Source organism: Mustela putorius, unplaced genomic scaffold, assembly GCF_011764305.1.
Source record: "Mustela putorius furo isolate JIRA1106 unplaced genomic scaffold, ASM1176430v1.1 tig00000193_pilon_pilon_pilon, whole genome shotgun sequence".
NCBI classification, from domain to species: Eukaryota; Metazoa; Chordata; class Mammalia; order Carnivora; family Mustelidae; genus Mustela; species Mustela putorius.
In genome coordinates this window covers 1,198,365-1,314,569 of record NW_025421309.1, presented here as the reverse complement: position 1 = coordinate 1,314,569, position 116,205 = coordinate 1,198,365, and the positions used below count along the sequence as shown (strand labels likewise).

General features: G+C 44.9%; 2 protein-coding genes across 5 annotated transcripts; one reads left to right on the top strand and one right to left on the bottom strand.

Annotated features, from left to right (window-relative positions):
* Positions 1 to 12,613: 12,613 nt before the first annotated feature.
* On the top strand, positions 12,614 to 33,927 carry DAO (D-amino acid oxidase). 4 transcript variants are annotated; one of them, XM_013049264.2, is made up of 12 exons: positions 12,614 to 12,782; positions 16,562 to 16,704; positions 17,449 to 17,651; positions 20,677 to 20,791; positions 22,227 to 22,303; positions 22,741 to 22,806; positions 24,237 to 24,291; positions 25,541 to 25,645; positions 26,541 to 26,623; positions 28,096 to 28,213; positions 28,858 to 28,956; positions 30,160 to 33,927. In XM_013049264.2, the coding sequence occupies exons 3-12, from the start codon at positions 17,458 to 17,460 to the stop codon at positions 30,289 to 30,291; spliced, it is 1,044 nt and encodes a 347-aa protein (XP_012904718.1). In that variant the 5' UTR covers positions 12,614 to 12,782; positions 16,562 to 16,704; positions 17,449 to 17,457; the 3' UTR covers positions 30,292 to 33,927. The 4 variants fall into 4 exon arrangements, with proteins under 4 accessions (XP_012904718.1, XP_004779149.1, XP_004779146.1 ...); XM_004779092.3 differs by having other exon boundaries at positions 16,559 to 16,704; XM_004779089.3 differs by lacking the exon at positions 16,562 to 16,704 and having other exon boundaries at positions 12,616 to 12,782.
* Positions 33,928 to 35,492: 1,565 nt separating this feature from the next.
* On the bottom strand, positions 35,493 to 109,280 carry LOC101680071 (SV2 related protein). The gene is made up of 16 exons (XM_004779097.3): positions 108,984 to 109,280; positions 86,553 to 86,713; positions 83,059 to 83,144; positions 81,401 to 81,499; positions 77,506 to 77,577; positions 68,778 to 68,902; positions 56,737 to 56,800; positions 54,745 to 54,870; positions 54,299 to 54,427; positions 52,558 to 52,631; positions 49,471 to 49,547; positions 46,038 to 46,145; positions 42,886 to 42,997; positions 41,906 to 41,987; positions 38,504 to 38,593; positions 35,493 to 37,155 (listed from the first exon to the last, which is right to left on the bottom strand). Exons 1-16 carry the CDS (start codon positions 109,016 to 109,018, stop codon positions 36,949 to 36,951), a joined length of 1,647 nt encoding a protein of 548 aa, XP_004779154.1. The 5' UTR covers positions 109,019 to 109,280; the 3' UTR covers positions 35,493 to 36,948.
* Positions 109,281 to 116,205: the final 6,925 nt, after the last annotated feature.

Here is a 116,205-nt window from a genome sequence, read left to right as displayed (position 1 = left end):
GAGTACCGTAGTAGTCTGGTGGTACTGGTTCTATTCAGTGATAGGAAGCTTCTCTTTGATTTCCAAAAAGCCCTCCTCTTCTGTCTCTACATGCACACTGCACTAGCACCCACAAATAGCATGGTCCAATCCTGCATTTTAGCAAAGTGCTCCATCTTCCAGCTCACAGCCCAACCACAAACCCAGGCAGCCTCCTGGACCCCTCCCCCAGAGCCAGGGGCTGGAACCCCCTACTTATTCCTGGGATCTGGCTCAGCAACATTCATATTAAAGGTGGTTCTCAGTGGGGGCATTTCAGCCCCTATGAAACTTCTTTTTTTTTTTTTTTTTTTTTTAATCCTAGGGATATTTTTGGTTGTCTTGCTGATGGGGACTGGGAGGCCACAGACATTTAGAGGGCAGGAGGCAGGAATGCTAAATGTCCTGCAATGCACTGGAGAGTGCACCCAGAGAATTGCTCCATTCCCACTGACCTTGACCTTATGTTGCTGGGAAACCATTCATAATTCTGTGGAGCTAGAACCAAACTCCTTTAGATATCAACACAAAGTCTCTTTCATTGAATTTTTAGAAATGCAACTATGTTTAAATAGAGGGAAAAGTATACTTGGAGAGCTTTGTCTGGAGTTGTTTACCATCTGGGAAAATTTATGGATACCAGCACTACTCCTAATATTAGAGTATTTGACCCAGCACGTTTGATTTTGTCGCTGTGATCTTGGCTGACCAATGGTCATACTTATATCGGGTTTATTATAAAATATCAGTTATAACACAAAATTAGGGGACAAAAGTCAGTTGAATGATGAATATCTTACTCCCCAAACATATTCATTAAAAACAGATGCACACTGCAGTGCCTGGTTGGCTCAGTGGGTTAAAGTCTCTGCCTTTAGATCAGATTGTGACCCTGGTTCCTGGGATCAAGCCCCACATCCAGCTCTCTTTTCAGTGGGGAACCTGCTTCCTCCTCTCTCTCTCTGCCTGCCTCTGCCTGCTTGTGATCTCTATCTGTCAAATAAATAAATAAAATCTTAAAAAAACAAAACAGACACAAGCTTCTGAGACTCTCCTGTGTCCTGGGAAGTTGTGCCCAAGTATTTACATACCGAAATATGTGTTTTGCTATGATTTATTTTTCTTTTATGTCAATATTACAGTTGGCAAACGTGTCTTTTTTTTTTTAAGATTTTTTTTTTAAGCCCCACTGAGCAGAGAGCCCCAGGAGCCTGAGATCAGGACCTGACCCAGCAGCCTGAGATCATGACCTGAGCCAAAGGCAGAGGCTTAACCCACTAAGTCACCCAGGCGTCCCAACACTAGCATTTTATAGTCAAGTGTTTGAAAATTCCCTGGAGAAAACACAGACCTCTAGGCCCCAACCTTTAGAGTTTCTGGTGCACTGTTTTCATGGGAGGCTGGAAATCTTGCATTTTTAAACAATTCCCTGAGGAAGCTAAAGATCCCGGTCTGGGGATTGGGTAGTAGGTAGAACCACTACCTACACAAAGGTCAAGTCGTCCCTCTGCTCTTCATTCTGTTCTCTTCCAACCCAGTTTATCAAGACAGCCTCTGGTCCAGGTTCCGCGTCCTTTCCAGGATCTCATAACCCCTATTCTATCCCTGAAGACACAGCAAGTATCACCGGGTATTGTCATAAGTATCCCTGTCTTGTCACATGGTCCCTAAAAAAAAACCTCAGGGGCAGGGCTGGGACCAAGGTGAGGGCACAAAATTTAAGGAGGCACCAAAAAACAAACAAACAAAAACCCACCTCAGTAAGTAACCTGAAAAATATTTTCATGCAACATATTCGGGAATCAAACTTGATGCCAAAATCCATGAGAGAGAGCCTGCTTTGATTCTGTCCTGATTTCAAATTCTGGTCACTCTAACCTCCTGCGCAAACGGTCTGGGGGCTTGACTCAACCTTGGCACTAAGGGGGTGATGGGGAAAGGAGAAGTGAAAGCTATTTTCCGCTATTAAAAGCAATATTTTGTTGAGTTATTTGCTGTCTGCTAGGTGCTATGCAAAATGCTTGGTGTGTGTGCTGGGGGCACAGTTTATTGACACGTGACTGCCTCCACTCAGGCTGCAGGCTCACGTCCTCCAGGAAGCCTTCCCTGATGGAGGCTGGATTAGGTGCCCCTTCTCTGTGCTGCTATGGCCTCAGTATTCTTTCTGGGTTGGGCTGCTTTCTTTATTTCTTGTCACTACTGTTGTGATCCTTATTCCACGGCTGAGGAAATTGACGCACAGAGTTGTCAAGTCACACACCCAAGGTCACATAGCTAGGGAGCCATGAAGCTGGTATCCAAGATCATGTTTTCTGCTTTCAAGTTCAAGACAGAGGTCTTTCCAGAACTCTATGGACCATTCCCTTTTTAGTTTATTATTATTATTTTTTAATGATTTTATTTATGTATTTGCTAGAGGGAGAGAATGAGAGAACACAAGCTTGAGGGATGGGGAAGGAGCAGAGGGAGAAGGAGAAGCAGCCTCACTTGCTGAGCAGGAAGCCGGGCAGTGGTAGAGGGGCTTGATTCCAGGATCTTGAGATCATGACCTGAGCCAAAGGCCAAAGCTTAACCAACTGACCCTTCCAGGTGCCCCTTAGAGCAAACTAATTTGCAATTCCTCTTTAACTATTCGGAATTGAAATTCAGAGGTAATGAAGCTTTGGTAGACTAAATAATGACACTCCAAAAAAAAAAAAAATGTCTGTATCCCATTCCCTGGAATTTGTGAATATGTTACCTGACCCTGGTAAGAGAGATATTGCAGGTGTGATTAAATTAAGGCTGTTGAGATGGGGAGAGTATCCTGGCTTATCCAAGTGGCCCCGATATAATCCCAAAGGTCTTTATAAGAAGAAGGTAGCAGGGGGCGCTTGGGTGGCTCAGTGGTTTAAAGCCTCTGCCCTCGGCTCAGGTCAAGACCCCAGGGTCTTGGGATCAAGCCCTGCATCGGGCTCTCTGCTCCGTCGGGAGCCTGCTTCCTTCTCTCTCTCTCTCTCTCTGACTGCCTCTCTGCCTACTTGTGATCTCTTTCTGTCAAAATAAATAAAAAATCTTTAAAACAAACAAAAAAAAGAGGTAGTAGGATCAGAGTGAGCAGAAAGAGACCTAACAACAACAACAAAAGGAAGAGGTTGGAGGGATGTAAGCAAGACCCTGAGCCAAGGCCTCTAGAAGCAGAAAAAGGCAAGCAAATGGATTCTCCACTCACTGTCTCTGGAAGAATTCAGCCCTATCTGATTTCAGAATTCCAGCCTCTAGAACTACAAGAGAAAAAAATCTCCTGTAGTTTTAAGCCACTATGTTTCTGGTAATCGGGGATAGCAGTCATAGACAATGAATATGAAAACCTACCTGTATATATACTGTAAGAAAAAAAATCATTATAATGTCATAATGCAGTATATACCAGACACTTTCTGGATGTTGTATCACTTTCTCATTTACTCAGTTCATTCAACAGGTGTGTATGGAGTGTCTCTGCTGTCCATAGGAATTTGGGGTTCACAAGTGAACGGAACAGTCACTGTGTGTTGAGGGCATTCAGTCAAGCTGGGGAGGGGGATAGAGCGAAGCAACATATAAACAAATATATTTGCTATAATACATGGGAAATGTCTCTTGCTTAAATAAATATCAGCAAATTTCTTAGACTAAGGCAGGTACGGATAAAGATCAGATAAATGAAATAGGATGTCAAGTAGTGAAAAGGGTTTGAGAGAAAAAGAAAGCAGACCAAGGGGAGAAGGGTGATGAGTACGGCTGTTTAGGTGAGTGATCAGGGAAAGCTCTGGACAAGGTGGCATTTGGGCAGAAGGAACACATGACAAGCCCACCGGGGAGGTATAGAAACGTTGGGATCTGCTGGGTTCAACCCAGCGTCCTGGACTTAGGACCTACAGAACTCCCTCATCCGAGGCTCACCTTCCTCCTCTGTAACACGTGGATAGGAATGACAGCACTCATTTATTTCACGGGTTGGTTGTGAGGACTGAACCCCACCAGGCACGTCAAAGGAATAGGCAGCTGTTCTGCTTGTTCATGTTACCTCGTGTAGTGGGTTGAACTCTGTCCTCTCCAGGGAGATGCCAAAGTCCTCCCCGTCAGGACCTGCATATGTGGCCTGATTTGGAAGCAGGGTCTCTGCTGATGATCAAATGATGATGAGGTCCTTGGGGTGGGCCCTCACCTGATGTGACTGTGTCCTTATGGAAATGGGAAATCCGGACACAGAGGGGGACACACAGGGAAATTGCCATGTTGAGGTACGCTGCCACAAGCCAGGGAAACCCTGAGGTCCCCAGCAAACCACCAGAAACTAGGAGAGGAGCATGAAACAGATTCCCACAGTCCTGAGAAGGAGCCAAGCCTGGCAACAGCCTGATTGCAGACTTCTGGGAGCCAAAGCTACAAGGTGACAGATTTCTGTTGCATAAACCACATGGCCTGTGGTTCTTTGTGGCAGCAGCTCGAGGAAATGAATACCCCTAATAATGTCATTTCCCTGGTGCAGAAACCGAAACTCCAAGCAGAGCTGGTCTTCGAACCCAGGCCAACCAGCCCCCAGGGGCCACGTACAGGTTGTCAGCCCTTCTAGCCCAAGAGGTAATGGTTTGGATGGGCTCCCCTGTGCAGGGAATGGTGTTCTGAGACCCAAAGCCTCAGTCACGGAGTGTGGTGTCCAGGAATGGATCTGGCAATGGGTGGTATCCAGCACTTCTGGCCAAGGTGTCTCTCTGGGCTGATGGGCACCGGCGGCCAGGCAGTCTCAGAGTCCAGTGTTCCTGGGTGTTGGCTAGAGGCTCCCTACCTCTACCTACTTCCTGCTTCAACCTATGGGTTTTCTCTGCTAGGTGGGGAGGCCCTGCCTGCCTCTAGACATCCCCAAGGCTCCCCAGTGTGTCATTCACAGGCAACACCCTCTATGTCCACGCTGACCCTTCCTGGGCCTTGGAACCTCAGCTTGTGAGACAGAGGGATTAAATGTTCCCAGGAGGGGAATGTTCCCAATGGGGGTATCTGCATATGACGGCCCTCCTAGAAGGCCCTCCATATCCCCATCTCCTGGTACCCGCCCCCTGTGGAACATTGTCCATGATGAATTGGGTTGATCTGCGTCATCACAGCTGTGACAGTGCGTGATTTCTGAGGCGAGGTCATACAAGATACCATGGCTGTCATCTTGCTGTCCCTTGGATCACTCCCTCTCAGGGAAGCCAGCTGCCACGTCATGAGGACACACTCCAACAGCCCTGTGGAGAGAGGTCCTCCGGGGCAGGGAATGGAGGCCAACGACCAACACCAATCTACCACCCACATGACCGAACCACCTTGAAAGTGACTCCTCAGACCCCATTCAAGGCCTCAGTGAGACTAGAACCGTGGCCAACATCCCGGATGGGACTAGAGAGAGAGACGCAGCCAGAACCATCTGGCAGAGCTGCTCTCAGATTCCAGACCCACTGAGAAGGTATGATAATACATGTTTATTGTTTTAAGCTGCTAAATTACGAGGCCACTTGTTATACAGCCACAGAAAATGAATACAGCAGCCATAGAAAAATATGTCATGGGGTGCCTCGGTGGCTCAGTGGGTTAAGCTGTTGCCTTCTGCTCAGGTCGTGATCCCAGGGTCCTGGGATTGAGCCCTACATCGGGCTCTCTGCTCAGCGGGGAGCCTGCTTCCTCCTCTCTCTCTCTCTCTCTGCCTGCCTCTCTGCCTACTTGTCATCTCTATCTGTCAAATAAATAAATAAATAAATAAATCTTAAAAAAAAAAAAGAATAGTATGTCATAGTATGTCATAAAACAATGCATTACTGCAGAAAGATTTTCATAAAATATGAAGTCGGCCGTGGGGGAGAGGAAGTAGGTCACCATATAGTATAAGACAGGATCCCAGTTTTGGAAGAAAAGTATGAGCAGTTAGAAAGCTACCAAAGAACAAAAGAGGAGACATACATGGAGAGATGGAAACATTTTAAAAAGATTTTATTTACTTATTTGACAGAGGGAGAGAGATCACAAGTAGGCAGAGAGGCAGGCAGAGAGAAGGGGGAAGCAGGCTCCCTGCAGAGCAGAGAGCCCGATGCGGGACTCGATCCCAAGACCCTGAAATCATGACCTGAGCTGAAGGCAGAGGCTTAACACACTGAGCCACTCAGGCGCCCCCCAAAATAATAATTTTTAAGTAATCTCTATGCCAGTGTGGAGCTTGAACATACAACCCCGAGATTAGGAGTCATGTGCTCCACTGACTGAGCCAGCCAGGCGCCCTGGAAAAGGTTGCCTGTTTTTGTTGAAAAGACTTATTATAGTAGGATTATCCGTCTCTCTCTCTCTCTATTAAATCAAATGCAATTCCAGTGAAAATCTCAGCCTGATTTTTTAGGGGTGTAAGGGGACCTGACGAGAGATAACAGAATAAGCGAATGTTTGTTGGACACATACTATGCACTGCGTCCTCTGACAATCACTATTTCATCTTAATTCCACAGTAGGAGAAAGTCCCTAGTTATGTAATTTTTCCAATAATAAGGAGCAGTTCCCAGGCCCCTCCCCTATTTCACATGAAACATGGTGGGGGAGGGGCCACTGGCTGGAGATCGGGAGGACCATGAGGTGTGGAGCTGGGGGTTAACATGTCTCATATCAAAGCGTGTGCTCTTGGACCTCCTGCCATGTGCCTCCCAATTGTGCTCTGATTTCCTTTTTGCCTTCTTTTGAATAATTTCATAGTTGGCATTTATGATGATGATTTTTTTTTTTTTAAAGGAAGCTCTAGGCCGAACGTGGGGCTTGAACTCATGGCCCTAAGATTGAGAGTCCCATGCTCTACGGTGCTCTGGTTTCCTTAAACATCAGTGCAAGACCACACAGGTAGAGAGGGCAACGCTGGGCTGCCAACCGAGTCTGCCTGTGCACTCCAGAGTCCGTGACCTTATCCACTCCCCGCACCTCCCCACCCCCGGAAAGGTAACTGTGGGAGAAGACGGAGAGATAAACTCTGAGAAGGAAAAGTAAAGAGAAGGGGTCTGTTCTACCAGATATTAAAACACATGATGAAGCTGCAGAAATGGAAACAGAATGGACACTGGGTTAGAAAGCCACAGATAGATCGATGGAGAGTTCAGGAATAGACCCAGACATATGCGGAGTTTAGTGAATGATAAAAATCAGGTAAGTATTTCTAGAGAAAATCTAAGTGACTTACCCAATGGTTTTTGTGCCATTAGCTAGCCAGTACAGCAAGATCCATATCCCGCTTCTAGTCTCCAAAATTAATTTCAAATAAATCAAATATCTAAGTGTAAGAAAAATAAAAAGGGCACGTGGCTCAGTTGGTTAAGTGCCTGCCTCTTCCAGAGGTCATGATCCCAGGGTTCTAGAATTGAGCCCCACATCAGGCTCCCTGCTCAGTGGGGAGCCTGCTTCTCCCTCTCACTCTCCCACTGCCGTTCTCTCTCTCTCAAATAATAAATAAATAAAAAAAATCTTTAGAAGTTAATAAATAAATGTGGAAAAAAAGCCCTCAGAGGTTCTTAAAAGTCTGGGCAAGTAATTTTTTAAAAAAGATTTTATTTTTTTATTTGACAGAGATCACAAGTAGGCAGAGAGGCAGGCAGAGAGAGAGAAAGGGAAGCAGGCTGCTGAGCAGAGAGCCCAATGCGGGGCTCAATCCCAGGACCCTAAGATCATGACCTGAGCTGAAGGCAGAGGCTTTAACCCACTGAGCCACCTAGGCGCCCCTGTGCAAGTAATTTATAATAAGGGGAGAGGGGGAAGGGGGGAAGCCGGCTTCTAAATATGACATTAATGGCAAAAGCCATGAAGGAAAATAAAAAGATGAGTAGATTTGATAGCAAAAAGTTTTAAAATCTTTGTATGACAAACAAATTGGGGAAAATAATTGCAACAGAAATTCTCACAATTCAACAGGAAAAATAGCCAGCTCAATTCAAGAGAAAAATGATAAATACATACATAAATGCATGAGTACATACAAACATACTGACATAGGCACTTGGTAAAGAAATCCAAAAGGGGGGGACACCTGTGTGGCTCATTCATTAAGTGGCTGCCTTTGATTCAGGTCTGGGATCCAGTCCTGCATCAGGCTGGCATCGGGCTCCCTGCTCAATGGGAAGCCTGCTTTTTCCTCTTCCACCCCCCCCCCCCCCGCTTGTGTTCCCTCTCTGGTTCTGTCTCCCTCTGTCAAATAAATAAATAAATCTTTAAAAAAAAAAAAAAAGGAAGGAAGGTAGGTAAGGAAAGGATCCAAAAGGGCCCATCACCATATGAGAAGATTTGCAACGCCACCAGCTGGGTTGGACGAGGCTGAGGCCTGTGCTGTGGGGGCGCTGGGCAAAACCTAGGAGGCTTTCACTCTTGGGATGGTGCAAGTACAGGGTGGGCACCTCCTTACATTTGTCAATTGATAGAGCCCTTCTGGAGGGCCATCTAGCAAAATGGATCAACATTTTATTTTTTATTATTATTATTTTTAAAGATTTTATTTATCCATTTGTCAGAGAGAGAGAAAGAGAGAGAGAGAGCACAAGCAGAGGGAGCAGCAGGTACAGGGAGAAGCAGGCTCCCCGCTGGGCAGGGAGCCCAATGCGGGACTCGATTCCAGGATCCTGGGATCATGACCCGAGTCAAAGGCAGACACTCAACCGACTGAGCCACCCGGGTGTCCCTGGAGCAACATTTTATTGTTATTTTTTTTTGAATATTTTATTTATTTGTCAGACAGAAGGAGAGAGGGAGGGAGCACACAAGCAGGCAGAGAGGCAGGCAGAGGCGGAGAGAGAAGCAGGCTCCCTGCTGACCAGAGAGCCCGATGCCGGGCTCAATCCCAGGACCCTGGGATCATAACCTGAGCTGAAGGCAGTGGCTTAACTCACTGAGCCACCCAGGCATCCCTGGAGCAACATTCTAAACATGCAAACTCTTTGGTACAATGATTTCATTTTTAGGAATTGAGTCTAAGGAAATAATTAGACAGGTGTGCCAAGAAACATGTTCAGGATATTTCTTTGTAACATCAAAAAAAAAAAAAGAGTATAGGGACAGCCTCCCATAGGGACTGACTTGAAAAACTGTTACATCCGTAGACACTTGTACCCTGTGCGAGATGGATGCTGTTGTTCCCTAGTTGCTCAGAGAGATATTCCAGGACCTTCCACACTGGCAAGTGAACAGAACAGGAGACACGGCAACATATAACACAATCCCATTTTTTCACTTGGATGTTCATCCGACATTTCTTTTTTTGAAAGATTTTATTTGTTTATTTATTTGACAGAGAGAGACACGGGGAGAGGGAGAACACAAGCAGGGGGAGTGGGACAGGGAGAAGCAGGCTTTCCCACTGAGTGGGGAACCCAAAGTGGGGTTTGACCCCAGGACCCTGGGATCATGACCTGAGTAAGGCAGATGCTTAATGACTGAGCCACGCAAGTGCCCTTATTTTTTTTTTTTTTAAGATTTTATTTATTCATTTGACAGAGATCACAAATAGGCAGAGAGGCTGGCAGAGAGAGAGAGAGAGAGAGAGGAGGAAGCAGGCTCCCCGCAGAGCAGAGAGCCCGATGAGGGGCTCGACCTCAGGACCCCAGGATCGTGACCCAAGTGGAAGGCAGAGGCTTCAACCCACTGAGCCACCCAGGCGCCCTTATTCATCGGACATTAACAGCCCCTATTTGCTAGTGGTGGGATTGGTGGCAGGTGATGAGCCCTTTCTTCTTTACCCCTCCACTGTTGTACACGTTTACAGAGGTTCTGTTGACCTTCATACTTAGAAAAGTTAAAGTAAAACTTCAGTTTCTCTGAGGGAGAGCAGCTATGTGCTAACTTGTTCTACAGCTTCACCTGCCCCACCTCAAATTCCCTGCGGGACGCAGAATTCTGCCTCCCGCAGGGAATTCTCTAGGTGAATGATTCTTTCGCCTTAACCAAGAGTATTTCAGAGCTGCTACGAGGTCACATTGTTTGTCAACCAGCCACTGGAACAGAAGGATCTTTGACTCCCAGAGCTCCACCCAAATATACAGAAATTGCTTCCAGAGGTCCTTTTGGGGGGCTCTTTGGGAAGCTTCTACCAGTACAAGCAGCGAGCTTTGGGGATTTAGAGTAGATTTTTAAGGGCCTTAATGATCACTGAGACCACGTGAGCCCTATACCCAGTCTGTGGGACTTCTTTCCTTCTTTCTTTCCCTTTCTCCCTCCCCCACTTCTAAAGATTTTATTTATTTATTTGTCAGAGAGAGAGAGAGAGAGAGCACAAGCAGGCAGAGTGGCAGGCAGAGGCAGAGAGAGAAGCAGGTTCCCTGCCAAGCAAGGAGCCCAATGTGGGACTCGATCCCAGGACCCTGGGACTATGACCGGAGCCAAAGGCAGCAGACCAACCCACTGAGCCACCGAGGCGTCCCGCCCCCCTCTTCTAATTGATCTTAATTTTAAATGTGCAACCGTATGAATTTTTATGTATACATATTCCCGTAACCACCAACTTATTAAGGAGCACATTTCCAGCCTCTCAGAAGATGTCTTTGTGCCCTGTTCTCTTCAGTGCCTCCCCCAGAGGCAATCGATCTTCCCATATCCTCTATGACCATTAATTTGTTTTGCCTTTTTCTTGTGTTTCACAAATACGGAAGCATGCTGTTTGGGTTTCCTCCACTGTATGGCTTCTTCTGCTCAACATAGCAACTATGGCATTCCTCCCGGCTGTTGCATGTGGCAACATTTGACTTTTTCATCACTGTGTAATATTCCATGGTGGGAATTGTACGAAAACTCTACCACTGGTTTCATTCATTCTCTAGCTGATAGATAATTTGAGTTGTTTCCACTTCTGGGCTGTGAATGTCCTTGTACAAGCTTTTTGGTTGAGGCATGTTTTAATTTTTCTTGGGGATGTGTGTAAGATTCGGGGTTCCTGGGTATGGGGATAATTGTGTGTCTAGCATGAGTGGACATGGGGAACAAGCTTTTTAACTGAAGGGAGGGCTGATCATAATAACCCCTAGTGTATAGGGCTATTGTGAGATTAAATGAGATAATCCAGAGCACCTGGGATGGCTCAGTCCATTAAGCATCTGCTTTTGGCTTGGGTCATGGTCCCGGGGTCCTGGAATCAAGCCCAGTATCAGGATCCCTACTCAGTGAGGAGTCTGCCTCTCTGTCTCCCTCTTCCTCTGCCCCCGACCCCCAGCTCATGCTTTTGCTTGTGAACACTGTCTCTCAAATAAATACATAAATAAACTTTTTAAAAAATGAGATAATCCAGGCAAAGTATTTAAAACTGTCACATCATGGGGTTCCTGGCCGGCTCAGTTGGAGGAGAACAGGACTCTAGATCTCAGGGTTAGGAATTTGAGCCCTGTGTAGAGATCACTTAAAAAGAAACCCTTTTAAAAAAATAATACATAAAACTGGCATACTGAAATTTATAAGATATACATCGTTGCTGGTATAAGAGTTGGCGGGCACGTGAAGCTATCTGGTGAATTTCTGTTAACTTTAAATTAACTGTTAATTTAAAATATTTCCATGATGAACTAGGGGCAAAAGGAATTAGGGACACAAGGTCATGTGATATGAAAGTGATACATGACTATTATTTTAAAAATTCAATTGAAATAGAAATATATAGAGTAAAAAATAAAGTTCATTCCATCTTTTAAAAAATTATTATTAAAAAAGGGACACCTGGGTAGGTCCATTGGTTGGGTGTCTGCCTTTGGCTCAGGTCATGGTCCTGGGGTCCTGGTATGGAGCCCCGCATCAGATTCCCTGCTCGGTGGGGAGCCTGCTTCTCCCTCCCCTGCTCCCGCTGCTTGTGCTTGCTCTTTCTCTATCTCTGTCAAATAAAGAAAAAATTTAAAATTTAAAAATTAAAGTTATTATTGAAAAATACTGTGCACTAAGTTTTTTCTATGCATTTTCTTATTTTATCCTCACTTGTTTATTCAATGATGCTGAAGACAGGGAAGTGGAGGTTGGATCTTCAAAGCTGACCCAAGGGATGCCTGACTTGGGGCTGGTTAGTCCGTGTCTCCCCATCCACACAGTAGGCGCCTGGTAATCCTTTGGCTCCAATAATCACAACTCCACATCTAGCCCTGGCAGAGGAGGGACCTGGAGTTCTGCCGCCCGTGTCTCTGGGATACGGCAGCAAAGAGCCACGCATCCTTATGGCCCAAACAGGCGTTGCCTTGAGTCTCTCCTTGGCCTCGGGCATCCAGCATCCAAGAATGGCATTAGGCTGGCCGGCTGGCCGCTGGAGGCCCCGTCCTGTATCTGTGGCCTCCCCACAGGGCTGCCAGGCAGACCAGGCTCACAGTGGCCCAGGGAACAACCCTCCCTTCCCCCAGGGTGGCAGCAGGAAGAGGGAAGAAAAGATCGTCTCCAGCTGGCCCGAGAGACAGACCTCCTTGTCCCCATCAGCCCCCCCGCCCCCCCCACTCCCCCCACCGAGGGCTGTCCCCAGAGGCTTAGGATCAGCCAGAAAAGTCAGGCAACTTTTCAGGGACCAGAAGGAGGGGAGCAAGGGGAGGTCTCCCAGCCTGTGAGCAGCACAGTGCCAAGCCCCGCCCCTTGCTGTGCCCTGTCCGTAACTCCAGATTTTGACCCTGAGCTCCAGTCCCAGTTTGGGGGCAGAGGGCTGAGGACAGGACGCCCCAGAATCAGGAGGCTCCCCTCAGGAGATAAGATCCTGCGTCTACAGCAGCTGTCTCTTCAGAAGTCTGGAAATCCAGGTGAGTGGGGGTGGTGGTGCCCCGGGACTCAAAGTCCTCCCAGCGCCAAGGAGAAGGCTCCATGTCAGAGCTCAAGGCAGGTGACAGCTCTGTGGCTAGGCAGGTGCCTTCACCTCTCCAGATCTCCTTCTCCCCTGGAAGACAGGGATCATAATCACCTCTTACAGGGCTAGTCTGAATATCAAAAAGAGGTGATCAACAGAAAGAGCTTAGCACAGAACTGGGCATGTAGCAAGTACTCAGTAAATGGTCATTATTATTTGGGGACAGGGAGCTGGTAGCCTGCTTGTCAAGCATTTATTGAATCTGTTCCTTTTAAAGGTAAACTGTGAAAATATCAGCGGCAAAAGAAGTAGCCGTATGGGACAACCTGATTTAGTTCAGTCAAATACCTTGCCCGATTTTTTTGTAACAAGTCTCTCTCTCTCTCTCTCTTTTTTTTTTTTTTTTGCTACACGCAAATAGCAATCAAAGGCACAAGCTGCCCTAAATTCTTTTTGAGGGACAAGGGAGGCTATAAGCAAACAAACACAAGACTAAAAAGCAAGCAGAAAGCGTCAGGTGCCCACTTACCGCCTTACCGCCTGTTGGCTAATAGTTACCTAGCACGGTGTGGAAAGCCCAGAGCAGGGTCCAGGTCCCAGTGCTGTCCCACACTGGCTGTGTGACTTTGGCAGTGACTTCCTCTCCCCGAATCTCAGCCCCACATCTGTAAAACCTCCCAGAGCCGTTGAGAGGAGAAAGCAAGAGGACCATCTGTACTGAGCCTACATGTGCATGGCGAGGGGCAGACGCCCAAAATTCCCCTCCCGCCCCACGCTGACAGAGACATTATAATGACACACACACACGCAGAAAAATGTGAGAACCTCGGCATCTTCCTGAACGTACCCCCTCCCCATCCCGAGCCTGCATGGTTGAAGTAAGGGCATAAGACACAGGAAAAGCCACACTAACAGGAACGCCAGCAATAGCGAGAAATGGCTGACCTAGCAGTCAAGCCGTGTGCATGCCAGTCCCCAAGTTCATGATCCACATGCATGAATGATTTTAACCGGAGGCTGGATCTGTCCGATCCTACAGCTCGGCTTCTGCTTCGTGGAAGAACGTCACGCGTTTATATTGTGCTTTAAAGCACACGCACAGGGACGCCTGGGTGGCTCAGTTGGTTAAGCAGCTGCCTTCGGCTCAGGTCATGATCCCAGCATCCTGGGATCGAGTCCCACATCGGGCTCCTTGCCTCACAGGGAGCCTGCCTCTCCCTCTGACTCTGCCTGCCACTCTGTCTGCCTGTGCTAGCTCTCTCTCGCTCTCTGACAAATAAATAAACAAAATCTTAAAAAAAAAAAAAAAGCACACGCACAATTTGCTCTAATAGTATCAGATTAGATTCACGCAGCTGAAGATGATTGGCTTTAAGAAACATTCTTCCTTCTCGAGTCTGTGCCTATCAGCAACACGCTAAGAATTCACACGCACGTTGTATGGTATGGGTTCTTTCAATGCAGGACCCTGAAATACTGTCTCTTTATGTTCACCCGCTTAGTTCTCGGATGTTTTTTCAAATAGTGTGATTTGCCAGCTTCTCTTGGTGTTGTTTAGGGACACGGGCTCTGCTGCTCATGGGTGTCTGAGCCTCACTTGCCTCATCTGGAAAATGGGAATGATAACCCCGAGGGCTGTCAGAGGATGAAAGCAGATAAAAGCACATAAAGTTCTTAGTGCAGTGACTGGAACATACTAGCAGGCTTATTGCCGTCTCTGTATGGCCCGTTCTTTTCCTGATTCAACCTACAGAGACTTTTTCATCCCAAGATCACACAAACCCTTTTATCACAAATACAACATTGGCTGAGTCCCTCCGCTTTTCTGGACCTCAGTTTCCCCATCTGCATGACAATGTCTAACTCATCTTTAGAACTTTACCCGCTGGAGAAACTGAGTCCCACGCTGTAACTTGTCCCTGTTCATATTGGCCATTTTGTTCCAGATGTTGTTCTGGGTGACCCTAAGCTCTTCTCTTCGGCACGTGCTCCTGCTCCTAACCAGAGGCTTTGACACACCTGACCAGCCTGGTTATTGAAAGACAGGCAGTGTGCCTGCTTTGCTTCTGTCCGAGGCCTCTTTCTCCCTGCCCAGAAACCTCTGGAGGGTTTTCACGCTTTCCTCATCCCTCACAACCTCCCCTTTAGAAGCAGCTTCTTTTTCTCCATCCTTTGCTGGTGGCATGAGAATGGAAAAAACAACAAGAACAACAAAAACTCGGGCCCTGGAAAAGGCAGAGTGGGGTTCACACCCCACTTTTCCTCCAACCCTTGTTATGACCTCAAATAACTTAGCTTCCTCTCTCTGCCCTGTGAACTGGGATGGTGAAAATCAACTGCGGTAATTTATGAGCTTCCCAGCACTTAACCAGTATTTTCTCTTTTGAGTCTCATAAAAACTTGAATCATTCATTCATTCATTCATTCATTCATCCTTGCTATAGGCAGGGCATTATTCTGGGCCCTGGAGATAGGGCAGTATATTAAAAAACCCTGCCCAGGGTCCAGTTGGTTAAGTGTCTGACTCTTGGTTTCAGCTCAGGTCATGACCTCATGGGTTGTGAGATCGAGCCCCATGTCAGGCCCTGGGCTCAGCAGGGTGTCTGCTTGAGCTTCTCAACCTCTGTACTCTCCCCACCCCCACAAACTTGTGCACTCTCTCTCTCTCTCTCTCAAATAAATAAATAAACCTTAAAAAAGGAATGCCCTGTCCTCCTAGAGCTGATACTCTGGTAGGGAGACAATGGGCAGGAAGCTTTGTTAACCCTTAAAAGTCCTCAGTGAGGATGACCAACTCAGCCCTGTTTGCCCTAGGACTCCCCTGGTTTTCTCTCAGAGTTCACGTCCTGGGAACATCCTCAGTCCTGAGAAATGGAGGAAATTGGTCATCCTCGCTCAGTTGAGTTAAGTGACTTGCCCAGGGACACACAGCTGATGTGGACAGATGCCAGGCTATGAACCTTTGTATGTCTGACCCCCATCCTGGGCTGTTACTACCGCCTCCGGGATTCATTCAGGGTATTTGGAAATTACAGGAAAGCCCTCTATTCTTGCCTTCTTATTGTTAATGCACAAAAGTGGTCAACTCTCCGGAGTTTCGTAGAGAGAGTCAGAAGGTCCAGAGAGGGGAAGTAACTTGGTCAAGGCCACACAGAGAGTCAGAAGTGAAGCCGGATTTGATTCTCCCTTCTTCCTCTTCTCCTTCCCTCGGTGCTCTTTCCCTTGTTATCTTCAAGATGCTGTGGGACCTAAGGAGTTCACTACATACTGAGGGCCTACTCTGTGCCAAGGGCCACACCAGAAACTTCCGCCAGGCTAGTGGATTCATTTTTAGGGTGTCCCTGTGAGGTCAAGGTCATTCTTAGTTTACAGAAGAGGATATTGAATCTCTTAAGTCAAAATAGTGGGGAGGAGGGATGGGAAGAGCCTAGGGGTCCTTGAGAGGGTCTGCCCCTGCAACCAAGCCTCGCAGCGGGAAGGACAATGAGCAATGCCTTTCCGTTTCCTGGTTTTATCTCCAACTTGGCTGCTGAAACCCCAACGGAGTCCAGTTCTTGTGGGCTGGAGCCGTTTTCCCCTTTTATAAAACTAGGCCATATTGAGAATGTCCTGCCGTTCAGGGCCACCGGGTTGCCAGGAGGCTCGGTCTGTGGGAAGAGGGCTGTGAGTGTAGAGGAGGGAAAGTTGAATTTGGCCCTTCCGGGCATAAAAAGTCCTCTTGTTCTGCCTCAGCAGGAGCCCACAGCGTATTTCCCTGCTGTGCAGGGCCCAAGCAGCTTCAAGGTCAAAAGCTGCTAGGCCTTTTCAACTTCTGAGGACCCAACCAGCCCAGCCACCGAGGCGTTCCCTGAGTGGGTGTGCTGGAAGACCTGAGTTCTGTAAGTCAGACTTGCACCCACTCGCTCCCAGCTTGGCACATAGTAGGTGTGCCCTACGTGGACATTGGGTTTTCTTGAATTGAAATGAAATCCCAGCAGCATCACTTACTGGCTGTGTGATCTCAGGTAACTTACTTCACCTCTCTGAGCCTCTTTTTCCTCATCTGAACAATGGGGCCACTAATACCAGCCCCAGCCTCCTAAGGACGTGGGGAGAAGTACTCAGCACTGGGGTTGCACGCAGTAGGTGCTCCACAAATGTCAGTAAACATCTTCTTTCACACTTGACACTATGTTGAGATTTTCACACTGGCCATCTAGTTAAAAGTCCCATCTCTTCTCCAAGGCATGAGTCCTTTTCCCCACCATTTCCCGGAAGGTGAAGGCTCATGAGCATCCTGCCCAAAGTCAATGGCCAGTAGGTGGCAGAGTTGAGGCAGCGTTGAAGCTGAAGCTCGCTGCTACCTCCCAGTCAGTGGCTGGCCAGAAAACTCTCCAGTCCTAGTTACGTTCCTGGCTTGGGGCAAGGTCTTTGGGCAAGGCTCGCCAATCACAGCTGCTTCACTTACCCACTGTGTGACCTTGGACAAGGTGCTTTGCCTCTCTGTGATTCCATTTTTCTGTTTCTGAGGGTCAGTAGGAGGATCAGGTGTAGAAACGCTTGGCGGTGTCTGGCACTTTCCAAGCTTTCAGGGGACAGCGGCGATGGTGGTGATGGCACACTGCAACCTTTCCTCCCTGTAGGCTGGCACGATGCGCGTGGTGGTGATTGGAGCAGGTGTCGTTGGGCTCTCCACTGCCCTGTGCATCCACGAGCGTTACCATTCGGTCCTGCCCTTGCTGGATGTGAAGGTCTATGCGGACCGCTTCACCCCGTTCACCAACAGCGACGTGGCTGCTGGCCTCTGTCAGGCCTACCTCTCGGACCCCAGCAACCCACAGGAAGTGTGAGTGAGGGTCGCAGAAGGCGGCCCGGGGGAGTGGAGGGGCTGAATTCGAAGAGGGGACGCTCCCTCTCAGGGTTCCCATTAGCAAGAACTAGCTCCTTGTTGGGAATGCAATTGGTGCAGCCACCTTGGAAAACAGTGTGGACATTCCTTGAGAAATTAAAAATAGAGCCTCCCTATGACCCTGACATTGCACTACTGGGTATTTGCCCCAAAGATACAGATGTAGTGGAAAGAAGGGCCATCTGTACCCCCATGTGCATAGCAGCAATGGCCACAGTCACCAAACTATGGAAAGAACCAAGATGCCCTTCAACGGACAAGTGGATAAGGAAGATGTGGTCTATATACACTATGGAGTATTATGCCTCCATCAGAAAGGATGAATACCCAACTTTTGTGTCAACATGGATCGGACTGGAGGAGATTCTGCTGAGTGAAATAAGTCAAGCAGAGAGAGTCAATTATCATATGGTTTTGCTTATTTGCAGAGCATAAGTAATAACACAGAGGACATTGGGTGAAGGAGAGGAGAAGTGATTTGACACTTCAGAGGGGGTAATGAACCAAGAAAGACAGGGGACTCCGAGAAATAAACTGAGGCTTTTGGAAGGGAGGTGGGTGGGAGGTTTGGAGGGCCTGGTGGTGGGTATTAAGGAGGGCACGGGTTGCATGGAGCACTCGGTGTGGTGCATAAACAATGAATCTTGTAACACTGAAAAAATAACATAAAAAAAAAAAGAAAAAGTGCCTTGTCAAGGCTTAGAAGAAAATACTACTAAATAGTAAGCCCTACTATGTGCTAGATGAATGGAGGCTTTCCTCCATGCCTCCCATAAACTGAGTGGCTGTGGATGCCATGTGCATGGATGGGTCAGGAATATTGGGATATTTTTTCCTAGTTTATTTATTTAAAGGTTATTTTCATCTGATTTCTCCAGGGGCTAATAGGAAACAGAGCCCTTTGGGGGCACATGGGTGGCTCAGTCATTTAGGTGGCTATCTTCATCTCAGGGTCCTGGGATCGAGCTGGACATGGGGCTCTCTGCTCAGTGGGGGGTCTGCTTCTCCCCCTGCCGCTGCCCCTCCTTGTTCTCTCTCTCTCTCTCTCTCTCGTTTCTCTCTCTCAAAAAAAAAAAATCTAAAGAAAAAAGAAAAAAAGGAGACAGAGCCCTTCGAATCCCAGCAATCATTACAAAGAAGGACAAAATGCACTAAAGTCCTTGATACTGGGTACAGTAGGGGGCAATTTTGCCCTTGGAGACGTATTTTTTTCCATATATGAATTCGTAAAAAGATCTTTCGGTTTATTTGAACTCATTCCAATTGCCATTTCTAACAGTCTCTCGGCTGTATTTAACAGCATAGAAATGTATCTCCCCTGAATTTGCCCATTGCGACAATCATTTTTTTTTAAGATTTTTTATTTCTTTATTTAACAGAGAGAGAGAGATCACAAGTAGGCAGAGAGGCAGGCAAAGGGGGAGGGGGAAGCAGGCTTCCTGCTGAGCAGAGAGCCCGATGCAGGGCTAGATCCCAGGACCTTGAGATCATGACCTGAGCTGGAGGCAGAGGCTTAACCCACTAAGCCACCCAGACACCCGCGACAATCATTTTTATTTAACAATTTTAAAATGTGTTTATTTTAGCTCCAGTTAGGTAACATACAGTGTTACATTAGTTTCAGGTATGCACTACACGGATTGAATGCCTGGTGCTTGCCACAAGTGTTTTCCTTCATCCCCATCACCAATTTCCCTGCACCCCCCCCACCTCCTCTCTGGGAACCATCACTTTGTTCTCTACAGTTGAGAGTCTCTCTTTTTCTCTTTTCCCCTTTGCTCAGTTGTTTTGTTTCTTTAATTCCACATAGGAGTGAGGTCATAGGGCATTTGTCTTTCCCTTATTTCGCTTAGCATTGTCCTCTCTAGCTTTGTCCATGTCGTTGCACATGGCAAGATTTCATTCTTTTTTATGGCTGAGCAGTAGTCCATTGTATATGTAGACCACATCTTTACCCATTCATCAATTGACGGATGCTTGGGCTGCTTCCGTATCTTGGCTATTGCCAATAATGCTGCTATGAACCGGATGCATGTACCCATTCGAATTAGTGTTTTTGTATTCTTTGAGTAAATACCCAGTAGTGTGATTGCCGGATCATAGGGTAATGTTAGTTTTAACTATCTGAGGATCCTCCAGGTGGATGTTTGGGTAGGTGGATAACCAGGTGTAGCAAAGGTTATTTTGTCTGTTTAGAAACTGCAAACTGCTGGCTGCTTCAGGAAAGAATCCCCAAGTGTGTAAAGACTCAAACAGAAGTTACATTCTCCCATAAATTCTAGAACTGATGTTCCTGACCAGTGGGTGGCAATTCAGGGGCCCGTGTTCCTTGCATCTCACAGCTCTGCTGTCCTCCTCTGTGGCTTCTCATGTGGCCACAGTACCTGTGTCATCATGCCTTCTGATGTCACTAGGCTTTGGTTTTGGAAGGAGTACAGCATGAAGATGACGTGTGCAGTCTTAGGGTCCATTGGGCGGAGTGCAGTCACGTGACCACACCCGGCTGCATGGGAGCCGAGGAGACGTAGCCAGGTTCTGTGCCCAGGAAGAGGAGGAGGAAAGTATTCGGGAGCAGCAAGCTAAGGTCTCCTGCTGGCATTTATATGGAGGGGGGAGTGCTTGGAGTGAGCCTGAATTATGGGACAGATCTCAAAGCGGGCCGAAGTCATCATTTAAACTTGCAGCTACATGATCCCAAGGCTGAAGTGGGCTCCAAATGGTTGTGCTGGATTATCCCTTGCTTCCTACCTTCTCTTTCCTATCAATGGGGAAAACTACTAGAAAGTCTGGGGATACGGAAGACCCATAAGCATTTGAGATATTGCAGAAGGGAACGTGGTGGGTTTCTGAATTTTGACCTATCCCCACCAGCCTGGTCACAATCCCAGTGCAAGCCAACCCTAAGAGATTTCTCATCCAGCTCGGGGTATTAGGTGACCGAGAGTCTGCGGGATCCTTCCAGGCATTGGAACCGGCAGACCTTCGACTATCTCCTGAGCCACATCCATTCTCCCAACGCTGCAAACATGGGCCTGGCCCTAATCTCAGGCTACAACCTCTTCCGTGAAGCTTTTCCGGTGAGTGAGGTGTCCTTGATCACAGGCCAGAGCTGGGAGCCCAACTCTAGGGAGTACTTTGAGCCTTGTAGATGACAATCTCTTACATTCAAATCAGGTTTCCTTTAAATTCTATTTCCGTTTTAAAATTATTTTTGGTTCTGGGGCACCTGGGTGGCTCAGTGGGTTAAAGCCTCTGCTTTCGGCTCAGGTCATGATTCCAGGGTCCTGGGATCGAGCCCCACATCGGGCTTTCTGCTCAGCAGGGAGCCTGCTTCCTCCTCTCTCTCTGCCTGCCTCTCTGCTTACTTGTGATCTCTGTCTGTCAAATGAATAAATAAAATCTTTAATAAATAAATAAAATTATTTTTGGTTCTGATTTTGTCCTTAAATTGGCAGAGACCAAAGAATTTTTTGATGAACCAGGGGAACTAGCCTTTGGTAGAGGCAAATCCAGACACGTTCTGTACTAGTGGTGATTTCATGCTGAAGTCACAAGGTTGCCTGGGCCCCTGGAGATGCCAGGACTTTCCACCAAGAGAGACTAAAACACTCATCATGACACAGGAGCCTTACTTTGTACCAGGCCCTTTGCTAACTACTTTACAACTAGTGACTTGTTTAATTCTCATAATTAACCAAAAGTGCTATCATTAGCCTCTTTGTGCAATGAGGAGAAAGAAGCTCAGAGAAATGGAGTAACTTCCTCAAGTCACAAATCTCTTACATGATAGACCTGGGATTTGAACCCAGGTTGTCTGGGACCCCATGGTGCCCAATGCGCTAAGAAGGACACAGCCTTGGGGGATGTTCTCAAGTTGCTTCGAGGAGATGGTTTGGCTGGGCGTCCAGAAACCCAGGCCAGCTCTCTAAGGCTGAGTCAATGTTTAGCACTGGGCGACGGGCATCACCCATATTATCTGTTCTCTTCCATGGGACCAAGAGTGATTATTAACTCCATGATACAGACAAGAAAATGGAAGTCTAAGAGAATTCAAGGTGGTCTGTGGGGAGGTGCAAAACTCCACCAGGTTGTCTGATTCTATGCTCTGCTGCCTCCCACCCTCACCCTTGGTATAAGCCTCACTGTCAGTGGTTTCTGTCCTATTTCTGACTCTTACCCTATCACTTGCCCTCAGCCTTATTCTCACCTTACCCTTCCTTCGTATAGCATCATGGTTAAGGCCATGGACTCTGAAGCCAGACTGTGTTGGTTCAGCTCCATTGTTTATTAGCGGTGTGACTTTAGACAAGTTGCTTAACCTCTTTAAGTCTCAGCTGGCCTATCTGTGAAAATGTAGATAAGAATAGTATGTATCTCAATGAATTGTTGGGGATATTAAATGGATAGGTATAAGTAACGTACTTGGAAAGGCACCTTACACATGGTACACATTGGACAACTTTCAATTCACTTCCTCTCATCCCTGTTCCTCCCTCTCTCTTCTCTTGGCAGGATCCTTCCTGGAAGGACACAGTTCTGGGATTTCGGAAGCTGACTGGCAGAGAGTTAGACATGTTCCCTGGTTATAGGTGAGGTTGTTGTCAGGGGCAAAGGGGCTGTGGTCCCATGATTCAGACAGATCTACAGAGAGGCTGACATCCCAAGGTCACACAACCAAGCAACCAAAATGGGATTCCAACCCAGTCTGTGGGACTCCAAACACCTCTATTCTTTCTCTTGCAGCCTGATGTCTCTTTGGCCCTCCCCTCACCCCACCCCATACCTGAATCCCCTCTAAGAATGCACATCCAGTCTCCATGTGCACACCCCAATGTCAGAGATGGGTTTTCTGATAAAAAATTTTTCTTTGCGCTGAAAGCCAGTCCTCATTTGAACTTCACTCAGTGGTCCTGGCTCTACACTTGGGGGTCCCCCAAAGTGAGACTCTTCCTACCTCTATTTGAAAGTCTGAATATCATTCTGATTCTGATTCTTTATCGCCTCTCTTGCCTGGTTTTGCCTTTAGCTATGGCTGGTTCAACACAAGCTTGATTGTGGAGGGGAGGAGGTATCTACCATGGCTGACTGAAAGGTAAGAATTTCAACTTTGGTTTAAGGAAAGCACCTCCCAAGGACCAGAGTGTCTACAGACAATTGTTCATGGGATTTGTTTTTGTTTTTGTATTTACAAACCTCAAATGTTAAAGGAGAGCTCAGTCTTGGTGGGAGCTATCATTGGCTATGATCACCTCTGTGTACTAAACCATGGTTTCCATATCTGATGGGGCATCAGAACCACCTGGGCAGCTCTTGACCTGTGATATTTATTATTGACCTCACCAAAATCCATAGTGTTTGTGTAATTGTTTTAAATGGATTCTCTTAAGTTTTCCAGACATATTTACATCATTTGCAAAACACAAGTTATCTTTTATTTTTATACCTTGTTTTTTTTTTTTTTCTTGTCTAACTGATGTGGCCATTACCTCCAGAACAATGTTAACTAATACAGGGGATAGTCATTGTCTCTGTCTTGTTCATGATGTTAAAAGAAATCATGCAGTGTTCTAAATTAGTAAACACTAGCTTGAGAGACATATTTATATTTATATTAGTATTAAGGAAGATTCTATATATTTCCTATGTTTTACTATTTTATTAAGATTTTTAAAAAATCTAGAGTGGATTGCAGTTTTTGTCAAATGACCTGAGGAGAGTTTTAGAAATGCAGATTTCAGGACTCCACTTTATATCTACTGAATCAGATCCTCTGGGGTGGGACTTAGAAAATTGTGTTTTAAGAAGTTCCCTTAATGATTCTAATTATCAGCCAGGTTTGGGAATCATTGCATTAAATCATAGTTATTTTTCCTAACATTAGGATACTGTGACTCCTATCCAGTCTCTAACTAAACTAAAAACCCCACTTTTTCTATCTTTAGGAAATAGTCCTGGAGTTATGCTTCACCTTTCATAGGATTTATTTCCTGTTCTTTTCATGTTTCTTTACCTCTCTAAAAATGACAGTTATTTTTCCTCTGGGACATTTTGAGGGAGGGGTGGATGTCCTCAACCCACCTTCCTCCTCATGCCTTGCTTCCGACGAAGGGGTTTTTAGCATTGGTCCAACTCTGCCCCTCCGCCACCCTGCATCTCATTCTCTTTGATGGTACAAAGCAATGTGGTGGTAGTAAGAGGAGTTTTGAACTAAGAAGTCTGGGTCTAAGTCCCAATCCCATCATTAACTCACTGTATGACCTTCACCAAAGCTCTTCTCCCATCTCCATCTGTTTGACAAGGGGCTTGGGCCATCTCAGGTTTCTCAAGGGACATTTCATGGACCACTAGTCTATCAAGGTGCTTATGAATTGATCTGATCTGACTACACAGCCATTTTCTCAAGGAGCATCCTGTGGGACTAACATCCATAGCAGGTTGAGGGAACATCCACCATGCCATCTTCTTGGAGAGATGGGACAAAGAACTGAATACTGGGCTTTTTGATGTGTCTGATCCCCCCAGGTTAACTGAGAGGGGAGTGAAATTCTTCCACCGGAAGGTAGAGTCTTTTGAGGAGGTGAGTTGAAGGGCTGGAAGGGGCTGGATGTGGGAGAAAGGTGAAGAGGGGAGGCCTCTGCTTCCTGTTGCTGGGTTGGGAGCCCCCTGATCAGACTCCCAGGGTCCCCTCGAGGCCTGTTCTTGTCTCTAGACCTTTCTTCAACCGCACAGGGACTCAAGCATTCTGTCTTGATGCTGGCTAGAACAAAGGGATGGTAAGATAGTGGTGGACATTAGGGGCTAATCTACCTCTGAGCCTCCATGGGTTTTAGTGCCAGAGAGCTAGCTGCCTCTTACGAGTATCAGCTACACTCCACTCTTGAGTTCCAGATACTTGGCTGCCTCCTACATAAATCAGAGTTAATGTTTCTGCAAAGTCAAGGCTCTTAGCTGACTTGGTTCCAGAGTGACACCATCATCAATAACAATGATAGTAGCAGCTATCACCATCAGGCACTGGCTCAACATCAGGAGCTTTGTTGCAAGTCTTCATTCAATCCTAGCACCTAGAATGTGCTTGGCATGTGAAGGTGTTGGTAAATAGTTACTAGCATTATGTATGAGTACCTACTCCAGGTTGAGTCCTAATGGGCACTTGGGATACATTGTTAACTCAGACACAGCCCCTTATTCTCAAGAAGCTCACAGTCCATTGTAGCAACTACCGTCTCTTGAATGACAACAGTGCCTTACAATGTGTATGTCCCATGACTGCCCTGTGAGGGAGTCCCTGGCACTGGTCTGGGGGGTTGGGTGCCCATGATGCTATACCCTTGAACTGTCAAGTATCCCACACCTGCACAGAGCCTGGGGTTCCCACATGCTTTCTGAAAATGCCTCAGCAGAGCAGAAGGCAAGAGAATGAAATAAAAAGGAGTCAGGAGGAGGAAGAGAACTATCTCTGCATCTGATTTCCTCTGGGAAGTCCCAAGAAGCTTTCCCCCACTCCACAGTCCTCCTTGCTGAACACTTTCACATCCAGGGTCACACTGGAGACTCACACAGCCTAAGAACAGATATTACCGGCCCTACTTAATAGGGAAGGCAGATGAGCCTTGAGGAAGTGATAGGACATTTCTGAGGTCACATAGCAGGTAAGTGGGTGGAGTGGAGGTCTGGAGTCTGTTCCTTGTATTCCTCATTGAGTCCCCTCCCTGTTGTTCCATAGGGGGCAGAGCTGCAGGGTGAAGGGTGGAGGGAAGGAGGATGCAGGGGATTCAAGGGCCCTCCCCCCGTCCCATGCCACCTGCTCTGTTCATTGCTGTCAGGTAGCAAGAGATGGTGCTGATGTGATTGTCAACTGTACCGGGGTGTGTGCTGGGGCATTGCAGCCAGACCCTCTACTGAAGCCAGGCCGGGGACAAATTATTAAGGTGAGTGTGAAGGTGAGGGATGGAACCTACTGATTTTCTTGACAGAGAGATTGTAGCTGCCTGTTCATTTCCTTTGTGAAAATAGAGGATCTGTTGGGGACATCTGTTAGAGGAGCCTCACAGATTTCGGGCAATTGACATATTAAAGAAATAAGAAGGACCAACATAACCCATCCAAACATTCTCTTTTGGGTTTTTTTTTTTTTTCATAATATAGCAAAGCATGCATGTATGTGTTTGTATCTATGTAGGAGTTGCATATTCCTGTATTACAATAAAAAGAGCAAACAATTTTGGAGTGTTTATTAAGTACCAGGTACAGGTGTGAGCACTTTATTGTGTTATTAATTTCATCCTTACTGGAACCCTTTGAGATGAGATCTATCGTATAGCCATTGCTATTTTACAGATGGGAAAACTGAAGTACAGAGGAATTAAGTAACATGCACACATTCTCATGGTAGTGGGTTGTGGAATTGTGATTGATACCCTGGCAACCTGGTTTAAGAGCTTGTGTCTTATAAACATCATCCCACATTTACCTTCACTGTGTATGTGTGCCTATGTGTGAAGGATTCCCATTTGTGGACATGTGTGTATATGGGTGCCTGTATGAGTGTTGGTGTGTTCCTGATGTGGGCTGATGTGTATGCATATTGTTCATGTGTGCTGGGCTTTTCTGTGGTCATGTAAGTGAGAATGTGTGATATCTCAGGGACCAGGGATGGCCTGCAAGGGCAAGCAGTCAGTGCAGACTTGGAGCACAGGGGTCAGTGGAGTGCTGAGGAATGGGTTTTGCCACACTTGTCAAAACATCTAGGCAGACAGGGGAGCAGGGCAGGGAATCCCAGTGATCCAACTCCTCTAATGAGACTTGTCTGCCCTCAATCAATAGGTGGATGCCCCTTGGATGAAGCACTTTATTCTCACCCATGACCCAGAGAAAGGCATCTACCAGTCCCCATACATCATCCCAGGGTAAGAATTTGACATCTTAGGGCAGAAGAAGGGACACCTTCATGGCCTCTCCATGCTGCCAACCCCAGGCCCTTTGCTTAGTCCCTGCAGGTTTTTTCTTCCAATGTTTTCTAAGTGAGGATGAACCATTAAATCCCTGGAAAGGCAGGACTCAGCCTTAACTGGACTCCATCTTGAATATGCTTTTGGACAACGGGAGTGGTGATCCTGGAGACAAGGGTAGTGGGTGTGAGGGCAATGACATTGGAAGATGTGAACAGAAATAACAGGAGTGTGGTGGAAATAGGGATCTGGGTGATTGGTGATGATGGTATTAATGGGAGAGGTGATGATGTTAGTGAAGATGATGGCCGTGTTGATGGGATGACAATGTCATTGAGATAGTGGTGATAGTGGAGATAGTACTGTCATTGTTGGGAAAGTTCACAGGGGATTGGGACAAGGATGGTAGAGTGCTAACATTAATGGGGTGGCGTGGTGTTGATGAGGATGTCAATGATGATGGCAGTGATTGGGAGTGTAGACAGTGTCTGGTGCTGACTGAGAAGATGCCATCAAAGATGATGTATAGTGGAGATGACAAACACAAAGGCAATGTTAATTCATGTTGACTGGAACATTAATGTTAAGTGGGGCTGTTCTATCTTCATGAAAACGTTAGTGGTGTGGCAGAGATGACATTATCAATGGCAACATGAATACTGATGGTGGAAATGGTGAATGGGGTTGATGGTGATGACATATTCATGGTAGCAAAGAAGGCAACTGTGAAGATGATGTTGTTGACATAGATGACATTTTTCCAGTTTCATTAAGATATAATTGACAAATGGTGAACATTTACAACATATGTGACAATTTGATATATGTATATATTGCGATATGATTACCACAGTAAGATTAGCTAAGACATCTATCATGTCACATAATTATGATTTCCCTGTGTGTAGTGAGAACATTTAACATTCACTCTCTTGGGGCACTTGGGTGGCTCAGTGGGTTAAAGCCTAACCTTCTGCTCAGGTCATGGTCCCGGGGTCCTGGAATCAAGCCCCGCATCAGGTTCTCTGCTCAGCGGGGATCCTGATTTCCCCCCGACCTCTGCCTGCCTCTCTGCTTACTTGTGATCTCTGTCAAGTAAATAATAAAATCTTAAAAAAAAAAAAAGATTCACTCTCTTAGCAATTTTCAAGTATGTAATACAGTACTGTTAACTATAGTCACCATGCTGTGCATCGGAAGAGATGATGATGAGGTTGACAGTGACATTAATGATGACAGTGGAGATGGTGGTGGGTGCTGATGACAGTGGCAATTGCAATGGTGTTGATGGTGGTGTTAGCAAGGATGACAATGCGGATGGTCATGGGGATTTAGGTAGAGATGGCTGGAAGGGTGAACATAGCAATGGCCCCCATTCACCTCAAAGACTACATGTCCCTTCGTCATTGACCCTCGTCCCTTTTACCTAGGATGCAGGCAGTGACCTTGGGAGGAATCTTCCAGCTGGGGAACTGGAGTGAGGTAAACAACATCCAGGACCACAAAACCATCTGGGAAGGCTGCTGCAGACTGGAGCCCACACTGAAGGTAAGGCGGGGAGGGGTATCAGTACCCTAGACCAGGGTCTTGGCAGCTTGATCATGAGGCCCCTTGAGGATGGGAAGACACTGTCCCCGGGATAACTGGGCAGATTTATTCCAGCAAGGGTCTGTGAAATTCACTAGAATTTGATAATGCACAAGGAAGTCCTACTGTGAGCTGGTGACCCCTATTGATCCTTGACTAAGAGTTGCTGTCTTTCGAGGTGACATCCCTAAAAACACTTTTAGTCTGTCTGCACAAGGAGCAGATACATTTGTCCTAGAAATCTCAGTGTTTGCTGTTTGTGTGTTTTGAAATCTCAGGTTTTTCCTTTGCCTGTTGGTGACAATGACCCTGGTGGTGATGATGGTGATGAATGTGCTCATTCATGCAGGATTGTTGACATCATGGTGGTGGCTGGTAGTGGTGGTAGATGGAGATGGGGTCATTGATAGAACCGGTATCGGCGGGGTAAGAGTGACAATAATGATGTTGGTGGCTGATAAAGGTGGTAATGGTAATGATGGTTAATGAAAGTGATGGTGTTCTTGTTGGTGATGATAATGAGACTCCAAAGCTAACTCTATCACCCAAAAATGGCAGCAGAAAAAAAAAAATCCAGAGATGAATTCTTAACATCTTTTTTCCAGGATGCCAAAATTGTTGCTGAATTTACTGGCCTCCGGCCAGTACGCCCCCAAATTCGGCTAGAAAGAGAACGGCTTCCCTTTGGATCTTTAAACACAGAGGTATGTTCTCCTGACAAGGAAAGCAAAGTCCTTTCCTACCCCTGATAGGCTCTGGAATTTCCAGTCTTCCCTGACATCCAGCTTCACATAGCCTATTGGCAGAACAGGACAATGCTGGCTAAACTTCCCTCCTCTGTAAAGAAACTGAGGTTCAGTGATGATAAGGGACTTATTCAAGGTTACAGAGAGGACAGTGCACCTCGGTTTGTCAAAGCCTGTGGTCCAACGACCTCACTGAATCTTTCCTCCAGCTCTTTGGGGCAGGGATTGCTTCCCCACGCTTCAGGTGAGGATAATAGGGATCTAAGACCCGAAATCATTTGGCTAAATCAGACAACTGGTGAAGGGCATGGCTGGGAGGTGGTTTGAACTTGACTCCAGAGCCATTTTGCAGATGTCCATTTTGTCGCTGCTCTATCAGCCTTCTGGGGTTCTTCTTTCATGTTCCTTCTTCTGGGGTAAGAAGGGGGCTTATTGAGATGGCAGAGGATGCCCTGGCTTGTGATCTCTGTCACTGACCTGACCTGGTGGTAGCTGGGGTCGCCACAGGAATGCCATCCTCCTTGTGTAGGTCCTCCTTCTTCCATTATGCCGGGGATGTGATGTGTGTGTGTGTGTGTGTGTGTGTGTGTGATATGTGTATATGGGATGTGTATGTGCTTGCATGCCTGTGTACACACATATAGAGCAAAGGGTCACATATGGAGTCAGACTCCCTGCTGATGGTTTTAGCTTTAAAAAAGGCCCCAGGGGTCTTGCCTCTGTCCCTGGGACAAATTAGCATGCTAGCCAGAGTACCCCCTGTAGGATGTCCTGGCTTTTCTTTCCTCCCGAGGTGGGTAGAAGAGTCTATTTATTAACACAAGAGGTTTGGCATTCCGGAGCAGGATGGAAACAAGAAAGGTGATTTAGAGAACTTCAAATAATTTGATTGGGGGAGGGAATCCCTGACCTCAAGTTCTAGATGACTGTACTTTTCCCATGCTGAGTGTATAAAGCAGGTCCATCTTCTAAGCAAAAGAGAGCCTAGAGTATCGATCTCTAGCTCCCCAAATAGTCCCCTTACTGGAGTTCTTGGGGCCCCACCATCCTGCCAGGGAACTCAAAGTCCCTCTGGTGCCCTCTGGCTTTCCCCAGAACTCTTCAGGGAGCTCCTGAGTCTTCCAGGGCCCTCCTGGCTACCTTTTCTCTTGCCTCTCCCAGGTCATCCACAACTATGGTCATGGAGGCTATGGGCTCACCATCCACTGGGGTTGTGCCATGGAGGCCACCAAGCTCTTTGGGAAGATCCTAGAAGAAAGGAAGTTGCTCAGCATGCCACCACCGCACCTCTGAAAACACTGCCGCCCCAAGGACTCCCCATGCCCCTCAGCCAACCAATCAATGTTGCCCCCCTCCCCAGCTGTCACTTACCCTCCAATTCTACCCTGGTTCCTTTCTGCAAGAAGCACAAGATGAGACGGAGGCAAGTTGGGCCCTACTTGGGACTCACTCTGATCACTGGGGTCTCTAGCCACTCCGGGATGCACAGAATAAAGAACAGCTGGGGGCTGTTACATTCTAAGTCCTCAGAAGAAAGGAAAGCTCAGAAAATCAAAGGGGCCAGCAGAAAATTGAGGACAGTTGAGATTAGGTAACTTGAGGACAAATTACATTAACATATTAAAAAGGATCTGAAAAGTCCTGCAACAAAGACATCTAACTGATGTTCTTTCATCCGGACCTAAACTTATTTAGCTATGGAACCCTGTTTGCCCACAGCACTGATGCCACAGAGTGCACTTGAGGGAAGCCTTTGATAGATCTCATTGTAGGAAGTCATATGCAGAGCTGGAGTGCAGGGAGGCAGAAGAGGGAAGGCATTGAACTAACAACATGATACCCATTTGACATCCGGGATTCCCAACAGCATCAGCGGCCTGCTGAATGGTCCCATAGTAACCCCTAAGGAGGGGCCGCCAGAGGTTTCATCACACAAGGGACTGAACTCACCAAGCATAATCCTTGTTTAGGGGCAGATTTAATGATCTCTTCTGTTCTGACTGGTACACTCTGAGATGATAAACAGACTTCCGGATGTTTCTGAAAGCCTTAAGTGAACCTAGAGGGCACCTTAGCTACTTTATCTCTAATTATCTGTATCAGGCTCTGGGGTGGAATTTGCATCTGTCTGGGTTTTTGAGAAAGACCAGAACCTGGAGGAAGCCTTCATGCACTTGGGACCCGTGGCACCCTATGTGCTGTGACGAGGTCTTGATTGGCCCACATCATGCCGTCTACATCCATGCCATCTCTATCTGCTCCTTTCCACGCTGTGCCACCTGGTGGGGTCTCCATGAAGCATCTGCCATGATTTTGACTGATGCTGAGCTAAGGAGAGTGAGGGAACCAAGATCTGTTAGAGTTCCCATCCTAATCATAAGAATAAGAATAAATTATTAATTATTATTATTATTATACCTAAAACATATTGCCTTCTCACTGGGCATCAGTACTCAACTCTTGCACACATTACTCGTGTAATGTGCAGTCACACACACACCTGCCCACAAAGTAGCTCCCATTCCCATTTCACTGGTGAACAAGGTACAGAGAGGCAGTTCTGGCCAATGGCTAGGAAGGAGTAGGAAGGAGATCGAGAGCCAGGCGTTGGGTGATTCAAGTGCCCCACTTCCAACCAGTGCACAACACCGAATCCCGGGCTGGGATGTGAAGATCCAGCTATGGAGGAAGCTGCTGAGTATTCCCTTGACTCCTTTAGAAGGAACTAGCTCCCTCCTCCTCAGAGCCTCATTGGGTCAAGTCTAGGGTCTCGCCCAAGATTGGTTGGGGGCATCTCCCAGTACCGGGAGTGGAACACAGCATTCAGTATTGGGCCAAAGTGATGACTTTTTAGATGACAATCTAAAATTCCCAAGGGAGAGAAACCCCTACCAGTCAAGGCTAGGTGGTCAAGCAGGAACCCCATGGAACTTAGAAGACAGTGAACTGACAAAAAAAAAATACAGGGGCCCGGAAGTCCACCCTACACCTTTCCTGTTTTCTTTGTAAATGGTAAGAACCTCTTTGCAATGTGGTTTCCACTCCATTCTGCCTGAAATTCAGAGCAGAAGGAGCATGGGGAACATTCCCCAGCCCACGTGACGTTGGAGGAGGTTTAGCAAGGCTTGATTTCTCCACCTTCCCTTCAGCTGCCATTCCTGCTCTCTTCCTGAAGGTGACCTATGACCATATTTTTTGATGAATTCTTGGCAGCTTGATGAATTTAGGGAATATTATCATTGCTTGTGGAATCGCCTCAGCGCTTTTGACGAGAATCAATTGACCATAACTATATGGGTGTATTTTTTGGAATTTCAATTCTATTCCATTGATCTATGTCTATCCTTGCGCTAGTACCACACTATCTTGATTACTGTAGCTTTGTAAAAAGTCTTACAATTAGGAAGTGTGAGTCTTCCACGTTTATTCCTCTTTCTCAAGTGAGATTTTTTTTTTTTTTTTTTTTTTTTTACTCTTCTGCATCCTTTGTAGTTCCATATGAATTCTAGATCAATTTGGTGGGTGTGTATTGATGAACACCTCAACAATAGTAAGTCTTCTGATCCATGAACATGGACTATTTCTCCATTTATTCAAATCTTCAATTCCTTTAAGTGATGTTCCACAGTTTGTAAAAGGTTTGCCCTCCTTTTGTTAAACTTAACCCTAAGAATTTTACTCTTTCAGACAGTATTGTGAGTGGAATTTCTTTCTGATGAATTTAGAAAGTGTTCTGTTCTCTGGCATGGTGGGGGGAAGGGGATTTGAAGTGGTTCATCATTGAGTATCTTGATTAATCGTGAGTATGTGACATATCTGTATGTTTAAATGTCACGGAAGCAGAATATGGCATTGTACCACCAATGACTAAAGTCTGATTGAAACCACTGAATCTTTAAAGAGTGAGAAAGGGCTTTCGGATTGGTGCTCTGTACACCTCCCACAACTCTCTGTATACTTCCGTTAGGGCTCACATTGTCCTGTATCACAGTGATCAGTTTATGCCTGTTCTCCCCACTGCACCATGAGTGCATGAAGATAAGGACCACGTCTTCTTCTTTTTCTGGATCCTCAGGATTGAGTAGCATGCCTGATACACATGTGGTAGATGCTCCATGCATACTGACCACATGCCATGACCACATGCCCTGATCCATGATGAAGTTATAATGAACAGACACAAGAGTTGACATACATGTTGCTGTGGATTCCAGAAAGGGCCGGCCAAAGCCACTTCTTGAATCCACCCATTCCTGACTCAACTTCATTGGATCAAGACTGGAACCAACATTCATCTGGTCCCATCAGCTGCCTCTCTTGCGAATTTGGAAGTGGTGCCCTGAACAACTGAGTCAGATATGTTTGCAGAGCTGAGTCAGGGTGAAGGGAAACCATACGCATGATTAAGCATGTACAGCAGCCATAAGGAGGCAGAAGGAAGCCAGTCTGTAGAGGAGGGTGGAACCAGGCCACAGCTCCAGAGAGGGGGCTGCCTTGGGCTCTGGTGGTTCCCTCACTCTGGTTTCATTTGTGAAGCCAGACTGCACTTTATTTATGAGATTTTTCTAACTTCTCAGAGGTGCAAACTGGCAACCCATCAGTGAAACTTGGCCCGCAGGTGAATTGATGGGCTCACACATCGCATAAATGTTTTTGATCCAACATACTAAAATTGGGAAAGTTCATATAAAAAACCAGATTCCAGTCTTGGAAATTGGGAGCTCCCACCATGCAACAAAATCAGGTAGAGGTGAGCAATAGATGTCCCCTTTGGAGGGGGTCTGTGCTTCTCACTCTGCCACAATTCTTCCCTCTCCCTGTTGTTCCTTACACCTGTTCCACTCACTTATGTTCCCTGGCTGTCCCCAGGAGGAAATTCACTATTGATCCCAGCCTTATAATAAAGCTGTACTTCTTCATTTGAATGAACACGAGTCCAATTTTGATTCCTTGCAATTAAAGCAGCCTTGATGAGAGCTCTGTAGCAAGGCTCCTCTCGACCGTGTCCCATCACCATCCTTCTATCTTCATGCTAACAGAATCCCAATTTCATTGTCAAGAAGTTGTGGGTATCCCTTGATCCTGTGGGAAGGAGGTCCTTCCTTCTCCAGCTCTGGGGGAAGACTCATGCTTTTAGACTCAGATCTTTTAGCAAAGAAAACTTTTTGTGACTGTTCTTTTCCCTTTCTGCCTCCTTTGAAAAAATCAGATACCTGGTACCCTGGAAGCCATCCTGGAGTCATGAGGTTTCATGCATAGGGTCAAATGGCCAACAGGCAGAGAAGGGCGGAGAAGAAAAACAAAAAGAAGCTGGGTTCTTGATGACTTTCTTGAGCTGCTGAACCTTCCTTAGAACGGCCTGACCCAGTGCTTGTTGTTAAATGAGAAATTAATATTCAAATGGGTAAACTATTATTATTGACTGCTTTTATTGTCATTTGCATCTCCCTGTTATCCCAAACTAATTTACTAGTAGCAACCAAGGGAGACTCTCGATCTCACCCTTCAGGGCTCTCTGTTACTTAACATTTGCCCCAAATAATGAATATCCATATTCATTTCAAAGTCTGTACCCAAGGTACTCTAATGTCATTGCCAACACATCTCACTTCTGTGTTGTAAGAATACTCACAATAAGGGAAAGAAATAAACCACATAGTCTTAGCTACATGACCATCTTCTATGTTTTCTGAAATCTTTCCTAACACTGAGAGAAACTGCTGACATTTCCATTAATGGAAACAGAAGCTTTTGAAAAGTTCGAAATTAGATACGAATGTCTTCAGCTAAAGACCTTGTGTAATTCAGAGCTTGGACAGTTTTGGTGGCAGCTCTTGTATCATTCAATAATACTAATTTTTTTTCTAAGGGTAGGCAATCTAGAGGGCAAAGAGATTTAAACTTTCATTTTCTGAGAAGAGAAAGTCCTCAACTGCAAGCCTCTTTACCCTGGGGCCTGGAAAACATTCCTTCCCACCAAGCATTTCTGTTCCACTCCAGCCCCCAGCTCTGCCAGGTTATTTGAGGGGGAAGGGAGTGGACATACTCATCCGGTGTTGTCTGACTACCTAGAAGGTGAAAGAAGGAAGGAAGGAAGGCAAGCTGTTTCTATTACCCAGAAGAGCTCAACAGGCCAGAAAGAATTAGAGCCATAGCCACCATGGCTCAAGGAAATGGGGGTGTTGGGGAGAGGTAGATCTGCTAAGCTGCTTCCTCTCTGGCTGCCTGGGCTGAGGGGACTATAGTCTATATTTTGGGAATGTGGGATTGTTTGCCATTGACCCAGGACCTGAACCTGGAAGAGTTATCCACCCATGCCATTGGAAGAAAGTATCTCCGACAGGCTCAAGGTCACAAAATTGACAGCCAATGGTGTGACTTGCCCAGCTTATTGGAAAGAGTATCATATTAAGGCATTGAGATTACCTTGAATAGATAAAGTTGGCAATTTGAACCATCACTAAGACATCGTGACACACAGACAAACTTCAAACTTTACAATGTCCATCACCAACATGTTTTAATAAGAGATGAACGTACACATTTGGCTTCCTCAAAATGTTGACTTCAAGCAGGCGTCTCCACGCAGAAGGTCAGTCTTCTCTGGCCTTTGATGGGATCCAGCAGCTTCCACCCTCCTGTTCTAGGTTCCCTGCCTTCAGGATGGGGAAAGGGCTCATGGAAACCAGATCCTGGAGGTGCATATTGTCTGCTGAGACAATGGCATCAGCCCTTCCTCCCGAGGCCAACCCCAAAACCAACTAACTGCCCTCTTTTCCTTTGCAAATGTACACATGTCACACATGTGGGCCCTCCCGGTCCTCCCCACTGATGGCAGAGAACTATTGCTGGACCCCCGGGAGCTGCCTCTATGCAAAGACCAAGCCGGCCCTTGACAGCAGGGGGAAACAAGAAACCAAGGGGCGGGCAAGGATTCCTGGTTCCCTGACCTTGCTGGGAGGGGGTGGTTGGTATAGAATTTTTTCCATTTCTCTGCCCGAGTAGCCAGTTACCCACCCCCAACATCCACAGCACTGAAACCTGAGTTAACTATTTTCTTTCTCCAAGAGTCACCAACCAGCCTGACCAACGAGGGGGTCAGAAAAGAAGCCCCTGGCATTGGCCTTTGTTGTTTCCAAACGGGAGGCCCCGGCTTTGGCTTTGGACTTTATCCTCACCTCCTCTGGCCTCAGTCCCCAATTCCTGGGGGAGGGGGAGGACGACAGCTCTCTGAGGTGGTCATCTGGTAGAAGCCCAGCCATCCCCACAGACCTGTAGATCTGCTGGATCCAGAGAGAGCAACTCCAGAGGGGACCAGGAGGGGACACGTGGCTCAAGTTCAAACACATGTCCATATGTCAGAGTCTCCGCTAATCAGGCCCTGGGGAGGCAGACCAAGGGACCTCTTTGGAGACAGCATCTCTCAGACCCAGGAAGAAGCTGTTCAGGCCACAGCCGGGTCACCTGCAATTTCAAAGAAGAAGACTCCGGGGCTGGGGATGGAGAAGAAACCTCCTGAACAGATCCCGTTGGCAGGTGTTGAGTCCCTCGAGGTGGGTCTCTACCAGGCCCTGGGCCTGGACTGTATCTACAGAGATGTGTGTGGGGTTGTTCACCAAGGGTTTGACTGGCTGACTCTGGGCGGCATCTGGTTGGCGACCGGTGAAACCGGCCACTCCTAATGTGGCAGTTTTCCCCATGCAGGTCCACAGGTTATTAACAAACCTCCCCCCACACCTCCAGAGAACCCCCCGGAGCAAATGCCTCCCCAGCCCCAGGGGGATCTCAGTGAATATGAGCAAACGGAGTCAAGACACAAAACCCTGTAGGTCCAGGTTGTCCTTTGGGGTGAGTTCTTGACGTGGGCTGTGAGGGTCAGCGCCCCAGCTGGGCTCCACAAGCTCCCTGCGCTCTATGGCCTCAAAGACCAACTCAGCCCTGCATCAGTCACTACTCCTGAGAGCCAGAGTTCGACCTGGTGACGCCTGTGCCATGCGTCCCTCGGCCGACCATCTCCTGGCCCCACTCCCGGTGGCTGGACTCCTGTAGTCCGCGGCCTTTGGTCTCGATGGGCAAGAAGCAGGAGGCCAGGGCGGCCAGGAGGCAGCAGCTGCTGTATACCGCCAGGGTCAGGTACACGGAAGATTCCAGCATGACCTGGGGGAGGGAGACATGGGCCCATGAGAGGGGATATTCAGGAAGTATGGATAATGCCAGGCCATCTTATAAGCCCTCTGTGGGATTACCCCATTCAGATCAGTCCCCACGACTAAGAGCAAGGGAATTGTCCCCATTTTTCAGACAGAAAAACTGAGCCTCAGAGAGGGCCAAGCAGAATACTCCACTCACACAGACATGAAGGATGGGCCTGGGGTTTGAGCTCACACCCCATCAGGCTCAAGGGTCTATATTCCTTCAACTACACTCTCTCAGAGCAGTACCTCTGTTTACTTTCTAGCTTAACAGCAGAGCCAAACCCCATTTTCTCACCTGCAAAATGGGTAGGGCAGTATCTACCTCCTGAGGAGAGGATACCCGAGAGGACTTGGCACGATACAGGCATGTGGCCGGCCCTCTGCTGCGGGTAATAGTGTCTCACAATGGCCACACACAGTGGCCCAAAACAGAGACACTTGGCTAAAACTTGTGGTGGAATTCTGTTTATGTGAAATATCCAGAACAGGTAAATTCATGCAAACGGAATGCACAGGGGGCGCCCATCTGGCTTGGTCAGTATGGCACGGGACTCTGGATCTCAGGGTTGTGAGTTCGAGCCTCACGTTGGGTGTAGAGCTTATTTTTTTAAAAAAACTCACATTGGTGAGCTGTGGGAGAGGAGACACGGGGAGTGGCTACCTCACGGACATGGAGTTTTATTTGATGGGAATGTTTCGAAACTAGACTATGAAATGTGCTAAATGCCACTGGATTGTTCACTTTAACATGGTTAATTTTACATTCTGTGACTTTTACCTTGGTAAAAAAAAAAATGATAAAGACAGGAAAAAAAAATGAATTGGCTATCAAAAAAGCAAAATGACTTCAAAATAAGATCCCTGGAAGTAGGGAGAAATGTTCCAAGACCTACCAGGGGCTACAAAATTCTGCAAATACACACGATCATGCAACTCAGAAACCAGGGCCTGAGACATGTTTCCCACCAAATCATGTTGTTTTCAATAGTTTGTTTTCATCTTACTTGTTCTAATCCAATTAGTTTTTGGCCAAATCCTATGGCACCCCCAGGGTCTTCTGGGGTCTCGGATCTAAGTCCCAGCTTCTCTGCTTCCTTCTCTGCTGTTTGACCTTGGACGAGTCTCTTTACCTTTTTGAGCCTATTTTCTCATTTGCAAGCGATATGACTCCTTTCATAGGATGGTTGTTAGGTAAGAGAAGGTGGTGCACACCACTGTGGGCTCTGCAGAAGGCTCAGCGTAGTGGAGCTGCTTACCATGCTTTGGCTTTTGTCATGCCTCACCCCCTGGTATTTGAGGGTGACACCCACCTGAGCAATGAAAGGAGTAATGAGAGCACCCACTCTTGCCATGCCGCTGCAGGTGCCCAGGCCCAGCGCTCGAGTCGCCGTGGGATAGACCTGAAACACAGGCATCCATGTGCTGTTGAGAAAATGTAGGATCCTCCCTCCTCTCTAGCTCAGGAGTGATGGGACTGCCCCCCGTGGGCAGGCCTGAAGTTAGCGTGAACCACACAGGTGTTGGTAACCACTTCAAGGGGTGGGAGACCAGGTGGGGAGTCTCATCTCAAGGGGGATAGGAAGTTCAACTGAGAAAGAAGGCAAGAGACCAAGCTGTGGATGGGAACCCAGTGAGGGGGTCCTTCCTGCCCTGGGAATTTCCCCCAAAGCTCCACCAGGAACTGGCGCACATTCAGAATCCAGACCCTACCCCACCTGCCTCTTTTCGTTCATTCACTCTGAAGGGTTGTGAGCTGCATTTCATAAAGACAGAGGTAGAAATGTTTACATGGTGTCTCAGTTTGTCACCGAGGGGCCCCCGTGCCTAGCTCTCCCTTGGGCAAAGTGAGATGTCACTGCACATCTTCCAGGTCAAGGGAACTAAAAAGTAGGCACGTCTTCTCCACTCCTTTTCCCAGTCTGCTGGCTTGAAGGAGGACTCAAGGCCTCCGAGGCCCTGTGGTAAGATTTCTCAACCTTAGTGCTAGGGACATTTGGGGATGGGTCCTTCTTCATGGTGGGGGCTATCCTATACATTGCAGGATGTTTGACACACCCCTGACCTCTACCCACTAGATGCCTGTAGCACCTTCTGCACTGCTCTCCCGAGTTGTGACAACCCAAAATACCCACAGGCATTGTAAATGTCCCCTGGGGGAGGGGCAAAATCACCCTTGATTAACAATTACTGGATGAGGAATTGGCAAGATGCAAAGAGCTTGGGTCCCTGAATCATACTGTGGAAGTGAAAGCACACCCATATTGGCCTGTTTCATTAGTGAGAAACTTCTGTTGTGTCAGTACATTGCACTTGGGGTATCTTTTGTTACAGCAGCTAGCACACCTCTAACAAGTACAGTCCTCAGTGTTGGAAGCTCAGGAAGAATGAATATACAGGGAAAAGCAAAGCTCATGCAGGATCCCAACACTCAGAAGTAACCATTGTCACATTTCCCTGTATATCCTTCTAGATTTTTCTATGACTGTAGATACATTGACATTCATTCATTTATTTATTCACTCAACAAATACTTTTGAGTGCATACCATATGATATTTTAATTCACCCAATGATACAGCAATATAGAAATAAATTCTCCTTATCAGAAATTAAGACACCTGAACTCCCTTTGACCCAGAACCTGTCCAGGTTTTCCTATATTCTTCAGGGGTCCCGACTATTATGAAGTTTGGATGGTATCCATCCAGATGCATTAAACATATGTGTATACAAAATATAGCATTATTTTCAAAATATAAATGGTGTCATATCATACTCACAGTCCAACTTGCTTTATCCATTCAGCATTATGTCTTAAAGTCCTATGGACAGCAGTATATAGACGTTTACCTCATTTTCTTTCACTGCTGCAATTATATTCCGTGATGGATAATACAGATTGATAGACGTTGGATTAAATGAGGGACACAGGCACTGACCAGCAAAAGCAAGTCAGGGGAGGGGGAGATCTGGGAGGCCTCCTTGGAGGAGGCAGGATTGGTGATAGGCCTGAGGTGGGGTGGAGGGAGCAGGGTTCAGGATGATGACTCAGAGTGAGGGTTCTGGAGTGTTGTGGGGATGAGGGATAATCTAGACACCCTCCTTCCCCTGGCACAGCATCTGTTACATAATATTCTCCTCCTTCTTTTGCTCCTCTCTAAAATAAGGTGAAATAAAATATAATAGGTATAAAAAAATTAACCCATAATCCCTGACTGTGGGAAATTAGAACTTCTCAGGCTCTGCTGTGTGAAGTGTAAATTCGTGCCACATTTTAGGGGGTGAGCTTTCAATTCCACTTAATGTTTATAGGCTTTAAACTCAGCAACTCCACCTTGACATTTATTCTAAGGGAAGCACACACATGCACATGACTATATAAAGCTGTTCACCTTGGTATTGTTTGTGATAGTGAAAAGTTGTAAAAAAATCCAAATATCTGTTAGTATGAGAATTATTATAAAATTATGATTTGCCCACACTATACTATATAGTATGGTAAAATGTAAAATATATATGCATATATGTACCATATAGTATAATATAGTATACAATATAAAGTATATATACTGTTTAGTGAAGTATATATATATATAATATATATAAAGTATATACCCATAGTATATACCACGGGTATATACTATGTGTGACATATATACATATATATAGTGAAGTATATAAACATAGTATATATAAAATATAGCATAATAAAAGAGTATATAATATACACTTATATACTGTATAGGAGTAAAGGGATAGCATATAATATATATGTATATACTATATAGTGTACTGTATAGTATGTAGTATACATTAGTATATTATATGTAGGATATACCATATATAGTATATACTGTTTACTTCACAGCATAGTAGAGCAAGGGTTGGAAACAACAAAGTAGATCCACGTGTCTTGTGCGCACTGTCTTCAATCTTCTCCTCCAAATTCCCTACCTCATTCCCTGCCCTGGGCCTGGCCTATGTGGATCGTTAAGGGCTCCTGGCCCTCTGGCTTCTGGTTGGGAAGATGGGAGCCCCAGTGGGAGATGGGAAGGAGGTAGAAGAGAGAGAGGTCTGGGTATTTATTCTCCTGCTCCTTCCCTTCCAGGTTGCCTCAGGCCACATGTGTCCCTCAACTAAGGACCACAACTTCTCTCTACATCTCTCTCCTGGAACTCTGGAACACTCCCCTCTCCTCATCCCACTGGCCTCGGGTGACAGCTGTGTCCCCAGCCACCTCCACCCCCATTGCAAGCTCTGGGGCACTGCTTTATTGTTTTTTTGTTTCCCTAAGTCTTGTCCCACACCATTGTAATTAGTTTCTTTATTAAGAAATAGTTGTTCATTTCCCCAGTTCGGTACCTGCACTAACATAAATCAGTATGTGCCTAGAAAACACTGAACTATTCAGAAAGGTGGTGTCTAGGAAGGGGGACCATGGGGCCCTTTAATTTTTGGTTTTATGCAGTTCGATACCATTTGGAACTTTTACATTGGACATCAGCTTTTATAAGAAGCAAAAAAAAAAAAAAAAAGAAAGAAAAAAACAAAAAACAAAACAATTGGAAGATAGCCTGCAGGAATGAAGAGCTTCACAGTCACTACTCAGACAGACTCCTGGACAAATCCCATTCTGAGGAGCCCAGGCTGGGTGTTTCTGGAGGCAGAGCTCACTCCTTCCCCTTCCCAGCTGTTCCCAGGCACCCCTCTTACCTCAGGTGTGTAAACATAGGCTGCCTGGAAGCCTCCAGAAATAAACGCTCTTGCAATGAAGAGTAACAGAGTGAGCATGTTTCTAGGGAGAGAAATAAAAAAAGAAGATGAGCACTTTTTTTTTTCTTTCCCTGTCAGCTTGTTTCAGCAAAGTCCTATCTGCCCAGGCAGAATTTATAACCTAGAAATTGGTACAGCCCAGCCCCACCCAACACATCCACACAGACACACAATCCTGGTGCCTTCTCGAAAGTCTGCCTTTATAAGTTTATTGTTCTCTGAAGTTCCGGGCTAAGAGCTGCAAACATCTGTGGTGCCCAGGTTGGTTGCAAGGTCAGAGAGAAGTGATACAAATCATTGAAAACCTAGACGGGACCTGACAGAGTCAGGAGCCAGCTGAGCCAGGGACAGTAAACTTCTATGCAGTATTTTTAGGATAATCCTGGTCCCCGACCCCCTGTTCCGTGGTTCCCCAAAATGCCTAAGAACATCAACATGTCAGGGTCTAAGCTTCCTCTCCAGACCTTCCGCACAGTCCTCATCAGCTTTGGTCTGGGGCCTCTCTGAGGTCAAGAGAGACACAAGCCCCTTCCATATTTTGAAGTCCTTGATAGATGGAAAAATAAAGAAATGCCAGAAAAGGGATTATACAACAGGACCTTGAAGTATTTCCCTTAAACAAAGGAATGCTTTTAAACCATACATAAATAGTTGTACCCATGATCTCACTGGGAGACAATGTCAAAAGTCTAAATGTGACGGTGTTGGAGCAAAACCTCCCAGCCCTACCCCCTTCAGAGGCCCCAAATTGAGTCTGATCTTGTGGTCAAGAGTCTCAGTCCCAGTGAGGGGCTGGGGCAGGGGGTGATCTCTCAGATCACTGACAGGAGTGCAGCCCACAGCTTACAGGCCCAAAGAGCCACTGACTATGACCTGAGACGTGAGCCTGCTGGTCGGAGAGAGCCGGTCTCTTGACCCACCTTCCAACACAGATGAACAGCAGGAGGCTGCAGAGGGAGAAGATGACAAAGCACAGGGCCATGGTCTTCTTGCGGCCCAGGCGATCGATGATCCACAGAGTCACAAGGACACCTGGGAGAGAGCAGGGACACTATAGCAGGCAGCTTCCAATATGGCGCCCAGCACCCCCTACCTCCTGGTATTCACACCCCATAGAATTCCCTGCCCCTGGAGCGCCTGGCTGGTTCAGTGTTGGTGAAGCCTCTGCCTTCGGCTCAGGTCATGATCTCAGGGTCCTGGGATCAAGCCCTGCAATCAGGCTCTCTGCTTAGCAGGGAGCCTGCTTCCCCCCTTCTCTCTGCCTGCCTCTCTGCCTACTTGTGATCTCTCTCTGTAAAATAAATAAATAAAATCCTAAAAGAATTCCCTGCCCCTGAGAGCAGGCTGGACCTAGGGAGTCTCTTCTAAAGACTAGAATACAGAAAAACACTAGAGGTCACTTCTGAGATGAAGTTATAAAAGAATGTGGCTTCTGTTTTCCTAGCATTCTCTGTCCCCCTGACTCTTCTTAGGCAGTGGCCTATAAGTGGCCTCTGGCCAACAGCCAGTGAGGAACTGAGGTCCTCAGGCCAACAGCCCTTGGAGGCATTGAATCTTGCCAGCAAGCACGTGAGTGAGCGTGGAAACAGACCCTGCTCCCGCTGAACTTCTAGATGTGACTACGAATGTTGGGCCAACACCGCCATTGTCATCTTGTCGGTTACGCCAAAGCAGAGGACCCAGGTAGGCTATGCCCAGCTTCCTGATCCACAGAAACTGTGAGTAATAAATATGTTATTTGAAGCCACTAAAATATGGGATAATTTGTTGCATAGCAACAGATAATGAAATAGGCGTCAAGGGATGTAGGGTTCATTGGATCCAGGCACGGGACACCAGGGATGGGAATCAGACCTGTCTCTGACTTCTCCTGTGGTCTTGGGTTTGTCCCTTGCCTTTTCAGAGCCTTAGTTACTTCACTGGTAAAATGGGGCTCAATAAAATAAGACTCCCTACTTCAGTAGAGGCAGTATAGTATGGTGGTTTTTATTAATAATAATTAACTCTGGGCTCAACACTTTTGCATCTATTATCTTGCTTAATCATCAAAAGCAACCCCCTAAAATAAATGCTGTTAATTTCCCACACTTCTTCAGTCAAAAAATTAAGTGGAACTAATTTTTAAATTAAATTAAACTTTTTAATAAATTAAAAAGGAACTATTCTAGGAGCCTCGGAATGTGTCAGGGAACAGACACAACAAATCATAAATGTAATAAAAAAGAATATCTGAGTTTCAGAAAGACAACATCATGAAAATTGTTGGAAAATCATGGTGAGTGCCCAAAGTCATGGAAATGGTTGTTGGCAACGTGGTGTCTAATTCCATGTCCCTAGTCTTACCCACTGAGCCATATAGGGGAAGGGTTTTAAGAAAAAGATAGACAGGATCATACAGGAATGAAGACTCTGGGCTCTGGGGTGGGATCCCAACTCTTAGCTCTGCCAGGTGAAGGACACTGAGTGTTTTAGCTGAGCTCTCCCAGAAGCAGACCGTGGACAAGTCTTCCAGAAGCAGACCGTGGACAAGGGTCCAAGTACAAGTGTTTACTTGAGAGGTAACCCAAAGAAGCACCAGTGGGAGGGTAGGAGAGCAAGATAGGGAAGGGAAGGCAAGAGAGCCTGTCAAGACAGTTACCACTGTGGGCAGTTACTCTCAGATTCCACTGGGAGTTCTGGGACCCAGTGTGGAAAATGTGTCTTAGCATTCTCCTGCCTAAGGAGTGAGGAAGCTGGGGTATTTGTACACCACTAACTCCTGCATTTATTATTCAAAGGCAGCTCCCAGGTTTTAACTCCTTGGCACTCTCAACTCCCTGGGGTGCTTTTAGATTCCGAGGCTTTCCATTCCTCTTGATTTAGCCCTCAGGCACAAAGATACAGAGACTGGCACCTGAAAGTTTAGGAATAGTTTTTGCTACCCCTTTCTATGCCTTAGTTTTTTCAGTTGTAAAATGGGGGATAATCATGTACTTCACAGGACGAAATGAGATATATCTATAAAACACTGAGCATAGAACCAAACATACTCATTGTATAGAGAATAGAACCAAATATACACTCATTTGTTGAGTAAGCACTCAATAAATACTAAATACTACCCTTGTTGTAATAATTACTCGGTTTCTTAAAGGGAAAAGATAGATCACCTTCACTCTATGTGCAACTTTGGATTTTTTTATGCCCCACTGATCCTTCCAGTGTGAGTGCTGATGGGGGACAATTCTCCATGGGTCTCTTGTATTTCTTGCATGCAGAAGCAATTTGTTCCAGGAAGCCTTTGTTCCAGGCTGTCCTTTCATTTGGATAGTCAACAACCTTGGAAGAGAGAGATACTGTCTCCTTCCAGAGCAAAGGGCAGGTCTGTTTACTGTCCAATATAATAAAGATGATGCCTCTCTCTGGACAAAAGCTGGGCAGATTTCTGGGAACCCACTACAGAAGATTTGATTTCCCCAAGCCTGGGATGCCTCAGGGAAGCAAAGTGAAAAGGGGATTGAGAAATATGTTGGGAAGGCAAGGAAAACTGGAATACAGGGTCAAAAATATAGGGAGTAGTAGATCAATCAGATACCTGGAAGGGAATACTCAGGTAATTCCTCAGGGAGCGACCATCATCCATTATCAGCATTTGCATGCATTTGGGTGAGCTAGTTCTTGTCGTAGGACAAGAGTTAGAGCCCAATAGCTGTACCCACTACTTCATTGCATGTGCAGCATCCACCTGGACCCTTTGTCATCATCCCTGTGAGATTTGGGAGCAAGGGGAGCTGACACTAATATACTATTCCTGTTGCTTGCTGTGCCATGCATAGTAGCCTTTGTTTCTGACCCAGGAGTCTTGTGTCTTCTGCCAATGAATGTGACAATGGACGGCTTAATTTGCTAGCCTTCAAGAAGAGGAGCCTTCAGAGTTCTTGTCAACTTGTAGCTAAGTGTTGAAAAAAAACAATCTCCAGCTCCCCTGGAAAGGGGATTTGCTTCCAGACAGCACCAGCTGGAACCACCACAGGACCAGCTGCCGCGTTCACAGGCTTGGCTGCCCCGGCCCCACCTTGCACAGGTTCCTCACCTGGGAACTCAGAGAGGGTCGTCCACAGCAGGTCCATGTAATCCTCCTCACTCAGGTACTCACAGGCCAGGCTGCATTTTGCTTCCACTGCCTTCTTCTGGCTGGAGACTGGGAGGTGGGAGATGGGAGAAAGAAGAGCCATGTATAGAACCTTGAATCATACCCTCCTGCTCCTGCACCTCCTTCCCTGGGTATGTTTCCACGGGATACCATGGAAAGATCCCAGGCTCTGGAGTCAGACAGATTCAGGTCTGAACCCCAACCAGCAGAGCTCAGCTTTAATCTCTCTGAGTCTCAGTTTCTTCATAAACCTGGAGCTAATAAAACCACTGGGTAAAGTAGTTGGGAGCCTGAACTCAGCCTGTGCATATGAATGTACTTAGCCCAAAGCTGGCACATACCAGGTGTTTTTGTGGCAGACAGACTCTAGGTGGCAGACAAACTCCAGGGAGGCCTCTATGATCCCCACCTATATTATCTGGCCATTCCTTGATCCCACCTTCAATCTCTCTCCTTTGCTCTGCTCTCTCCATCTCTCTCCCTTGACCAGCTACACTGGTCTTCTTGCTGTTCCTTCAACACCCCTGCCTCAGGACCTTTGCACTGGCTGCTGCCTCTTCCTGGATTGCTCGTTATATATCCCTATGACTAATCTCACATTGTTCATGTCTTTTTTTTTTTTTCATGTCTTTCTTTAAATCTCACTTCATGGAAGCCATTCTGACCACTCCATTTAAAAATTCAACTTAATCACTGCCCCTTATTCTGCCTCACATTTCTGACCTCCCTTATCCTGCTTCACTATCTTTTTTCCCCATACATTTGTTAAGAAATAGCATGAAAGACTTTGAAATGGGCAAAATGCTTTGTCTGGTGCACCCTTACAAGTTGTATCAACTTTCATTATCTGTGAGCTATGCACATTATAGAATATTGACATTAATGCAAATGATTCTTGTCCATCAAAATGAAAATTGCATTCTAACCAGTTTTGCCCTCATTGTAAAGGCTTTTCAGGATTTCTGATTGCCTACATACATGTATTCTTTTGTATTCTCCTTTGAACTAGTTGAAACCTCTTCCAGCCATTAGGAGACAATTCTCCATGAGTTGCTCACATTTCTGCATGTTTTATAAGCAAAGACACTAAAGGTCTTTGTTCTGAACTATCTTTTCAAGGATCTTGGTTCAACCAACAACTTTGACAGGAAGTGTCTACCTTTGGAGCAAGGGGCAGGTTTGCTTATAGCCTTCGATGACATAGTGTCTCCCCACAAGGCAAGAACAGGCTTGACCTGCTTTAAACCTTTACCATCCAGTAGAAGAGAGCGAGGTGCCCTAAGGTCTGAGATGCTCTCTTATAACATAATTCAGCTTCTGCAGCTGTGGTCTCCCCTCTTCACATCACCCTCTGGGAACAGGAGCTCCTTGCTGGCGTAAGGAAGTACTGATACTTCAGCCACTGCTATTATTATGAGTAACAAAGTCCTTTGTCTCTGACCCAGGAGTGTTGTGTGTCTTTTGCAGGCATCTGTGGAAGCTATGGAAGGCTAAATCATTAGCTTATAAAGAGATAAATCCTTGGGCTTTTCACAGTTCTTAACTGGTTCATTCAGTAATTGAGGAGTTAAATAAAATAAAATCTTTGACATCTGTTCATTGCATATTTGAAGGAGAGGCAGGAGTTTACCTTTTCTTAATTTTTTTCTTTGATGCACCTATCACCTTCCAACACACTATGTTATTTACTTACTTATTATGTTACTTTCCCTCTTTTTCTGTTTCCCCACCAAAACATGAGCTTACACGGTAGGGACATGTGTCCTTTGTGTTCACTGATATAGCCCAACACCTAGATCAGCATATAGAAAATATCAAATGAATGACTTGTCCAAGGTCTCATAACTACTGGTGCTAGAACCGAGGCTCTGATTTTCAACTACGAGCTCATTCATTTTCTCACTCAGGTATAAGAGAGAGTTTTAAACATGAGTTGGTAAACTATCACCTGCAGATTTGACATCTGGTCTCCTGCCTGTTTCTTCCTGGCTTGCATGCTAAGAGTGGGTTTTACATTTTAAAATGATTTTTCACAATCAAAGAGGAGGAGAGCCTGGGTGGCTCAGTCATTAAGTGTCTGCCTTCAGCTCAGGTCAAGATCTCAGGGTCCTGGGATCGAGCCCCGCTTCGGGCTCCCTGCTCAGCAGATAGCCTGCTTCTCCCCCTCCCGCTCTCCCTGCTTGTCTGCTTGTGTTTCCTCTCTCGCTGTGTCTTTCTGTCAAATAAATTTTAAAAACTTAAAAAAAAAATCAAAGAGGAATACTGCTTCATGACACGGAAATGATATGCCGTCCAGATTTGTATTCACAAAAAAGGTTTTGTCAGAACACCAGCAATGTTTGTTCACTAACCTGTTATCCACGGCTACTTTCCTGCTCCAACGGCAGAGGGGTATAGCTCCCAAAGCCTAAAATATTAACTATCCGGCCCTTTATAGAAAAAGTTTGCCAATCCCTGCTTTGTAACATTCCCCTGGATCCTCTGCTTTGCTTCAGTGGGTCCCCTGATAGGGGCATGCAATTTATACTCTCTCAATACCAAACCCCAAATCTGCAGCTGAGTCACTAGCTCATTAAATCTTTATACCAATAAACCGAACTATTAACTTAGATTACAGAGGCTTATGAAAAAGATAACTGGGAAAATCCCGAACATAAGCAGGAACTTGATCCCTTTATCCTCCACCCCAGGTTCAATGCTAAGAACCTGTTCTTGGAGATAGAATGGTTTGAAAGCCCAGACATCTGCATAGAGACTTTGCTTTCTGTTTTTGTTCCTTTTGTCCAGCGGTTCCCAACTCTGGCTGTACAAGAGAATCTGCCTTCAGCTCAGGTCATGATTCTGGATTTCTGGGATCCAGCCCCGCATGGGGTTCCCTGCTCAGCAGGGAGTCTGCTTCTTCCTCTCTCTCTGCCCCCCTCCTCCCTTGCTCATGTGCTCCCTCACATGCATGCTTATGCTCTCAAATAAATAAATAAAATCTTTAAAAAATAAAAAAGTAAAACTGCTCCAGGTGATCCTGTTGTGTGGCTAGGGTTGAGATCCAACCTGGTTCTCAGACTTCATATGCACGTGAGAACAACTGCATAGGGGCATGGCCATCAAACACAGTGCTGTACTTCACTGTGTCCTTTAGGTGACATAAGATATGACTCTGCTGCAATGTCACTTCAGGATTATTTGGTTTTCCACAGAGTTTCTTGGGGACCACAGTCCAGGTCTTCTATGCTCAGATTTGGCAGAGAATTTCTCCCGGGAGTCAGCAGGGTAAAGTCATGGACATCTGTGCATGGCCAAGCTCAGGAGCGGTGGAATCTGGGGTGGGCATGCGTATCTAACTGTGTAGAGGGGAGGAGGGTGGTCTGATACTCACTGCTGCAGACATCTCCTGCCTGAAAGAGCTCAGTGGTGAGCAGAACTAATCCGTAGTAAGAAAATGCATTGGAAAACCTGCCAGGAAGGAAGCAAGAAGATATCAAGAAATGATGGGAGACATGCAAGTCCCCTCTTCCCAACCCCTCAGGAGGGACTTGCTTCTATAGCAGTGAGGACCAGTCTTTGGGCATGGGCGACAGTGGACATTTGGGGGCTTTCTTGGGGCCCTTGAGAAGGAAAGTGGCAGGTACAAAGCATAGCAATGTGATGAAGGGACATGATCTTGTGTCCTTTGAAAGACTAAGAACTGTATTGTATCACAGAAAACACCCAAGGCTGTTTATTCAACTGGCAATAGGGAAAACAACTTTGGGGTACCAATATTTGGAAGAACACAGTCATGAATGACATCAATCAGGACTTCTGGGCCAATTTGGTCAACATGAAGAGAGAAGAAGAGGGGAAAGCTTTGATAATATTAAGAAGTGGGCTCCAGCTCTTCCCTTGAACTCCTGAGAGCTGAATCAACTCACCAAGCATTTACTAAACACTTGCTGTGTGGCCTGTATAAGTGCAGATTCTGCAGACTTCCCTAAAATTTCAGATCAGAATGAAACAGTTGATTAATTCCTGATTGTCCGAGGAACTAGAACACTCAAGTGTGTAGGACCAGAACATTTTTTTTTTTTTTTTGGACCAGAACATCCTTATCCTGTAGTACAGTTATGTGGGAACTGTCATAACCAGATAGCAGTGATTAATTTCCTTGCATTGCAATATGGGCTAGCAAGTTTAGCAATGTCTATAGTGTGCAAAAATTAGTCTCCAATTAACCACTTCATTATTTGGGTAGTGTTGGCCCAACTGAATCACTTGCCTGCAAAGACAGATACCCTCAACTCTCATCCCCACTCCCTTTTTAAAAAACCCTACAGACTCTACGCTTGTGTTGGGCACACAGCAGGTGTTTAATAAATGCCTGGTTCAGGTCGTAGGAATGCAGGGACAGAGCTAAAGCCCAGTTCTATATATTATCAAAGCTTTCCCTTCCACTTCCCTGCAACTGACCACTTTTCAGGACAATCCCCTGCTATGTAGCCCCTCTACTCAAAGGTGCATGGGAAAAAGTGAGCACAGGTTAAACCAGAATGCAGAGTGTTAGCCAGGCCCCTTCTGCACACTGTTCATGCTGTGTACACGATTTGGTAGAAGAAGGTTCAAAGAATAGCTGAGATTTAACTAGTTGTGGATTTTCAGGGGATTACCCAGTACAAATCCCTCCCTTCCATCCTGCCCACATCCACACATCGCCAATGGCTGTTATTTAAGGAAGACGGACCAGGATCAGGACTGAAAGTTCTAAGGATGCCTGTGTTGACCAAATCAATGGTTCCCCAAATATGGCAGGCTCCATGCCGCTGCTGGTACCCAAGGCAATATGGCACTATTAAATCTCAGTTGTGACAAAAATCCCATTTTACGTTTCCTTTCAATCACAGTCAACCCTGGGACAGCATGGCTTTGAACCACACAGGCCACTTATAAAGGGATTTTTTCCAACAAATACAGTACACCACTGCAAGTGCATTTTCTCTTCCAGGTGATTTTAATAATATTTTCTTTTTCTCTAGCCTACTTTAAGATATAATATATAATACATACAGCATATAAAATATGTGTTCGTTGACTGTTTATATTGCCAGCAAGGCTTCTGGTCAATAGGAGGCTATTAGTTCAGTTTGGGGGGAGTCAAAAGATTTTCGACTACTCAAGGGTCTGTGCCTTTAACCCCCTTTCTGCACTGTTCAAGGTCAACTGTATTTTGACAGTTTCCTCTCACTTACTTGCTAATGAATGTGTCCTTGACACCTACGTTCTCTCTGCGTCTCTCTATTAAATACAGCAGCTCAGTGCCTTGACAGATCATCAATCTATAATTCTAATCTCAGGCTGATTTCATGGGTGATCAGAGTTCTTTGGGAGGTAATCAGCTCACTTTAGGGGACAGGTTGAAACAGCGCCTCCTACTTCTCTGCCATCTTGTCTCCTCCCTTGGCAGATCATAAATCTAGCTACATTTTACTGTATATCTCTTAAAAATATATGGCCTGCAGTTAAGGTTTTTTCCCTTTAAAGCAGACATATAAAATTGCCTCTTGATAGACATTTATCTGAACCCTTGTTCACTAATGGTGGGAATGCAGAGTGGTACAGCCGCTCTGGAAAACAGTATGTAGGGTCCTCAAAAACTTAAAAATACAACTACCCTATGATCCAGTAAGTGCATTACTGGCTATTTACCCAAAGGGTACAAAAACACTAATTCAAAAGGATATATGTGCCCCTATGTTTATTACAGCATTATTTATAATAGCCAAATTATGGAAGCAGCCCATGTCCATTGACAGATGAATGGAAAAGAAGATGTGATACACACACACACACACACATTTATATACACACATAGATATACAATGGAATATTATTCTTCCATAAAAAGAATGAAATCTTGCCATTTGTAATGACATGGATGGAGCTAAGTGAAAGAAGTCAGAGAAAGACAAATACCGTATGATTTCACTCATATGTGGAATTTAAGGAAAAAAACGAAGGAAAAGAAAAAGGGACAAACCAAAAAACAGGCCGTTAACTATTAGAACAAACTGATGGTTGCCAGAGGAGAGCTGGGTCGGGGGATGGATTAAACAGGTGATGGGGATTAAGGATACACTGATCATGACGAGCACCGAGTACTGGATAAACTTGCTGAATCACTGTATTGTATACCTGAAACTAACGTAACATTGTATGTGATGTATATTGGAAATAAAATTAATAACTTAATAAAAAATAAGACATTTATCTGAGTCGGAAGTGAGTCCAATTAAAGAAAAAGACTAAGAAAATAGTAGTACAGGTTATACCTGGGTAAGGCAGAGATCAGGAAAGTGATGTTCAAACCACCGAATTTTGTAAATGTTGCCTAAGTTCAAAGAGTTCTCTGTGCATTGCATAAAAACAGAACCCAAAACAGGGCCCGGGTGAAGGGGATCAAAGTGTCAAGAGGTCAAGAAGCAGCTCTTACCATATAAACCACAGCAACAAGGTTGTCCATCTAAAATGGGGCGTGAAAAGGTCCCTCATTCTGCCTCGGTCTTCCTGTTTCAAGACAAGGACATGCTGTTTGCTCTCGTCTCCACCAGCAGCGCTGACCATGGCCTGGGACTGGTGAACACCCACGGCTGGGAGGGAGGCTGCTGGTGGGCTGCACGCTCAGGATCCAAGAACCCAGCACTCAATCCCATAGCACCAAGTCCTCCAGCCCAGTGAGGCCCTCTAGCCAGGACCCAGCAACGTCTGCAGGCTTGGTTCCCCAAGGAGGGAGACATCCTGCAACCCCCAACCCCAGCCTGAAATCCTGGAGCCAGGAAGCAGACTCCCTGCCCTGAGGACTCTCAGGTAGTCCCATGGACCTGGGGAGCAGACACAGTCTGTCCAAGCTGTGTCTAACCATTTCATGCCCTGCCTAAGCCAGCTCTAGGTTAAGATGGCAAACACTCATGTGCTGAAAATCAATTCACCAGAAGCCAATGTGCCGAAAGATTGATTAGTTGAATGTCTCACTTGCCAATTTCATATAATTTGCTAATTTATCAAATTTTTGCTCTATAATTTTTTTTAAGATTTTATTTCTTTATTTGAGAGACAGCGAGAGAGCCTGAACAGGGGGAGGGACAATGGGAGGGAGGAAGAGGGTGAGGTAGGCTCCCCACTGAGTTGAGCTGAAGGCAGACACTTAACAGACTGAGCTACGCTACAATATTCTTTTTAAGAGTATACTCTATGGGGGATGCCTCATAGAGCCTGGGTGGCTTATTGGTTAAGCATCTACCTTTGACTCCAGTCATAATCCTAGGGTTCTGGGATCAAGTCCCACATCGGGTTTCCTGCTCAGCGGGGAGCCTGCTTCTCCTTCTGCCTGCTGCTCCCCCTGCTCTCTCTCTCTCTGACAAATAAATAAATAAAATCTTTAATAAAAGCATATACTTTTTTTAAAGTGTATTCTTTGACTGTGATTATATTCTCCTTAGATATATTTAACAAATATATTTTTCTTAGTTTGAGAAATGCTTGCTTATTTAAACATATAAAAACAGATTATGGACTATAGGTGGTTTAGTCTACCTGTGAATATTGCTTTCATGAATAAAAATGTATTTTTTAGTATATTCTTTTTTTTTTTTAAAGATTTTATTTATTTTATTTGACAGAGAGAGAAATCACAAGTAGGCAGAGAAGCAGGCAGAGACAGAGGGGGAAGCAGGCTCCCTGCTGAGCAGAGAGCCCGATGCAGGGCTCGATCCCAGGACACTGAGATCATGACCTGAGCCGAAGGCAGCGGCTTTAATCCACTGAGCCACCCAGGCGCCCCTATTTTTTAGTATATTCTTGAATGAAAAGATAACACTCTTCAAATGGTAATTGAATATATTTGAGAATGTTTGTTTTTGTTGAATATATTTTAAAATAGGCTCATTAATATATTTATAAAGAGGACATATTGAGGAAATAAATATATTAATGTATATTAGGAAAAATATATTCCTATTTACTACATATATTCAAAAAGAAGGATCCCTGAAACATGTTTTTGGTAAAAAGATATATTCCCAAGTAAATTCAGGAAAATTGGCTTTTGGAGAATTGGTCTGCTTTCTGCTTCTGCTCTTTTGGTGTGTCTCAGGATTTACCCCACTCCACCCATGTACACACTCCCATGCAGGCGCACGAACACACACGCTACAGACAGTGGGCCAGGCACGGACCTGTCTGGAGATGATCAGTTTCCCCAGTGGCATGGGGGCTCCATTTTCAGTTGCTATCCTCTTTAAGGTGGCGATGGCCTTTTCCTGATTCCCGGACAACACATCATACCTTGCGCTCTCTGGCAGCCACTGTGGGGACAGGAGTGACAGGTTAGGGTGGCACAGAACACTGGGTCCCAGCCACATACTCTCATCTAGGTGTGGAGTCTTTAAGGGTGGGGTCTCTGGACCCAGAGGAATGGAATGGGATGGGTTCTTGTAGTTATGATTGCTGCTGTTGTTATAATTATTATTAATTGGTGTTGCTGTCAAAGCCCACCCCCCCCCAAAAATCTTAAAAATACTCCTTATGGGACGGTGTCCTCCTCCACCCTCTCCCCACCAAAATATAGTGAACAGCAGGAGGCCAAGAGGGCAAAGTTTGAGATGTCTTAAAGGATACCTACAAAACACAAGACTGCAAAGAGGAGCAGCGGGACAGCCGAGAGGATGAGTAGCCAGCGCCAGCCCAGGCTGGGCATCACAAACACAGCCAGGATGACCTCGAACACTGTCCCGATGGCCCAGAAGACCTGGGATAGGAAAATGGGATCAGTGATGGGAGCAGCATGGTCAACGCATGAGCAATGTCAGCGACATGATAGACGATACTCTCAATTGGGTAAGAGGTCCTTGGGGTCTGCAAAGTTGGAATGACCACCACTTTTCCTGTGGTCCATATGGTTCGGCCAGGGCCACTATGTTGTCCATCTCCCGAGGATGCCATACACACGGTCTAATATTGGCGTGGTACCCACTGGAGTGTACAGTGTGGTAGCTCCGGTTAAGGAGACCAATACCACCTTGTGTAAGGTCAATATGGTGATGGACACATTGGTTTTTATCTACTGACATCCACCTCTCTTGCCCACTAGGGCCCTAGTATCCTTGTAACAATTGCTTCTTCCCTGCAGAGCTGAGTATCTTCTGTGCCTCTCCCAGTCACTCCCCATCTTTCCCTACCTTGCTCTTTGTGTGCACTGCTTCCATAGGTTCTCTGTCTTCTGGCTTCCCATTGGGCTCAGCCAGTGGGGAGCCCTACAGGAAAGGGGGGGGAGGAAGGTAAGAGAGGTGGGACTCTGGCTCCTTCTCTGCAGCATGCTCATGGGCTTGCTGCATCACTCAGCAGAAGGGCACAGCTCCTGTCCAACAGCCCTTGTTATATAACTCTCTCTCTGGACTGCTAACTACTTCCTGCCTTTGCCTGGCAACCGGAACTGCCACCCTGGGGCTACTTAGAAGTAGTCCCTTTACCAAACCCTCTTCAGATTACTCTAATTTGAGTATGCTGGTTCCTGCTGGGACCCTACAACCATTGGCAAACCTGGTCCTTCAACTTGCCCATCAGTTCTGGGAGCCTGTAAGAGCCTTCCTAAATCCCCTTTTGCTTAAATTAATCAGTCTATTTCTGTTGCCTACAACCAGGGATGATGGCTAGGATGTCTAACAAATTGATACAGTACCGACCAACCAGAACAGATACCAGACACTGGTCATACACACCCTGCTCCCAACACACACACACACACACACACACACACACACTCCATGACTGTGCCAGGAGTTAACTCTAGTTGCTAGATCATGGGAAGTTCTAGGGGGTCCTCTGAGAGGACAGGGTGTGTCAGGTGATGAGGGGTAATCAGCGGCCAGGCTCTGCTGGCGCAGATAAAGTCTCAATATTTAAACAGTTGGTTCATCCATACCAGTGTGGACCAGCTGACTACCATCCTTACTGGTCAAGGATAGATGCAATCAGAGTGGTAAATTGGGCTGTTGGGTTAATGTAATGAATATTGTCAGTATGGTCATGGTGACTAGAGAGTGGCATCATAGTCATCACTGTGGACATTGGTGTCCAGAAAGGACAAGTAAACACTACTGCTACTGCATGGTGTCATGGGGGCAGTTACATACTCGCCCCGAGAGAATCCAAGATCATGATTAGAAAATGGGTCATCAGACCCTGGCAGAAAGAGGGCTTGAGAGGGACTAGGTGGACCAAGGGTCTTTTAAGGCAGCTACAGAGGTGACCACTCACACAAGACGCAGGTGAGTCCAGATACACATAGGGGCGGAGGGGGATGCTATCGACAAGAAGCAGGAGTTTTGGTCCCCTAGTCTCTGTTGTTTGGCTGCAACTCTCAGATAAAAGCCATGTCCAGTCCAAGAATGACATACCACCTGCCTGCCACCAGTTTAAGGGACTGGATTGTTTTGGTAAGTTGAAGAATTTATCCATATAGCAAATAAACCCCGCAGACCCAAAACAACAACAACAAAATTCAAATTAACAAACCCGACAAAATCCCATTTCCTTATCCTGAGGCTCAGGATGACTGAGGATCTCTTGCCCAGAGACTGAGCTCTCTTGGGGGAACCCAGACCACCTTCCTTACCTCAATCAGCAAAATGCACTTAGCTCTGGCCTTCATGGGAAGGAACTCAGCATACAGTGTCACCCTGGGAAAGCAGAGAGATAGGAAAGGAATTAAGGTCAGGACTGAGAAGATTGCCACAGCTTTCTGACTTCCTTTTCTTTTTCTTTTCTTTCTTTCTTTCTTTTTTTTTTTTTAAGATTTCATTTATTTATTTATTTGAGAGAGAGTGAGAACATGTGAGTGCATAGGGGGAGAGAGACAAGCAGACTCCACACTGAGCATGAAGCCTGGACATGGGGCTCAATCTTACAACTTTGAGATCACGACTGGAGCTGAAATCAAGAGTCTAACACTTAACCAACTGAGACACCCAGGCACCCCACTTTCTGAATTTCTGAGGATGGTCTGTGGACCACTTAACTTCAGAATTTCCTGGGACAATGGCTGAGTGCTTAGATCCCCAGACCCTATCCCAGACCTCTGTCTGTCTCTCTTTCAATCTATCTATCTACCTATTCATTCATTTAATCATTATGGAGCTGTGGATTCCTGTTTCCTTCAGTGGCTTGTAAGCCACTACTGCCATTATTCTTTCAATGCTCAGACTGTCCCAGTCTGGCCATTGGAAGATCTTTCAATCCAGCCCCTGTTTCTTTTCTATATGCCTCCATTGTTCTTTACATTCTGGCACACCAGTATGTCCAGGCTCATGGTGTACTTTTCTTGCCCCAACAATGAAGTCAGCCATTTGTCTAAGAGGTCCTGGTTCCTTGCGGTATTTGGTATTTAGAAACCAAGATCTGAGCACTCAGTGTGTTCATTACTACTGGTCTGCCATTGTTTCTAGGCCTTCGCAGAGGACACAGCTAAGAGATCTAGCTATCTATCGATCTTGTTCTGTCCTTTTCTTTCTTTCTCTCCACATGCACACCATACATCTATGTCTGTTTCTCTATCTATCTGTGTATATGTATTTAAAAAAACATTGAGTTCACACTGATACTTTCAATTCTAGTACAACCAGAATGTTAGGGCCCTTTCTTTCTAAGTAATCTCTATACTCAATGTGGGCTTAAACATACAACCCTGAGATCAAGAGTTGCATGCTCCACTGACCAAGCCAGCCAGGCACTCCAAGTTTAGGGTTCTTTCTAGCCTGCTCCAGTTTCCATGATCGTAATTCCCTTCTCCAACATTGAGACACCCAGGCCTCATTATTCTCTGTATATTTCTTATTTGCCTAATCCATTTATTAGCTTGCTGAATGTAACCAATGCCCTAACTACCTAACTATACTGGCTGCCTCTTCCATTTACTACATTCATGCCCCCTCCCCTATCTTTCACTTCCTCAGCCACTGGCCATGCCAGAAAGTGAAGGAAACCTCTACACTTCTTCTCCATGCTGCCTCCCATTTTCTAGGAAGAGGGCTTCTTTTTTCCCACATCTCCCACCTAAGTCAAGCATCTGAGCAACTAGATGGCTTCATGTTACTCTCCTGGCTCCTCATAAGGGAGACGGGATAGAGAGAGGTTCATTTCCATTGACCATTTTGAGGCAGATGTTGCTGATGACCTATCTAGATCTCTTGGGATCATTTTACTAGTTCAGTTTGCCTGACTCCTAGCTGCTGCTACTAATGGCTCATACCCACAACCTTCTCCTAGCATTTCTTTTGAACAATTGGAGCTGCCTCATCAGAAAGATGTCTTTCCCTCCATAACATCTGACATTTGAAAAGTTGGTCTTAGTAATACCACTGAGATTTAGGAAGCATTCTATCTCCATTAGAAGTCCTTCTCAGGGTTATGATAAAAGATATCTCTGTGCAAAGAAGGAAGACTTCTTAGGAGCCTCAGTGAAAAGGCCAGGACTTTAGTAGTTTAGATATATTCTATTTAGAGAAAAACATGAACAGAAAGTCGATATCACCTAGTTTAATTCATGGGATAAGTATTTTAATATATTCTCTCTTCCTATCTGGATGTTTTGTCTTTATCTTTCCCCCTTTCTCTTTCTCAATCTCTCTCTGTAGCTGAGCTCATACTCAAGAATTTTGAACCCTACTTTTTGATTTATAAATAGCATTTCCATGCCATTAAAAATTCTCTTACACACATATTTTTTTCACACATATATTCTATCCTATGAATGAACCATACTTTTCTTAATAATAGCTACTTTTTATTGAGGACCTACTATGTGCCAAACATTCTTTGAGATGTTTTACATGAATTATCTCACTCAAATATTTCTTTTTAAAAAAAATATTTGATTTATTTGTTTGACAGACAGAGATCACAAGTAGTCAGAGAGGCAAACAGGCAGAGAGGGGGAAGCAGGCATCCCACTGCGCAGAGAGCCCTATGCGGGGCTCGATCCCAGGACCCTGAGATCATGACCTGAGCTGAAGGCAGAGACTTAACCCACTGAGCCACCCAGGTTCCCCTCACTCAAACATTTCAAATCAAGGGGAGTAGATACTTATTTATAATCCTCTGTGTGTGTGTGCATGTGTATGTGTTTGATTCTCATTTTCATCTCTAGATCTATGTCAGATAAATTGTTAGTTGACCAGGAACCTTCAGCTAGTAAGTTAGTATTAGAAGAGCCAAAATTCTAACCCATATCTGTCTACATTTTGTAGACCACCAACCACTTCCCTATTTGGATAGTTTCACAATTATAAATAGATATTTTTATCTATTATATTATAAATAGATATTTATTTATAAATAAACAAACATCTTTAGGCTAAAGACATTTTTGCTTCATGTGGTTTCCTGTTAAGCAGAATTTATATCAAAGAGCATGCACAGTTTTAAGGCTTTTGATATATATAATACCATAGTTGTTCCCAAAAAAACTTGTTCTAGTTCATATGCCTACAAGTAGCTCTCTCAACAAAAAACATTAGGAATGTCACTAACTCGGCTCTGAGAAGAGGCATCAAGATAATAGTGGTTACAGAGATTACAGCAATTACCATGGAGGACTTCTTTGACATTGTTATGCTATTCTCCAAATGGTGTGCTTATAGTATTTAAAAAATCAATAATAATAATAATAAAATGAGAAGCATGTTTACCTTTCCTCCACCAAATTAAACTACTAGCCATGCAAAAACATGCAGCAGCATATTCTAAGGACAAACTTATGCCTGTCCTTAGACAGCAAGGATTTCTTTTTATAATGAAGCTATAACATGCAGTCTTCTTTTCTTTTTTCTTTTTTAGTTACAGAAGTCGTACATGAATACATTTGCACGGCAAAACAATTAAGCAGTACACAAGTATACAGAGTATCTGATAATTCTTCCTCTTCTCCATTGCCCCTACTTCCATTCCACTCCCCCAAAGCCATACCAACCAGGAGTTTGCTTTGCAAACTTCCAGGCCTTTCTCTATATAAATAAATAAATTTAAGCAGCAGATCTTTCCTTTTTATTCCCTTCCCTTTCCTTTTCTCTCCTTCCTTTCATCTCTCCCTCCTGCCTCCCTCCGCTCTTTCCTTCCTCCTTCCTTCCCTCTTCCTCCCTCCCTCCCTCCCTCCTTCCCTTCTTTCCCTCTTTTTTTCCTTCCTCCCTAGTCCCTCCCTCCCTTCCTTTCCTCCTTCCTAACAGGTGCAGCACACTGTTCATGTTCTACCCATACAAATGCTCCAATTCTTGCCACTTGCATGCATGCCTGTCCAGTTTCCAATTGTCAGTACCTGCAACTCTCCTCTGAATGCATTCTCTGGTTATTAAAGGTTACTCTGCCATCCTCTGTGGCAGACCAGGGAATGCCAAGGAATTTAAACTTCCCAGGAGCAGTTCTCAACAAATGACATTTCCAGGACAATCTAGAGATGCGAACTACAGTATCTCCCAGATTAAACTACTTGCACTAGCCTCTCTGTGTCAGGATCTGCTTTCAATAAGGCCGTTTAGAGATCTTTCCATATTAATATATGTAGACCAGCGGCATTATTTTAAAACTCCTGCCACCCGGTTGATTAATACTTAGATTGTTTTCAATTTCTTATTTTTGCCACCTCTGCCACAAGAAACCTTTCCTTGTTGTTGCTGTTGTGCCCCCCACTTGGCCATTATTTATAGCAGTTCATTATGAAAACGAGCTGTTTGATCTTCATCCAAAGTATGGTGATTATGACAATCACACTGAAGAATAAAAGAATCAGCACTGAAAGTAGCAATGCCAGGAAGCCGTTGATACTGGCATCAATAAATTCCCTCTGAAGATAATCACATTTACAGCACTTGGCAATTAGAGATTTGCCATCTGGATCACATGCTTGGAAAAAAGTGACCTGCGATCTCCATTTGGCATTTCTGCTTGGTCTGGAGGGGAAAGAGCAGTGCCAAGGGCGGCAAGATCTACCTAGACGCCAATCAGGAGAATCTTCGGAGGAGGTTTCAAGGTGGAACAGGTGGGCAGCTACCTGGAGTCTTAGTCTTGAAGTGTGGCTAGCACACAGGCAGGGTGCCAGTTAAGGTGGGGTTCCAGCTCATCACTTAGCCAGGGGGCATTTTTGCTGAAATACTCAGTACACTCTATCCGGAACAATAAACAAAATGCCTTGGTGCCACCATGTCTCTTTACACGTATTTTGTGTATATTTTGCAACTAGAGGCAATGATCATTTTTTGATGCTCATCTGCATTTTCTATATTTTCTTTCTTTTTTATAAAAGTATTTTATTTATTTATCTGACACACGGAGAGAGAGATCACAAGTAGGCAGAGAGACAGGCAGAGAGAGGAGGAAGCAGGTTCCCTGCTGAGCAGAGAGCCCAATGAGGGGCTCAATCCCAGGACCCAGATCATGATCTGAGCTGAAGGCAGAGGTTTCACCCACTGAGCCACCCAGGCACCCCTCTATATTTTCTAAAACAAAAATGTATTACTAATAATGATAAAAATTAAATTACTTCTATTTTTTTTGCTCGAGTTAAAGTCTCTTCCCTCTTGATGCTCCTTCATAGACAGAAAAAGTAATTACTTGGCATCCTAAACACACTCCTCTTTCCTGTCTTAATTAAAGGGAATGGAAACCACTCAGAACCTCCAGTTTTACATCCCCAGAATCATCTTCCAATCAGTACCAGGGACCCAGTGGACATTACCGATTTACCAGGACTTTCTGACTACATAAGCTCAGAATCTTTTCATGACATCTGTTCAAATGTAAGAGCTTTGGCATTAGATGGGTGTGGATTTGAATCTGGTTTCTCCACGTGGTAGGTGGTTTGCACCAGATGCCCCACTATTTTCCCTCCCTGTGTCTTGCTTCCTTGCAGGTCACTCCATACAAAGTCTATGTCCGTATCCCTTGAATCTGGGCCTTGCGACTTGTCCTTGTTCAACAGAATGTTACAGACATGATATCGTGCCCGTTCCAAGCTTGGGTCTCAATATGTTCTTGGCTTTTGCTTGCTCACTTGGACTCTCTGCCCAGGTGACCAGGTGCCTGGGCTAGCCAGCTGGAGTTTGAAAGGCTTATGGAGCATAGATGAGTCAGCTGTGGCCATGCTAGCCCAGCCAGCCCCCATCCAATTTGCCAGTTGACTGGAGACACACAAGCAAGCCCTGCTGAGCCCAGAATAACCAAACTACCCAACTGCAGAACCAGGAGTTCAATAAATTGTTGTTAAGCCATAAATGCCAGGATGGTTTATTACAAAGCAAGAGGTAATTCCATGCTCCATTTTATAACCATCTGGCCTTAAGCAAGCCATTTAATGATTGTTGAGCCTCAGTTTTATCTTCTGTAAACTGGGGATGATAGGGTTGTCAGTGAACAAGATGAGGTAGTGGGAAGAGAGCACTTAGCATAGTGCCTGCCACTTGGTAAGCACTCAATGGACATGATCATCATCACTATTAATGTTACAGTGGTGGGGCGCCTGGGTGGCTCAGTGGATTAAGCTGCTGCCTTCAGCTCAGGTCATGATCTCAGTGTCCTGGGATCGAGCCCCACATTGGGCTCTTTGCTCGGCGGGGAGCCTGCTTCTCTCTCTCTCTCTGCCTGCCTCTCTGCCTACTTGTGATCTCTCTCTCTGTCAAATAAATAAATAAAATCTTTTAAAAAAAATGTTACAGTGGTTATCACCAAGGACCAATATTCCCACTTCAGGGGAAGAAATAAAGGAAAGAAGAAAAAGAGGAATGGGGCATCTGACTGGCTCAGTCAGTAGAGTACATGACTCCTGATCTTGGGGTTGTGAGTTCAAGCCCCATATTGGGTGTAGAGATGACTTAAAGGAAAATCTTTTAAAAAATTACAAAAAGAGGGATAGAAGGAAGCACATAGAAAAGCACAGATCAGGGCTGAGGGATGGGCTCTTTATTAATAATATAGTTTATAGACAAGATGATGTGCATTAACTAAACTTATTGAGCTGATCATTTTGCAAGATAGGTAAGTCATTATGCTCTATACCTTGAATTCTGGATGTCAGTTACACATGGATAAAACTGAAATAAAGACAGTTTTTAATTTAATTTTAACAATTTTCAATTTTAAGTAATATAATTTGTATTTATACTAAAAATTCATTATAAGAACTTCTTGCTTGTTTCACTTTAAAAAATTACACAGCAAAGTCTTACTCATTTGGTTTTTTGAGGTGGTGCAAAGCCTAAATGAATGGAAACTCTTGGTTGCATTTAATTACATAAAAATATCTTCAACTAAAAAAAAAATCTTCAACTCAATGTTTCCAAATAATGAACTTAAGGGAGCCATTTTTATAACTAGTTAAGAACATTGCATAATTAAACCATGATTATTTTTACATAAATGGCTGGAGTGGAAGTTCTGGGAAGCCAATGGCTCTCTTGGGTGGCTAAATATTTCTTCTGTAATTTTGTTTGTTTTTACTTGCTCTCTTCATGGACAAAAGAGCTATAGAGTGGAGTATTCAAGAGAAAATATTTGTAGGGTCAAATGATGTTTGAAACTTAGCTCTGTCCTTTGTTAGCTGTGCAGACTTGGGCATGTTACATAATCTTCAAAACCCCAGTTTTCTTATCTGTAAAATGGGGGTGATAAAACCTGTGCTTTGAGGTTTGGAGAGTTTTAAAATGGTCATGTGGACAATAGTTATATAAACAAGAAGAAGGGCTGGGCTAGGGTTAAGTAAAGGAACAGCTAAGGGGGGAGGCACGGTGTTTGGGAGGTGGGGGTAGGGAGCAGGCAGGTAAGCTGAGGACCCTCATGACAGATGAGTAAGGGGCAAAGGCCCTCCCAGCTGCTCTGTGTTCTTAATTTTATTCCCCTGGTGTCCTGTCCTCTCTCCCCGATGATCTCTCCCGTTTGCAGGTTTAGAAGGTGGGTGTTCTCTCTTCCGGTTACTCTGCCTTTGGAATCCCATCTGCCTACAATCTTCCAGAGGCTCCTCAAAATTTCTGGTTGGCCGATGGTGCCATTTTCTTGTTTCCCAGCACTGTCATAGATCTATTCTAATTCTTAGACCTTTGATGACATTTTCAGACAATGTGGAGAAGAAGAAATGGAAAGTAGCTCTTCTCATTCCCCCCATTTCAGACAAGAATCGCTGGACATTCTGGATTTGTAGTTAGTTCCTTTCTCTTCCCTCTTGTGGGAGGAAAATCCAGGTAGCTCTTTGGAGGCTGGTTCTGCTGTCATTTCCCTGGGAAAGGAATTTAATGGGTACTTCTGTGAGTGCCTTCCTTCCAGCCCCTAGAGGAAAACTGTTCTCTAGTCAATGAGTGGCTCATGAATGGGACAGTGGCTGTGTCCGCAGGAATTCCTGGAGTTGGTCCAGATGTGGAGGACATTGGCCCCAAGCTCCTGCCAGCCCAGATTTATGGGCTTGGCTTAATGGCTTCTGTCTCAAGCTCCAGTGGTTTTTAAGCCCATCCTAGGTCCAGGAGTGTATGTCAGATGTTTACTCCATAGAGCCCTGGAGGGATCGATAATGAATAGGGAAGGAAGGACTGGGGAGAACTGAGAGCTACTTAGTGCCCTTCCAGCCTCTAAGTGGCAGAAAGAGTCTGGGGATTTGTTGTGTTCACTCCATGTGGTTACATCTCCCATTCCCATTTACTCTTTCCATAATTACCCACGGAGTCCAACATCCATCACACTGACACCTGAGTTTCAAGGCCTTTGGCAGACCCGACACGTGCTAACGCTCCCTGAGCACTCTGCCGGGCACTGTTGTGGACACTTCACATGTGTTGCCATGTAATATCCTAAGTGACCCCATGACGTAGGTATGCTATTATCTCCATTTTAGAGATGAAGAAACTGAGGCACAGAAAGGTTTAGGGACTTGCCTAAGGGCATACAGCTGTTACATGACAGAGTCAGGATTTGAATCTGGTGGTCATGACCAAGTCACATTACTTCAGTGTTAGCCTTACCCTTCTGGATGCCCTTTCCTGGTCTTCCCCACCCATGACACTCAACAGGCTCAAGAAGCCAGCCAGTGAACTCTTAACCCTCGAGAGGCAATTGGGCCAGATTCTCATGCACCAAAGCCCATCTTCCACCAGCAGAGGCCAATGCAGACCCCCCAGGATGGAGCCATCCCATGTCACGTGGTGGCGAATTATTTATACTGAACATCCTTCCATTGTGGAAGGAACAGTGACTCATCTTGAAGGAACTGGCACATATCCTGGGTATCGGTTTGCCTTTCCTGCCCCTGGGGCTTCACCCAGCACCACTATCTGAGGGTTTTTCGATGTTTGACTCACTGACACAGAATCCACATTTCAGTGCTTGGGACCAAGGGAGCTGATACATAACAAAGGAGATGCAGCAGTGGGTATAGGACCATGGAATCCACTGGTCCTATCATATCTTATGGTACCTTGCAGCTGCTGGCCAGACAGGGGAATGGAACAGACTCTTGGAGGTGGCACTGAGGCATCAGCTTGGAGATGATGCTGTGTGAGGATGGGATACTGTCTTGCAGGACATAACACACCCTTAAATCAATGCCTATCATATTGTGCAATGTAGAAGGAATACATCGTTCAGAAGTCAAAGGGTTGAAGGAGGAATTTGTACTTCTACCACCTGTGGGCTTAGAGGTCCTGGTTTCCAGAGAGGGCATGCTTCCCTCAGGGCATGCTTCCCTTGCAAGAATCCCATTAGATGGGGCGCTTGGGTGGCTCAGTGGGTTAAAGCCTCTGCCTTCAGCTCAAGTCATGATCCCAGGTTCCTGGGATTGAGTCCCACATCGGGCTCTCTGCTCAGCAGGGAGTCTGCTTCCTCCTCTCTCTCTGCCTGTCTCTCTGCCTACTTGTGATTTCTGTCAGTCAAATAAATAAATAAAATCTAAAAAAAAAAAATCCCATTAGACTTTAGGCAAAGTTTCCCACTTAGTAACTTTGGGTTCTTCTCAAGAAAGAGAGTCAGCATTCGGTCTGAAGAGTTGACCTTGAGAATCAGGAAGCGGTGGGGCTGCTGTCATCTAATGGGACACCCAGGTGATGCAATGGACATCTTTCGGCAACCCCCTGCCCAATTTTGGTGTTAAAATGGACAAGCAGCAGCTACAGCCTGGGAAGGACACAGTGACTCAGGCATGGGGTCTGGATCATCCCACCAGGTAAACCATGTTGACTGCATAAGTGCTGGCCAGAGGTGATGGGAACATAGAATGAGTAGCAAGGGTGGAAGATACTGGGCCTCAGGGGTAGCCTGGAGGCCAGCAGCAATAACAGGGACTTTAGTTTATTCCACTAGCCACCCTCTTCTAAATCTTTTTAGGGAAAAGATCAAGGGGAATCCTGGAGAAACTGTTCCCAGATGGGATGAAGAAAGGGAATCCAAGAGGTGCAGAGGGTAGACTGTGGAGGGTCCTGTGATATACCACCTGGACTCACCCTTGAGGACTGAAGCACACAGTCCCTCCGGAATGACGAGGAATGTTACCTGCTAAGAGCTCAGAATTGAGTTCCTGGCCTTGACCAAAAGCAGCTGCCTTGCCCAAGGTCATGCTCGCTCCTTAAGGGCAGCCCATGTCCAATGGGGTTGATGTGAAGGTACAAAAGTCCAGCCCCCATGGCTCATTTTGGAACAACTCTAAAAAGGCATCCTAGCTCTGGAACTCCTACAGAATCAGCTGTGCTCAACACCTTCCTCTGCCCATTCCAGCTTTACTCACTCCCTTGCCAGTGCTGATCTCGATAACCACTTGCACACTCATCTCCAACCCACATTCTGTTTTGCAAGGTCCCCACCTATAACAGGACCATGTCGGTCTTGCTCACTGCTTGCTATATCCCCAGCATGAAGTACTAGGCCAGTGCCATAGTAGGCACTCAAGAAATATTGGCTGAATAAATGAATAAACTAGTCCTTATGGGAAATTTCTCTAAATTATTGCAAGAGGAAGTATTATTCCTTACCTTCAATCCATCCTACCCACCATTGCTGGATGACTACTTCTAAAGTACTTCCCTTGCTCAAGAACTCTCAGTGGCTCCTCAGTGCCTGTGGGCAATCCCTTGGGCCTGACATTCTAGGAAGCTTGCCCTGGTCTACCTATCCAACCTCAGCTTTCAGTTCTCACATATCTCACCCCAACAAACTAACCAGAATGGACACTTAGCCTTCCTTGGACTCAGCTATGGATCCCTCTTTTCATTCAGATCACTTCCTATGAAATATCCTATATCATTCCCAATGCCTTTGACTCTTTCCCAATCCTTAATAGAAAGGCAGTACAATGCAATGGTTAGAGCCTAGGCTCTGGAGTTAGAGGGTCTGAGTTAAGATTCTGACTCTGCCTCTTCCTGGCTGTGTCACCTGGGCCAAGTCACTTTACCTTTCTGTGCTTCAGTTTCTGTATCTGTGAAATGGGATGAACAATAGAATTTACCTAGGAAATTTTGGGGGGGGGGGTTAAAGGAAATAGTCTGGTAAACTGCTTAGAAAAGTACCTGCTTCTTAGTAAACACCAAATGTTGGCTATCATCATCCTCTAGGTTGGGGTCAATGCACCTTTTCTACAAGGGGCTGGATAGTAAATATTGTTGAGACTATTCAACTCTGTTTCTGTACATGATAATGAGCATAGTTCACATGATAATGAAGGATGTGGTTATTCCAATAAAACTTTATAAAATGACTCAGCAGGTTGGATACAGCCCACATGACAATGTCTGCCCATCTCCCAGGACAGGGTAACTTCTTCCTGCAACAGTGACTTCTCTCAGTACCTTAAGAACAGCACCAACAAACTAACACTCAGTTTGCATATGGTTTGGCCCACCCCACCTTGAGCTTAGATTAAAGTGGGGGGAAGGCGTCTTGTGCCCCTCATGATGGTTAAGAGCGTGGATGCTGTAGGAAGATAGACTAGGGTTCTTAGTTCCACTACGCACCCCACTGCGTCTTGGCTTCAACTATAAAATGGAGATGGCAATCACTTGATAAACATGTACCTCCCAGAGCTGCTGCGATGTGTCCCAGAGAAATGCCTAGTCAATGCAAATCTATCATTTTTATGATTATTTCACATTTATGACCTTCCAGCTATTACAATGCATTTTTTTAAAGATTTTGTGTGTGTGTGTGTGTGTGTGTGTGTGTGTGTGTATTTAAAGATTTATGTAGTTATTTGAGGGGGGATGGAGAGAGAGAGCAGGAGCAGGAGGAACAGAATGAGAAAGAATCCCAAACAGAATCTATACCAAATGTGGAGCCCAATACAGGGCTCTATTCTAGGCCCCTGAGATCACAACCCTAGCCAAAACCAAGAGTCAGATGCCTAACAGACTGAGCCACCCAGGTGCCTCTTAGGATTTTATGTTTAAGTAATCTCTACACCCAACATGGGGCTCAAACTTACAACACCGAGATGGAGAGTCCCACGCTCCACTGACTGAGCCAGCCACATGCCCCTACTGTGTGGCTTTTGCATCGTCAATCATTACAATACTGATAATGGTACTCCTCTCTGGCTACCTCCTTGACCCCAGAAGTCCTAGTGCACCATCTCCACATCTGGCCCAAGGTCATGAACATAGCTGACTGGCTGTCTTGCTAGATGGCCAGAGCTGGGTGTTTACTTACGACTGGGGGACCCCGCCGATCCCGAAGCCCACCAGGCCTCGGAGCACCAGGATCCAGCTGTACACAGGCGCGAAAGCACTGAGGATGCCGTAGTAGAGAGTCCAGAGCACGCTGATCTTCAGCCCCTGCAGAGGAGGAAGATACCGAGTCACAGGTCTTCTCAGCACCTCCAGACCACATGGCCCTAAACCTGTTGAAAGCCATCAATGGGGTCATGCTCAACAGCGGTCCACACTGCCAAGGGAATACCAGGGATTCTCTATGTGATGGTATCAACCCCTGGGGCTGGTGATGTGGGAGAATTATGGGACAATCTTGGTCATCCCCACTGACCGGCATTTAGTACCTAGGACCCTGAGATGTTAGTTGCCTGGCAGGGCACGAGACTCAACAAAGACTTGTCTTGCATCCTGTACCATCTCAAATGGAATGTTCTACTTGACTGTCATGCAGGTGAAAACCAGGATTATTTGCACCTTGACTTTCACTCTGTTTTATATAGAAATAAGATTTGGGGGGAGGGACATAGTTTGAATATACACTTAATTTTGTAGGGGTACAACTTGTAGGTAAATCAAAGGAAGTCTGTTGTGGTGGTTTTATCTGGAACTTCACAAAATTTTTCATTATTCCAGAAATCCATACTGTGAAATTCAACACTACATGTGGTATTTGAGTCACGGAGTATCTGTACACAGTCACTGGGTTTCCATGTGTTATCTATGAACAGACTGAACTAATCCTATTTCAAAATGTCAAATATAAAGAAAAAAAATCAATAAAATTCAGTTAAATACAAGCTTATTTATAATCAGGGACAAACATTAACCACTTCCTTTGATTATCTAGGCAATTGTGCATGCCTATTTGCATATTGAAAATAACCCTTATTTAATTAATTGACTCCTTCAAAAAAATCACCCATCATATCATACGTGGGGCATTCTACCTGATTTATTTTATTATTATTATTTTTTATACCTGGATTCTTTTGGAGATTATGTGAGTGGCTACTTCAGTTTAGTTTTGAAATTACTCCTGGATAATTAAGGGGCATTATTAAGAGTTTTCATTACAATATCTAAGTAAAAGGAACATTGCATTTGATGGGTTGAGAACCACCGGGGACACAATGCTGTAAGACAAAACACACATATTCCTGCAGTGTTCATCTAGAGACTGAGAAAAAATTAAGGATGAATGCAATTTAAAATGTAAATTTTGTATCAAAGCCAACACCAAACATATTATGGAGTAGAGACCAACTTTCATGGATTTTAGACCAGCAACATGGTGTCTGGGCAGATCTCTATCTGCAATAATTCTCCCAGATCCAACCTTGAGTTCACTCTCCTGTCCCCCTGGGGACAATTCAGAAGGAAAATGTGAAGCGCCCTGATTTTAGCTTTAAAATTAAAATGAACTGGGGCACCTGGCTGGCTCAGTTGGAAGAGCATGCAACTCTTCATCTCAGGGTTATGAGTTCAAGCCCCATGCTGGGTGTAGAGATTACTTAAGAAAGCTTTTTAAAAAATTAAAATGAATTCAAAGGGACTAGAGAGGAAATATGGAGGTCCCCAGCCTTCTGGAAAGTGTTTTTTAAGTGGGAGAGGGAATATTTTAAATAACTTGCATTAGCTTGCAAGAAAGTGATTTCTTTTTTATTTCAATCATTATTCTAATTATCTCCAAGAAAGTATCCATGTGGAGCTAGTCTGTCTTTAACACCTTTTTAAACACCCACTGATCTCTCTTTTAAACAAACAGGGCAGGGGAGCAACCGTGACCAACTAGAATTAGCAACATTGTCTTATTTTCATTGTATTTATTTTTGCAAATATTTTCTAATTAGGGCAATTGCTACTGATTTCCTATTTAAGGCTCTATAAAGTTTCCTTTTTCAAAAACAAGCATTTAAGGTCTCTCTCTCTCTCTCTCTTTTTTTTAAAGATTCAATTTATTTATTTCAGAGAGAGGGCATGGGGGAAGGGGCAGAGGGAGAGGAAGAGAGAGGATCTCAAGCAGACTCCACTTGTCAGTCGTGGGACTTGATCTCAGGACTCTGAGATCATGACCTGAACTGAAATCAAGAGTTGGTCACTCAACCAACTGAGCCCCCCGCAGGTGCTCTGTTGTTGTTGTTGTTTTTTAATGAAATGGGTATAAAGATAGATATTAATTATATAACAAAACAGGTAGGATAGGAATTATTAAAGGCTAGGGAGCTCTGGATCTATTGCAACAATAATAAAGCAACATTTCTGCAACCCTAAAACACATAACTATGAAATTAGTAACTTGCCACCCACACATATACTTATTTCTCTTCTTTTGGCTTAAGCTAACTTAGAGGGGTTTGCTTCCTTGGAACCCAAGGAGCCTTGAATCAGAAATCGGATATCATTGGGGTGGCACCTGGGGGGCTCAGTCAGTTAAGCGTCTGCCTTTGGCTCCCATCATGATCCTGGCGTCCCAGTATGGAGCCCCAGGTCAGGCTCTCTGCTCAGTGAAGAGTCTGCTTCTCTCTCTGCCCCTCCCCCTGCTCCTTCTCTCACTCACTCATCTCTCTTTCAAATAAATAAACACAATCTTAAAAAAAAAAAAAAAGACATCATTAGCAGTAGAGAAAATGAAGAGAGGGAAAACAGAGCAGGAGAGGAGAGGCTAGAGAAGAGGGCCTCCAGACCGGTGCCTGAGAGCTAAGCCTCCCTCCAGGGACTGCCTGGGAGCTGCGGTATCCCATTGGGGTTCTCACACCAGGCAGCACAGACCTGCTTGTCGCCTGTTCTGTAGGGTCAGTGCAGGCTGCAGCTGGCTTGGCATTTGTCTGCTGATGCTGGGGCTTTCCAGTTGGCCAGGGAATGTGGACTCAGCAACCATTGGTGAGTATCATCATGGCTACTGCAAAGGCATGGGTACTACAGCAAACCCCATCCAAGCACTGCTTGGGACCCTGCAGAAATGTCTCCTGGGCTTTTGAGCTTTTCATTAACCACACTTGTCATTCTGCCTAACATCAGTCCTACCTTTCAGACTGTTGGTCCCTTCTCCCTCCTACCTTCTCTTCCTTTCTCCTTTTCTTCCTTCCATATTCATTTACGAGCATTCCCTGTATGCCAGGCTCTAGACATTGTACACTCATTAAAAATTGCTCACTCCATTATTCACTTAATAGTAAACATATATCAAGTCCCTGCTGTATGTCAGACACTGGAAATAAAATCATGTATTACTCATTCATTCAATACGCATGTATCAGACACCTGCTTAAACAAATGATATGCATCACTCATTCAATCATTTGTTCAATATGCATGTATTGAGCCTGGCAGTCAAGATGCTATCATTCATTCATTCGTCCCTTGGCCATGCATACATTGAGTGCCTGCTGTTTGCTAAACACTGCACTTTGTCTTGGACTATAGCAGGGAAGATGACAGCCATAGTCTCTGACTTCAGGGACCTTTCATTCCTGTTTTATAAATCACTGCCCCATCATTATACTGGGTCCTCACAGCCTCCTGTGGAAAGAAGCTTCTATTTCCACTCCTACTTCACAAATCAGCACAGTGAGGGTCAAAATAGTTGAGTGATTTGTCCAGGATCAGCAGAGTCAAACCGGAAGTCAGAACTTCCAACCCTGAATGCTGTACTCTGAATGAGCCACTCCCTTCCTCCTGGGGCTTTGATGGCTCCAGTTGCCTCTGACAGAGAACATACATGACAGTGTCGTGCAGCAAGGACAGGTGGGTACAGGTGACTGCAAGAGAACTCGGCCTGTCTTGTCAGTCTCTACTCAGCTCTAGCCAAAAGTTGCCATCACAGAATGTGGACCCTGGGTTGCCAGATAGCCGAATTAAAAAAAAAAAAGCCACAAATGTTTATTTTTATGCAAAATACATTTCTGAAGCAGAGGCAGTTGATTCAAAATCCTGTACAGCATAGCATGGGTTAAATAAAACACATCTGTAGACCATGTTCAGTTCATGGCTCACTGGTTCACAACCTGTAGCCTGGAAGGACTTCAAGTTTCTGCTCCAAGAAGCTGAGGGTCTTGCCACCTCTTGGGCACCAGGTATGCAGCCTTGAAAAGGAGCTGATGATGTCATCATCATAAGCATCGCTCAGTTCTGGAAGGCTGAAGACTCATGCCTGGTGTCCTCCAGGAATGCCCAGGGCAAGGAAAACAGTCATGGGACAAGGAGGTCTGGGGATCTTCAAAATATTGAGAGGAAAGGCTGTTGCCTGCCAGCCACCTCCTTTTCCCTCGCCAAAGGTAACAGGGACCTATAGCCTTTGGACTAGCTAGTGACCTGATCATATTCTGAAATGTTTCTTCTTTGAGTCGCAGCCAATAATAGTTACCATTGATCACGGGCTAACCACGCATCAGTAAATACTGTTCTAAGCACGTTACCTCCATTTCTCATATAACCCTCCCTGCAACCCCCTGAACTATTATTGCTCTCGTCAACCCAGTTTTACACATGGAGAAACTGAGGCTCAGAGCAGTGAAACAACTTGCTTAAGTTTCCCTCACTCGACAGAGGGGATGGAGAATTTTCATCCCAGCAAGGCCACACACCCACAGCTGCCCTTCCTTTGTGAGGTTGCCATAAGCCTTCAGCTGCAGAAACTTCTGTAGGAATCAAAGTGGCCCACAGCGTTCTAACCTCTTAGGTGAGTCCCTTGCAAAGTCATGCAGCGGACACCCTCCCAGAAGCCTCCCAGCTGGGCGGAGGTAGATCAAGGAGCTAGGAGGAGATTCTTGGCACTTGCTAAAGCTCGCCAGCTGCCCAGCTCACCCTCTGTTTCTGGAGGAGTTCTACAGAAGCCATATAATTAGAACCTGATCCATCCTCCCTGCGGTCGGGCCAGAATTCCATGCACGGAGGAGGGGCCCTGCAGTCTGGGGGCGCTTTCTCCTCTCTCCCGTCGGGAGAGCTAGAGGACCACTCCAGAGGCATCCTCTCAGGCTTCCTCTGTTGGGAATGGATGAATGTCGAACTGCTCAGCTGAGTTCGGGGGGGACATTCAGTTATGTCTCTCAACAGCAAGAGGTGCACACCTGCATTTCAACACTGGCATTTCCAATTATTGTCATGAGCTTGGTCAATGATAGAAACAATAATGGGCATTTATGAATCACTTCCTCTGGGCCAAGAGCTTTCTGTGCCAAGGCCCATTGACTCCAGAATACCCCTGTGGAAGGGAGAATATTATTATCCTACTAACAGATGAGGGAACTGAGGGACAGGGAGGTGGAGTAACTTGTTCAGGGTCATGCAGCCTGTCTGCAGAGGAACCTTAACAGTCTGACCCCAGAGCTCCTGCTTTCACAGGGATGGCATGTTAGTATTTGTCCTGATGAGCACCGGGAGGTAAATAGGAAATCAGGGTAGAGTGGTCCCAGGTGACACAATCAGATGCTACAGAATAAACTCTCCACTATAGTGCAAATTGGCATCACCTGTGCCTTCACTCTGCAGCCTGGTTTCTCAACCCTGGTGCCCTTCACAGTTTGGACAGTCCTGTGGACTTTTTGGAAATCGAGCAGAATCTGACTCACTAGATGCCAGGAGCATGCCTCCCCTCCATTGTGACAACCAAAAAACATCTCCAGACATTGCTGAGTGTTCCCTTGGAGGAATGGGGAGACAAAAATCTGCCCACTCCCTCCTCCGGTGAGAACTACTGTTCTAGAAGTTGCCAAAATGTGTTCAGAACTCACAAAATTCAGTAAATGGCGTTACTGAAAACCCGTCTAGGAATCTTTTTAAAATCTGAGCTATAGTTTTCTCCTCCTTCTCATAAAACGAAGACATCTACATTCTATAGGGCTCCCTCCTGGGAACAGGGTAGGCATGCATGACTGACCTTAGTGGCAGAATGAGCACACTCTTCTGAGGGATGCCAGAATCATAAGCTAGCAACCTTTTGGGGCTTCTCGGCAAACAGAAAACACTCAGCAGTAAAGTCCCTTGCTGGTCTGGAGAGGATGAGAGAGCAGCAGAAAGTGGCAACAAGGAGGTCTGATTTTCATCTATTGAGCTCAGCCACTCGAGAGGTAGTTATGGAGTGTCTGCTATAAGGCAGGTCCTCTTCCAGGAGCCCAGGGCCACTTCAGGGAGCAAAACAGGCACAGCCACCTTCCCTATAGGGTTTACGGCACTCACCTGGCCGCCCTCCTGCCCCTGGCAGACATCACTGATCGATCACGGCACCATCCCACTGAGCCTTCCCACTCCTCCAATCCATGTGTCTGGCATCCCCTATGGAATGATTAGAACGGACACAATGGAGGACAAACCCATTTGCCCTTTAGTTTCGGGAACTCAATAAATGGTAGCTGTTACTATCACTATTACTAATCCAATCTCCCCCGACATAACTGAGGCCCCAAGAGGGGAGAGTGACTTGCTTTACTCTCCCAGTGGCAGACCCAGGCTCCAAATGCAGGTGTTTTCACTGAATCCCCCCTGTATTCTTCATGGCTTCGTGATTCGGCAATGGGGTAAGAGGATTTGGGGCACAGTAAAGTTCCTTGTTACGGACTCCTGAATATTTTGTGTGTGCAGATGGATGTTTGCCTCAAGAATAAGTAAATAAAAATTGTTTTTAGCCAGAGACGGAGGGACAAGTCGTCCACCCCGTGCCCAGTCTGAACAGGAAGAGACCACGTGAAGACTTCAGAAGAGCTTTCTCCTTCGATTATTTTAAAACTGCGAAGGCTAATGTTAGTTCCAGCCTCAGTCACATATTTATAGTTTTCAATGCTCAAGCCACCCAAGAATCGCTCTGCTTCATTTTAAGAGGGGTTTTCCCTCCCTCCCTCCCTTCTTTCCTTCTTTCCTTCCTTTCTGTCTTCTGCCTTTCCTGCTCTCCTCCCTCCCTCCCTCCAGCCTTGGCTCTGCTCTATCTTCCAACCAGAAAGTGGCTGAAGCAATGACTTACACCCTCCAGAAAAAGGAAGTGGGTAGGAAGAGATGTATGGGCAGAGTTTAGAGAACTGTGGCCTGAAAACCAGAGTCATCCAGGTTCTAGTCTCCTTGGGAGGCCTGGAGAGGTCTTCCCAACTGACCTCCCCAGCCTCTAAAACCAACTGAGAGCCCCTGTGCTACAATGGCTGTAGCTGGTTTCCCAGCCTGGTCACCTCTGATCCTGGCCCCAGGTACTTCTTGGTGGTTGTATAAGACAACGCCGCCCAGGTGCCTGCTGGCCCATGTGTTTCCTGTCCAGCCACAGAGGGAGGGGCTGCAGCAGGACTGCACTGTTCAACTATCCATCCATCCATCCATCCATTGAACCAACATACATTGGTTGAGCATCTATGGATTCAAGCCAGTAGCATCATGGTTAAGGCAAGAGTTTAGACTTAGAAGGAGTGAGACCTGGCTCTGTGACATAAAAACCGTGTGACTTGGGCAAGGTGCCCACACCCCGTGCCTCAGTTTCCCCTTCTGTAGAACCAGATTGACAACAGTACCGTGGTTTGGGTGAGCTAATGCATGTATCATGCTTGGTACAGGGCCTGCCATACAAGGCACTGTGTTATTATCAGTCCATGGCATGCTGGTTACAGTGGGCCCCACCTGTTACCCCTCAGCATCCATACCTCCTTTCTTCCTTCCTAACAAAATTCCAAGTTTGTTTAGATCTCTACACTAGACTAAGTCAGTTCTCAAAGTATGGCCCCAGACCAACAGCATCAGCATTCCCTAGGAACTTGTCAGAAATGCTATCATCGCAATGCCAGCTCACATGTGTCCTGTGTCTAAGCTGTGCCTCACATTGTGCAAAGCTGTTCACACCTAGGCTCTCAGTGAACCCTCCACTGTAGACTCTCTTATTTTTTTCTTTATACAGAAGAGGAAACTGACGCTCAGAGAGGTCAATTCACTTGTCCGAGGTCACACAGCCAGAGGTGGCAGGGTCACAACTGTACCCAGACCCACCTGATTCCAGAGCCCCAGCATGTAAACAGCTACACCATCCTGCCTCAGAGAAACTGCAGACAGAGGAGGGGAGTCCAGAAAAGAGAACGATAAAGCAGTCAGGGCATGTGATCACCCAGTATTGCACAATTAGTCCTGAGCAGGGTACTTAACCAAGTAGAGCTTGCCTAGATCTCCAGAGATCTTTTCTCCCATAAGGCCCAAGTTTATAGTTTGGAGGACTGTAGCTTCACCTGCTGAAGCATTCAAAAAACCCAGGGGCAGCCTAGCAAAGCAAGAGCAGCATAAAATACAAAGGGGACCACGAAGTGACAAAGAAAACAATAAGAGCTCAATGTGATGCCAGACCTGTAAGTTTCCTCCTTCTTCCTTCTTTAAAAATCCATTTCATGTCGTCTCTGAGGCTGGGCTTCCCCCAAAGCAGACCCTGACACAAGAATTCTAGTACAAACAGTTTATTTAGGTGGTGATCCCAGGAGGGCTGGGGAAGGCAGACAGGTTCCCACAGTGGGCCCTCCTGACTGCCCCCAGTCTCGTGTAAGGGAATGGTGAGTGCCAAGGGGACCAGGAAGGGCCGATAGAATCTTCTGCATTCTGAAACATACATGCTTGGGCCCCACTAGGCACGTGTGATTTCAAGAGTCCACAGCCTCAGAGCAATGTCTTCTCATTGCATTTTGACAGAGCTAATCGGGGCTCCCAAATGCTAAGCAGCACCATTTTGCCGCATGAAGAGAACCCAGAGGACATGCACTTAGGTGAGGTCACCTTACCGTTTTCCTGCCGTACTGGTCTGAGATGTTTCCCCAGAGCGTGGAGCTGGACATCATGCCCACAAAGACTACCTGTGGATGGAAAGACAGGGTGTGTTAGATAGTGACACGGAGCATCGCACAAAAAAGAACAATGACGTGAAACTGTGCTATCACAGCCCAGGAACACCACAGAGCTGACACTGGCTGGGATCCCATGAAGGTGCAAATGCTGTTCTGTGTGCTTCCTGTTATTGGTTAAGCCTCACAAAGATCCTGTGGGGGTGGGTGATATCATTAAGCCCCCAGGACTGACAAGGAAATGGAGACTCACATAGGGGATGTCCCCTGGCCAGGGTCACGCAGGTGTAAACAGTAAAACCTGGGCTGGAATCAGGCAGGATAACCATAGAACTAGACTCTTGCCAATTTCTCACCATACCGAAGAAAGGTCTTGCCCTGTTGCTAAGACAAGATCAAAGTCAGAGTTTGGAGGGTACGAGAAACAGAAGACAGAAAGGTTGGGATGAGAACCGTAAGTTATTTCTAAGAGAAAAAATACTCACGGTGTGCCCCGCAATTCACTGTTAACTTCTTAATTATAGATCAGAGTCAATGAGGTTTGAATTGTCATACCCATTTTATAGATGGGGAGCCTGAGGCTCAAAGGGTTAAGAAATCTGTTCAGTACCCCAGGGGGGCTGAGGAAGAGCCAGGTCTGAAACCCAGGAAGACTGAGTGGAGCTTTCATCCCTGTGTCCTCTTCTTGTCCTCTCCAAGTGCAGGACAGTGCGCTAAATGTTTTGTACTCACATCCTACCTAATGTTCACGGTGGCCCTATGAGGTAAGTGCCATTATCATCCCCATTTTTCAGATAAGGCAACTGAGGCCCAAAGAGGTGAAGGCACTGCCTGGTGCTGTCTCCCCAAACCACAGGCATGTCGTGGGGCAGCTGGCTGTAAACCGGGGTGACGCAGAGGCAGGTGCTCCAACCAGACATGGCTAATTTTAAAGGAATTAATTTCCAAGTCCTCAACTTCCATATAAACTCTTTCCTGAGGACAAGCTAAAGGTCATGCCTATTTCCTGCCCTCTTCCTTTCTCAATTACCCCCTCCTGCTTCTCAGTGCCTCCACCTCTCAGGGCAATGCTTCGAGGTTAAACCTTCTAGGACACCTCCAAAGGGAGACCAATGACAAGTCACAAATCATTGTGCGAGTCATCATGCTTCCAATTCCTTTTTAGTATTTTTAACTGAATTGAAAGAGAGCTTAATCAAGCTGTCAGCAAATTAGATCCCTAAAAATAATCTTTCATAAGCAGTTGCTGTGTGCTCTTCAGCATGTAACTTGGAAGTTGGTGAAAAAATAAGTGGCACTAGTTTTTTGAGCTATTACAAAACTCCTTCAGTTCCCCCTCATTTTTTACATGAAATGAAGTAAAAATGAAAAATAGGAAGGAATTGATGCTAAGCCCCATCTCACTTTAATAGAAAGTCCTCATCCAAGAATATGGGATGTAATTGGATGCTGCACGCCACTCATTACAAGGTAGATTCCTGATAAAAACTCACTTGTGTTTAACCATTATCTATCAAAGTAATTCTTTCTCATTTTGATCTATTGCATATTACTAAAAACTATCATGATAACTCAATGCAAGAGAAAAACGTCAACACTGGAGAGCCTTATGAGCTCAGAAAATTAAAAGCAATAATTTAAAATTTATGTATTCTGCCCCGGAAAATTCTGACAGGTGATAAATGGCGTGCTTTCGAATAGAGTAAAACATTGCTATGATGAAACACAGAGATATGGAATGGAAATGCCAGTCCAAGAAGAAAACAAGACAAGGCAAAATTTCCAAATACTTCTGAAGACCTTATTCATGTTATTTTAAAATGGGACAGTGGGTATCAGATAAATATTTCAATTCCATTTGGTACATTTTAAAAAGTGACATGAAAGTTTACTCAATTTTTAAAATATGTCAATATGCCAGAAACCTTTGAATCTGCAATGTACAATTTAAAACATTTAACATTGGGGCACCCAGGTGGGTCAGTCAGAGGAGTGTGTGACTCTTGATCTCGGGATTGTGAGTTTGAGCCCCACTTTGGGTGTTGAGAGGACTTAAATAAATAAAAGTTAAAAAAAAATAAAAAAATAAGAAGAAGTAATGTCAAAAAAGTTATAAAAATAAAATAAAGACAGTTAATGTCAATTTTGAATTCTATGAGAGTCCTGGCACATGCATAGTTTTCATAAAATTCTTTTCTAGATAACCTAGAACAAAAATGTTTGAAGGCTGGTGTCTTGGGTGCAGTTTTGTCTTAATCATGTACTAAGGGATATCCCTGCACCCTGGAAGAATTAAGCATTCCCCGTCAGCACGCAGTCCCATTTTCCCTCCCTGGAGGGAGAGATCTAGGCACAGCAGAGCACTACTTTATTCCACAGTCATTACGGTAATCATGCACCGTATTTCTTATGACAATAGTGTTGGTCTCTCTTATCCTCTGTATGTACCTTATAGAGGTAAAGCAACTCCTGCCGTGCTCTAACTTTTCCATAGAAGCTTGGCCATGAAACTTCATAACTTTACCCAGCCCATGAGTCTAAATTTTATGCCATAAGGAAGTAGTCCAGGGCAGTGGCTGGGAATGGGGACTCTGAGTCTTACAGACCTGGATTTCAATTCTGCCTCTGCCTCTTATGGGCTGTGTGAGTTTGGGCAAGTCATCACCCTCTCCGAAAATGGGAGTGATAAGAGCACCTCTTTCACAGGGTTGAGAAGGCTAAAAAGATTTGTATGCCAAACCCTTAGCGCAGAGTCTGGAACATAGTAAGTGCTCAGTAAATGGTTTGTTTGTTACAAATAAAATGGTTCTCAGAGCCAAGAAAGGTTCCACATTGCAAAAACACAGCTTTGGGGGTATCAGTGAGAATCAGGAACACAGAGAGAAGTATCAAGCACACAAGCCTATCCCCTGCTAGGCACTGTATATTTTCATGGCTCATTTGCAGAGAAACAGCCGTCATCACACCCATTTTGCAGGAGATGAAATAGTGCCGTAAAGCACCTTGCTCAAGGTCACACACACATCCAGGTGACTAAACCACAAAAGGCAGCAGTATGTGTTTATAAAACTCGTCCCATGGGGCTGCACAGTTTTACTGATAATAGCAGGCCTGGTTACTGAAGCCCATTTTAGAACAGTTACAGCATCCTGGGAGGAGCTCCTGACTAACAATTACTGTACTCTGCCAGTAGCTAGGCTGTGTGACCTTCGTGAGTGACTTAACCTCTCTGTGCCTCATTTTCCTCATTTAATAATAGTACCTACTTCCTAGGGTTGTAAGGATTAAAGAGCACAAGATATATTATGCATAGATTGCATGCAATATATGTAAAGCCCTTTGCACAGAAAGAGCTCAAGAAATATTAGCTTTTGTACCATTATTATTACCCTCTTCTCCAGCCTGGCCATTCCTCACCCTTTTAGAGGGTTGCCACTGGACTCCCCTAACAAATATTGAGGGTTCTCCGTCACTTTCCATCGAGTCTTCATTCAGGGAGCAGCGCTCCCCACCATTTATTCAACATCTACTATGGGTCAGGAATGGAGTGGTTTCAATCCTCAGATCACACTCGTGCTGGTGTCTCCATTTTGCTGTCAGGTGAGGTTATGAGATTTATGAGCAGGTGGATTCCAACTTCCCAGCAACTGCGCAGAAGGTCTGGGACCCCAGGTTGTGGGGCCCCACGGGGGGGTTGCATGATTTCCAGCGAGGGCTTCATTCTTTCCTGCTGAGCCCTTGGCAGCAGAAAAAGAGGGAGACACCCCCACAGAACGCCCCGGGGGGAGGTCCTGACTGTGTGCGCAAGCCAGGAGAGAGCTGCAGGGCTGCCTACCGAGGTCAACAACGCCACCTGCCAACTGGGGAGTCTCCACTCGCAGTGCAGCTGTGGGGCAAGGATGCTGAGGATCATCATTTCCATGGCATCGGCCATCTGCAGGGAGGAAGCAAACGTTGTAAGGCCAGAGTCTGCCCAGGGCTGGGGCAGGCTGTGACCAAGTCCACAACCCCTGAGAGGGCATACAGAAGCCCCTCTTCTACTGGCTGCTGAGTGCCCTGCTGCACATCGAAACACTGAAAGGTTCGAACAGTATGAGTACCATGCGGGAACGGACAAATAGGCAGTTAATGTTCTGTGTGTGTTTCTGTTTTTCAAACCATAGGGGCAGGGATGCCTGGGTGGCTCAGTGAGTTAAGCATCTGCTTTCAGCTCAGGTCATGATCCCAAGGGTCCTGGGATGGAGCCCTGAGTTGTGCTCCTTGCTCAGCAAGGAGACTTCCCCCAGTTCATGATCACACACACACACACACACACTCTCTCTCTCAAATAAATAAATAAAATAAATAATCTTAAAAAAAATAAAGCCATAGGGGCATTCCCCAAATGAAGTGGGGGAGACATTCTATTTCTAAAATCTGAGAAAAACTTTTTGTAGAGGTAGAGAGAAAATGATCTTTTCTCTTTAACTCAATGGAAGACAAGTTTATCTTTGGTTTATAAACCTCAGGCAGAACTGTCAGTGAATTTAATAAGTACAACCTTTTACTATATTAGCACATACCAGGAAGTCCCAGTAATTATATATCATGGTATCTTTATGAGACGAGACAGAAATGAGAGACCAAAAGTAGACCCGCACGGCCGTGGGAATGTGATGGATAATGCTGGTGGCTTTTTAAATTAAGGAGGTGCTCAGGACGCCTGGGTGGCTCAGTCTGTTGGACGACTGCTTTCAGCTCAGGTCATGATCCTGGAGTCCCCGGATCGAGTCCCGCATTGGGCTCCCAGCTCCATGGGGAGTCTGCTTCCCCCTCTGACCTTCTCCTCGCTCATGCTCTCTCTCACCTCCTCTCTCTCTAATAAATAAGTAAAATTTATTTTATTATATAAAATAATATATATAATATATTTAAATATTATATTATCTATATTATATAATAAATTATATAAAATAAATAAAATTTATTTTAAAAAATTAGGGGGTTGCTCAGTGACGTGGGGAAACTGGAGATCCAGTTGAAAAAAAGTGGGTCATCTGGTCACTATCTTACAGCTTTCATAAAAGTCAGTTTCAGTTGTATTAAAGGTCTAGCTGTGTTCCTTGCTAGAGGTAGATTAGGGGATTTTAACAAGACATCATGAACCTCTTGAGGCAGGAGGCACATTTTTATTGGTGCATGTTTATCAAGGGGGAGCTCCAAAGATGACATCATCATCCTATGGCAGCCCTGAGTCCCAAATGGTTAAGAACCCCTTAATTTAGCCAGAAGCTTCAAATCCACCTTGAGGGCAATCGCCAATTACCCGCAAACTCCCACCAAGGGCAGATCTTCATGGTCGCCAAGGATCATTCAACATAAACTTTTGTTGATTCAAGCAAAGCCTCCATGTGGAGGGAACTATGTCCTTCCTTGTGGCCCCCAGAAGTCATTCAAGCAGCATGAGGTTTCCCGGGGACTGAATATGAGGTCATCGTTCCTGGGAATACTTGCCCAAGCCAAGCCGGTGAGAACAGACAGCTTCCATTGAAATTTTCCAAACCCAATGGCTTCCACCGCATCTTCCACCATGAAAGTATCTGGAAAAGAGAGAGGGAGATCAGAGGAAGGAATGAGGGCATCCCGCAACTCTCTGCATGGGGCGGGGCAGTCTACAGCCAAGCTTAGTAAAGGCAGCACACGCTATTTCTAGAAATGTCATCCTAAAGAAACATTCCCGCAAATGCGAAGAGATGCCTTGCTTACAAAGTCCACGGCAACATTGTTTATAAAAGGGAAAACAGGAAAACCCAGACTGACAACAGGGGTTGGTTAGATAAATTATTATATGTCTCATCATCATATATACACATGTATATATGCACATTACGAAATATGACCTGCCTGTTAAAAGGAATGTGCAGATATAGGAAGATGTACCTAACATATTGTTAATTAATTTTTAAAAACGAAGCAATCTGTGCAGCCTGTATGGTATGACTCTCTTCTCAGAAATGTACACGCCTACGTGTATATGTATGCATATGGATATATGTATGTGCTGATGCATGGAATGTATACCAAACTTCACCTTACGGTTTCATTTTTGTTGTCTTTGGAGAGAGGAAGGGAGAGCTCCTGTGAGATTTCAACTCTCTTCAACAGTGTATTGCTTCCTTAGTTGGGAAAGAAAGAGACTTTTTAAAAGCTAAATGCCCCTGCACTCAGATGGAAAGCTATCCACGTTAAGTCGAAAGGTAACTGGGAAGAGGTAGGCATCATTAAGAACGGTCTTCGTGAGGGGCGCCTGGGTGGCTCAGTGGGTTAAAGCCTCTGCCTTCAGCTCAGGTCATGATCCCAGAGTCCTGGGATTGAGCCCCGCATCAGGCTCTCTGCTCATCAAGGAGCCTGCTTCCTCCTCTCTCTCTCTGCCTGCTTCTCTGCCTACTTGTGATCTCTGTCTGTCAAATAAATGGGTAAAATCTTAAAAAAAAAAACACACAAAACTTGAATCTAAACATTAAAAAAAAAACGGTCTTCTTGATAAAATGAGATGTGTGTGCATGTGCATGCAGGGGAAGTAAGATTGAATGTCCACAAACTGTTAACAAAGTCATCTTTGAGGCTGGCACTCACTTTCCCACTGGGTAACTTTCTCTCATGTTGCAATGCTTTCCAAAGGAACATTTGTTATTTGTGTGTTCAGAAAAAGTAGGATATAATTAATACACGAAGTGTTTTGGGAAAATATGGAAAGACCGAACACAATCTAGTAGGCGGGATGGTGTCCGGCAACAGCGCTGCTGGAAAAAACTGGTGAATTCTGAATGAATTCTGGGGTTTAGTCAACAGCATGGTACCAGTGTTCTTTCCCCCATTTCGACAAACGCGTGGTGGCCGGGTGAGGGGTACCAGCAGGGAAAGCTGCATGGAGGGTGTGCGGGAGCTATGTCTACAACCTTTCTGAAATCTATAAGGGTTTCCAAAAAAACTTAATTACAAAATAAAAATACTAAAAGGGCACACTGTATGGCCCTTCTGTGAGCTGCTTCTGAGGCTCTCATCAGCCCCTGCTGGGAGCTGTCATCTTTGCAGAATTTCAATCATGGGCCTCTCACATCAATCATCATTTTCTCCCGAAGTGTGAGTTGGTGTTTATCATATCAGCAGGGGCTGGTTTCCTTCAGCAAAAAAATACTGAGGAGAAAGCAGAGTGAGTCCTGGAGAATCATCAGTAATAAGAAGGGGGATACGTAAACTAATGGTGTGTGTCTGATTGCTGACTGTGGGCCAGGCACTGCACAAAGACGTTGATGTACCCTATCCCATTTAGTCCCTGTCTCAGCTATTACTTCAGGACCAGTCCCAGCTCTGGGTTGCAGAGGAGGACATGGACTTGCCCAGCATCACCCAGAGGCCACACTGTGGCTCTAGGACCTAAGTCCAGATAAACCTGAGAGTAAAGCTGCTGCACCCACCCACTGTCTGCCCTCTCCCTGGCCACTGCCTCCTTAGAACTCCCTCCCACCCCAACCAGGCTTTGGGTTGAAGACATTAATTCTTTCTCATGGTGGGAATCTGGAACCTTTTGGAATTGCATGGAAAGTTTCCATCAACCAGCAGCATGTGTGAGGGCAGACCAGGTCCGACGGCCCCACCTCCGGTCTCTTGTTTGACTAGTTCTACTCGGAGTAACCCAAGGTCATGGGTTAGCATACGCACTCGGAGGTTGGATGGCCTGGATAGAGACTCAGCTTCACTCATTTTTATCTATATATCCCTGGACAAGATGCTGAGTCTTTCTGTGCTTTAGTTTGCTCTTCTGCAAAATGGGGAAGATGAGCGTACTAATTCCAACTGGAACTGGTGTGAAGATTAAATGGGTCCTATGTGTAAAGTGCTTCACACAGTGCCTGGCCCAGAGTAAATCCTCAGCCAATGTCAGCTGTTCCTGTCACCATGGTCATCATCACCATTATCATTACACTATCATCACCACCACCAGAGTCGTCATCAGCCTTGCCATCATCAGCATCATCACCACTACCATCATCATCCTCACTATCATCCTCCTCCTCCTCATCACCACCACCACCACCACCATTAGTGGCATCAACATTATCATCGTCATCACCATCATCACCACCACCACCACCACCACCATCATCACCATCACCACCATCCTCATCATCATCACTGTCATCACCACCACCACTACCACCAGCACCACCATCAGCACCATCACCACCAACATTATCATCATCACTGTCATCACACCACCACCATCATCACCATCAGCACCACCATCACCATCACCACCATCCTCATCATCATCACCATCATCACCACCACCACTACCACCACCATCAGCACCATCACCATCAACATTAACATCATCATCACTGTCATCACCACCACCACTACCACCAGCACCACCATCAGCACCATCACCACCAACATTATCATCACTGTCATCACACCACCACTACCACCATCATTACCATCAGCACCACCATCACCATCACCACCACCATCATCACCATCACCACCATCCTCATCATCACCATCATCACCACCACCACTACCACCACCATCAGCACCATCACCATCAACATTATCTTCATCATCACTGTCATCGCACCACCACTACCACCATCATTACCATCATCATCACCACCATCACCATTACCACCATCATCACCATCACCAACATTATCAACATTATCACCATCATCACCATCACCACCATCACCATCATTTTTGCTGTGGTCCTCAGCTGTGTGTTATGCAATGAAGCTGACTGGTGGGGATTGTGATGTAACCTTATCTGCTGGAGGAAGCCATGTAGGGTCAGCCCATACTTCCAGCATCACCTCTGAGCCCTCTGGCCCCTCCTACCTGTCCCTTCCCTAGATGCTTCTGGGAGCACGATCTGGGGTGGTAACCCTGGCACCTCAGAGCCCCTGACAGTGGTCCAGGCTGATGTCCCAATTGCAGAGCGCTCTCACCGTCAGTGGGATTGGCAAACTCCTTGGGCACAGCTGCCCCATCGTCCAGCTCGACAGCCTCTAGGCCCACGCGGACCCCTTCAATCTGGACCTCGTGCTCTCCTGAAGCCGCGTCATCCTCTGACCTTGCACTCTCGCCTGTGCGACGGAATTTCACCACCCTAGAGGACAGAGAAAATCTGGTCATGATAACTAGAACTTCCCTTCGATGGCCCTGCTGCACAGCTCTTGAGCCCAAGACAGGTGAAAGGTTTTTCTCACGGTCCAGAGAATAGAGTGGACATGGGGCAAGAGGTGTTGGCATTTCTATTGAGTTGGACTGGTGGGGGGTGTGACAGCTTCAAGAGTTACATATCAGGGCTGCCACATACGTTTGCGTAAGTTGGGCACTGCACAATTCCAGGGGGACCCTACTTACATTTTAGGCAATATGAAAGAGGACATAATTGTTCTAGATGTAAATACTGTTAGGAATCACATTTTCAGAATTTAGATTTATCTCTCTGTATGGAACAAAGGTAAAAATTTGGTCACCTAGGGGTTACAGTATGCCCACAAAAAATTGCCCACACAGTTGTTGTTTTTTTTTTAACTTAAAGTGGATACCCATATTTTTAAATTGAGAAAACTAATGTAAAAAGCCAGATTTCTCATGTCTCTTTAAAAAGTAGAGTATCTGGAACACCAGGCTGGCTCAGTTGGTAGAGCATGTGACTCTTGATCTCAAGGTTGTGAGTTCAAGCCCCACATTGTGTGGAGAGATTACTTTAAAAAAAAAAAAAGAGTAGAGTATACTTTAAAAAAAAAAAGAGTAGAGTATCTTGTCATCAGGGGCCCACATTCCTATAAGTGAGCCAGGTGGCTAGATCTGTCCTCCCTATAGACAGGATATACCGTGGTTGATCAGTCTCTTCCTATCCAAATTATCTCTAGCCCTGAGGGTCTCTTGACACTTAGCCTGATGTGTGCTCCTTTTTCCTCTTACTTGGCACTTAGCCATTTGTCTGACCTTGTAGGCTTTTGAGTTTGAGACCCATAGACTCCACTTTGCAATACATTACTTCAAATTATGCTGTTACTCTGGACAAACCTTGGTTTCTCTGAGCAGCAATCTCTTCATCTAGGGCTCAACAGTGAAAGTACCTGTGTTCCTTCCAACTCCCTCACTCTCAAACACAGAACCCCTGCTGCCTGCCATCCCCGTGCTGGGTTTTGGGGCTAAAACAGAGACAAGATAGACCTGTTCCTCCCATCACAGGAGAGAGTGATATTTTTTAAAAATACATTTTATTTATTTACTTGAGAGAGAATAAGTGCTAGAGAGAGAGCAAGAGAGCACACACACAGAAGGAGAGGGAGAAGCAGGCTCCCCACTGAGCCAGGAGCCCCATGCAGGGCTTGATCCCAGGACCCTGAGATCATGACCTGAGCCAAAGGCAGACACTTAACTGACTGAGCCACTAAACACCTTCAGAGAGTGATATCAAATGAGTAATGCCCATTCCTATCAAGGCTTTGACAAAAGAAATCTGGGAGGTCACAGGCATGAATGGCTAGGAGGCAAATTTGGGCAATGTTTTAACAAGGTGAGAGGATGGGAGGGGCAAGATGGCTGAGGAGTAGGTGACCTGGGTATTGTTGGGTCCCAGGAATTCAGCTAGACAGTTATGGAACCATTCTGAGCACCTATAAACTCAACAGGAGCTGGAAGAGAAGAAGAGCAGCAATTCTAGGAGCAGAAAAGCAACTGCTTTCTGGAAGATAGGACATATGAAGAAGTGAGGCGATACACGGGAAAATAGAGAGCGGGGGGAGGGGCCAGCTCCCGGCAAGCAGCGGAGCAGCTGACCACAAAACTGGAACTTCTAGAAGTCTTCTCCCCTGAGGAACGTCACTCCAGAGGCTAAGGGGGGGGGGAATGGGGGGTGGGAGGGGGTAGGGGGGTTAGGGGAGTGGAGCCCTTGCAGGGACAATGTGGTATCAGGATTTGTGGGGTCACAGAAAGACTAGGGTTGCCTGAGTGTGGCAGAGCCCCCAGGTATCGGAGCCGGGTAGCTGGCTGTAGAGACGGAGCTGAGGAGGAGCTCTCAGATCCGGGTTAACTTAAACCATGACCCAAGGCACAGTCGGGCAGCTGCTCTTTGAGCAGTGACCCCGCAAAAGGCAGATCTGAGGAGACTCACCTTCCTTCTCTGGGAGGAGTGGTGTGGGAGCGCATGGCAGTTATCTGCTGGGTTTGGAGACTCTAAACGGGACCATGGGCAATAGAAAAGCTCAGTCACAGGCCAGGTGAGCTCGGAGTGTGGCCAGAAACCAGGGAGATGGGAAGGATTGACGGCTTTTCTCTGAGAGTGCACTGAGAAGTGGCGCCCTGAGCTCTCCGCTACTCCAGGCCTGATATTGGGAGGCCGCCATCTTCATTCCCGTCCTCCAAAGCGGAATGAAAAACGTTCAGGGAACAAAACCTCCCGAGAGAGTGAACTCAAGCGCATTGCTTAGCCTGGCCCTTAGCAAGGGTGGTACAATTCCGCCAGCGGACAAAGACATTTGAAAATTCCTGCAACAGACCCTTCCCCAGAAGATCAGCAAGAACATCCAGCCAAGACCAAGTTCACGGATCAAGGAGAACTGCGGAACTCCAGAGTTAGGGGAAAGCAACATACAGAATCCATGGCTTTTCCTCCCATGACCATTTAGTCTTTCAAAGTTAAGTTTAAAATTTTTTTTTTTTCCTTGGGGCACCTGGGTGGGCTCAGTGGGTTAAAACCTCTGCCTTCAGCTCAGGTCATGATCCCAGGGTTTTAAGATTGAGCCCCTCATCATGCTCTCTGCTCGGCAAGGAGCTTGCATTCCGCCCCCTGCCCCACTCTCTCTGCCTGCCTCTGTGCCTACTTGTGATTTCTGTCTGTCAAATAAACAAAAAAATCTTTAAAAAATAAAAATTTTTTTTTCTTATTCTATTTTAAAATTTTTTCCTCTTTCCTATTTTAACCTTTTTAAAGTATTTTATCTTATTGATACCTTTAAAAAATCTTTTAAAATTTTCATTGTTATAGTTATATTCTATCTCTTCATTATACTTAACCTTGTTTTTTGTATACATGTAGGTTTTTCTTTCTTTAAAATTTTGGGATACAGTTTCTTCTAACATTTCAAAATATACCCTAACTCTAGTGCATGGCTGTGTTCTAGTCTCCAGCCTGATCACATTCTTTCTTCTTCTTTGTTTCTTTTTTCAACCAACTACTTATCTAATCAATTTGTTTATAATCTTTTTTAATCTTCATCTTTACAGTCATATTCCATCCCTTCATCATGTTTACCCTTATTTTATATACATATATATATATATATATATATATATATATATAATTTTTTCTTTCTTTAAAATTTTGGGAGGCAGTTTCTTCTAACAGACCAGAATACACCCAGAATCAAGTGTGTAGCTATGTTCTATTCACCAGTCTAATATATATACATATGTATATATGTGTATATTTCTTTCTTTCCTTCCTTCCTTCCTTCTTTCTCTTTTCTTTTCTCCCTGGTTTCAGAGCTCTTCCAATTTGGTTAGTGTATATTTTTCTGGGGTCGTTGCTACCTTTTTAGTATTTTGTTCTCTCATTCATCTATTCTTAGCTGGATAAAACGACACAGTGGAAAAACTCACCTCAAAAAAAAAAAAAAAGAAAGAAAAAAGAACAAGAGGCAGTACCAATGGCTAGGGACCTAATCAATACGGACATTGGTAATATGTCAGAACCATATTTCAGAATGACGATTATCAAGGTGCTAGCTGGGCTCAAAAAAAGCATGGAAGATACTAGAGAATCCTTTTCTGGAGAAATAAAATCCCTTCCTGGAGAAATAAAAGAACTAAAATCTAACCAAGTTGAAATTTAAATACCTATTAATAAGGTGCAATATAAAATGGAGGCTCCTACTGCTAGGATAAATGAGGCAGAAGGAAGAATTAGTGATATAGAAGGCCAAATTATGGAAAATAAAGAAGCTGAGAATAAGACAGACAAACAACTACTGGACCATGAGGGGAGAATTTGAAAGATAAGTGATACCATAAGATGAAACAATATTACAATATCAGAAGAAGAAAGAGAGAGAGGAGCAGAAGACAGCAAAAAAAGGCAAAAATGAACTATTGGGACTTAATCAAGATCAAAAACTTTTGCACAGCAAAGCAAACAAAACCAAAGACAACCAACAGAATGGGAGAAGATATTCAGAAATGACATAGTATCCAAAATCTGTAAAGAACTTATCAAACTCAACACCCAAAGAACAAATAATCCAATCAAGAAATGGGCAGAAGACATGAACACACATTTTTGCAAAGAAGACATCCAAATGGCCAATAGACACGTGAAAAAGTGCTCTACATCACTCAGCATCAGGGATATACAGACCAAAACCACAGTGAGATACCACCTCACACCAGTCAGAATGGCCAGAATTAACAAGTCAGGCAATGACAGATGTTGGCGAGGATGCAGAAAAAGGGGAACCCTCCTGCACTGTTGGTGGGAATGCAAGCTGATGCAATCATTCTCAAAAACAGTATGGAGGGTCCTCAAAAAGTTGAAAATAGAGCTACCCTATGACCCAGCAATCACATTACTGGATATTTACCCTAAAGATACAAATGTACTGATCCGAAGGGACACATGGACCCAAATGTTTATAGTAGCAATGTCCACAATAGCCAAACTATGGAAAGAACCTAGATGTCCATCAACAGATGAACGGGTAAAGAAGATGTGGTGTATATCTACAATGGAATACTATGCAGCCATCAAAAAACTGAAATCTTGCCATTTGCAATGATGTGGGTGGCACTAAAGGGTATTATACTAAGCAAAAAAAGTTGGTCAGAGAAAGCCAACTATCATATGATATCTCCAATAATGAGGGATTTGAGAGGCAGGGTGGGCAATAGTTGGGGGAAGGGAGGGAAAAAAATGAAACAAGATGGGACTGGGGAGGAAGACAAACCATAAGAGACTTTTAATCTGAGGAAACAAACTGAGGGTTGCTGGGAGGAGGGGGTGAGGGATAGAGTGGTTGGATGACGGACATTGGGGAGGGTATGTGCTATGGCGGGTGCTATGAATTGTGTAAGACTGATGATTCACAGACCTGTATCCCTGAAGCAAATAATGCATTATATGTTAATAAAATAAAACAAAGTAAAAGAGGAGAAATGTCTAAGTAAAACATAGTGCTATTATTTTTTTATTTTTAAAATTAATTTATTTTTTTTAATTGTGTTATGTTAGTCACCATACAATACGTCATTAGTTTTTGATGTAGTGTTCCAAGATTCATTGTTTACGTATAACACCCAGTGCTCCATGCAATACATGTCCTTAATACCCATCACCAGGATCACCCATCCCCCCACCCCCATCCCCTCTAAAATCCTCAGTTTGTTTCTCGGAGTCTGAGAAACAAGCCTCCCATGGTTTGTCTCCCCGTCCGACGTCCACCCACTTCACTTTTCCTTTCCTTCTCCTAATGTCCTTCATGTTATTCCTTAATTCCACAAGTAAGTGAAACCATATGGTAATTGACTTTCTCTGCTTAACTTAATTCACTCAGCATAATCTCCTTCAGTCCCACCCATGTTGATGCAAAAGTTGGGTATTCATCCTTTCTGAAGGCTGAGTAATATTCCATTATATATATGGACCACATCTTCTTTATCCATTTATCTGTTGAAGTATTATTATTATTACTATTATTATTATTAATTAACTTGCATTCTTCCATGTATTTCACCAAAGAATAACTGGGGTTCTGACATAGAAAGAGTAAACCAAATCGCAGAAGCATGGGAAACATAGCTTGCTGGTGCACTTGGAGAGGAGAAAAACAGAAGAAATCACAGCAATTTTGTAAATACCTGTACCCCCACTCACTAACAAGCCTGTGTCTGGAAAACTAGAGCCATCAAGCTCACCTTGGGCTAGAACATAGCACAGAGCACAGAGCCCGGAGTTTGTAGGTGGTGGGGTCCCACTGAAGCCTAGAGCTAACACTCCATCCCCTCGAGCATCAGCAACACGGTCCAGCAGCATCGAGCTCATGTTCCAGCTCTGTGCTAGCTGCTGTTTTCCATGCACTTGATCTGCTGAGGTTGGGATTATGACCACCCCTTTTCAGACAAGAAAACTGAGGCCCTAGACGTCTCATGACTCACCCCCAGTCACGCAGCTCAAGGGACATGGATCCAGGGTTCCACCTGATGCCTGTCAGATCAAACCCTTATATTCCCAGCCAAAGTCAGGATACTCCTCCTCCAAAACCTTCTGTCACTCCCTACATACTCTAATTTTTATTCCATAAAAATATCTTATTTTGTCAATCAGAGAAATACAATTATCATATGATCTCACCAATTTGAGGAATTTGAGAAACAAGACAGAGGATCATTGGGGAAGGGAGGGAAAAATGAAACAAGATGAAAACAGAGGGAGACAAACCATAAGAGACTCTTTTTTAAAAAAAAATTAATTTATTTATTTTCAGCATAACAGTATTCATTGTTTTTTGCACCACAACCAAAAGAGACTCTTAACCTCAGGAAGCAAACTGAGGGTTTCTGGAGGAGAAGGAGGTGGGAAGGATGGGGTGGCTGGGTTATGGACATTGGGGAGGGTATGTGCTATGGTGAGTGTTGTGTATTGTGTAAGACAGATGATTCACAAACTGGTACCCCTGAAACAAATACTACAGTATATGTTAATTTTTGAAAAATGGAAAAAATGGGGGAAAAAAAGAAAGAAATATTTTATTTTGAGATATTTAAGGCATTGTCCCTAGCTGAAACCCTACACACCCAGCACTAACTCCCCATTCCCCTCTCCCTCCAGGCCCTGCTAATCACCATTCGACCTTCTGTTTATGAATTTACCTATTCTAGGTTCCTCAGTGTAAGTGGAATCATACAGTACTGGTGCTTTTGTGACTGGTTTCTTTCACTTAGAATAATATCCTCAAGGCTAATTCATGTTGTAGCAAGCGTCAGAATGCCCTTCCCTTTTTAAGATTAAATAATATTTCATTGTATGGATATGCCATAATTTTTAAACCATTTATGCACCGGTGGACACCTGGGATGCTTCTGCATTTTGGCTGTTGTGAATAATGTTATGAGTGTGGGTGTGCGAGTATCTATTGAGTCCCTGCTTCCACTTCTTCTGGTTCTATACCCAGAGTTGGAATTGCTGGATCATATGATAATTCTGTGTTTAATTTTTTGAGGAGCCTGCATATTCTTTTCCTAGGCAGCTGCACCAGTTTACATTTCCATCACCAGTGAAGGAAGGTCCCAATGCTTCTACATCCTTGCCGATATTACTATGTTTCATTTTTTGGATAAAATCCACTCTAATGAGGGGGGTGGGGTTATGGACATTGGGGAGGGTATGTGTTATGGTGAGTGATGTGAAGTGTGTACACCTGGTGATTCACAGACCTGTACCCCTGGGGATAAAAAATATATGTTTATTTTAAAAAATCCACTCTAATGGGTATGGAAAAGGATCTCATTGTGGTATTGATTTGAATTTCCCTAAAACTGAGCATCTTTTCATGTGTTTACTGGCCATTTGTATATCTTCTTTGAACTAAATGTCTGTTCAAGTCTTATATCCATTTTTAAATCAGGATGTTTGGAGATTTCTGTTGTTGGTTTATTCTGGATATCAATCCCTTATCTGAGAATTGACTTACAAATATTTTCTCCCATTCTGCCGGTGACCTTTCAACCCTGTTGACTGTGTCCTTTGATGCACACAAGTTTTTTATTGTGATGTAGTCCAGACAACTCCAATACCATGAGTCTTTTTCCTTGTATTTTCTTCTAAGAGCTTTTCATAGGGTTAGGTCTTTCTATTTTGAGTTGACTTTTGTATATGGTATAAGGTGAGGGTCCAACTTCATTATTTTGCAGGTGGATATTCCAGATTTCCCAGCACCAGTCGAATGGTCTTGGCATGCTTGTCAAAAATCACTTGGCAGCATATGTGAGCATTTATTTCTGAGCTCTCCATTCTCTCCATTGGTCTCTGTCTTTCTTGTGGCCACTGTAGTCAGTTCTAATCACAGGTTTGAAGTCACAAAGTGTGAGGCCTCTAGTTTTGTTCTTCTTTCTCAAGACTGCTTTGGCTATTCTGGGTCCCTTGAGATTCCAAATGAATTTTAGGATAAAGTCTTCCCTTTTGGCAAAAATGGGTTGGGGATTCTTGTGCAATGATTCGTTAAGGATGTACTTCCCTTGGGAAGTGAGGGTGGCTGGGCCAGGCGGGGACAAGGTCGGGGGCAAGCTAAATAGGGAGATGGTTTCTGGGAGAATCTGATCTGATATGGAGCTCTGGAATGTGAGTTATGCCACTGAGAAGGTCCTACCCAGAGGTCTGGGAGCCCAGACCCCACAGTCTGGGTCAGGCCTTGGTATGTCTGCCCCGGGTGTGGAGGGCTTAACCTCCCAGGTTGTCCCCAGGTAAGGCAGCTCCTCTGGGCTAAGGACAATTTTCTAAAGCCAATGGCAGTTGTGAGCTATTAGCAGCCAACCCTGGAGGCCCCTGGGAGATGCACCAGCCCAGTAAAGGGGATCTGGGACAGACATCAATGACATCTGCTACAAACCAGCCCCTCCAGAGTGATTAGGCAGACAAATCTTAAGCAGCATACAAACATTGAATTCCCCTTCCTCAAAGTCCCAAGTTAATAGCTCTCAAACCATACATCAATTTTAATTGAGCACTTGTTATATGCACAGAGCTATGCTATAAGCCTTTCATGTTCTCTCCTGTTACCCAGACAAGTCACCTATGAACTAGATATTGTTATTTGTCCTCATTTTATAGATGAGGAAACAAGTGCTTAGAGAGGTTAATGCACTCATCCAAGGTCACACAGCTTGAAGGGACTGAGGACCAACCTGGTTGGCTTTCCTATTAGAGCCCTGGTCCTAATCACTGGGCATCACTTTCTCTACCCAGAATTCACCTGTGTCTGGGGAATGAATGTGAGGCCTGAACTGAGCTGGCTGAGGTAGGAGACTTTGCCAGACAGTGGGAAACGGTGTGTTCTCGAGCAGGAATCAAAAGGCACAGCTTCATCCCAGCCTGGCTGACAGCTCTGCAGGTCATCACATTGGTGCGGGGGTTTTGATCTGGTTGCAGCCTTAGAACCCCCACAAGGCTGGTCACAGCACCGGTGTCTGGGCCCCACTCCCAGAAGGTCTGATTCAGAAGGTCCTAGCCAGGAACTGAGATTTTGCATTTCTGACACATTCCCAGGTGGTGCCACTCTTGTTCATCTGGGGACTGATTTAGGGCATCAGACGGACCATTCTGCTGTCGTCCTGCCCCATGTTGATCATGTATTTATCCGAGGCAGCTTTAGGGGGCCTGCTGATGGAGATCATTGGCGTGTTCCCAAGCCAGTGGTATGCCTATAAATGGAATCTCAGTGAAAACCCCCCAAACCATGAAGGTGTATAACATAGGACAATATCCAGAGTGTATATGTGACCAATTTCAACCTGCCAATGGTTAAATAATGGGCTCCAAAAATTCCAAACATTTAACAATCAATCAATCTTAGAGCTGGTATGAATGGTCTGGAGCACACCACTGCATGGGAGTCCTCTAGCCGCTGACACCTGCTACAACACAGAAGGCCCTTGATATTGAGTGAAAGAAGCCAGACACAAAAGGTTGCATGTTGTAGGACTCCATTTAGGTGAAGTTTCCAGAACAAGCAAATGCACAGAGACAAGACAGAAAGCAGAGTTGTGGTTGCCAGGGCCTGGGGCGGGGGGGTGGGGGTGGGGGTGGAAAGTGTCTTCCTAATGGTGCAGGGTTTCCTTTAGGAGTGATGAAAATTCTCTGGAACCAGGGAGAGAGGTGATGGTCACACACCCTTGTGAATGTACACCCCTGTTTACTGCAGTGTTACTCATGATAGCCCCAAAGATGGGAGCAATCCAAGGGGTTATCAGTAGCTGAATGGAAAGATAATAAAAAAGTGGTCCATCCACACGAGGGGACACTCTGTAGTCTTAGACAAGAAGGAAGTACCAATGTGAGCTACAACAGGGACGAACCTTGAAAACGTCATGCTAAGTGAAATACGCCAGAATGACAAATACTGTATGATTCCACGTTTGAGATGCTTGGAGTTGTCAATTTCATAGGCACAAAATAGAACAGCGGTGGCCAGGGGCTGGGGAAGGAGGAACAGGGGATTAGGGTTTAATGGGGCCAGGGCTTCAGTGTGAGAAGATGAAACGGTCCTGGAGAAGGATGGTGGTGCTGGTTCACAACTGTGAACGTATTTCATGCAACAGAATTGCATGCTTGCAAATGATTAGGATGATAAATTTATGTTAGGTGTATTTCACCATCCAAAAAAAAAAAAAAAAAACAACTCCACCTTTAATACTGCCACCGATGTTACTGGAACCCTCTGTTTCATTTATTCAACAAATACATATTGAGTTCCTGCCTCACATAGCAAGTCCAAGGTACTGCTGGGATTTCTAAGGTGAGCCAAGCAGACTAAGGCTCCTTCCCGTGGTGCTCATAGTCTGCTGGAAAGTGGGGGGGGGGGTGTGGTGTGTGTGTCAGACATTTATTTATTTATTTATTTATTTGACAGAGAGAGATCACAAGTAGGCAGAGAGGCAGGCGGTGGGGGGGGGCAGGCTCCCTGCTGAGCAGAGAACCCGATGCAGGGCTCAATCCCAGGACCCTGAGATCATGACCTGAGCCGAAAGCAGAGGCTTAACCCACTGAGATACCCAGGTGCCCCAGAGGGGCCGACATTTAAAAAGGTGAGAAATGCTACAAATAACAAATGTCATGAAAGGCTAGCTGGGGGTGGGAGGGTGACATGTCCACTCCGCTCTCCACTGAATAAAGGGTGGTATTCAATTAGAAGGAATTGCAAATAAGTGGGACTCTCTAACCTCAAGAACCAACCCCCCAATCAGAAACATGAACAGCCCCCAAAGTATTCATGGGAGATGGGAATACAGAGGAGTATCAGAGGATGGAGGGAAAGGGACATTTATGGGCATTATCCTCTCACTTTCAGGGATGAAGGGAAGGTCGATGGATCACCCTTGACTCTGAGGGGAACCTCACGGAAGGAAATGACTCTGCAGCCTGATAATCTTCCCTGAATTCTGTTTGCATCACATCCTCTCCTCAAGGACTGTCTGGAGCTCCACACCTCTTCCCCGTGACGGAACAGTGACCACTGCGACTCTGGAGAAGGTACTCTGTGATAGCTTTCAAAATGTTAAGTCCTCTGTGCTCTCACTCAGAATTGTGCAGCTGGCAGTTCATTGCAGGGACAGACATGAGTAGGCAATGACTTACCATTTGAACAATGGCTGATAGGCATTGTTAGCTGGCCGTGTGCCAAGTGCCATGTTTGTGCTCTGCATTGATTACCTTATATCACCTTTGCTGTTGCTAACCCCATTTTACAGATGGGGACAGTCATGCCCAGAGTGACGCAAGGTCACACAGGACGTGTCTAACCTAGACGCTGGCAAAGCCACCTGCCTGCTGAGTCCCCATGCCCAGCCATTTTGCTATAGTCCCTTCTGGTGCTGTTTGCAGCCAAACCAGAAACAATCATCAGAAGAGGAATGAGTATATAGATTATGACACATCCACATAGGAAAATGTGGGGAAAAAAATTTTGTCTCTTGATCCATGTCACAGTATCACAACAGCCCAAGTGTCCATCGATAGATGAATGGGTAAAGTGCGGTGTATACATACAATGGAATATTAAGCAGCCTTGAAAAAAGAGGAGAATCTCACACATGCCACAACGTGATGAATTTTGAAGATATTCTGCTTAATGAAATAAGCAGAATGAAAGCAGGTCTTTTCTGACCTGAAAAGACAAATACTGTGGGAGTCCACCTATGTGAGGGGGAATAAAATAGTCAAATTCACAGGGATAGAAAGAAGAAGGGCAAGTTGTCAGGGGCTCGGGAAAGGGAGAGTTGGTGTTTAATGGGGACAGAGATTCAGCTGGGGAAGACGAAAAGTTTTGGGGATGGATTGTGGTGCTGGTTGCACAAGAACGTGGACAGTGTGAATGTACTTATAGAAAATTTATCATTTTGACAATTATGCTTAGAATTGTCGAAATGGCAAATTTTTTCTTATGTATATTTTACCACAATAAACACAGACACAGGCACACGCATGCACACACACACACACACAGACACACAGGATCTGATCTGTAAGAGCCAACAGGAAAAGATTGTTGGGCTTATTATTTTATTTTTTAGAGAGAGAGAGTGCAAGCGGGGACGTGAAGAGGGGCCGAGGGAGAAGAAGAGAATTTTAAGCAGGTTTCACACTCAGTACAGAGCCTGATGTGGGGATTGATCTCATGACCCTGAGATCTTGACCTGAGCTGAAATCAAGAGTCGACACTTAACCGACTGAGCCACTCAGGTGTCCTGGGGCTTATTATTAAATATGCTAGAATATGGTCCCATGATCTAAGTCCTTTGTTACTAAGATTTAAGTGTGGTCTTGAATTGGGGCCCCAGCATCCCCCAGAGGCCTGTTAGAAATTCAGAGTCCCAGGCCTTGACCCAGACCTTCGGAGACAGCATCTGCATTTTAACGCAGTCCCTAGACAATCTGTGTGCATGTTCAAGTCTGAGAAGCGCAGCTGCCGAGTACTTATGTTTCCACAGTCTTGGGTGATCTGGAAGGATTCCTAAGAAACCAAAGACTAGTTGCTTCTGGGGAGGAGAAGGTCTGCATTGGGAATGGGAACTTTTTGCATGGGAAGGAAATTTTTTTTTTTTGCTTTCTGCTATGTTTGGGATTTTTAACCTGCGCATCTATTCCTTTAGTAACCCGTATAAATAATGATAACAACTATTTACAGAGCTCTTGTTGATCATGTGGCATCTGCTAAGCATGTGGGGATGCTTTCATCCATGGAATGAGAATGACAGTGGGATTGCAAGACTGCTATGAAGGTTAAAGGGAAGACGGTGGGCGTTGAGCTTCCCTTGACCTGGCCCAACTCAAATCACCTTCCTGCCTGAGCTGGGAGTATACAGACCTGCTCTGTGACTCTGAGAAGGCAGCTTACCTCCCTGCAGTTGTAAACCAGGATCTGTTCATATTCCTACTCTGGTATATCACTAGAAGCCAGGGCACCTGTATTTAGGAAAACTTGTTTTGAGACAGAGGTGCAGGGGTGCCTGGGTGGCTCAGTGGGTTAAAGCCTCTGCCTTTGGCTCAGGTCATGACTCCGGGGATCTGGGATCAGGCCCCGCATCGGGCTCTCTGCTCGCTGGGGGGCCTGCTTCCTCCTCTCTCTCTCTCTGCTTGCCTCTCTGCCTACTTGTGATCTCTCTCTGTTAAAAAAAAAAAAAAAAGAAGAAGAAGAAGAAGAAGAAGACAGAGGTACAAAGAGGCCTTTGACACTAACTTATACTCGGAAATTGGCCAGACTACATTTTGATTTGGTCGGGTTCCTGAAAGTATCTATCAACCACCAGAGCCAAGGTTTCCCAAGACAGGGGATGGGGAATGTGATACAAAAGATAAAAATCGAAGGGCCATCCGTTAAGTGTATGAGGGCTCTGAAACAAGTTGGCTTACAATTTCTTGGCATTTGTTGTGTATATACAGCATGTAATTTACCAAAATAGCAGAGAACATTTATTTCACATAATTTTGCTATTTAAAGAAGGGAAGAGCTCGAGGAGATGGCTGTCAACTTAAAGGTCTTATTTGTACCATCATGTAATTCTCTCCGGTACCTTAAATTAGGGTCTGAGGCTTGGTTAGGGTATTTTAGATAAGGAAGCTTCTTCTCTTTTCATCTGAGCTTCTGGACTTTGATCCTCTGAGTTGATGAATCTACCAGACAGAAAAGGAAGCTTACTCCTAACTGATTTTCACAGGGTGGTGTTCAGTGTCCTATCATGAAGGGAGGTGGTCTGCCCCAAAGGAGAAGATCAGGGACTGATCGGGGTTTGAATCCCTTCTCATGCCCCTCCATTGCTGTGTGACCCTGGGTGGGTTACTTTACTTCTCTGAGTCTTCATTTCATCCCTGATTGGTTGGAGATGATAATGCCTACCTCACAGGTTTGCCATGGAGACAAAAGGAGTTGATATTGACAGATTGTGTCCAGAGCATGGCATAATCGTTCAGTATTTCAATGTTTACCGAGTGAGTGCTGACTATGTGCTGACTGCTGGGATAGATACCAAAGGAAACAAAAATAATATATGTGGTCCCTGCCCTCTTGGGGCCAGTGCTCTAGTTGGGGAGATGGTAAATGAAGAAATTATAATAGATTTGAACACACTTTGATTTTGAGAAGGAAAAAAAGGGGTGCCAAGATAGAGAACAATTGGAGGAAGGAGGAGTCAGCATAGGCTTTCCTACAGAGGCTGAGATAAAGATGGCAAGGCAAGGAGGGTGGTGCACAGATGGTAGGGAGACAGTCGGGAAAATGGCCGGTGCAAAGGCTCAGAGGCAGGACCAAGGTGTGGAGGTCGGAGAGACAGGCCGTATCATGCAGAGCTCTGGACACCACAGTGAGGATTTTCCATATTCTCCTGAGACCAGGGAGACACCACTGAAAGTTTTCAAGTAGGCGAGAGAGGACGGAAGATGATCAGAGTTGAGTTTGAGAAGATCACTCATCAGACACATGTGTCCACAAGAGGAGGAACTAGATTGTAGAGAGTGTTTTAAAATGCAGGTTTTAGGCGCACCTGAATGAGTCATTAAGTGTCTGCCTTCTGCTCGGGTCATGATCCCAAAGTCCTGGGATCGAGCTCTGCCTCAGGATTCCTGCTCGGCAGGAAGCCTGCTTCTCCCTCTCTTACTCCACCTGCATGTGCTTCCTCTCTCTCTGTGTCTCTCTCTGTTAAATAAATAAATAAAATCTTTAAAAAAATAAAATAAAATGCAGGTTTTATTATTATTTGGGTATAGCGAGGCCAAAAGATCAGGAGATGACTGCCAGGGGGAAAACTATACCCTGTAATACTCCTAGATCACAAGTGCAATAGCCTGTCACACCTCAGGCACCCTATGGGGAAGAACCTGAGTTGGTAAAAAGGCAGAGGAAGTGGAAGGGGAAAGGCAGGTAAGAACCCTTATCCTGGTTTCCACAGGAATAAAGAGGCGAGGCAGGGTAACCAGGCTGAGGAACTGGCCAGTTTGAATGTCAATGGGTTCTGGGGCACAGGGGCTGTCTGGTACTTGGCCCTGGGGTGTTGAGAACAGGTGGAGAGTGGCTCTGGATTGGTTACTTTGTGCAAGGACACTGGCAGGTCAATCATTACAGTTAACTCAGGGAGGGTCAATCCCTTCAGGGTCAGCAAAGCCCCAAGATGTCAAAACACTAGAGGACGGGAAATAAAAGGCATGCTTAACATAGAAGGATGGCAAGAAAGGAAGCAGGGAGGCTAGAGAGGAGGCTCTGTGGTCAGCTGTGTGAGAGGGGACAGTGGCTTGGAAGAGGGACTAGAGTGAGGGAAGGATGGAGGGAGCTGAAGCTTTTGTCATTTGTCCTCCATCCCCACTGACCCCCATTAGTGGCAGAAGACACCTTTCCTGGGAGACCCTTCTGCAGGGCATGACAAGTGCCCACTTATCTGGGGAGCACAGTCAGCAATGCTGATGACCAGCGCCCCTCTGTCTTGTCCCAGGAGCTCAGCTGTGTCACACAGGGGCTTCTTTGGAATCTGAGGCCTATTGACAAATGGGATTAGAGGCTGTGGACCCGAAGCAGTGGAAATTGCCAAGGTCCCTTAAAATAGGACTTGCTTTTTGTTTCCTTCAAGACAAGACGTGGGCACTCCCTGATCTGTGTGATTTGGAAAGTGCCTTTTCGGGGGCTGGACCTCTGTCTTCAAGTACTTGAGGTCTGGGCAAGTGAAGAATGGTGCTTATTCAACTTGGACCCCGAGACCAGAGCTTGAGCTTCTGGGTTTAGAGAAGAGGGGAGCAGATTTCAACACAGTCTGGAGAGCCTTCTTGGGCAGAGAAGTCCAGAGGTGGAAAAGGCAGCTTTCAGAGGCAGTGAGCTCCCCTTCATGAGAGATGGTCTTAGGACAGGAGGGTATCCATCTGGATGGACCCGGGGATGAGGATATTTAACATGTAGCACTTTGATATGCCTACATGCTATATTTACTTACTCTCTTATATGATCTCTTCAATCCTGAGAGAGACATGTTATTAAAATCCCCAAATTATAAACAAGTAAATAGAAGCTCAGATATTACATCAATTGGCCCGGGTTCCCCAGATAGTAAATAAGGTACTACAGTCACTGGTCTGGGTAGTCCCACAGCCTGTGGTCTCAACCAATTAGCTGATGCTTCTCTGAGGCCAAGAATATCCCTAGGGAACTGATTAAAATGCCAATTCCTGGGTCATTGCCCTGATCTAATGCTACTGCATCTCTGAAGAGTAGAGCCCAGGGATCTGAATTTTAATAAGCTATTAATGGTGGCCTCAGATGTTTGAAAGGCACCTCTTGATGCCCTCCTGCTCTGAATTTGGGGAGATAAGGTGTGAGGGTTTGGATACAGTGACATTTAAGGTCTCTTCCATTCCTGAATGTCTAGAAGGCCATCATTAAAGGGGATTTTAATTTTCTGTGGATTTTATTTGTTTGTACTTTCCTGCCACCCCCATCGACCTGAATAGCATCGATCTTGTTCCCTGGGTAGTGGACCACTGGTTTATATTCTGGACAAAGGTAACAATCACAAGTAAATAATAGTTAACATTTATTAATCCCTTAACATGTGCTGCTAGCTCCACTAAGCACTTGAACCTGAGGCCTGGAGAAGAAAAGATTACCTTCCAATTTAGCAGAAAAGGCAGGATTTGAATCCAGGTCTGCCTGAATAGAGAGGCCTCTACACATGATCATTCTATGCCATGGCTTCAGTGGGGAGGGGGATGGGGACAGAGGTCTTTGTGACAACTTTCTGGGAAGTTTGTAACTTATTCATTCAGTAAGCATGCCAAGAGGACCTTGTGTGTGTGAGACCAAACTCTTGTCCTCATGGATCTGACAATCTTTTACCAAAGGTAAACTGAGGATGGAGGGAAGTGCACAAATTGCTGGTGGAACACATACTAGGGTCCTGACATGACTAAGGTCAGAGAAATGAGGTTGAAAGAGAGACCCAAGGATGCTCTAGAAATAGAGAGACTGAATAATTCATTGCCTCTGCTAAAATACTTTAGAGCTGTGGTTCCCAATGGGGCGTGATTTTTTTCTCCTAGGGAACATTGGCAATGTCAGGAGACATGTTTGATTGTCACAACTTGGAGGGACGGCTGTGATATCTAGTGGGTAAAGCATCCAGGGACGGTGGTAGACATCCCATAAAACACAGCACAGCCCCCACCGCTAAGTATTATCTGGTCTACAATGTGAAGAGTGTCAAAGTCGAGAAACCGGGTACTACAAGGTAAAAGAGATGTAATTAATAATTACAGCAGGAAAATTTCCCTGAAGCAGGATGGTACCAGGCACACCCATCTAGACAGCTTAGAATCATAAAGTTAAAAATGCCCTTAAAGTTGGCCCAGGCACCCCTTAGGTCTCAGGAAAGCAAATACATTGCCTAAGATCACACAGTGACTTGCATACAGATCTGCATAATTCTTTTAGACAGCCAGAGAGGAGTTTGACTGGGGCGGTAAAGCTACTCTCTGGGCCAGCAAACCCTTGGATGATCCTCCCTGAAACCTAAAATCACCCAAGCAATGGCTTCTTTGCCAGGGAGCTTCTTTATTTGGACTCCAGATTGATTGTTCCCCTTAAGTCACTAAAACACATATCCCCTAGAGGTGAGGCTGGGTGGCATGTGTTGGAAATGATGGGGTGTGAGCAGCTTTGAGCTTGAAGTTTTAAGAGGTTCTGGTGGGTTGACCTTGAGGATCCAGATCTAAGCTATTGAAATAACTCTTCTTTCCTTTCCTTTTCTTTTTTGTCTGTGAAGTGAGTGATACTGAAACCCCTTTCTCCTCCTTGGCAAGAAATCTTCCCCTTTGGGGAACATTTTCTTAGTGTTTGGAGAAGGAGGCCATGGCTTCTAGGTAATGTTGGAGGTTAAGGGAAACTAAGCTAGTGTGGAGGTACTGTGCTAAGAACTTCCCAATGATGACTATCTTCCATCCAAGTACTAACCAGGCCCGACCCTGCTTAGCTTCCGAGATCAGATGAGATCGGGCGCATTCAGGGTGGTATGGCCGTAGACCCCAATGATGACTCTCTTGACCTTCACAACAGACCGGTCATGCCATCATCTTGACTTTAAGGAGGAACACCCAGCCTTCAGGAGGTGAAGTAACTGGCCCAAGGCCACTCAGATGTTTGAACCCAGGTCTGCCTGCCTCGGAGCCCACACTTTTATCCCTACTGTTGATTAAGCCCAGGAGAAGTCAGTGGGAGATTCACTGAGACAATGGGCTTAAGTTTAATCTTGAAGACAAAGTTTGTAAGAAAGGAGGGAGAGAGAAATCTGGGCAAACAGAGGATAAAGTTCCAGCTCATTGTCACAGACTACAGGGTCTTGTATGGCCTGGTCTAGGTCATCCTCTGCAGCCTCCCTTAAGTTCCTCATTTTGTATGCTCCCTCCACTGGCCTGATTTTGAGACACAACACTTTTTTCCTACTTCAGTGCTTTTATCTACACAGTTCCCTTTGTCCATAATACTCCTCATCCCATCTCTTTCCTTGGATGACTCCTACACATCTCTGGGGGCTCAACAGCAATGTCACTTTCTCAAGGAAACTTTCACTGATCCTCCCCTCCTTCCCCACCTAGTACTAGTCTCACCGTACCCTGCACTTGTCCTTTGCAGCCTTAAAACAATCTTCATAATTATTGGGCAATGATATGTGTTTGATGTCTGCCTCTCCCAGCACCAGTTCAGCGCTGTCCAATAGAATTTTCTGCCATTATGGAAATGTTTCAGGCCTGCGTGGTCCAATATGGTAGCCAGTAACCACATGTGGCTATTGAGCACCCGAAATGTAGTTAGTGCAATTGAGAAAGATGATTTTTTAAAATTTCACATATTTTAAATAATAAATTACATTTTATGTTGTATATTATACTATAGAAATGATTTCATATCCAAATTATATAATTTAAGTTTAAATTTAAATAACCAGGGGCACTTGGGTGGCTCAGTGGGTTAAAGCCTCTGCCTTCGGCTCAGGTCATGATCTCAGGGTCCTGGGATCGAGCCCCGCATTGGGCTCTCTGCTCAGCAGGGAGCTTGCTTCCTCCTCTCTCTCTCTGCCTGCCTCTCTGCCTACTTGTGATCTCTGACTGTCAAATAAATAAATAAAATCTTTTTAAAAAAATAAATTTAAATAACCACATAAAGCTAGTGACGACCATATTGGACATTGCAGCTCCAGACTGTGACTACCTTGAGGGCAAGGACCGTGTCTATATTATTCAGTTGCAGAATCCCTTGTACTATGTGCCCAAATGAATATAATGAATGAATCAATCAACCAATTAACCAATGCCGTCTGCAAAAGTTGCTTTCAAGAAATCATCCTAGGGGCACCTGGGTGGCTCAGTGGGTTAAACCTCTGCCTTCAGCTCAGGTCATGATCTCAGGGCCCTGGGATGGAGCCCATATCGGGCTCTCTGCTCAGCAGGGAGCCTGCCTCCCTCTCTCTCTGCCTGCTTCTCTGCCTACTTGTGATCTCCATCTGTCAAATAAATAAATAAAATCTTAAAAAAAATCATCCTAGAAAGGAAAGACCCAGAGAAGTCTGCCTTGTACAAGGTCACACAAAAGGCAGAATTAGGCACAAAATCTTAGCCTCTGGAGTCTCCTGTACATGGTACTGTGCCTGAAAGGACAACAGGTAAAAGACAGAGGTTGTTTGGGGCTTAAAATGAACCATCCTTGAGTTGTGTGAAGGAGCTTCCAAGTGCAAGGAGGGACTGTTTCCTTAGGCACCTTCAACTCCTTTTCCCCTCCCCAAACCCTGTAAACTACTTAGTGGCTTATAATCTATTAACACTTCGCTTCCCATAGGACTGAGGCTGTTCCGAAGTCCACTCTTGCCAACCCTCTCCAAAGCATTCTGATTTTTTTAAAAAACCATATTGCTCTCAGGAAAGCTGTTGCGCGCAGTCTGTGCACAGTATACAGAGGGTGTGGTTTAAAAAAACTTCTAAGTCGTGATTTGTAACCCACTCAGATTCACGTGGCTGTTCCTTTTACTTCACTCCCTTTTTATAAATAGACATCAACACGTTTCAGGGCTAATTTTGACTTCATTCAAATTGCAGATTACATAGGGAGTCTATATCTATTTTTCTAAATGATTTTTAAAGATTTTTCTAAATGATTTTTAAAGATAATAATAATATTAGTTAATGTATGTCAAATGCTTTATGTCTACCGGGCATTCAGCATACATTTTCTCACTTGGTCATTACAATAACTCTGTGAATCAAGGATGATTGTGAGCCCCATTTTATGGCGAGGGAAACTCAATCTCAGAAAGGTTAAATCACTTGCTCAAAGTCCAATAACCAGAAAGTGGCAAAGCCAGGATCTGAACTCAAGTCTGTCTTACTCAAGAGCTAATGCTCTTAGCCAATACACAGTTTCACCTCGCTAATAGATATTACATGTATTTTTGTGTTAAAGTATCAATGAGAATAACCAAGAAACTTAACCTGTGGTTTGGGAAGAGAGAGACTAGTTTTTATTCTTGTACTTCTTTTTTAACTTTATTTACTCTATGCAGAGATTATATTAGTACATTATATTATATACATTAGTATAAAAACTAAATGATTTTTAAAATTTAAGTTAATAAAACTCATCATTTTAAATTTCTTTTTAATTAAGGAAGGACTTGTCACAATAGTGTCATGTCTATAGCTGAATAGATTAAATATACATGGGCTCTGAGTAATCTGCAAAGTTCACATGCTCTGACATTACTTGAAAATTCATCTCAGTAGCTGCAGTTCCAATATGTATTGTATTCTTCTTCTGAGTACGAGATTTCATATTTCATTTTCTGAATTATTTTTTTATTTTGAGATAATGGGCTGGTTTTTTTTAACATGATATTATTTTCATTGAAAGTGGTATGTTTTCTTCGAGAGATTTACACTCAGATATGTATATTTTTATGTATTCATACATCGACCTCTGGATATTATAACTGAGCATCTTTTGGCATTTGTGAAATAATGCTGATTACATAAGATATGCTATTTGTGGATCAATTAATAAAAACTTGAGAGTAAAATTTAATTAAAATTTTAAAATGAAAATTAATTTTTACACCAATTGAGAAGTAAACATTTACAATACCCTTCAGTATTCAGAGCCTCAGAGAGCTGTATCAATCACACTAAAAGTCACTTGGGAGAATTTCTCCGTGGCTTAGAGAGGGGGGAAAAATTTAAGTTAAGAAAATACACACACTAACAATGATGTATCTTTTACAACAACTCCAAACAGTGTCTACTTTTACCATCCAAATGGCTAGTGCGTCTTAAAATTAAAACAAAAATCCGCATTAATGCCCCATCTCATAGTCTTGGGATTTGCTTAACAAATCACCACTGGCTTGTAGTAGGAGAAATCCGTAAACCCGTCCACAAAGCCCCTGTCCTTTTCATTGCTTGGTTGTATTTCTCCAAGATTCTCAGAGCAAATCTGATATCCCCTAAAAATTCCCATCCTCTAGCTTTGTATTCCTGATGTTCTCAAGGATAGCCATAGACAGAGTCTCACTCTAGCTAGCTCTTACAAAAACCTTTCATTCAGAAGAAGGCAAGAGGTTTCAGCCCTCTCATTCACACACTTCATAAACAAGACTTTGTCCAAGCCTCCCCTCTAGGAAGGCATTCCAGCCTTTTAGAAACCACTTTGCAAGAGCAGTACCATTCCCTTCCATAAGACCTTGCAGAAAAATTGGGAATTTCACGGCATAGGAGAAAAGGCTGGGAAAAACCGATGTCATTGCATGGACTCATCAATTCAGTCCACATTTCAAAACAGCAGCTAATGCTTTCTTAAAACACAGACCTCAAAAATCCCTTTAGGACTGAGAGCAATTACAAGGGAAAACACAATACCCCTAGCTCCCCATAAGATTCTGACGGATCTGAAAAATAGAACTGAGTCAGAGATACAGAGGCTGGACTGCTGGAATAGGAAAATGGCTTGTCTCCTCGGGGCCTAATTCTTTCCTCTCCAACAGTTCCTTGTACATTCAAGAAACCATGCAGAGATGCCCCCCTGCAGGTTTTCATTTTTTAAAGGAAAGCCTGCCTTCCTCTCCCTCGCCCCCATGATACTCACGGCAGCTGCCTTAGCTGGAATAAGTCCTCCTCCATGTCCGCGCTGAGCCAGGACGAGCCCTTTTCATGGCCCTTACATGGTGTTGGTGGATGACGGGCGGTCGGGGTTTCAGCACCGGGGTGCTGGATAGCTCCCGCGCCGCTTCCTCCCTCGGCGGCAGCTGTTCGGGGTAGGGAGCCGCCAGGGACCAGCCCACGAGACAAAGCCGCCGCCGCCAGGAGAGTGGGCGGAGAGGAGGAGGCGGAGGGCAGAGCGAGCGGCGCGGGGAGAGGGGGCGGGGAAGAGCCCTTCTGGTTAGAGGAATTTACAGGCTTTCTGTGATTGGCGATGTTTTACTGGGTGCCTATAGGGCACAACAGTCTGTGAAATGGCTGTCGAGGTACCAATGAGCACTCTTTGGTTGACAACGCCTCTCTAAATGTTTATTTGTGGGGATTCATTAATGTTGTTACCGGTGTAATATTCTTGAAACCCAGGCTGGTATAGCAAATGAAGGGAATGAAAAATTCAAAGACGTGGGCATGCATTAAAACACCGTTTATTGAGCACCTACTGTGCCAGGCACTGTAATAGGCACCAGGCATATGCAAGACAAGTTAGACATGTCATTGTCATCATGGAGCTGTCTAGTGAAATGAATCAAGAAAAAAAAAGATATAAGTTAAGTATGAGAAAGCCAAAGGCCACTCATTCATTCATTCATTCATTCCACAAACAAGCGTTATTGAGGGGTTGTGATTCCCCAGCCACACTGGGGAATCAAAGATTAATAAAACCAAAGATTAATAAGACCAAAGATTAATAAAACCAAATCCCCACCTTCAAAATCCTCCCTATCTGTTTTTCCCATCCTCCTCCAGCTAGAATCTCTGCCGTCTTAGAACTGAAGCTCGGTAAAGGCTTGCTGATGTACCCCAAGGGCCTAGAACCATAAAGCTTTATTTATGGACACTGAAATTGGAATTTAATATTCCCCACTAAATGCAACCCCAGGGCTTTGCATTGTGTACACTCAATACATGCTTGTTAAACTGAAAGCAAACTGATCTTTCACTCCAGGTGAGTAGGGGTTCATTATCTATTTTAAGCTATGGAGAGGAAGGGTAATGATTTCTATTAGAGCTGACAGGTTGGAGGTCTATTGGTAGTGTGTCCAATTCATCCTGGTTTGCCGAGGAACGTGAGTCTTTGCCCTGAAAGTTCCAAGTCCTCAGGAAGCCCTGAGTTCCAGGCAAGCCTGACAGTTGGTTATTCGACAGTCATAAGCCAGATTCACAGAGAGATGTGTTTTGAGTAGCCTGAAGGGTCAACAAGAATACTTTTAAGTGTAAAGATTTAAAACTATGAAACTCTTAGAAGAAACCATAGGAATAGATCTTCATGACCTTAAATTAGGCAGTGGTTTCTTAGACACGACATCAAAAACACAAGTGACAACAGAAAAAATTAGGTACATTGGGCTGGATCAAAGTTAAAAGCTTTTCTGTCTCAAAGGACGCTGTCAAGAAAGTGAAAAGACAACCCATGGCATGGGAAAAATATTTGCAAATTATGTACCTGATAAGAGACTTACTTCAAATAATTTAAAGCACTCTTACAACTCAATAATAAAAAGACAGTGTAATTTAAAAATGGAAAAATAGGGGAGCCTGTGTGGCTCAGTTATTTAAGCAACTGCCTTCGGCTCAGGTCATGATCCCAGGGACCTGGGATCCAGCCCCACATAGGGCTCCCGGCTCAGCAGGGAGCCTGCTTCTCCCTCTCCCTCTCTCCTGCTTGTGTTCCCTCTCTCGCTCTCTCTCTCTCTCTGCCAAATAAATAAATAAAATATTTAAAAAATAAAAATGGAAAAATAATATGAATAGATATTTCTGCAAAGAAGATGTGTTGGCCAGATGTGGCACCTGGATGGCTCAGTTGGTTAAGCGTCTGACTCTTGATTTCGTCTCAGGTCCTGATCTCAGGGTTGTGAGATCCAGCCCCATGTAGGGCTCTGCACTCAGCAGGAAGTGCGTTTGAGATTTTCTCCCTCTCCCTCTGCCCCTCCCCACCCACTCATACACATGCTCTGTCTCAAATAAATTAATACATATTTTTAAAAAATGTGTGACTAGCCAACAAGCACTTGAAAAATATTGCTTAACATCATTAGCCATTAGGGAGATGCAAATCAAAATGGCAACAAGATAACACTTCATACCAACTGGAATGGCTAGAATTAAAAAAACAGACAATAACTAGTTTTGTGAGGATATAGATGGGACATTCCCCTCGTTCACAGCTGCTGGGAATATAAAACGGTGCAACCACTATAGAAAACAGTTTGGATAGTTTCTCAAAAATTTAAACACAGAGTTACCTCATGACACTGTAATGCCACTTGTATTGCAGGTAAATACCCAAAAGAAATGAAAACACAGTGTGCACAAACTTGTACAGAAATGTTTATAACATCATTATTCATAACATCAAAAAGTGGAAACACCCAAAAGTTCATCAGGTGGTCATCAAATTTTACACTTAAAAGGAGTGAATTGGGAACGTCTGGGTGGCTCAGTCAGCTGAACGTCCAATTCTTGTTTTTGGCTCAGGTCATGATCCCAGATCTGTGAGACTGATCTCCAGGTGAGCTCTACGCTCAGCACTGAGTCTGCTTGAGATTCTCCCTTCCTTTCCCTCTGCTCCTCCCTCTGCTCTGTCCCTCTGTCTCTCTGTCTGTCCCTCTCTGTCTCTCTCTCTCAAATAAATAAATAAATAAAATCTTTAAAAAAAAAGACCCCAAACAAACAAAAAGAGTGAATTGTGTGGTGTGTAATTAAACTTTAATAGAGCCGTTTTTTAAAAATGACTTTCAATAATTTTTAATAATAAATAATAATATTGACTTCAAGTTTTGTCAACATCTAAACAGAGATTTCACATAACAGGATCACCAGCTTTTTAGTGGAGAGGGAAGCAGTGTTTTTCAACTGGGTCTGCCTTTCTGTCTGGCCACTAGGAAGTGATGCTTCCAAGCAGCCTGCTGAGCTTTATCAAGGCTTCACACATTTAGCTTCCCTCACTGCTCTTTGGAGACTTGAGGCGCTCACTGCTGAAAACTGGGGGAACAGTACTTAGTATGTAATAGGTATTTTAAAAATCCTAAAGAATTAATGTTTTCTCTTCTTTCTTAGAAATATGGTTACACTTTTCTAAAGCAGTGGTTTCCGCCTTTGAGTGTGAGTGAGCATCCCCCAGAGGGCTTGTTGCATGCATATAGTTGTGCACCACCCCCGGAGTTTCTGATTCAGCAGGTCTGGGGTGAGGCCTGAGAGCTTCCATTCCTAATGGGTTCTCAAATGATACTGATTCTGTTGGTCTGGGGACCACACTGACAAGCCCTGTTCTAAAGTTATATCTGAATGAGATTATCAGCCAAGAAAAATATGACCCATGTTTGTTTAGACCTCTGATCTTTGAGACATCCTTGGGTAGATATGAATATTATAAAGGCAGTTACTTCCAGTTAACCACATTATCCATCTGGCCGGGAAATGGGGACATGCCAAAAGCCAGATGGGTTTTATTTCACATCAGAGTGATGCATCATGATCTCTCCTCTCAGATTCTTAAAACAAAACCTATAGGGGCTGGAATAAAGACTGACAAGCCGTCCCATAGCCTGAAATACTGAATATACAATTACGTGCTTTGAACAAGTGATTCTCCTATCAACTGTGTTCTGAATCCTGTTGTTTATTATTGAGATTTTTTTCTTTAGAACTGAAATTGGATTAAAAAAAACACAAAGGGGGCAAATAAGGCTTTGATGGTAGACCCTGCTCTGCCGGCCATTGCTGGTGGGATGGCATTTCCACCTGGAGTCATTCCCAGGTCCCTGGCATTATGCTCAAGCTGTTAATTACTTACGGACTTTACCCAGGAGCCAGTAGAAAGGGGATGCTTAACCAGGAGGGTAAGCCCTTGTTAAAAAATGTAAAGTGTACAACCTCAAAGAGTCCCTTGCTCATATGTCTTATTCTTCAATGAAACACAAGATGTGTTCTCATCTACAATGAGAGAGGACTGGAGAGGGCAAAGAGAACTATTTCCCCCTTCAATTCTGTCCTCTTTTTCTTCCTGTATTTTGGGGCAGCTGGCTCAAAAGATAAACTCTAAAGTTCTCCTAATAAAACCACGATCTCTTAGACATTGTATTTTTAGAAGGACATAAAATAAGGAAGAGATAAATGTGAATCAGAGGCCAGAACACCTATCCAGACCTAGGGAAGAGGTTATCAAGCAGAGAAGTTCAAGATATCTGAGTGAACACTAAAGAAGCGATGGTCTTTTCTTTGCACTCTTGTGACTTGTACTTTCAATTTCTTTAATTCAAAGTGTTTCTTAATTTCCCTTCTCAGTTCCTTGTTTACCTGTTTATTATTTAGAAATGTGTTGTCTAATTTCTATGTATTTATTAGTTTCCCAAATTTCCTTCCATTACTGATTTCTAATTTCATTGCATTGTGGTTGGAGAGCATACTTTGTACGGTTGCAGTCTTAAAATCCATTGAGACTTGTTTTATAGTCTATCTTGGAGAATGCTCCATGTAAATTTGAGAAGAAATTGTATTCTGCTATTGTGGGAAATGTTCTGTAGATGTCTGTTAGATCTACTTGGTTTATCATGTTGCTCAAACTTCTCTTTCTTTGCTGATCTTCTGTCTGGTTGTTCTATCCATTACTGAAAGTGGGGTATTGGGGCACCTGGGTGGCTCAGTGGGTTAAGCCTCTGCCTTTGGCTCAGATCATTATCTCAGGGTCCTGGGATCGAGCCCCGCATCAGGCTCAATGCTCAACAGGGAGCCTGCTTCCCCCCTCTCTCTCTGCCTACTTGTGATCTCTCTCTGTCAAATAAGTAAATCAAATCTTTAAGGGGGAAAAAAAAGAAAGCGGGGTATTGAAATCTCCAACTGTTATTCTTGAATTGTCTAGATTCCCCTTAAATTCTGTCTTCTTTTACTTCATGTATTTTGGGGCTGTGTTGTTAAGTGAATGCATACTTACAGTTGTTATTTCTTCTTGATGAATTGACCCTTTATTGTCATAAAATGTCTTTCATTGTCTCTAGTAATATTTTTTCCTGTCTTAAAGCCTATTTTGTCTCATATTTCATAGTCACCTCATTCTCTTTTGGTTACTGTTTTCATGGCAAGACTTCTTCCATTCTTTTACTTTCAACCTATTTATGTCTTTGAATCTAAAATGAATAAAAACTCTTGTAGACAGCATATAGTTGGATCATATTGTCTCATCCATTCTAACAGTCCTTGGATTTTAGGGAGTTTAATCCATTTAAATGTAATGTGATCATGGATCACGTAGAAAACAAATTATGTTTTATGTCTCTTTTGTTCCCCCATTCCTCTATCCCTACCTTGTTTTGTGATAAATATGTTTTTTCTAGTGTGCCACTTTAATTCCCTTATCATTTCTTTTATTATATATTTTTAAAGTTATTTTCTTAGTGGTTGCTCTAAGGATTACCATTAACATCCCAATTTATAACAATCTAGTTTGGATTAATACCAATTTAATCTCATTATTCTGCAAAAACCTTGCTCTTGCATATCTTCATTTCTGCCACCTTTTAAATTGTTATGATTGGGGGTGCCTGGGTGGCTCAGTGGGTTAGAGCCTCTGTCTTCGGCTCAAGTCATGATCCCGGGGTCCTGGGATCGAGCCCCACATCGGGCTCACTGCTCAGCAGGGAGCCTGCTTCCTCCTCTCTGCCTGCCTCTCTGTCTACTTGTGATCTCTGTCTGTCAGATAAACAAAATCTTTTAAAAAATTGTTATGATTGTAAGTTATATCTTTATGCACTGTAAATAAAGATGAAAATGAGTTACAAACAAAACCCACACTTTCCATTTCTTAAATTTACCTTTATAATATCTCTCCTGGTGATCTTTATTTCTTCAGGTGGATTTGAATTACTAACTAGTGTCTTCACATTTTAGTCTAAAAAATTCATTTTAGTATTTCTTGCAGGACAAGACTGCTGGAAGCAAATCTCAATTTTTGCTTATCTGGAATGTATCAATTTCTCCTTCATTTTTGAAGAATCATTTTGCCAGATATAGGATTCTTGACTGACAATCCTTTTTTTTTTAAATAACATTGAATATATCATCATACTGCCTTCTGTACCCTATAGTTTCTGATGAGAAATCATTTGTTAATCCCATTGAGAGCCTTTTGTGTGAGGGTCTCCTCTTTTTCTGCTTTCAAAATTCTCTTTTTTTGACTGTTTTTATGAGTTTAAGTGTGAATCTCTTTGAATTTATCCTGGAGTTCACTGAGCTTCTTGGATGTGTATATTATTGTTTCCCATCAAATTTTGGAAGGTTTTAGTCACTATTTATCAACTATTTTTTGTCTCTTTCTTTCTCCTCTTTTCTGGAATTTCCACTGTGCATCTGTTAGATGCCTGATGGTGTTCCACAGGTCTCTATACTCTGATTGGTGTTTTTTTTATGATTTTATTTATTTCTTTGACAGAGAGAGATACAGTGGGAGAAAGAACATAAGCAGGGGGAGTGGGAGAGGGAGAAGTTGGCTTCACAACAAGTAGGGAGCCAGATGTGGGGCTTGATCCCAGGACCCTGGGATCATGATCTGAGCTGAAGGCAGAAGCTTAACAACTGAGCCACCCAGGTGCCACTGATCAGTGTTCTTTATTTATTTTTCTTTCTGCTTCTAAAATGAATAATCTCAATAGGTCTACCTTTGGGTTCACTGATTCTTTCTTCTGCCTGCTCAGATCTGTTGTGGAGTCCCTCTAGTGAATTTTTCATTTCAGTTTCAAGTCCAGAATTTCTACTTGATTTCTTTTTGTAATTTCTATCTCTTCATTAACATCTTCTATTTTTAAAAAAGATTCTATTTATTTATTTGACAAAGAGAGACAGAGTGAGAGAGGGAACACAAGCAGAGAGAGAGGGAAGGGAGAGCAGGCTTCCCGCCAAGCAGAGAGCCCAACGAGGGGCTTGATCCCAGGACTCTGGGATCACGACCTGAGCTAAAGGCAGACACGTAACAACTGAGACACCCAGGTGCCCCAACATCCTATATTTGATGAAATATTGTTCTGACTTTTTCCTTAGTTCTTCATACCTGTATATAGGGAAAACCTGCTCAGTTTTCCTTAGTAGGGAAAAAACCCCAGCTCCTTATTGTGTTT

Excerpts from the sequence above, each read along its gene's own strand:
- DAO (XM_013049264.2), top strand. The coding sequence starts at position 17,458 with ATGCGCGTGGTGGTGATTGGAGCAGGTGTCGTTGGGCTCTCCACTGCC. Across the intron at positions 22,807-24,236 it reads CTACCATGGCTGACTGAAAG|GTTAACTGAGAGGGGAGTGA; the intron begins GTAAGAATTTCA and ends TGATCCCCCCAG. Across the intron at positions 26,624-28,095 it reads TCCCCATACATCATCCCAGG|GATGCAGGCAGTGACCTTGG; the intron begins GTAAGAATTTGA and ends CCTTTTACCTAG.
- LOC101680071 (XM_004779097.3), bottom strand. The coding sequence starts at position 109,018 with ATGGAGGAGGACTTATTCCAGCTAAGGCAGCTGCC. Across the intron at positions 46,146-49,470 it reads GGCAGGAGATGTCTGCAGCA|TCTCCAGCCAGAAGAAGGCA; the intron begins GTGAGTATCAGA and ends CCCACCTCCCAG. Across the intron at positions 37,156-38,503 it reads TTACTCCTTTCATTGCTCAG|GTCATGCTGGAATCTTCCGT; the intron begins GTGGGTGTCACC and ends TCCCTCCCCCAG.